Source organism: Ischnura elegans, chromosome 10 (genome assembly GCF_921293095.1).
Source record: "Ischnura elegans chromosome 10, ioIscEleg1.1, whole genome shotgun sequence".
Taxonomy (NCBI): domain Eukaryota; kingdom Metazoa; phylum Arthropoda; class Insecta; order Odonata; family Coenagrionidae; genus Ischnura; species Ischnura elegans.
Window position 1 is genome coordinate 25,891,333 of NC_060255.1, and position 144,179 is coordinate 26,035,511.

Consider the following 144,179-nt stretch of genomic DNA (forward strand, 5'->3'; position numbering starts at 1 on the left):
AGCAAGCCTGGAAATCTTGGAAATAAGAATTTTAAACTATTACCCTGTTTACAAATGATTTCCCTTCAAGAAGTTTAGACTATTAGATCAATAACATCCACTTAAAAGAGTATTCAAACCAGTCCGGATTGATCTTTTCGTGCCATGGAATTTATTGAAGCTGATCGAGCACTAGGCTAAATTAATCTTGGAGAATTAGATTATGCATTTGTATCGTCATGAAATTAATAACGCAATGAATGTACTTAAAAATTTTATTCTTATATCAATCATCTGTATTGAATACAATATGCAACATTTACCAACTTAAAATATGTCACAAAATAAGCATAGAAAAAATATCTGATAAAAATACATATAATTTTATTTCTTTGAGGCTTTCTCAGTTGTTTTATGTTTAAACAATTCAACCATACGTCTTGAGGCAAAAATGTTGCCCTCCATATTTACCTAGTAAAAGCAACCAAGCAGAGCAACATTACTGCCTTGTGGAATGAACAGATAAGTCAAATGGTCCACATATAAGGTCATGAATAATCACAATCATTTGTGTATGTCACTATTTTCATTATAGGCCATCAAGATTAAAATTTTAAAAACATAACTTATAAAATTTTGAAAAGAACAACAACAGTTCTATTTGTAATAAAATTTTTTCAACATGCATAACGAGTCCGCCAATAAAATATTTTGTCAGATTATGTAGCAAGCATGCCAGTCATTTACTCTACCACTGCAAGATATATCCATCAATAACTTATAACAATTATATTCTAAGTAATGGAAGACAAAATTCACATGTTAGACATTAAAACACATCCATAATTAGATATTTTTGTTTCACATCAAATCAACAGCAACACACACAAACACTAAAGACAAGAGAAACTTCGTTGAGCACACTTTCAAATCAATACATTGCAAGTTGATTTCAGCACATGCGACCATGTTTATGTAGAAGTACATGCCATTATGGACACTGCATTTAGATTTAAGCAGAGGTAAGTACAGATTTTTAGCATTTCTTAGTCAATCTTGCTTTCCAAAAAAATATCTATGCTGTAAATTGTAAAATATAGAACACATGACAATTCCATCCTACTGCCACAAAATACTGAGCAGGTGGAAGCAATATCTTTAAACTGGGCGGACATAACATGGTTCCCATGGGTGCACACATTGCAAAGTTTGAGTCCTTCTCCCTTCAATGCAGTGCACTACTAGAGAGCACGTTAATGGAGACAAATTGAAGAGATCCATCTAACAAAGCAAGCAAGACGGAACATCCTTTAAAATTTCCAGATGGACCCTGTTTTACCATAAAACTCGAGTTAACTCAACAATCTCAACAAAAGTTTTCTACATTTTGATCCCTCCAACCACTTAACAGTATACTTTAATATATTGGTATGTATATCTTTATCAACATTCTTCCTCTCCATATTGGTCCCCATTCTGATGAGATTTGGACAATTTTCAGAGTTTGAAGAGCAGGCTGAAGTTGAGGCAAGTCTTCTCCAACCTTCTCCCAGGTCCACCCAACTTATTTACTTTGTGTTGACGAGGTTGAGGAACTCTTCGCGAGTCTTGGGGTCATCTCTAAACACACCAAGCATGGTGCTTGTCACAGTCTTGCTGTTGATTTTTTGAACCCCTCTCATAACCATGCACATGTGCCTGTTGAAAAACAGAAGGAAAATTTTGATCAAAGATTAATGCGTTCCCAGAAGATGAATAGGTCACAAGAAAAGATTGTGAAAGGGGCTATAGAGCAGTGGCGCAGCGAGGGGGGGTTTTGGGGGATAAACGTTCCCCCCCAGAGCTCAGAGAAATTTTTAAGTTGAATCTATTATGCTTAATTGCATTATTATTACTTGTAGAATAGTGTAAGGATTAATAAAATATCCCTCAGAAGGCTGCAAAACTCACCATTTTGAACCATTTATCTTAATTTTTTTGAAGGAGGGCCCCTGTACCTCCCTCTTACCCTAGTGGGTATGCAATACCCCCAGTCCCCCCAGAATTAGTTTCACCTGAAACCCCCCCTAGCCTTAATTCCTAGCTGGACCCCTTCTGTAGAGGATCACAATTTATTATACATGAACCCAGGGGCACAGGCAGGAATTAAGGTTAGGGGAGGTTTAGGTGCAACTAATACCGGGGTGTGTGGGGGTATGGAATACCCACCAGGATAAGTGGTATGTACGAGATTTATAAATTGAAGAATTTTAAGATAAATGGGTCAAAATGGCGAGTTTTACGTCTTTCTGAGGGATATTTTATTAATCCTTAAACTATCCTATTAGTATTATAAATCCAATTAAGTAAAATATAGTAAACTTAAAAATTTCTCTGAGTTCTGGGGGGATTTATCCCCCAAAACCTCCCCCTCAATGCACCACTGCATGAACCACACCAACCAGACAAATGGAATAAAGTTAACTCCATGCTAATCATGCTTTTATTTCAACCTCTGGTACTATGTTAACTTATTAATGATGATTAGCTAAAATTGCAATGAAATTTTAAGAGCCTGGATAGTGTAGTGTCTGCAAAGTGGCTTGGAATGCCAAAGGTCTGTGGTTTGATTTCAGGTCCAGGGGAATTTTTTCTCATGGCAATTAATGCAAATTTCACTAACTTTTACTCAGTAGGTTTTAAATAAATCACACCTATTTATCTAGCTCAATTGCTGCAGTACTTGACTATGAATCACTGGGCATAAAATTATAGGGCCACTAAGGACATTTTGGATTGAACTTCAAAATTAAAATCCCACACAAATATACGTAGAACAATATCCACTTCTACCTCTTAGGAAAATTTGATCACATTGTCAAAGCCAGTACTGGGCAAGATGATCAGCCTACTCACCCACCCTATATCTCTCCCCAAAACTGGTGAGACAAATCATTCGGAAAATACTGCAATGGATCAGTCAGGGTACCGTGCATGCTGCTTAAGGAATATTATAGGACTACTATAAATCCTCGCTATAGATACCTATGGGGGACTTTAGGCAGTGGCAGATTCTGGAGAGTGGGTGGAGGTGTTTTACCTTCATCCCAAAATTGAGGTGAAAATGTTATTTAGTATCTATTTAATGATAGAAATCTTATGATCGTACGAAAAATTTACATTTATGTGATGAACCACTTTTATTACTGGTGGGAGCTTCATAAAACTGCAGAGAAGAAACTAGTAATACATAGTTCGGCTGAAAATAGGATTTAATATAATTATAAAATAATCAGAGATTATCAATGCTTTACGAAGCAGGTATTATTTATTCCTTAGATGGGCCACCAATGCTTCAAAGCAGAGATCTCTCCAAAGAAGTACCAGAAACAGAAAATATCTGAAGCGATGTGTATCGCGGTTGATATACTTTTCAGGCTGCCTTTCGAAACTACCTTGACGTGAAGGGATGGACAGGCCAAAGCGAGCGGGAGAGAGAGTTCAGCGATTTAAAAAAATCGCTAAATTTTTATGAAATACGATCAGAAGAGCGGTCCTTCTCTAAAAGAACCCTTCCTGAATTTATTTTTACGGGCCTAGGTATCCAGGTCGGTCGAAAAATACTTCTGCAATATATGTTAAGCTCCGAGTCATTAATAAATATTTTCCGCGCGATAAGTTAAAATTCTCTTGTCAATCTAAAAACTGGCGCCTAAGTATATTTTCGCATCAAAGTTATAGGTGATATTTTCAAAAGTGGAAATTACGGTGAGACATCGATAACGGGCGACTAACGGCCCATTTCGGAACAAGAGCTAAAGCCGAAATAGCGCCATGAAAATTTGATGTAATTTCGTAAAATTCTCGAGTCATCTCTCCCCCATATATTCATGTGCACGAAAACCCACCCGAGTAGATGTCTCGGCAATCCTTATCTCCTCACTTATCACGTAAATTATTTTCCGAGCTCTAGCCGACTAGCTTTCTGACCCTAACGTGAACTCCGCTGAGCGTCTGAGATTACGAAGGAAAATCTTAGCGGAGATGCAAGGAAAGAGGAATAGGCCAATGATCCTGTACTTCAAGGAACCAACTCCATCTTGCCCGCGACTAATTATTATAAAAATAATTATTACAGACCACATGAGTTCGATAAAATAGACGAGATGCCGCTCATGCTAACGAATTCATGTCGCAGTTGAGAAGACCTCTTCGTATTGTTCTCTCGATCGATGCCCAGTCCATTATGTACACGAATTAACACTCAAGGAGTTACGTAGAGGAATCTTGTCGCGATTGCAGTCTGAATATCCATCTCTAAGCTACATTGCCAGAATATATGTAACATGGAGCCATGGGCGGTCTAAGGTGATTAGGGGCCCACGGCTGGGGCTCATGATGGCACCCTTCTTACAGATTCGGAGATACTCCACCGGAAAATTTTTAGGAAATTCCATGGCCGAAAATGGATGTTAACGCTCTTACAAATCAGATAAATTTATAAAATATGAAAGCTTCTCAAGAAAAATGCTGCGATGAGGAAGATTTCAAAGCTTATAAAATTTAATGATTTATTATGGTTCTATTATCTACTTAGTGAATTTGTTCCTTGATAATGCCCTAAAATGAAAATACCTTAAAAAGAATCTTATCGAACAACCCTTTTAAAAAAGCATCAGCTTCTCTATCATACTCTAACGCCTTCATTTCATTTATTTATATAATATTTTTTCATCGAGTATGATGTATAGTGGCGTTACTATAGTACGCCACTGATGCTGTTAATAAAGCACTAATGAAAGCTTAAAATTTCATAACGGCAAAAAAAAATGTTCAAGTAATCCGAGTCTTTTTTATCACACCTTTCATTTACGCTTCACGACAGACGCACGCGTTGAGGTGGGCGATTAAGCTTGTGGCCCTCCGAGATTGCCGACCAGCAGCTCCGACCAGACCGCTCCTGTACGGAGCCATGAATGAATATATCCTTCTTTATAGCAAACACACAGTATATCTGAATATGATGAGATTTCTGATTGTTACTTTCAAAAATGCAGTATGCATTCAAAAATTATCATAGAATGTGAACCGAAGCAGCTTAAATAACTACGCTACACGTTCAGCTACAATTTTAACAATAAAATTCGATGGAATGGTAGAATTTAACTCCAAGGAAATACAGCGCCAATAAAAAGGAATAACCATTATTTATTTGACAAATTCTTATCAACAATTAGCTAAATTCAGCGAGGTTGAAATTGTGGGCCTCTAATATCTCAATTGTCCTCTAACGTGGAATATGTAGAATTTAATCGCGCCCATTATATCATTAAAAGGCAATGAGAGAGAGGTTGAAAAGACTCGACTTGCGTGATTTAATAAACATTTCCGTCACGATTAAGCCGGGGCAGTATGAATGTAAACAATTCCTCCGCTACATGATTTAAGATACAGCCGACACGTTTTCTGATAATAAGAACAGGCGGGGAAATAAGATTGCATAACATAAAATGATTTCTCTCTTCCAATATTGGTACATCAATTTTGCGGGAGACTGAAGTAATCAATAAATAAATGAAAATATACAGCTTCCTTTGACAATAGACAGAAGTTTTTTAGTCTTTAAAAGTCCCAAGAAAATGTATAGCATTAAAATATTTAATTCATTTGACATTTGATACAGTTCCGATTTCTATCGTTATCATTGAGTAAGAGAGACCGTGATTTTGTGAAAACAAGAAGCTAAAGGTTATTTATACGTTATACACAAACACTGATGTTTAACAAGTGAGAGAGACTTCGCAGATTTAAGGTCTGGAAATGAATAAGGTTTTAATTTGTTCCTACTTAGGTTAATCGAATGATTTAAAATTACGTAGAGACCATCTGAACTTCGCAGCAATAATTATTTCTACTTAAAGACTAAACACGGCTTTTCTAAAATAATATTTACATGGATTTTTTGGCTATGGCATCCTTATCGAACAACAATTAATTTTTGGATCATTAACGTTCACCATTTGACATCGACAGGCTTTATTCACCGCTACCTCACAAGCTGAAGGTGATGAGAATTTTTTAAAGCTGATGGAATCAACTGACATAAGCTTTAACGATATACCTTTGACGCCAACTTTTCGCTATACGGTTCTTCAATACTGTACTTCACAGATTACACCCCCCTTATTTAAGAATACGTCGAGTTCTGCGATTTTTATGGCAAATAATTAACAATGAGGGTGCTAGTAAAGAGTATTTATGTCTTACAATTAGTAGAAAATTATTAAGCCATAAAAAATCGGGCATACATATTTTCACGATTTGAGCCCTTTAATACTCCTTGTAACAAAGTTAAAATAAGATCGACAATTTTCCCTCTCAAAATATAATGTTGTGCACGATTACCATCGCATAAATGGAAATAAACTAATCTTACATTTTATCACCGATTAGCGAATGCCCCTTACGCTGTTATTCAAGAACCCTTTAAAATTGATCGTTTTATTCAGAAATATTACATACCAAATGAAATAAATTAAAATGTGCTTGAAATTCCCCTCACGCTTTGGTGTCCATCCATATTCATCTTCATTAACATGATAAGTGGGAGAAAAAGTACTGAAATTCGGGGCAGATCTATATATTTACTACACTCCCTACAAGACTCTTTCATCACGGATGATTTTCTACACAATGCTTTTAGCAGTCTCTACTCATTGAAAAATAACCTTATACTTACACTCCTTCCACAATGACAGCCACACCAGCCGGATCCACCGCCTTAGTTACCGCGATCGCAATTTGCTTCGTAAGTCTCTCTTGCACCTGCAACCTTCTGCTGAAAATTTCCACAATTCTGAAAAATTAAAAAGTAATAAGTTAATTTAGCTTCTCCAGGCGATGAATATATGACATAACATGCAGGTAATACTTTAGCTAACATTGAATGATTTAATTAATAAATAAAACCCACTTCACGTCAAAAATAAACTCAATTCCCTGATAAAAACTTAAGTCTTCCCCCGATTTCAGAGAGGATATCCAAAACCAAGGCGGAAGCGAGCAGGGGTTTATTGTAACTTTTAAATCCTCTAACTGTTAGTTGGAGTTCCTCTCCAAATGAATCCCTAGAAATCCAGAATTTATTTTCTGGACTCGGTATTCCCAATAACAGGGCCGGCACTAGCAGGTGCGGTGCTAGGGGCGAGCCTTCAGTGCGGGGCCCTTCACTTCAATAAAAATTACTGCATTATTATTCCTTTTTCAAAATATTACTTTTTGTCTAGCACGGACTTAACAATACAGTAATAGTTGAAATTGCGTTTTCAAAACTATCGTATATTTTAATTTTTTTCCACGAACGCGGGGCCCGGGGCGGTCGCCCCGCCCTAAGGCCGGCCCTGCCCAATAACAAAAAAAAAATGGGTTCAAGCCTGAAATAAATTATTAGTACACACACTGACGGCACAAAATTTTTCATGTAGTTATGTCAATGAATATTCTTTACCTGGCAAGCTTGCTGAGACCAAGGATCTTCTTATTCGGAAGATAACCGATAGACACTTTTCCATAGAAGGGTACCAGGTGATGTTCACACATTGAGAACATTTCGATGTCCTTTACCACCACCATTTCGTCGTGGTCTTCGTCAAAAACAGCGTCATTGAGAACCTCTGAAAAAAGGAGAGAGACTGGATAAGAATGGGATTCATTACGAATAAATTTTTAAAGATCTTAGTAAAATTTTAAAAACAAGGAAGAACAAATGGGCTAAGTCTCTCAGCAGAGCGGAAGGCCTTTATGTTTATACGCTAGAATTATCACAGCGCTTACATCTGGTAGCTATATCCTTTGAGTTTCCTGCACATTTCACCGTAATTTACATTTTGGGAGAAGCATTCTCTTACCAAATTACTTTAGCCTCCTAACCCACATCAACATGTTAACCTCCCAAACCCAAAAGGAATTTATCATAATTTATTCAACCATTTGAAAACAAACGCGTTCACTCAGCTGGAATTCAAAAGCCATGAGTTTCTGAAGAAGGCTGTCGCAAATAATAGTTGATCCTCGCAAAAAGCTGTGGCCTGACCCGGAATATTAACCCGAACTACTCCTCCGAGTTCGAAAGCAACAGGAAACACACACACAATTGAAAACCTTCATCGATAATCTAATGTAAGACACGGTCTCCGGCGTTACTTAATGGAACTGTTTCATGTTAAAAATATAAAATACCTTGCTATATTCCACAATTTCTTTCAAATGGTACGACCCGGGTTTCTGTATATCATGCTATCGTCAGCTGAATCATGCTATCAGCATCAGCTGATGATAGCATGATATGCAGAAACCCGGGTCGTACCATTTGTAATAAAGTGTGGAATATGACAAAGTATTTTCATCGTACTTCAACTAAAGAAGATTAAGAAGTAAACCCATAACATACACTAGTCCCACGCATACTCCTTACCTTCCACTAGTGTAGGTAGACTTGATGAGTGCCATATAAATGAGACAACTTCAACGTCAAAGTTTCTAACTTAATTGACTGAAATCTCGCTACGTTGAACGGGATAAGGCAAATAAAACAATCTCCACAGCTATAGAGAGACAAAACGGAAGTCTCGAGTAATTACTTAATTGGTCCATTCGGTCCCTTCACTGTGAGGAAGGCAACGAATGTTGAATGTGCCTCAACAGGTTGGCGAGCCGTCTACTCAGTCCCAGCAGAACTCTGGAAAGCTGCCAAACGATGCTCCGAAATTGATTCAGAGGCTCTATTGAAGTGCCTCCATTTATAACATGAAAATTTATTCACTTCTGAATATCCTTAATTATACTACTCATTCTAGATCTCTCCTAATTCGGATTCCTTTCCCATTGTGACTAATTCTTTGATTCCAAATAATAGAGCATTTCATCTGTTTGGCGAAGGAATTTCCAGTTATTCTTGAGTAAATTATTTTATCCACCGCATTGAAGCACTATTAAAGGTTTTATTCATTGTGGCATTACTCATTGAATTCACGCACCGACGAAAGCAATCCGAAAATCTATGTACTGAAATTACGCTGATGCCTGTGCATTTAAGAATGAAAAAGTCTTATCTCAAAAAATATTCAGGTCATGGGTAAAACGTTTTTACAAATACCTTTCTCACTATTATGGTACAAGGCACTAAAAATAACTTTCGCGATAATATTTTATCGAAAAATTATAAAAATGACAAGGATTTTGAGGGTGAAAAAAGAATTCTCTAATCGTGAATACGAGAATCTTAAGAGGATGCAAATAAAATAATCCAATAAGAACCTCGTGCTCAACTAACGAACTTGAGTATCACAAGCTACCCCACAATGCAGTTAACTATTTTTGTACGACCAAGAAAGTGGATATCCAATTTTATCCCACCGAATAAAAAAAGGATGCATTTTTCAATTATTCCTACAACAATGCAAGACCAGCAATTCACCATGGTCACAAGTATCTATCGAATGACTTCGGCCGTACTTTGGAAAAAAAATACCTGCCATCATTTTGCTTTCCACCCTAGAACCCCAAGACTGCGGAGATCTCAAAGGTGACGTAGCACAGAGGAGAGGAAATTGCTCCCCCAAAGCCTCTCTCCCGTGAGTGACGTAGGCCGCGAACAAGGGTGCCGGAAAAGACTACGGCGGAGGGGAGCGTGCGGGCGAGGGGGTTGAGGACGGAGTTAAAAGGGAGTTCCTGCCAGGGTCGCGGAAAGCAACCCCCTCAAAGGAGTGCTCGAAGGGTAGGGGCGGGTGGAAAGGGCGAGGGAGATAGGCGGGATAATATTCCCGCGGTGGATGGCAAAGAGAATATACGGTCCAGCTGGGTCGCGGCGGTGACACACTTGCCAGAAGCGAAACAAGGGGTGGTGTTAATGAAACATGCCTCTAATAATTACGCCCACCTCCCGGGATCCTCAGTGCCAATTAGGCAACTTCACGGTACGGTATCGCTTAATCTGCCCGAAATCGCAATTATAATGCACGGATCGTTATCGTGGGAAAAGATATTTTTGACCTAAAATTCTCTGCAGTTCAGCTACACGAGGCTAATTGAAGAGAAAAAACGTTGAAGCTTATGCACCATTAACTAGTTCGTGATGTCATCAAAGGCTCGGATTCAGTGCTTATTTGCTCGCTACAAATCAAGAGAAGGAGAGACTACCTCATATTTCAACAACCTCTAAATTCGTACTTAAATGGGAGAGTGCAAGTCAACAGAAAACGTTCGTACTTTCCCCTAGTGCTTAAGAAAAAAGGAATACCATTGCGAAAATGTTGATCGAAAATAAATGCTAGCCGGCCTAAAATTTAAAAGAGGACGAAGTAGTTATGAATTAAGTCCATATGGACTGGTGGCTTTCTCCCCTCAATGCTCTGAGTAGAGATTCAAGTTGCATAACACCTGCCCATAAAACTAGGAGCACCTTGAAGAAAATACGGGAGCCATATTTAGTGTCGACCTAATTAAACCTGTTTTAGGCTTTCCTACGCATTCCAAACCGTAATGGCAGGAGGGGATTGACCTTTGCTCCAAGCATTATCCATTAGATATTTTTGTTACAGTAATCACATTTCAAAATTATTCCAAACAATTAGTATTCTTTCCGTGGCATAAAGTACGTGTATTGAAAACTGTTAAATGAAACATCACTCAAGTATTGAATTATGCTACGTCACATTAGGAATACAGCATCATTAAATTTTGGAATATGGGATAAACAATGAATGGTTAAAAGAAGAAAATGAATTAACAGATTGTTTATGTGATAATCCCCCGCATGTTCTTAATCGATAATATTTAGCGCAAAGGGGATAAATAATATAAATAAATATTAAATATGGTCCATTGGGCAACAATGATCATTTAAAAAAAGACCTTTACGAATCAGAAAGGTTGTAATGTTAATTAGATAGAACTATGCCTCAGAATGTCCTTATCATAAGAAGCTACATTTCAGACGAGCTTTTAAATGAAAGGAGGCCTGTCTATTTTATTACAGCTATACTTGACTCCACTGAAGATAAAAAACCACGGCAAAAGGAAAACAGTCGTAGGCAACATTTTGGCAATTTGCTCCTGAATGCGAGTGCCAGGGAGTAACGGAGACAGATGAAACATTTTCAAGCATTGAACAGCTGAACTCCGGCGACCCCTTGTCCTCTCAATACTCGAACCATGGCAAGCATCAGTGCAACACGTGGCAATCCGAGAAAGGTTACGATTCATTACTTGCTCTTTTCCTCCAGTCCCGGCCGCATTTTCGAAACTGATCTACTAAAGTGAGCCTGCTATAGTGAAGTCTGGCGGTTCCTATACACCTCCCAAATAGGATACAGGCCTTAAAGAGCATCGATTAGTCGACTCAGATGGAGATTGGGGTACACTTCGATCGTACTGCTAACGTTTCATTTGTCTCTTCGTATGAAGTCAACCGATCTTCCTTTGGACTGACACGAGTTGCAGTCGAACGCAGTATATTTTTCCACCAGTTCTGTTCAGTTCCCATTTACACTTTTCAAGGTAAAATATGCGTAAACATGTTTCGTATTAAAATCGGTCGTAAAATTCCGCGCTTTAATTGAGACAAATTAGTGAGATATTTTATTTGAGTGGCAATAAGCTAGCTAAATACTTTCGACGTCTCATTTGCACACTTTTTCACAAAACATCCACAGAATCTTCAAGTAGTCGTTTTAATATTGATTTGCTGCTCAGCGGAAAATTGCCGGTAACTGACTCTCTCCCACCAAAGGTAATGAGAAAAAGATAATACTGCCCTCGGAAATCATGCCCCTAGCCGTAAGAATTCCAAGCACCTTAACGGATTGCATAATTATTGTTTTACCATTTCTCATCTGTCTCATTTAACTTATTTTTACTTGACGTTACCTGTCACTACCCCGAAAATTTAACATACAGGACTGACACCATGGGTGCAGTTCCGCCCAAATGAACTTTCCCTTGCTATAATATGACGTCATTTTCACTGGTATGATTGTTTAGCATTCGTTTCAACCCCAGGATTTCCCAGGATATTGAGGGCAGAGAATACAAGTACTTACTCTGACATTGGTTGACGACTTGCAATCATTCAGATTAGGGATACATTTCTTTTCAGCGCTGGAGCGATTGTGGAGGTGGATATAATTGAGATAAATAGGGGCCGTTTGGCAGGAGAATGCGTGATGAATGTTAAGAGTGAAGTACGCAACAGAAAAGGCCGGCGTTACAGAAGGCAGAGTTTAAAAAATAAAATGACATTTTACGGAAGTTAATGAAGAGAAGTCACATGCTAATGTGATACGAAAGGCAAATTATTTGATCCTTTCTCTAAGGTTTTAAGCTTTTGAGATCAAAGCATGACAAGAATTTCCTGAAGGGGATAAGCGACGATTTAGAGCAAGAGGAAAATAAAGGCAGCCTTCATAAAAGTAAATAAGCCCCATTGACTTTGTGTCTTGGGCAACTCCGAAAATAACAATTTAAGCAATAAAACACACAGAAACGGCAAGCCTCCCATTCTAGAGTATTACGAGCGTCTAAAATGTTTCATCTCTCACATTTTAGGTTACAGCAGTTCAAAGATTTGACTATCCAATTTATCTTTATTATAAAATACCGAGCTACTTCTAAGTATCCTAAAAAATGCCGCTGTGTAGCTTAATAATGTCAAAAACTTAATTAAAAATTTCACGCAAGTTTTGAAGTCCAAACAAAAGATCTTTAAAAACCAAACAAAAGAGCAACTCAATAGCAATATAGGAACATCAATCGCTTGAATGTTAATTGCAAAGTCTCTACTCCCAAAGAATTTTGATGAAGACGATTTGCAATTATACTGTTAGGAAAATATACAAACGAGAAAAGTAAGATTCGGGCTACAATCACCATGGGAAGTCTACAATTCACATTAGCTAGAATTATGATGTTTTTACCCAACATAATCAAGGTCAGATGACTGGTTTATTGAAACCAGAAGAGTGATAAATGCAAGCATCTAAGAGCCAAAGACTCAAAACGCAGTTTCATTAAATTTCGATTGCTGAAAAAAAGCGAAAGCTGAAAAGACGACGAGATTAATCCTTATCTATCAAACAGCTCGATACACAGCTGCCTAACTGCGAGAAGGCATGGGTATGAATGACATGATCGTAAATAGCGTGATTTTGCAGTTCAACTATGTGATGTCGACACAATCAGTTCTGAAATAAGTATTGGACTAAATTATGTTTCAAGGGAGAGTGTAACTTCACATGATGGGCTAAACAGTTATAACATTCTATTTAACGCCATAATGCCCAAGTCACTAACAATAACGATGATCTTATATTCCACGCACTTATAACAGGAAAATACGCTAAAAATTAACTACACAAGTATGGACCAAGAGCGTACCCTCACCATTGCCGAAGCAGAAAGAGTTCTTCATCATATATTTATCTAGATTGCTTCAGATTTATTCACAGCTGAGGGAAATGAATTTTATACTATCATTATGCCATGTGTCTCGCAACTAGCACTCATCAAGATTTCTGAGAATGACGCGCCACTAAAAAGTGACTTGCCAACAGGAAAATAATATTACCAGTTTAGATAGCATAGTGTGAAAAAAAGTGTCACATTAGAAATCCCCAAAAATTAAACACATACCACTATAGATCAACACTTCTTAGCCCTGTAACCTTTTAACCCCATATCTTACGAAATAACTCCGTGACGCAAGTAAGATATTGTGGAACCTCAGACTAAGAATGAAATCAGACTATTTGTGACATCATTTTCAAATTTTCTGGAATAAAAAATGATATGTTCCCTGAATGGATGTAGAAGCTTGTCGTTAATTAGCTTTAAATAAGCTGAAAACAGAAAAAATTAGTTGGATTAAGGTCAAATAGATGAATGTTATACCCAGCAATAATAACCTCAACGACTACTAATAAAAAGCACGTAGACCACTCATATCAAAGGAATAAATTCAATTGATGGGCGATTGGAAAATATTGTAGTTTAAGATCGCTAATCAGGTCACTCAACACGATCCGCAAGACACATAGCCGAGGAAAATAAACAGTTTACGCCTCATTAGCTCAAATATTCACACTTAGATACGATCTGTAGGTTGACCTCAGGCGGCTACTCAACGAAAATAAAATTTCACTCGAATTTCGATTTTTTTGCCATTAAAAATAATCTGATGATAGGTTTCACATTTCCTCTATATACGACTCTTAAATTACACTCGAGGCAGACGAGGTCGCGGGAGTCCATCCCCTCCCCCGACGATATCCACTTGAGGAGCGAAAGGACATGTATGGAGTAGAGAAAAGCTTGCGACAAGCAATAATCGAGCACGAAGAAAATGATAACCGAGCGATGACCACTTACGCCATTAAACTTTACAGTGAGAGGAAAATATTTGAGTGGAGTGAACTGTTCAAAACTGCAATAACGGAGAGCATAACCAGTAATGAATTGGTAATTGGAAAGTACACAAAATGAACAAAATGTAACAGATGATAGAGCTCCTCGATGATTCCCTCCGCGTCAGTTCATATTGCTTCCGGCGGAAAGTTTCGGCAGATGAAATCCTTACTAAGGCCACGGATAACGTTTATAACATAGGTAACAAAGGACTATTAGTATAATTTAACCGGGGATAATTGTTATGTACGAAGTAAATGATAATTTAAGTAACAATTGAGCATGTAATCATATGCTTTCAGGCAAATATTTAAATCGACAAGTCATCATTTTCGCGAGTTAATTGAAATAAGCCTTAGTGCGTAAACCTTTGGACAAATACTGGCCGTTTTACGGGGCAGAACAATTTAGTCTGGCTTGAATAACCGACCAGCTTTTCGTTGAGGGAGCATAGCACTTTTTTTTAATAGAAAACCTTGCAATTTGGGACACCGGAATCGATCAAGCAACCTAATTTTTCATGATACTGCAGTGACATCTTCTTGGTGGTTATAAGGTTAGCTTAAATGCTGTTATGAAATACCCGCTGAAAGAGAAGGGAGGTAGAGAGAAAGTACACTACAAACATTCGCACACAATCATTTCCATCAGCAAAATTGTCAGGCCCAATTTACTTTGAGTCCTCTAAAACTTGTCCATATGAAAATTAGCTAAGAGATAAAAGTTACTGGGTCACAGAATTCTCAGCTACGGGTCGCGTATGGTGCATCAATCTCCGGCCTCTTATGATTTAAATGAACTGTCAAGAAAAAAATCTCCACTCATCCTCTCAGGCAGCTGGCCAAAATTTTTCATGTCATCGGAAATTGATATTTTATACATACTGGAAATGATGCGTGCCCATGTAAATATTGCACGTTTCTCTCGTCCCTTCCCTCATTACCTACCCTAACGGCGCAATTGACCTCAACTGTTGATCGCTTCTTCCATACACCATGCCATATTTCATGAAAAGCAATGGGAGATTTACCTTTGCCTTCGTAAAGAAAATTACGAGTCCAGTCAATTCTAAGCGGACGGTGAACGTGGAGCGGTACGCAAATAGAAGCCTAGTCGAAACAAGGCGTGGCAGACATACAGACTTAAAATAACTACATTTCAACCACGGAATGGGGAAGTTATAGTTTACGATAAACAATCTTTAATGCTAATTACCAAATATTTATCCAATTACAACGTGTAAGTGCTCATTCAATGACTTATCACATCCAACATGACCCAATAAAAATTTAGCGATTATGTTCTAATTTAAAATCTTTCCTTGGGGGGCCTTGCATCAATGTCCGATCATATCACTTATGATATCTCTAAATGAGTTGTACATTTCAATAATCAGATCATTAAGATAGCTTAATACGCATATAATTAACTTTTTAAGCGATATTTACCTTGTTATTGGCTAATCAATTGCATGCACTGACTATTTCAATAATCAATCGCCAGAGAGAGATCGATGAACTTGCAACAAAATTAAATGCTTTATCAAAAAGTTTCAGCCATCCATGGTCATTTACATGTGAAGCAAAAGGGATCCTATCAAAAATCATCAAGCTTGGCCATAAATTGTTACCACACCTGGATTAGTACTTGCTTCTCTACACTTTGCTGTATTGAAAAGCAACAGCCCTTAGAAATGAGCCAGAAAAACAAGTGAGAAGATCATCTTCTGACACAAGGAAGGTCGTTAACTTAAAAAAAATATAATCCCAATCATCGGAGAAATCTCAAAGCGAATGATCCAATATGAACCAGAATAAACTCGCATAAAACTTGGGTCGAAGTTTTAATGAATTTCCAAAGTTATCGTTGCCGAAAAGTCACATTTTTCACCAGTGAGTTTTCAACTTCATATCACCATCGAAATTCAGAGGATCGTTTAAAAATCTCTAGCCTAATCAACCGACGACCAAGACTGTAGTCCACACTGAAATAAGAGGAATGTAGAATATAATGCATTTCTTTTACTGATTTAAGTAACGACTTCATAGATGAAAAGCCACCATATTCCATCCGTGCACGTCTCCCATACTTAAATTCTGCAAAACGATTTCTGACAATTTTAGCTTTCCAAACCGGGTGGCTATGATAGCGAAGAACGATATAACCCGGAGGTAGATGAATTAGAGAAATATTTACTGAGATATGAACTATTTTACTGAGAAGATAATGTTTAGGGTAAAGCTCAAAAAAACTAATTCAAAGTAAGATTATTCACATTTTTGATTTGGGGTTGAGCATGAGTATTCGCATGAACTTCATTCATAATCTTACATCGTGTTCATCATTCGTTTTCAATACTGTGCAGGAACTAATTTTATTTTTCGTTATACAGATGAAATTAAAAACATGAAAATGAGGTATTGTTTTATTAGAACACAGGTTTTATTAAAAAAATATGAAAAACAATACATAATTTAAAAGTAGATTTCTCATTGGGCTACATTTCTCATTCTGCCTCAACCGAAAAAGGGGCCAATGAACCAGCGGTTCCCAATGGTCGTAGATTTATATTATGTCCAGATGATCTAACTCGCCGGTTGGACCATAAACACCACAATCCGTTCGTTGAAAGGGAATGTTATGAATCCAAATCAATTTAAAAATGAAGCGTGCTTGGAACAATTAGGTAGGATTTTGAAGTCAATGCGAATTCTATAAAACTATTCCATATTTTCAGGATGAAACAGATGCTAAAGAGTCTGCCTTTACTCTCGCATATAAATACTTCTTACGAAAATAATGTTAGCTGAAATAATGCCATGCATCTTCTAGATTTAAATTGTATAAAGGAACGGTTAAATTGAGATCAGAAAAACTTTGTCATGTCAAAACAAATCATTGTCATCAAGAAAAATACGAAACGATTGCAAGCCAATATAAGCGCGCCCACTTCACGCCGAAAGGCTCAGTCACTTTCAATATCAGAGATTTGAAAACATCACTACGGCATTGATATCTCAAACTGGCTTCTTTCTCATTAAGGCAATTTAATATGCCGTACACTCAGAATTGAATAAAAATGCGAGTGGCAAGCTGGCGCAGATGAAAAATCGACGAACTGGTTACACAACCATTCGACACGCTGATACCTTTTCATTATCTGCCATTGAGGAGAGGAGGAAAATTTCGGACGGAAATCCGAAAACTTTAATGGAGAAGCTAATTCAATCACTGGGAGCGGAGGAAATCTTGTTCCCCGTTCGGCGAGGACGATTATATTTCCGTCGAGGATGATTGAATACAGGTGATTGGACCACGAGACGGGAGAAGCTGGGCGAGGCGGCTTCGCCCGATGCAGGAGAGCCGAGTAATAATCCCCCGATGTCACAATCTTCATTCTCGTAACGCAAGCATAACGCAAGTCAAAAGGCAACGTCTACGCAGTTTTAAAGCGAAATTAGTTTCTCCCAGTGTATAATTTGAAGGAATAATTATTGGTTTTCCCACCGGGTGTGATTTTGGGTAATTGTTACTAACGTTTCGAAGGCTGATTCTGTCATCGTCTTCTGATTCTACCCCTGAAGACGACGGCAGACTCGGCCTTCGAAACTTTGTGACCAATTAACCCGATGGAAAACCCAAGAATAATTCTTTCAAAATAAATAAGGTATATTTTCGATATTGGACAAAACTAACGTTTTAGGGCTGGTAATTTTACGTTTTCCTGTTATGTAAGTAAGAACTCGAACGTACTGTTGACGATTCGACCCGCGATACATCATTTAATGGTATTAAAATTCTAATGCTGTGCATAATATTGATATTCACGAGAAACGGCAACAATGCGGAATAATGAACACGGTATGGAACAAGAAGAAACGCAAAAGCGGTCAAGTATATGTTGTCGTAACTTTCGATATAAGAAAACTTATTTAAGCTTTATCACTGACACCCTGTTTAACCCATTATAACCCAATGTTGCTTCCAAGTAACATAATTAATGTATACATTTTCAGCTCTATTCAAGAAAGATTTAAACTAAAAGTTCTTTTGTACTGTTAAGTTTGATGGTGAAATATGTAGCTGCCACAATAATTACGATTGATTGGAAATTTTTCACATTTTTAAAATGAGAAGTCATGAAATTTAATTTCTCCCAAAAGCAGCTCTTAGTTTAAAGGGTTAATTCTTGGTCTACTGAATAAATGACAAAACGACACGCGAGACCAATCTTAGAAAGAGTAGAGATATACAGTATCCGCAATCCCAAAGCTCCAGCTGGTTTAAAGAGCTGAGACTCCACAGTGCGGCATTTACGGGGAACTAGCGGAAACGGTCGAGCGGCCTATTGTCGCGCCACACGAAGGGGTTCATGAAAATTGCATCTTCCCTTGGAAATCAACGGGATTACTTTCCGCGCAGGGTTCGCCGAATGGTCCGTAAGAAGGTGTGCTAACTCACCGCATGGTGATGTGGACTTCAATGAATAATAGATGAACTACATAGTAGTTTCATCTAGACTTACTGAAGGAACGCGGCAGAATAAATGAATTGAGAATGACGGGAAACCGATAAGAGCACACATTTCGCCGAGGGAAGAGAAAATTCAATCTAGAAAATCAAATAGGAGGGGAAAAAAAAACAGGAATGATACCCGAAATCTAAGTAAATAAGAAAGAGTGAATTCATTCACGCCTTCTCTACAGGAAAAGTGAAGTCACATAACGCCCTCGTTACTTTGAGTTTTCCTCCGAGGAATTGATAAAAACCGCACCAGTGATTGAAAATTTATAAACAAAAATAATAAAACTTATCTATTTCACCAGCGTTAATTGAAGATAAGATGGATATCTAACCTGTCAATTTTTAGCTACCTTCAGACTCCATACTGGCTCGAGAGCTGTCCAAAAATGGTTAAATCGCTAGTTGAAGTTCCAGAGCATACGCCACTATAGATAAAATGTTTCGGTAATCAACAGGATGAGAACAAATAACTTGAAATTTACGAAACAGTCCTAAAGCTCTGGAAAATAAAATTATGGAAACAAAAATCTAAATAGGCCCGAAGTCAACAGTATTAAAAAATTGAAGAAATTGCGCAGAGATCGATATTAAGTTTTTCTTTAGCATGCCTTCTCATACTTTCCTCGTGCTATATATATTTTGAAATTTATGAAAGACAGCTCATTTATTAAAAGAGAAAATAAGAAGCTCTTATCCAAGCATTACATGTGAGTGCATGGTGAACTCTTGAATATTTACATTGTCAACAGAATATTATATTGCTATCAATAATTATCAATTGTAGGGACTATAGGCCAGACGGGATATAGCATCTAAAGAGCTGTAATAAGTCAAAATTTCCGATTCGGAACACAGCTTTCGATTGGTCTATATGTTATTAGGTTGACGGTTCATACAAGACGTGGTTTGGGGACTTGGAATGGTTTGAGTGTATCAACACTTCGCACAATTTCTGATTTTCCTACCCCTCAAATTGGACTAATTAACGAAATAAATTATGACACAGGCCAATGGAGCTATTAAACGCTGTACACAATGAAAAGGTAACAAAACTAAACTATGGAATTAGTGAACAGAGATATGAAATTATTAATTCCAAACCACGTGAGGACTCTCAGAATTCAAGATAATTTACATGCTCACAAGGACCCGTACAACGTAAAATGGTGTACATTATTCCTCTATCCACAAAATTTACATAATTTTCCCACTTTGACTTCGTGAATACTAAGATTTTGATAAGTTTACAGAATAAAGAACCGTCGCTTGGTGAACATACAAACTACTATGAGAAAGACAATAACCGAGTCGTGAAGAAAATTCAAGCGGCAGATAAGTTAATGAGCTACTAACTCCCCCACGTGAGGTCCTCGTTCTAATCAGTTTCGTTGTGATGCACAGAAAGTCTGATGAACAACCTACCATCCGGCAGACTGTATCTCTGCAAATGCTTCAGCAACATGCTGCACATGTAAGGTTTGTTGAGCGTCATGTTAACATGCCCTGGCCAGATTAGCATGTACGATATTACAGGTAACTTGTAATTAACTTCGCATTCCCCTCCGTTCACCACAATCGAGCTCCGAAAAGCAGAGTCTGGCCTAATTGGTCTGGCCAACCTAGCCACCCCAACTCTCAACATCCCACCATTCTTGCACCGCGTTTCCAGTGCAGCCAGAAACATTTCTCCGTCCAGTTGCAGCACGTAGCGCTGTATTTTGATGGAGGTCTTGAAGTCTTGATTCTGCGTTAGATAAACCGAGACAGCGTTGCAGTCCAAGATGGTGATCTGCGAAGAGTGAGACCGTCTCAGATGTATCTCCAGGGCCGTGAGAGGATTTTTGTCCGCCAAATTTCTTAAGCCTGGGATTGTCTCCTCCCAGAGGCAAGTGGAGATGGCACATCCGAGCGGGCGATGTAAGCAGTAGGTCTCGTGCCATTTTCGGATCTTGGCCCTCATGGGACATTCTGGACACCCGTAAATGGCGAAAGAGCAAGGCAGCCTAGCGAGTGCAGTGATCATGGTGATGGCGTGGTTTCTCCGTTTGCTCAGGCTTCCCCTACAGACGGGGCACCGGGCTAGGCGGCGGAAACATGGGCGGCATATGATGTGGCCCCTGCGACACATCCTGGGCGGTGGCATCACGCTAGTCCTGCACACGGGACATAGGAGAATCTCCTCTATCTCTCTGCTAATAAAGTAGCCAGCCTGTCAGAGTGCAAAACACCATCATCTCACGTTCGCACAACAAGGTGAAAAGTAACATCACCTCGTGAAAGCTATTCTAATGGGCAAAAAAAACTCTCAGGCACACACTTAAAATTAAGTCTCGCCCAAAATGAATGCGCAAGAACCCCAAATTACAACTTTCCCGAAGAAAATAGTAGATTTCCACGGTATTTGATATTTGCAAGAACACAAAAGAAATGGATATTGAAGTGATCAAAAAGACGTCTACAGCTAATGAACACGATAAATATCTTAATTTACCTGAAAACTCATCCTGTCGGTTATTGTTCTTTCATGTCGCCGAGTCGCTTGTTGATTCGATCTTCATTTGTCGTCTGTTATGAAAGCCGACGTACACTATGCGCAATTCCCTCATTAAGATAGCATAAGATAATATAATTGAGTACTATGTATACAATTAATTTTACTTGTTTTTGCAGCACTTTCGTCCATCATTAGGATTGTTCACGATGTAAAATAAGTTAAAAATCCAAAATATGGTGAAGATCCGACAAAAATTGGCCATTCGATAAAAGTACAGTCACTAGAAACAAAGCCCATTAAAAAAAATGAAAGGCATTCAGATATCCACCTAAGATGTTATTTACTGGGCAGAATCCCTCAGGAAAACTTAATCCAAATAACACTTCTAAGTAACAATGGCTACGTTGTCAAGGACAGAAATCGACTTCGCAATCAACTAATGGATTGAAAATTTTTGAAAAATTGTTCCGATTAAATTTTTAACGAAATAATTCATTTGATTCAATTCCACTGTGTTAATAGTTAATGAATAAGTTTTTTTCCTCTTTCAATACGCTTACAACAGAAAAAAAACACCAGTCGCGATACTTAAGCATTTCCTAAAGCGCTGTTATAATATGGATATATAATATGTATAATATACTCTACGCATAAATAAATGTTTCATTACATCAGAAGGAGCGTTTATAATATCAGAGAACAAATTACTGATAAGGGTGAAAAATAAGGGAAATATTGAAAAGCGAGGGTCACGAATTTTGTCACCCTTAGCATCAAATGCAACACTTTCAAAAGTAACCAAATAATTGACTAGCTCAGGGCCTTACTACCACAATGAAGTGGTAGTTACTTTCGAAGCTGACAGAAGGTTAGATAGGCTCATCAAAAATCAAATGCTGACGAAATAAAAAATAAATGAATTGAAAAATGTAGTGAGAGAAGGCTAAGAATTCCTTTATCATTCCATGAAATTAACATGTTAAAAAATGCGATACAGAAAAGAAGTTCAGGCGATTAAGGAAAACGAGCGTGATGCGCCCGCTCCCAGCGGGCTTCCCCCGCTCTTTTCAATGCAGGTCCACAGAGGGATGGGCGCGTTTCTAATTTTAAAATGTAGAAAAAAAGGCAGGATCTTATGTACAAATTTTATTGGAATGTTCATGTACAACTTGAGGTCAGAGGACCTCTTTAAACACAACATTGGAAGTAATTACACTAACCTCTGTTTAACGCACATGACGACTCATACTTACGTATCAAAAGGAGACTTGAATGTGGAATCAGCCTCATTTTGATAAAAGTTATTTAAAGAATGCGAAATATTATTGCAAATGAACAAATGTATTAGTTTGTGCGCCGTTAACGTCAGGAATATTTACCGGTTTTTTAATTATTTAATAACCAATTTTAGGAAACAATAGCAATAAGTTAGGAAGTAAGATATGCCGTCGCATGTTCTCTGATAAACTCGGTGCATTTTGGTTCCTCATTTGTAGAGTTTGGTTGCGTATAAGTTGAGAAAAAGGTATCTATACAGTAGAAATAATACAGAAGATACTAACCGCCTTGAAGCACGATTGAGAGCCACGCGGGAATATCAATGCCTTTTCAGATTACCGTGAGAGTGAAATACATCAGCAACGGTCCACACCGACCAGGATGTTATGGCGATTACATGACGACCGAGTCCGATATTTCAGGGTTGGAGAGAGTGACATCCTTCCATGACATCCACGTGTGCGCGGCTACGCAGGATTTGGGTCCTTGCCTGAAGGTTACGGTCAACGTCGGAGCGTGGTGGTGAAACCTCGAAAACCACGTGCCGCATACCGTGACCTCGGCCTTGGTGGGACCTTCGACAAATAGGGAATGCTCCCCCGACACGTGTCTTCCATCCACACTCATAACACGAGGCAAATTTTTTTTTAACACTTTGATTGAATGGAATGTAGCAAAGTATTTGTATGCACACGTGCATGGACAAAATTTTATCTTCTCGCCCTTGCATGGAAAAATTATTTATTTCAAGGGTACACCTACCCGAATTCGAGATCAAATCTGACGTAAAGGCCGTTTTACACGGTACACGGAATTGCGCAATCTGACGTACGTGCGAAGGCGCAATCAAAATTGCGTCGTGTAAAGCGGTGAATTGCTAGGGCACATGCGAGAATGCGTGGATGCGAGACGGCAAAATAGCCCCTGTTCTAATATCGTTCATGCATTCACGCAATTCCACGCCATTTTAGAAATTAATGCAGCTCTAACTTGCGCAATTCCCTGCCCCGTGTAAAACGGCCTTAAGAGAGCCAATAAAGTAGTTTGAGGAGAGTTCAAGGACCTTGAGGTTCAAATCCGGATACATGCAATGTTAATTACACTGCTTCGAGTCCATTAGAACATTCTCCAGCACGACAGACTAAATAATCAGTGAAGGAATAATGACATCAAGGGGGGCAAACTTAAACTATCCAATGAATTTAATCTCACCAGACTAGATTCAACTATTCTTCCCCAAGCTCTGTGATATCATTAAATCCCACTCTTTGTATCCAACAAAATGCTTGTCTCCTGAAAAATAGATCTTCCACCGTTACGTGTCAGAGTGAATTTCGGATTTAGGGTTCTATGGCTGAATCTCATATATTATGCCATAGTTTTAAATTTAGATTATAATTTTTGTTATATGTTGGATCTGTGAACTTCTACGCGATGGAAATTAATCGGAACTAGATGAACTTCAAAGATATATTTCAGCATCGATTATAGATTCATAATTCTTAAAAATATCCCATTAAGTAGCGCTATGGCTTGCTGAAGACCGGTTAGTTTAAGTTGTTTCAGGAATACCTATCCATCATACAAACTCTACTTCGAGTTATTGTCAAGTGAACCGACACTTAATTTTGAGAATTAAAGCTTCAGTAATGAAGAGTATACTCTCGCAGAACATGTACTGCATTACCATAACCTGCGCCAATGAATAAGCAATTTTTAACCCACTGGATATTACTCTAAAAATGACAAACCATCGATGCTTATTGTTCATTCTAAGAAGAACCTTACCCAAAGAAAATATTTCATCACCGTCTCATCGAAAAAGACAATTAGGTTTCAATTTGAAGAATATTTTTTGCATGGACCAGTGGAAAGTGACCACGATACAGACCTGTAGGTACTTTTGAGCAGTCTAAAAAATCTGGAAGTGTAAAATAAATTGAAATAAAATTTTTCATTATTAATTCTACTATTTTCGTTTAAAAATTAAAATCATTACGACCGCTAAAAGTACAGGAAGCGTTGACACAAAGGAAAAGCGAACTCTTCGCTTTCATAACCAATCACAAATCTTTAAATCTTGCCAGAATATTCACCTCCTAATTGTCCTTACGCAATCTACCCTTAAAAAATAAGGCGACTCCTATAAGGCGGCGGGTGGAAAGAAAATAGCTCCGCAGAGAAGTGATCGCTCTGTAATGTAGTCTTGCAATAAGATTTCCCCCGCGAGAGTGGTAAAATAAAATACACCCACGGGGTTGAAAAGAAATACGGAGAGGGTTTAGCGCAAGTTGACTGCGTGGGTTCGTCTCGGAAGCGAGGGAAATGGGCGATGGGGAAGCTGAGTGGGGGATCATGGGACTGAGGTTTTTAAAGGTGGCCTCCTTCGGGGTTAAGTGGCGGAAAGGAAGAAAAGGGAGCAAGATTCGCATCGAGTCGAGTCCCCGCGGAATCTGCCACCATGTCACGCACTCACGTCGTCGAAATTCCTCGAAATGGATTGTGGTTGGCTCAAAGGGGGAGGAGGGAGAAAATGGTACGAAATGTGAAACATACTTTGTCGGCTGAAAGTATACGGGATGGAGAAAGGCCCGCTTTACGAGACGCTGTCACGGGAGAATGTACACGTGAGAGTATTACACTCCAAGGTAGCAACTCGAGCAATATGATTAAGTTCGTTCGTAAGATGGGGTTGAAAACGATATTGAATACATGTCGCATTTACTTAGAAAGTAAACTGGCGAAGGAATTTGAAAAATTCATACGCAATGTAGCAGCTCAATTAAAGGATTACTTAATGTGAAAGTGAACTTACGTTGTAAAGCATACCTTCACTAATCCTTTCACTTTGAATACGTAAAAATAGATGGGAAGCAGAGGAGATATACTTCATAACAGTATAATAAAATATTTTCGCCCTTCTCCGCAAGTGCAGGAAATGTTTACCAAATGGATTAAATCAATTACACGCATGTAGGCGATATTTCCCCCTGCCACACACCCTGGTGGTGGCTTGCACGGTACCTAACTCGAAAATGTAAGTAGATGTTTATATGAATGCTTAAAGCTGAAACATTCACTTCGGCCATGTGTTATGCTTTGTGCAATAGAAGAGACATCGGAAAAGTGCAACGGGTTGTATTTAATATTACTTGCAAACCTAAGAATGTACACAAAAACCTTTCTACCCTAAAAAATTCCTGATGATGGTAAAACGCATGGAGGCATCATCAAAGTTATTTTTTTTCTATTTTGAGCACTGAGTATTACACACTATATTACGTGCTTTGGTACAATCATTGACTAAATACCGTACCCAGTGAACTGGAGATTTGAAAATGATCGAAATGAGAAGTACAATCATCTAAAGCTTTATAAGAGAGCCAACACAAGACTTGGTGTCCCAACAATCAGTAATGAAGCCGCATCAAATAAGACGACCTTTCGTTAATGAACGAGTCATAAGAACTTTCGGATGACTTGAGAGAGAGAGTCTGATTGGAAGGGAAGCTCAGCCCCAGTATCGATAGGGGTACACTGTTTGATTTACCCATAAAACCACCAGTAAACCGGGCCCGATACTAATCTCACTCTATTTCCCTCGAGTACAGCAGATTTAGCTCCAAAGGAAGCGCCATTTGCAGATTGGCAAGGATGAGATACGGAGCATTGGCAAAAGCACCTTACATAGCTTAAGAGAGCTGCAGGATTTATCGCCAAAAGAAGAAAACTTTTTGTAATTAATAGCGCCAAATTGCCTGTAACCCAATCGCGATTGAAGTTTCGATAAACTCCACATTATAATTCATTACTATTTCATTAGATGTCATTAAAAATTTGGAAGGAAAACTCAAAGGGAGGGCCAGACAAGGTTGATGGTTTCCCGACGAGAACTTAACTTTCGAATTCACCAGGTTACTCAAGTTATTAGCTTGGGATGTAGAATACTACCGCAACAACTTACAATGAACATTGTATCATGTAATATCTCCCATTTAAATTACCTGCAGAAATACATGCCTGGAAAATACTATGTGGGTTTTAATTATAAATATACAAAGTTTAATCCACAGAAATTTTGACGTTTTACCACCAGAAATTGACAACCTAAAGTAACAAAATAAGTTAACAGTAACGTAAATACTTAATTTCTCAGCCTTTATGCTTAATTGTTCTGAGACATTTCCTATCATTATAAAACCAATAAGTATACAAAGCAATATAATCCTAAAATATACCAAAGGTTATGGAAAAGCTTAGCTATCCCGTAGGATTTTATCCATAATATAACGAATACTAGCCTTCGTAACACTATCCCACATACTCAAATAGCTTCCAGATTTCAAAATCTTTATGAAAATACATCAGGACACCCTCAGCAAACAGTCTTCCATCAACGGTAGTAAAATTAATAGTGGGCAATTATTACATCCTAATAAAAAAAAACCAGCAAAAACGATGGAGCTGGATAACCAGTGAATATCAAAATAACCTAGATTCATGACGAAGCTAGTTTGCTTTAATAAGTAAACAATTAACGTTTTCCCACAAACTACAGGCATCTGGCAATTCGTCCACTATAATTTCCGGCGAGAGTTTAGCGAGGAGAACATAGTTGCCCATTTCGTCCACGTTTCAGCTCCGAGAACCACTTCAAGTAAGTGCCTAATACGCGCGATTAAACGCTTTTTATTGAGCTGCTCCGTAGGTCTTTCCACGTCCTTAGTAAAGCGTACGGGAACAGATTTTACGGGAGATGCTAGCCGAGCAGGATGTTCGCAGCAGAGGGCGTGAATGAGATAGAACCCCTCGGGGGAGATGGCGGGGGCGAATGGCCGTAAGATCCCTTCAATAGCGCGAGGCTCTGATAATGACTGGCTTTAACGAACCGACAACGCACACGAGAATTACGCCTTGCATGCTCTTGATGAACTGCGCAAAAAAATTATCGTAGGCCCATGATGTAACCACACAACCTCTTTTCCAAACAATTAAGTTCAAAGATCTTGATTTCACTATTTTTTTTATAGCTAAACCTTTTATTTTCATAACGCACTGCGTACCCTTTATGGACTACCCTAACAAATCGCTATAGGCTTTGGGTATCACGTCTTAGACCCACGTTCCCAATCAAACTGCCAAGAAATTATTTCGCTATTATCATATGTCATTTTCATCATATTGTGAGAACTTAATAATTTCATGTGGTAAAAGAATGTTGTACCTTACATAAATATACCTCAAGGATGCTTTGGGAATAGGAAAGCTTCAAGTGCGCATTAATTTTGAACTGCTGTTTTAAAAAAATGAGATCTTGAAAGGAAAACTTAATGAGATTTAGTATCTACATCTTTCAAATTTTATGTTGAAGAGTGTAATAGCCAGTCGGAGAAAAAAAAACAAGAAAAAGCTAGAGTATTCATGAGATATTAAAAAAACTTCACCCCACATTCTTGCCGAGTAGACATCACTTTAAAAACCACGGAACCAATTGTTTGCCTAGAACTTAAATGGATCGGAGGATGCTTCCGTTAAATGAACTGAAGCCTAACGTGCCCATAAAACGACCGATCGATGAGGAGCACACCTCTCAATTCAATCTGGCGCGTAGAATTTCATTAACATCGATAATGGCCACTATCGGAAAACGTGAAACGCATGGCCGTCTGACCATTAGACAGACGTGCGGAAGCTCTACTCCCACTCGATACGGGGTCCTGACGTGGCTAGAAAATAGCACGGCCCGTATATACACCACCCACCACCGATCGGGGGCAACACAAGATGGGGCGAGGCGCAGTGGCGGGGGCTGAGGAAAGGGTTCCGGAGGAGGCGAGACGTGATTTATTGGCGAGGAAACTTGTGGAAAAGGAGGCAGGGGAGAGAAGTTATCTTCCCGAGAAGGGTCCACGGGTTGAGTGATGGGGTGACAAATGGAGCGGCAAGGATACGGCCGTAGAATGGGATGGGGCCCCCTTCAATGATATCGCTGAATGCGACGCTTTCAATGCATACGAATAACGAGAACTGAAGGAACACAATACGCCCAAACCATCTATCATTGTGCGAAATGCCACAGAAAAAAATCTTTCTCCTTCACCGGGATTCGAACCAGGATCCCCAGATTTCGGGTCGAGTACTTTATCCACTAAAGCTACCGAGGCGTCATTGCCATCTGTGGAAATATTTGAACTGAACCGGATGAGATGGTATGGACTGATGAGCATATTATGCGACAAGCAGTCCAAGTCGTGCTCATTGCGCCATAGCCGGAGAGCAAAGCCCGACTTTAAACACTGAAGGTGTTCCCTCGCTTCGATTCTATTTAGATCCGGGTTCGAATCCCGGTTAAGGTGAATGATTTTTTTCCATGGAATTCTCGCGCAATTTGTGCATTGCTGGTGACACCGTAAAATTATCACCCCGATTCACTTAAATCTATTATCATCTTCACAGTGGCGCAGCGAGGGGGGGTTTGGGGGATAAAAACCCCCCCACAGAGCTCAAAGAAATTTTATGTTTAATCCATTTTACTTAATTGGATTGATATTACTAATAGAATAGTGTATAGATTAATAAAATATCCCTCAGAAAGCCGTAAAACTCACCATTTTGAACCATTTATCTTAAAATTCCGCAATTTATTAATCTCGCACCTTCCGCTTATCTTGGTGGGTATTCCATACCCTCACACACCCCGGTATTAGTTGCACCTAAACCCCCCTAGCCTTAATTCCTAGCTGCGCTCCTGCATCTTCACACTGTCACCCATGAATTATGTAATGCAGCATAATATCGTACCCTTAATGTAGTAACAGTAGCAATTGGATCGATTAAACTAGCTGCCACTTAAAATCAATCTCCCCACCCACTTTCCTCCCCTCCATCACCTCATGCAGACATTAAATATGAATAAGACATTTTTTCTAATCATATTCCCTTGATAAGGCGACCAGCATTGGGCAGGAAACGTTGGAACTAAGCCAGTATCAACACAGCAGCGACACATCGCAAACATTACCATTATAATTTAATTATGTAATTTATTTACTAAATAATGTCATAAATTACAAAGAACCAAATTTAATCACCAAATCAGATTTATTTTACTACGAACATGGCTAAAAAGTCTACTCCGCAAAAATAAACCCCGAGTAGCAGCAAAAAAATGTATTACGTGTAATTACTAAATTTGGGAGTACCGTGATCACCTTTCAATGAGGACAGAATTTTTACCTAATGCCATGCTATTATGTTGTAATGAAGCTGTGATAAAGAAATTTCCTCGTGGATAATGCTATATGAATCTTTTAAGTTTAACAGAAAGTCATTGGGCACATCAGCAGTAACCTAATATCTGAGCGAAATGGGAGATGCCTTAAAACATTAAATAACGGATAGTCGTAAATATTTTGTTTTCACATAGTCCATTAAAATATCACTCTCACGGAGAGATTCCAAGATCGATTAAAAACTCGTACGTCATGGATGCACCTCTACTGTAAGGACAAAGATCAACAGGTCAAAAATGTCGTAACAATGAGAGTGACTATTTATTTTGAACCAGCTACGCGAATAGCGATTTCATCTCAATGAACACTGAATTCTCGAGATGTTTCAAATCTTGTTCCAAGGCAACTTCAGTAATGACTATAATTTCTCTTTCAGTCGGAATTCAGATGTCGAAACCATAGAAAATTACGTAAGTGAGCACTCGCTACGTGCGCATACGAGGAATGTTTCGCTTTCATCGAACCAATTTACTTGTCTTTGCACCATCTCAACGTCGCATGATGAAATGTCTAAATCGGCATTACAGTACCACCTCGAATGAATTGATCTTCATCTCCCTATAAAGGAAGGATTAAAAAAGAAGTAAATTTTCCATAGCAGGAAGAAAATTTCCAAGATGCTATAACGAGGTCTATAGATTAACTGGGTATACGGTCAGCCATTATACATTCTATATGAAGAATTGCGCATATTGCGATGATATTGAATCGTATAGAACCATGGTTGATCGAAATAAGTTCATTGATCGGAAATAGACAAGTTTAAAAATATTCACGCTCTCCTACTACGAAAACATTGACCAGACACTAATTTTTATGCGGATATTGTGTGACTGCTTATTTTCGCTGTTTATTGGCAAAGCCCATTACGGGAACGTGGCTCAATGTAGAGAGCTACGCTGATTCGACAATGGAGTAAACCGAAAAGGGAGATTGTGTTTTTCCGTTCCTGAGAAGACCAAAAAAGTCGTGTGAACGCATACCCCAACAAAAACGTTTCCATCGGGAAGATTAATTGTTATGCGTAGAACACTTTTAGTTGTGTTTTCCCTTTGAGCGTATCAAAAGGTGTGATAACTCAGCAGGATAACCAATCGCAGAAGTTGTATGACGTGATAAACGTAATGAGAAAACGACGCCAAGGACTCGTCGAACAACCTACGCAGCACTATGGGCTTTGAGAGCATGGGATGCACGTAAGTATGAACTTAGCATTTCTATACGGCTGGACGGAATGCAAACAGATATCCTCTTTTAAATTGATTGAAGATATATCGCATTTCAACCTCGTCAAGCCCGAAATGATTTCATACACTTCACCGACGTATCGCAATTTCGATATTCTGCAGTAAGATCTTTGACGAGAGAATCACACGAAGAGTCCCACCGACGATCGGGCCGAAGACTTGTGGTTGAGAGGGGGAGAAAGGCTATGATCGAAGGCTCCAAGGGATCTTGGGGACTGGACGGGGTGAGCGAGGGTGGAGTTTGGGGGATTTGCGAGGGAGGAAGAAGCGATGGGGGAGAGAGGAAAAAGGACGGACCAAGTTGGAGAAGAAGCCGCGATGGAGAGAGATCGATCGCCTGGATACTGTCTTCCACCCTATCACACAACCCTCCGCCCGACAAAGAAAAAACGGCACGAAATTTCAACCTGTTGCACCCTTCTGCCCAGACCCCTATCGAGAGGGCGTGCCCCACTCAAACGTTGACGACGAGATTAAATTTTTTGCCTCACTGGTGTACGAGGTAAAAGGGTTGGCCCCAGCTCTTTCTGCTGTTCCCATCTAAGGATGCCTTCAACAGTTCCCGAGGAGGAAATATTTGGGAGAGAGAGAATAGGATGAATGAATCAATGTCTGAACCACTCCCTCAGCTATACGGTAGACCGAAAGGGTTGCGAGGCAACGTTCAAACTATTTTGGCCAATATTATATATCTGGAATTTCTTTCATATTAGGGAATAAATCTGTGTGTCATATTTCGTGATTTATTTCATTGGAAATCAATCAATTGTACCAATGTAATAATTTCCAATTTTTCCAATGTGGTATTCAATGCGCACATTGTGAAACAGATTGATATAACAACGGAGAATATTCTAAGTTTTGCCACAAAATCTCCGCTAAATTTTGAGTGTGAGAAAAGATATCTATGGAGAAATAAAATCCCGATTGACATCTAACGCTGACGATCTGACGCTGATATAAGATGGTGGTGCGTTTGTGCTCTCTATTGAGCCTTAACCAAGATTTCCGAAAGCATGGAGCTACGAACTGGAGTACATGTGAACTTTTAATTAAACAGGATAAAAGCAGCACATTTAAAAAGCCTTTTGAGCAACACCCAAAATAATGAGTTCCTGAAAAGTAAAGGATGAATGATCTTGAATTCACGACTACTTTATCTCAATTCTATTAACTGCAGAGAAGGTACTATGGATCAAATGCGTAAACGCTACTTGAGTTAATAAATCGAAAATAACACATACGTTCAAATATGATCCCGTTTCGGCAAAAGAGAGTTGGATCACGTACCATCAGAGTGCCAAAATAAAAATGAATATTATTCTAATTGAAAAATACAATGTCACCCAAGGATTCCCAGCTGACCCCAATTTCCCCGTCAGATGCAATATCTTAATCCAACTGAGACGCTCTTAACTGTCGCAGAGAAACGAAATGGTGACGGAATACGTTCGAGGCGAGAGACAGCGCTGCGAATGAAAATCAATCCTCCCTTTCGGCAATGTAGAACTGCGAGAGACACCCACGCACTCGTCTAGTGGATGGCGTAATATCTTGACACGAAAAAACTGCACTAGTCCCCTTCCATTAACACATTTCAGTTTCAATTTACTGCGTGCGTTAAGCCCACGCACAGTAAAGATTTGAGCGAGGTTGAAATGCAGCGAATATAATGAAAAGGAAACTATTAGCAATACATGGGTTAAGAATGCATTGACTTCGTTCTCAATACGGACTTAAGAAGGTTGCGTTGCACAGTAGCAATAACATAACGTTGTTTTCGACATCAAATTATTTCGGGGGATTTTACTCTCTCTCATTAACGTGTGCGTAGAGATAGATGTTCATTGTGCAAACAAAGCTACACGCAAAGATACTTTTCTCACAACTCAATTTGGAACTACCTAGGCGGTAACCACGAGTAGTCCCTCCCCTTATTCTTCGATTACTTCTAGAATACAGATTATAATTCCAGAATAGAACCATTTTTAATTTCACCGCACAAATACTTGCGAATTCACTTCCCTTTGCTCGACCAGCGACATATTCCTCACTCGGATCACAAAAAATCTATCACTACGGAGAACAGTTAAGCACAAACCAGTAGGGCTACAGCAAACAACGCAACGCAGGAAACTAACCGTGGAGAGGTTAGGAGGTGAGAATAATCTTCTAAGAAATTTGGGAATAATGGGAAAAGGTACTGAAATTTATGGGTGGTGTGGAGTAAGGGATAAGGATAAGGACAAGGGGAAGTGAAAGGGTGAAGATTCAGCAGTAGGGCGGACAGAATAGGGACAAATGAAGCACCACGCCGATGAGGAAAAACCCTGGCAGCTAAGTGGCGTAATCCTGCCATAATGATTGCTCAAGCAAGGGAGGATGGAATGAAGGATTTTAGTATAGGGTTGTCGACACCTAACGGAGAAGAGATTACACGACAGCTTTAGCTGTCGCAGACAGAAAATGTCTCTCGGACACTTATGAATAATTGGGCAACAAGGCGTAAGCCGTGAAGCGATTAGACGGGAACCTTAACGCATGTTTAGAAGCCACAGGAAACTTATTAGGACGTACACCCATCAAAAATAATAAATAATAGCCACATAATTGCATCTCCGTTTGCAGTAGCATCTGCATACCATGCTTCTGATTGTATTTTGGGATAGATACTCATTATCATACACCCGAGAGGTGGCTCGCGGCGTGTCATGTTGATACCGCTGTTAAAATTTTAAATTTTTCCGAGAAATATGGCTAGTGAGCTACTGTTAGCAGGAAACTGTTCGTAAGCTATTCTCAATGAAACTTAATTCAGGTAGGTTTATTTGTAATTGACCGTAATGATACAGGAATAATTGAATGAAAATTATAAATCACCCATCCACCGCAGATATGTCACATTTTGCCGTGGTCAATGTTAATTATGAGACTTATTCGAAAGAGTTTGAAGAATTTCACCGGCGAGGAAGGAAGAGAATTCTTTGACAGCTTTTTTATGCTAAATAAATCAGAACCTTGATACGCAAGAACGTTTGTAAGTGCCGTTAATGGTAATGAAAATGATTTCATTAAGTGAATTACACATAGGGTTAGTATGAGTGAAAAAAGAAAAGTTATTTCTGAATATGCCTTGTCACAGGATGAATAAGCCGTAATTAATCGTAAAACTAGACAGTGCATCTATAGACATGTATTCTAACAATAGCTATAAGACATTTAGAAATTCTACAGATTCACGTTACGGATACTATTTCTCCGACGACTGCGGAAGTTACGGAATAGAAAGGAGCACCCAAGATGACGTGAAAAGGTATCAAATTCTTAGGAAGAGACTAAAGAAAGCTTTCGTATAGGAATTTGGTATCTAATATCACGGTGACCAAGAGAAAGTGTTACGACAGATCAACCTCCTGGAGAGAGAGGCGGCTATGGGATAGAACCAGAAAAAACTAGTATATGGAGATCGAATGAAAACCGACACGAAGAATAAATGAATATCATCCAAACACGCAAGTGAAGATTTATCTTACTCTAGACAAGCGCTTTGATTTCCTACTATGTAAACTTGTAAAATATTTTTTTTTACCAATGTGGAAGATACGATAGCAATATTTCTGTATTATGTGGAAAACATATTATAAACTGGAGTTACTACGGAAGATAGCATAATTCATAGAGAGCCAGAATAAGAGGGGTAGGCATTTTTATAGATTTATTATTTATAGATATCAGTGATAGGTAACAACTTACGAATATTAAAAAATATCACTACTTTATTTCATCCATACAGTTGCTAAAAACAAAGAATAGGTGCGTAATTAGTAAAAGTTCGGGTATTTCTCAGTCACTTGTTTGAAACCATTCCTTACATAAATCTCTAAAAATAATGAAATAGCATAAAAAAGCACATTAAAAATAGTTGCTATCAGTAATGTGATAAGCAGAAATGAATAACTTCATTTTCATAAAAATTTCAGAAACATACTCATCCAAAAGTAATTTATCGACTGAATTCCGAGATGAAAAGGCTTTTCGTGCTGTTTCATAGGAAATTTCATTGGAAAATCCGCATTTTCATGCACGTTCCGAGGGCGATACAGCCTAAGCGGAGGTAAAATGTTGAGTTACGAAGGAATAATTTTCATTGAGAAAAAAAACAATTTTCGTCATGCCATTATAATCGTGAATAAAACTTGGGCTCGTTAATGTACCACTTAAGGAATTATTAGGGAGTGGATAATAGTGAAATCACCAATGTTACTAAAATTGGCATTTATCGACCGAAAAAGAACTAAAAATTTACCCATTGAATTATCCACATGTTGTGGACCGTATGTCTGCAATTTGACGCCTAAGGATTTCAACAAGGATGGCCAAATTTTTCATAAAACACTCACGCGATAGCTATTTGGGTAGGATTACGAATACCATAGTCGTCGATATAATAACTTTATCGGGATCTCGGATGAGCCAGTTACCTTGGGCCGGTGGTGTGCCTAAAATATCGCTGGCGACGGAGGAACCCAGACACAAAAGACCAGCATTTTGAACGAGGGATGAAAGGGGTGTGGACATATTAGGGCTGTGGGAAAGTCGATGGAAATTGCCCCACCCAAGAGACTGAGTGGATGCAGAAGAGGTTTTTGAGTCCCCTCCACTCTCGGAAGTGTGGGCGAATACTGGTGTTCGAGACGGAACGCTGGGAGGGTGATCGGGGGATGGAGTCTGGAAAATCCCAAGAGGGACCGCAAGGAAAAAAATTGCCTTCAAACCCACGGGGACGAGAAATATTTTGCTGCCGACTCTCACCATGTTGACAAGAAGGATCCATCAAATAGATGCCAGGGATACTTTCGCACGGACGCCAAGGGAAAAGAACCTCAAATGCCTTACTTTACGTAAATAAGATGTACGCATGACGAGAAAATATGCATTAATCGCTGCTGAAGTAACTACTTTAATTAGAATACACCTACGTAGTAAAATATAAAATATTATTCAGAGTGTCAGCAAGTTATAAAACTGGTATTATTATGTATGGTTAACTCATTATAAAACCGGAGTAAGAATCTGTTTTATAACGTGTTAACAAGACATTATTAGACTTTCAATTACCTTGAACAAATTTTTGTCTCTTGCAATTCATTTGAATTTCATTTTTAATTACATTTTAATTTTGAACAGGAATGAAAATAAATAGTTTAGTAAAGGAGCTTGTTCAGATATGCAATTAAATTTACACCTCAATGTCATGGTAAAAGTCAATATCATGATCGCAGTATGTGTAGCAACCCCAAATATTTCCTAGTAGGCAAAAATGAAACACCAGCTTAAGTAAAACCAATGGCCCGATATTCAAGTTGGAAAAGCATTCCATTGAGTATGAAATTTCCTCCAGGTATAGGCACTGCAATAATTTTCTGTGCATCTCTAATTTAAGACTTGTCTCCAATAGATCAGAATTTAGAATTAATGCATTAGAATAATGTGGCGACAAAATGATTCCGGTGCACATGCGAGGTTCAAAAAAATCTTAAAACTTTGTATTTACCACCGCACGGCAAGTAACACGGAGTACTACCAACAGCCTTACTTGACCCAAATGTATAGAACGAATCTGATAGGTCCATTTACAGCCAAGATGTCCGCTGTAACAGTGAGCTCTCTTCCAACCCATTCAGTCACGAGGGGCTAAAGAAAAAGATAAGAATGCTGAGAGCGTCTCGGGAAAGTAGGGTAATACCTTAAGATGCATGCGTCCGCTCTCGGAAACTAAATCTGAGAGGAATTGCGCAAGATAAGGATCTGAGAGAGTATTTCATACTAAATTGAGTAGGATGGCGTGGATTGCTTTCGCCCACATTGATCCGCAGCTATCAGTATTCCTGCTAAGACGCACTTTAAATATTTCAAATCTGATACACCAAGGAGAAGTGTTAAGATTTAAGTTCATACACTGCTCCATTAATTTACCATGAAGCGTTTCACAATCAAAGAGCTACGCCAGAAACATGAAATACGTGAAATGTCTCGTACACAACAATGGAACGATTTAATTAAATACCAAATATGGAAATTCAACAGATTTAGTTCGCGAATACACTTTTTAAGTGAATGAAAGTGGAAAGATAGGGGAAAAATATACAGTATAGACTTTCTGGTAACAATGTTGTAATACGAGAGATAGTGTCTTGGAATTTACGTTGAATGAACAAGTTACCCATATCCAACGTTTTTTGGATTGAGCTAATATCAAAAGGGAGCATTTCGAAAATTGGAGCGAAACTCTCGGCAGATGTTTGGATATTCCCTTCCAATGTATATATAATTAACACAATTGCAACTGCTGAAGGGACTTGTAATATTGAGGAATTTCTGTACACTACCAATCCTCTACTTCCACATTTCATGTTAAAATGTAGTAAAAAAAATGAAAGGAAAACTCATCACCTCAAACTAATTTTCAATTCATAAATTGTTATCCAGGAAACATCTCGTAGGATCTTGCGGTTCATCAAAGGCTGCAAAATATCATTTATATATAGTTACGAATACTATCAGCAACACCTACGCAGCAAAATCAATGACAGGCGAAATTTCGTATTAAAAAGTGACATTTTGTATCATTGGCAGTAAATCTGTGAAGATGGTGGTAAATGAACGGAAACATTTAACCAACATATTTAAGGTTGAGCCTACCTACAGCTCTAGGAAGTCACAATACTATCAAGGTTGTACTGCAGTTAGAATATCCATTAATTCGTTAAACAAAAATTGTCTTGCAAGACCTTTAAGGAAACATTCATTCGATTTAAGTATTTAAAGCTCTAAGTTGAGAAGAATAGGGTCTTAAGGCCAGAAAACGGAAGGGTGCTCGAATTAGTTGATGAACTCTAAAGAGTAATTTCCAAGAGTAATCCAGGAGGGTTGGAGCAGTGTAGTAGTCCCTTCCAGTCGGAGACCTTATTTGCTCATGATGTATAAAGAACCGTTTCAAACGCCGAGAGAAAGATGAAGACCACCTTGGAGTTATTTACCCGGCTGCCAGAAGATCTTTTGTTATTCAACAAGAACTAGCTCTATTCAATTTCTTAGATAAAAGCAAATACAAATAAAATTAAATTTCGAGAAGTAACACCTCAAAGTCATATTCAATTAGAAAAATAAACTATGAAGTGGCCATTTCATTTGGTATTTCTGAAAAGGCGGTGAAACGCACGTTTGGAAAGTAGGTCTATTTAGAAAAGTAGGTGGTGGTTATGACTACATCCGAATCTGACCCAGCAGTACAATAATTTTAGTTACGTGTGAGTCAAGAAAAGAATACATATAAAGTAAAAAGCATGACTAAAAATTGACAAGGAAACTATTTGGCGTTAGGTACGTAAAAATAGATGGAAATTTTGATAAGTATAAGAAAAAATTGCTGTCATCAGCCCTAAATCAAACATGTGGCAAGTTTTTACGTGCCATTAGTACCCTACAGGTTTCTTTTAATGCAATTTCATTAACCGAGAGCTACATTTTAATCATATGCACCCAATATCGTACAGCCAATAGTTATTGAGAAACGCCACTTGTGCTAAGGAGCTGGTAATTTGTGCGGCGAAAAAAATCCTCACACGAACATAATGTCGCCTTCGGTAATATGTGATATTTCTGCATTATTGAGAACTAAAAAATCATAATATTCCTGTAGTACTAGCAGCACATGCTCTGCACCACATCCGAGACCGTACCAATATTTTATCATCACTCTTATTTTTCCAACAAAATTTATGACCAAGTGTCCTCTTAAATATCAACTTAAATTCTGATGAAGAATTTACATCGTAAATAAGTATAATGCGGGGGCATAAATAAGTTAGAACTAAATTTTTAGTCTACTATAGGTTTTCAGGCTATATCCCCAGAATTATTTACCTCATTAAATGATCTTAACGCAGCAAACCGAAGACAATGCCAAAGATGGCATATAATAAATGGTCACAAATTCATCATAAGGGAAACACCTAGGAGTCAAATAGCTGTTGCTACAAGAATGATTTGGAGTCTGACCGTCCATGTGCACGAACTGGGGAAGAAACATATGTGAAGTGACAAGGCGACAATTTTAAATCCATGCATTTACGATTTTACGAGTGCCTACGACCGTTGAAAAGCCAATCAGATGGACCGAATCCAGTTATGGCAGCCAGCACTGCGATAACTTGACTGGAACTCTAATCTCAAATGGGATTCACTCACCGAGCTGCGCAATTTGATACCATTAAGCCTAGAGCTTTGATATGCGGTAGCATAACATAATCTGTTATGTATATACCTGCCCAATGAGCATAACTGATATCAATAATTAGGAAAATGAGTCAAAGGAAAGTTTCCATCATAAAAATTGTCGTCACAGAAGTTAGTGAAGTGAAAGTGAAACGAGATTATTCAAAAGTCGACTGAAGAGTTTATAATCCTAAGTGATAAGAATCTGATGAATTTATAGTACCTTGTACGTAGTTTATACACATTCCGTGTTCAACTGTATTCCTCTCTCGCTCACTCTCCACCGTTGAAGAATACGCAGATTTCGAAGTCTGCGAATAATGAGCGTTTTGTGTAGGATAAGGGACGTCTTAAAAACGACAATATCTAATATTCTCACAATAATGGTAATGCACCAGGTAGTTGAGGAGATAACTAATCAATATAATAAGATATTTAAATTTTCTAATCATTACAAGTATTACAGCTACTTTTCGATCAGTTCATCATTTCTTCGATCTTCCACATAGCGCAGAATAAGAGCGTTAGAGACCGAATGATGTTATACCCATGGTATTACGGCATGTCGCGCCGTAAACCACTCAGCGGCTGCGTCTCTATGATTGAAACTGTCATTAAATTCGGACGACTTTCTAGCAATAAATTGCCTTATTTCAGAGATAAAGAAATTGATATCATCCAGTCCTGACTTTATTATAAGTAGCCGACTTTCTAAAATTGAGAGAGAGTGAAATCTTTACAATTTAACGCATTCGTGCACGGTAAAGGTAATGGTATCCTTTCAGAGACTGCACTCTACCTATAACTGGAACCTTAATTTGTATAGCTGATATAGAGAATGAAAAGTCTAATGCTCATAAAAAAGAAGGGCAAAAGCTTAGAAACATACGAAGTACGCTACGCCATTGCAACGACAAGATACTTGCTGCCTTGGCCTTAATTGAGCTACATACTAATGAATTTGTGATTTATAATGAGAGATCTAATGGAAGTGTTTATGGGCTATGAAAACGAAAGGTGTTGCTTCTGGGCAACTACTCCCCTCCCTCCCGCTCCGACCCGCCTGTCACATGCGTTACCTTACGACACGAAACCGTTGCGGTAAGATGACCGGAGGCTGACCAACCGACCACCAGCATCGGGGTCACGGTTTTCCCCGTCTACGCCGTCATAACTTCCCTTAGGAGTAGTGACAAGGGAACATATCATGAGGATGCATTCCCAGCTCTGGTTTTACTCGTATGTCAAGTGTAAGCGAACAACATTCCGCCACCCCTCCTTCCTCAAAAATAACCTGGGAAGTATTAGGGATTCTCTCTGTTTATACATTTTAAAATAAATACAAATGAATATAATGTGAATAAATACAAATAATCACCACATGAAATAGGGACCCTAGCAGAGTGAAGCTGTACTGATACGAGCCATGGAGGATTAGTTAGCTATAAGGTGATAAGTATCCACAAAACTGTAGCACATTAATATTGGAGGGTCAGAAAATCTATTGTGGGTTGAAGGGTCAGTTCCTTCTTCTGTGCCGCCCTGAAATTTAGGACTGGTGTGTCCTATGGACCCGGAATCCAATGAATAGTGATCATGCGCTTCATTCAATAGGTCAACCCGGTCCCATTACAACAGACTTATCCGTATTCAGTTCTGCCTTAGAAAATTCAGATGTAAAGAAAATATTTCGAGTGATTGCGAACCCAGGACTGATAGCTTCCAAAAAAATACCCAACAAAACATGTAGCGACAGTTTTGAGAATGAATTGTCACACCCCCAGCGTAGAGTGTTTGTGATGAGCAATTCGGTGATTTAAAGTACCACGACTAGAACTCTGCATGTTCCCCATTTCCAAAAGAAAGCCGGACGGGAACTCTTGACCTACAACCTCGTGCGAAGACAAACGATTCACTTCCTCGCCCACTGCCACCGATAACGCCCGCCGATGACCGCTGCGACCCTCAATGGTGACAGCAGGCGGCAAATCGATTTCAATTTTTCAAAGACACGAACTCGAGGCTGGCCGGGACAGATATTGAGCCAATCCCCCTTCAAGCCCCCTCCCTCCAACGCTTAATTCCTATGATTTCCCCACCAACACCCGGTAAGTGATGATTCAGCTAAATCATCAGACACGGGAACGCCTTTGCATACGGAACTGCATTGAACGCTTTGGATACTTTAAACTGCTAGATTTAAAGTTTAAATAGGCATGAATGTTGCGTAAGCACGATATTATAGCCATGACTGTAGCCAGACAGAAATTCGTGGAGCTTGCCAGGAGTGGGATTGATTTAGGCGAGTTTAATGTGCATGTACTTGAACTAATCTTTTATGAACTGTCTAAAGGGGCTTTGAACACCAGAACCCCACCTCCACACGCTACGGTCTTTATTATGAATACAAGGTGGTGTGTATGGAATTTCTTTAAATTTGCATTCGCTAAATGTACAAATTCATGGTTTAACACTTTTTTAAGCAGCCTTGAGTACGGGCAAAGAGGCAGCACGAAACTTCGGCTGCCTCCTATGTTATTTACCGCAAGCAAACCCGAGAAAATTTCTCGTAAATTTACATAGTTTCCGAAACTTTGATAGTGTCACATTAATCCGAGCTTGATTTGTGAAATATAATCGTGGTCTCACTTAAAAGGACCTTAAACTCACAAATGCTTGCTTCAGCACAGGTTCTCTGAGGCAACCAAGCTTTCTTATTCTCTTATTGTAATTAATTTCAGTATATTTAATTGTTTTGTAGAAAGTAATACATTTACTTTACAAATAGATCTTAGTGTCAAAAATTCAGCGTTATAGGAGAGTGTAGCCCTAACGCCGAATGAAATCAACTATAGGTGGACTTCATATGATATAGAAGAGTTTGTTACTTTCCCCGTGCAACCGGCTATATTAATGTCCCGAGAAGAATGAAAGATGGTTAATGTTTTTCCCTTGTGATGATTTATAGTCGCGGAAAAAAACGGAAAAATCAAGGAAAATTGCATATACAGCCTTTCGTAGCTAAGTATAGGATTTTCCAATGGGCGAGGTGAGGCATCATTGTCAAGATCAATGGCTCATTGTGGTGAGGTGAATTTACCAGCTACGTGACAAAGCCAGCACACCGCGCGATGGCCCAACAGAGAGGAGAAAGGGGGCAGGGAGGGTTCTCCGGGGACAACGTGCCCTTCCTCCGACTAATGTCACCACGCGAACATGCGTGAGGGGAGCAGGCGAGCAAAGCATCGCTTGGGCCAATTTCCTCCGCAATCGAACCACTCAAATTTCCGGCCCGGAAGGAAGGAGCCGGACTCTTCGGCCGGCGACGTCAGTCGTTTCTACACCAACCGAGGGATGGGACTGACCAATGCGCATAGTGACTCAACTGTACGATTACGTCCAAGTACCGCTAATCCGCAATTTCTCGGGTTGGGTTCCGGGTCACAACGTCCACTTGCGCCACAGTTTTCACTACTGGAATCGTCCCCCGGCAGTGATAAGTCTCACCACACTCACCTGAGTCATTTGTCCTTATGTGGGCCGTACAGAGCATGGCGGGTTCAAATACCCCTCCGCAACGTTTGTGAGACAGTCCAAGTGTACACCCCATTCCAATAAACCGCTTCGTCACCATACCTCTTAAAAAGACTAAAATTTGTTTTGACTCCGGCCCGAAGAAAACTTAGGGAAAAAAACAATTAGAATAAGACGTTTCTCTGAGGAATCGGCCGTGTAAATCTTTCCCTAAAATTCAAGACACCCAAAAATGTCGCAAGAGAGCTACTGCAATCCGAATTCCTTTAGAAACCTTAAAAATAGGGCATTTTAAGCATGTACTCTCAGTTTCTACTATTATAAACTATTATTTTTTCTTTCGGTTTCCAATTTTTCATATTTACTGAACAATATGCGCAATATTTTCTGTAAAATTAATTGAAAATATAAGTTTCACAGGGAGAAAAGTTAATTTTTAATGCTTGCGAGAATGCAATACACAAGCTTTGAACAAACTAGTTTTATTATTTATGCATATCGAATTATTTTCGTATTTAATTATTTTTAATCAGAAGCGGAGGAAATACTACACACATGGTGGTTTAAGTTCTACCGGGAATACAAGCAAATTACAGCATAGAGAAAATTTAAATGCACTCTTCTATTGGTACACAATGGACTTTTATGTAACAGAATCTGATTTCGGCAAAATGCAAAGGGCTTTCAAGCCTGATCTTGACACCACAGTATGCTCCGTCATCCGTCAAGGGCTCTCTGCAGGAGGTATACACCTATCATCACTTTTTGACTACCGATGAAGCTACAGCGTTTTGACCACAATACCGTCACGCTTGAACCTTCACACGGAAATTGACGTACGGATAACGAGTACCCCTCACAGTGATCCAATTCTGTCAATTTACTTCCCGTTATCTGTCCCTCTGATAGTTAACGATTGTACTATAGCCATTGCGATTGACCACAAGGACGGAATCATCATGTTAGCACAATATTCATTCATTAGAACAGTAATCGCTTCGTCAAAATTCCGCACAATGAGTTTGGAAAAAAAATGCTATATTTTTGAACGCACGCGTTACACATACTCGAAAAATTAATTCTACATTACTGTTAATAAAAAAATTATTAGTTAAACGTTTTAAATAAATTACTTTGAGACATTTTCTCAAAGTAACTTATTATAAGCAATCTTAAAATAACTTCAAACCATGATGAAACGGTGGCATTACTTTTCCCTATATCACTGGTAGATCTAATTTAATTATAATTAGCTGAAAATGAAGCCTTTAAATTATTTAACGAAGTAAAGAAGAGGCGGTGACACAATAATAGCCGAAATACAAAGTGTTATTTTATTTTACTAATTCTTTTAGTCACACTAACTGTGAGAAAATCTCCACTAAAAGAATGAAGTAACTCTTTTGTGCTCCACCAGATCGTCAAGTCTGAAGGTTACAACGAGATGGAAACGGGAGGTGACCGTTTCAGAGAGATTGAAGGTCGATAACTTTTACATCATTTCTTTCCCGGTCAAAATAGAAGTAGCAAAATCGCTAATCAAGGATTCGTGCAGATAAGGGGGTCGGTGGGACTCTACGCTCAACCTGTCGCCATAACGACTAACATGCCGAGATCCATGTACAGTACATAGTGAAGGCATTCCACAACGGAAAGCATTTCTCGACCGCAAACATTAACGACCAGTACATTAAGTATGGGACTAGTAAGTAACATGAGGCACATATGACCATTCCGAAACGCAGCGATTATTTCCGTAAGGAAATCCCCAGACCTTCAACCAGCGCTTGAGACGTGAGTAATACGTTACAAAGAAAATAACTTTGTTTTCGTGGGATTTTCCAATTTTACTTTCATCTCGCAGGTATTGAAATCACAACACCAAATGTAGGGATTACCTACGAATGACAAGGCGGGCAATAACTAGGAAGAAAATGTTCTGAACAAGTTTCGCAAATGAAAAATCGAAAAAGAGAAGAAAGGAAATTACAGTTGATGCTTTTTTCAAGGTCCATACTTCCAATTAAAAATGCAAAAGCATTCAAAACTCATCCATACGCTTAGATAAATAGACTGCATATCATCAACTTCGGCATCAACTCCTTAAAATGAACTCCGTCAAACCGTAGAAATAAACGCCACGTGGCGACCACGTGGCCAAGAACGAATTTTTACGCCCAGCTCGAGGTAAACGCAGACACCGATTGAGATCACATGCAGGTAATGGACGAATATTAACCTAATATCCAATAAGTTGCATACACCATCAATCAAACAAAACGAAAGTCGTGCTGAGCCTAAATTTTACATTCCCAGTTTTGATTGCATGGAAAAAATATCCCTTAAGGACATCGCAGATAAAGAATCCCGATCAGAACACCCTTTTGTTATCGGTATCCAATGTTTATAACGATTCACTCATTGTTGACATTTTTAATAATGCACAGCCCATTCAACCCGCCAATCATTACCACGGCTTATTAAAAAAAAAAACTTCCATCGTTAAGTAATTATTTAATCCTCCCCTCCCCATAATTTAAAAAAGTGCAAGAAATATGGCACATACAAGCCTACAAAAGCTTGCAAACTTTTAAAAGTAAGCAATAATTTAAGTAAAAACCTAATTATCCACCAATATCAACAAAGGGTTTTGGTTAAGGGACAACGAACTAAGAGTGTGTACAGGCAATATTTTCAGCCTTTTTTCTCCCCACCCCCATGTAAAGAGGAAATTAATTTCAGAACCAAGAGAGTAATTGACGTGGAGTAACTATGTGAAAATAAATATGTTACGTCAGCTCGGAAAGTAATCTCCTGCATTCAAGTGAACTAAATTCGGTAAGATGTAATAAATTTTGATGAAGTTGAAGATGGAAAATTCCAGGAGTTTTAATTTTCTTCACTACTCAAATTCTAGGATGCCAAAGAAAAATGTTAGCTCGCAGTTTTTAAATTAAAGGAAACCAATGATAAATCCGCAAAACAAGTTTCTTATCCTACTAAAATCCTTGCAGCAGCATTCTAAGGGAAAAAATTTTCTACTAGTGTGAGTGGCACCTTTCCCTCCACAAACAGATCTTTGAGATTTCACCGTCAAAACTGGGAGCAATTGTATTATTTTACTGGACGCCCCGTCGAACAAGGTCTAAGTTACTATTACGCGAATACTTTGCCCACGTGAACAGAATACAGTCATGGTTCTCAATAAAATCTAATTTAAACAATATTTCCTATATAATAAGCTTACTTTAAAAGCCAGAATTAACGCGAGGAATAAAGCTTAGTACATACGACATTATGAATTTAAGGAAATAAATCCCAATTTTACTCAACATTTTCAATTTTTCAAGAAGGTTATGTTTAAGAAAGTTAAAGCAATGATAAATGCAATAAGAAAGAGTGACGAAGGATCCATTTAGTAGTGATATTTCAGAGTGTTTGTCAATGAATCAAAAAGAAAGTGATAAAATACTTTGCTTGCCCACATTGCCGTGTGGATTTCAATTGCTTAATTCCTTAATTTTTTAAGCGTATGAAAATGGTGTGGATTGATTGTGCTATCACGACATGAAACAACTAACCAAACACTGTTACATTCAATCATGCATGAAATGATATTCTGATGAAGAACCGCAGATCATAACGGAACGGCTTCGAAGAAAGTGATAGTATGAAGTGGAAGAGTGAAATTGAAATATTGAAAGGAAAAAATTACAAAAATCAACCGAATACTCACCTGGCGTCTGTGCAACAGAGGCTTGAAATCCAGAAACAAAGAAAAAGTTAATTTTTGGTCGTCATTCTACTAACCAATCCAATGGAAAAATATGCAAGGAAATTATTACACCAATGTAAAAATTGTGAATATCTTAGCTGGTTGTTAGCTCAACCCAAGCCAATGAATTCAATAAATTTCAGGGATTTTTATTTATTTTTATTCGAATTATTTGGAAGGAACCGTGTTCACCACTGGACGGAAGGTTGAAAAACCTTGACCCATCTCCCATGTCTCATGGTCAACACCTTAGCCCCGACTTTCCACGTGTTTCTCCAGACGTCTGGAAGGTGATACAAACTAAATCATTCACGGAGAGCAGGCGAACGGAAAATAAGAATATGACAAACACTAACATTTTAAAGGAGGATCGAAGGGCAATGAGAAGTAGAATACTGTCAGTTTGATAAATGGACAAGAGGTGAATAATTAAAAGTTTATGTAAGAGGAAAAATTAGAGATTTGTTTAATTCATTGCTAGGTACCTGAATTAACACAAACAAAGAATCTCTGCTTCTACACTAATTTCGACAGTGTTTTCATAATAATCACTAATTAATAGTGAATTTTGGAGACGCCAAACCATAATCTCTAAAGAAACATTTCTACGTGACTTTGCCGATCTATTATAATTATTGATATTAACTTGCTCTCAATTTTATGAAAATTTGAATGATTCGTCACTAAATAAAGGAGTGGTAACCTATCTGGTAATACAAAGCCGAATGCATATGTCATACGATCAAGCTATTGTTCATTTGAAGTATAATTTCATTCAATACAATTATCAAATGGTGAAATGCATTAAAATATAATTTTGACAAATTCAATTCTTAGAAAGAATAATCGAAACAGAACAATCATCGAATATAATGGCCAACCGTCCACACCTGGATTCAGTACGCGCAGGTTGGCTCTGTACGTGACTGGTTGCGAACACTTACGTAACGACGCCGGACAGGCGTAGGAATTTATGCGTCTTAGGGTTTGATGCAGTTACTGCGGTTGGGACTCGTGTCGATAACTACATTCCATCATTCTAATCTCGAATTATCTTCACAGAAATAGATTCGCTAAAATTCGTCGCGGATTTATCTGTAGAAAAGTAAAGTTGCTATTACAAGAGCAAATTTACTTTACAAAAGGAATAAATTGTTTCCATAACAGATGAGGCGTATTACCACCGATCTTTAATCAAAACTTGTTAAACAGTAATGATAAATAAAGTGAGCAAGATGCATAGTCAATATGTTCACCGAGGGTTTTTTTGCATCAATATTCCGCTCAGAGAAGAATCAAACCACGAGTCGAGTGAGAACATGAAAAGTTTTGGGATAGGTTACTAATGCGAAACGAATAAAGTCGCACACGAAACTGAAAGTTGAGCCTTACCTCTCCATTATGAAATTGGGAATGGCCATAAAATGCTCTCGAAAACCAGTTTTATCATGAGCAAACCGGTGCGCTCAGAAAAGGAATTTCATTGGTAGTCAATTTGAATACACTCGACACAAGCTTACGCTTGCCAAACCGAAAAAATGACGCTAGTGCTAAATGTCGACTGAGAAATTTATTCGCACAGAAGAAATTCCTCCAAAATGGATGCAGTCATGAGAGAACTGGCAATGCTTATCTATTTAGAAAAATATTCGTACATGCGCATCGGATGAGTTGCCAAAATCAGAGGATCATTCTGGTACCCCGTGAACTTTTATATAACATTTTAAAGGGCTACCGAGAAGCCATTTTTGTTTTGTATTTGATCCCTGTTTTGTTATAAAGTTTAATTGCGAACGTTTAAAAGATGGAAAGACTTTTGCGTTCGGCAAATGTTATACGTTTCATCAAAGAGTAAAAAAGAGGTACTGCACCTATTTTTCCACGCGAGGCGCTAATGTGATATAACGTAAGGAGTATAAGAGCATCCGTGTCTAAGTAAATAATCTAAGATCTAATGGCACGCGGCGAAGAAAATCAACTATTTATTCATCGGAAGGTAAGAGCCGTTTAACCACAACGCTCAAACCACAGCAGTTATTTAACTCTGCACGTAGACGCGCAGTGAATGCTTGCGGTAAGGCTCATGCCTTTAAAAACCAGCATTAAAAGGGGCTTTAAGAACGAGCGGTAAGAGGGCGCAAGAAGAAAGCCTATTTGATATATTTAGGTTTCCCTTATACAGGTGGGGTGGTTAAGTGCCGTGATCTAACTCAATATGCAAGTTTGACACACCTGCCTTACTGAGTTACATTTACAAGCCACTGAGTCTCTCAAATCGTATAGAATTCTCAATTTAACAATTTCCTGTATTTCACATGGTAATCTTAAACATACTATCCATTCCCAGCTCAAAAATTGAACCAATATCAATGGATACCCGTGCTTGGACCCAAAATATAATGGTTTTCATGAGAATATAATTTTAGTTTATGTAGTTTGAGCAGAGACTGTCCAATATCTAACTAATCTCATAAATTACCAAATATGTAGGCCATTAAAAATCACAAAAAGCTCTCCGTTTGAAACCCAATTATCCAAGGACAACTTTTCCCCTTCTCGGGCAACTTCCTTCGCTAAAACACGTTTCGGGGCTTCAAATCAAAGAGCACATTCACTGCGCTCTAAACAAGTGAGAAGGAAAAAAAATACTTTCCCAACACCCCTCCCGACCTTCATTGGTAGGAAAACACTTGACATTGGGGAAATAAAAGCTGTGGATGCTCTACTTGCGAAATCAAAGAGAAAGGGAAGTGCGAAAGAGAGAGCCCGTCAAAGTCTCGCTGCAGTGGGTACACTAACCTTCGAGAGACTGGTCGTAACCCTTGGTGAAGAACAGCATGGCCTTCGCGGCCCTCTCCGGTGTTTTGACGAGACCCTGCCTGTCTGGGTCTTCTCCAAAGGATGAGAGCAGCATGCGGTAAGCCCTCGACATCTCCGGCAAGAGGGCTTCCCTCGTCGGTGGCCTGTGATCCAGTTCAAGATCATGGTGGAAGACGCATTTTTCGTGACCTGCCAAGGAGAGTGAAATATGTTTAAATTCTATTCACATCCCATTTATAAACGAGAAAACTTTTGCAGAGTGTGAGCCCTTGGAGGGAATATTTCTCTCGCTCAATCGGTCGTATTCGTTCATCCTTCCGAAACTTTTACTTTATTACGCACTATAACATGAAAAATTCTTATACAAAATAAACTTAAGTCAAAAAGTACCGTTATCAAAATTAGGGAACCTTACCAGTTTTAAAACAACGTGGTCAAGTATTTATATTCTATATACAGTTAAATTTATGGTTAAATCAAGGGCCAACTAAATGCAATTGAACATAAACAATTTGTGGAAGAAATTTCCTAAAAGTAATGCCTAAGAAAATCAGGCTGGTCGAACGGGGGAGATTGGTCTAATTATCGCAGACTAATACAAATACAATTGTATAGAGCCTAACGTAACGGTAATCTCTTTAAGTTAAAAAAGAATAGAATTAGTTTATGAGCAAAATCACAGTTCACCGGGATACGCAGGGTGATTTGGTGCCGATCTGACGACTCGTTGACCGCCCTCTATCCACCCAGCGTGTGCGTCATATAGCTGCTCAATACAGGACAGAGACACTAGCTGGATGAATTTGGATAATTACGCGCCAACAGGGTTGACAATATTTCACTTTTTAATGCGAGATTTTATCCTTTGAAAATAAAAACGTCATCCCCATTTAAAATTGAACTTCCGAACACATGACTGAGCAGTGTAGCATTAGAAAGAGGTCTTTCACTGCGAAAAAACTAGATGAACCCGCACAGACAAATTACCTGAAAAAAAAATATCATGAAATAGGCACCGAGTAGGACGGTTGAGGTCGATTTACCAGCAGAGACTAGAAACTACGGTTCCTTGAAAGAAAGTAGCCATTAATTCAATTTCATAACTTCCTACGGGGTTTTATGAGGAAAATTCCAAAGTTTTAACTTTTTTGACGAAATCAGTACTTTACTCAGGCAAGATAAACCTAACCGCTCGTTTTTTTCACGAATATCGAAATTTTAACTTAAATTTATGTGCAATAGCGCGAGAGCAAATACTATATACCACTAAAAAGAGTAATTAGTCTCGGAAAGAGACCGTTCTAGGGTCTCTCTCTACACCCACGCCTTAGGCTAAACAGGGTTAAAATTCTGACCAATGTTAGCGCAGGTTTTCCAAAACCACTTCAACCGTCCAAGTCACCGGCCTCACCAGGAGTGGTCGAGGTCCTTGGCGTGTGAGGAGTCCCCGGCACCTCCAACTCGGACTCGTCGATGCTCTCCGACCAGGAGACAGTCCTGCCCTGAGCCCGATTGATATCAATCTTGGGGCGGTGCTGGCGGTTGTGCTCTCCGTTCATCGCAGCCATGTCACTCTTCGGCGGTCGCGAAATATCGAGTGGACCCTCACTGGATGCAAAGGGGAAACGAGAGAGGTTTTGAGGGAATCCGGAATTCACGGAGAGGTGTAGAAAATGATTAGTGAAGGATGTGGGTAGGATGGATAAGAAATTGGAGGTAGGAATCAGTAGTGAGATGGTTTGAAAGAAGAAAGGTGGTATTCCGGATTCTCTCTACCCAAGCTTCGCAATACAGCCCTAGCCGCGACGATACTGAGTCTCTCGCACGTTCGGATGCCTTTTACCCTCCCTCGTCACACTCCCCCTACCACCAGTACCCCCTCCGCCCACTTCCCCTACCCACCCCTCCAATCTCGTATAGAGCCTCCCCCGGTCGAGGGAGCTCCCACCCCACCCCCCACCACCACACAACCTCCCCTCCACGGAAACGGAGGAATGGTTCGCTCTTCGCAATCGATGGGGGCGGAGGAAGGGTGGCGCGCGGTTTAAGAGTCGCTCCCGACAGAAAAGGCTTACGTGCGGGGCGGGGAAATTCCATCCCCACACACCCAAACAAATTGCTCCAACCCCCATCCACAGATTGACTTGTTTCCACTGCACCACCTCAATAGTGGTGATAGGATGATTAATAACACGAATTTCATTCAGTATATACAATATTAACCCCCGAAACCATTGCATTTTGGAGTATAATCGTTGGAATTAATTAGTATATCGAAATAAATCTCCTTCGAACTGAAGACGGAAGGAGGATTACAGATGAAACTTATCAACGGCAAATCTGGACGCAGTGTAACCCGAGAAACTGAAAATCGCCAAGTTGCTCGGCCAATTAGATGGAGCGGAAAAGGTCATGCGATTAATAGCAGGTTTAACTAGCGTTCCAACCATCACGAATGGCCGTACGAATGGTCGCATTCGACTCTCTTCGTGATAACTGCTAGTTTGGATCTTACGCAATAACTACTGATGGGAATAGTATTTTAAAAATGCAATCGTCCTCAGATACAGTCAAATGTTGAACTGATTATCTTTTCAAAGAGTTCTTTGTAATTGTAATCAGTAAGATGACAATTACTTTTACATGTTGCAATCGCTGTCAATATTCAGTCAAACAGTAGTAATATGAAAGCAAGCATTTTCATTTTCATTTAATTCAATTGCATAATACAATAAGTCAAATTTTTATGGATGTACTTTAGGCATAAATATGTTCCACCAAAAATTTACACCTTTAGAAGAGGTTAATAGAGCTGAAACTGCCTGTCTATGAGCGCACGTGGAATTAAAAAAATATCCCTTTTGATTACAAAAATATAACTATTGCTCCCGCGAGCTTTGGAGCAGATTACGAGTAAAAATTATTATTTTAAAATTTTTTCAAATCACAAGTAGAAATGACCAAAAATGCAATCGTAAACAGTAATTCTATTCCTTTTAGATCGTTACATCACATTGTTGGCCACCTTTAAGTTTCCAGGGCTTTTTAATTGAACTCTTTGTCAATTGCCAATTTGGGAAACAAATTCAGAGAAAATACTTGTGAACAGTGGCATCTAATTAAAATACCTATAAGTGACTTATCAGTACACCCTTGAAGTAATAAGACAAGAGCTTAAATTATAAAAAAAAAGTACCAAGTGTCGAAAGAAGACTGGTAGAGCGTGATTGATACTTCCCCTAAACCCACGTTATCGGCTAAACTGGTTTAGAATTCTAATCAATGTTAGCGCAGGTTTTCCAATGCCACAAACAAACGCAACCCGTGGCTGCGTAGTGGGAAGGGGGCATAAGGGCTAAGGGGTGGGGGATGGGAGAGTTATGGTGGGGTGGAGGAAATCACTGCATCGCTCATTTCAATGAGTTGGGTGAAAGGAGATACGCCTCCAGCCGCCCTCGTGTGCGACGGATAAACCAAAACGCACGTATGCGTGAGTGACATTTCAATGCCACAAAACTTTTGGAAAAAAAGCAAATTAAACACCAGAATTAACCGGGGTGATTTTCCATCACTTTTTTCGGGACATCCCACGAAAATCCAAACGGCAGTCGTCAGCTTTAACATGGAGAGAGGATGGCATGATGGACAAAAGCGAAATAAAGCAACTTGGAGTAATAAAGATTGAATGACTGCAGAACTTTGCAGCAAAACCATGCAAGAGTAAATCGATTTATCTGATAATGGCAAACAATGAACTGAGTGTCTTCCATTAAATGGGAATCAGGTAGTGGTTTTTATTTGGGCACTAAAACTGAAAATTGCATTTGAATATTATGTTCATTTTCCCATTCGTTTTAGGGTTCATCAGGCGACTTGCATGCTACTGAGTACTGGGTAGTCAATTCGAAAAGAAAATCAAATGAACAAGTTCATTACCACTTTTTCCTATTTCTTCTATTCCTATGAAAAGTACCACAAGGTACTTTTCATAGGAATAGAAGAAATAAAAATTTAGCTTTTTCCACATTTAATGTGCTTTTTTGTGACCGACCATGGTTTCGTTACAGCGTAACATTATATTTATTACACTATTTAAGATAACACAGCCCAGCTACTTTTACAGCCGAAGGGATATTTTTTAAAATTAGTGCATGCTTGATACTTGCATATCATGTGGCACAGTACGAAGGATAAAATTTTTCCATCAAATGTGCGTTAAAAAGATTATACTACATGGCTATTGGCTGTTGAAATCCATCGGGACATTCAATGATTAATTTTCACACCGCATGGTTCGGGATGGCGCATTCAATATCATTCAATTAATTGTAATCTTCTTCAATAAACAGGTCATTAACTCACGATAGAGCATGGTGGTAATACTAAAAGGTAACTAGCGGATAAATATTGCTCTCTCCTCCGTTCACTGACTCCCCACAAAATTAATAAGGACAAGTAATTAATTCTTCAAGGTCCTCCGACGAAAGGTGCGGAAATTCAAATTTTCTATTCCTTGATCGGTGGGGTAGCGGCACATATGGCAAAAAAAGCCGTAGGTAAGTAATGATTAAGAACTGAATGCAGCTTCACCCGAACAGAATTGCGTAACACGTTTAATTACGATTTCAGATAAAAGGCATGGATTACGAAAACTTTCATAAAACATTTACGAGTCCAACTTTATGGACACAGCTAAGAAAAAGAAACTTTTTAATCCAATTAGATTCAACATTTTCTTCTCCAGAGGGATTATAAAGATCAATTTTGAGATTTAGATACAATTATCTAAATAAATAATCCCCTAGTTCTATGAGAATATTCAAACACAACTTCAAGATAATACTAAGAGTGTTTCCCTTCCGTTATAAATTACAAGGTTACATGGTAGATATAATTTTCAATTCTCGGCGGATTATAGCGCTATCGGTTAATTAATTTAGCTAACAGTTATGTGCATAAAATATCTAATACAAGGAATAATTTACCTCTTTCGTTCGATTTTGTATACAGAAATTGGTAGTGAACAAAGTATGACGTCTAATTCATCGCTAACAACATAGTATCAAGTAAAATGAAACTATTTTGTTGTACTATCACTATAGCTTGTGTAGGCTAGTTTCATAATTTGATCCATAAATTCCATTTTATTTCCCTTCTAGAAATGCCACAATAGCTACCACGGGGAAGATGTGCACTGTGCAGCCATAGCAAGGGTACAAAGAAAGCTAAAGTTTACGCTGTCCTAAAGTTTAGTCAAGTCCCACCATACCTCTCTGGGAATAAGCAATAAATAGATTCTGAGATTTAATCAATAACCCCGTCGTCACGGATATACCTCTGTATGAATAATGCTCCCCAATAAGAGCGCCTGCATATTTTTCTAGCCTCGTAGGTCATAATTAATTACCAATTTCTGACTAAAAGCAGTGTGTCTTTCTATCTTCGCGACCTGCATCGGCTCGAGGGTAGTAAAGACTCATACGAAGATAAAATTCTTGAGCGCAAACACGTCGGCAAAAGCAAAGAGGAAGAAGATCACTACACAAAACTTCACATCCACGGATTTTCCATAACACAGCATCACAGCACAGCCTTAAGAAATCGAGCGAGGCGACGTTTGGAATTTCCGTAATTTGATGTCGTTTTTCCGGCATATTTCCCCGAACCGAAAATCTCGTTGGGCCAATCTGACCTCTTAGTAGCTGGGTGACTAGTATTGACCATTTCTATTAGTCACAGAACTGTGTTAGGGCTACTTGAAAATTCTTGAATGAAATACGAGACTAATACTATTATTCTACGAATCTAAATATCTCGATAGCGAAAGATTCCATACACTCATTCTCATTCAAATCTCTTTACTCACTTGTCCGTTATTACATTTGGGTTGTAGTTAACCGAAACGTTAAAAATTCGAAAATTTTCCTTCGCCTGTTCTTTTTCTTTATCTATTCGATTCGGAAATAAATTAAATATTTTTTCTCTTGACACGGCATGCATGAAGGTAGGATCTTAAAATGTACGAAGCTTAAGAGTTAGGAGCCAATTCAACTGCAGCTGGCAATTGAATCGGTTCATTCAAAAAAACCTATCGCTAACAACAGGTGATGCAAGCAACAAGTGTTATTTCGCCCAGGGAATGGTAGGGGGGGCACTCGAGGTGATGCCGAGGAATGAGGGGAAAGGCTTCTTACCGGACGAAAAACTTTCAATCCGTCCATCAAAGCTTAATTTGGTGCCTGGCTATTTTCCGGAAGATAATCAAAGTCTCCATTCAATCATGGAAATGAAAGAAATAGAAGCATCTCAAATTTGAAGAAAGTTTACTATCAACTAGATATTCCATTGAAGTAAACTTGATTGAAAAAACAATGTCAAGTAGAATCCGTCGATTGGGAATTCTTCCTATCACAAGGGGATCTATTTCGCTTATGAAAAATTAGTCACTTACTCTGCTTAAACACCATATGTACTTCAAAGAAAATAATAACTAAATTAAGTAGCTTATCGCCTTATTTATAGTTAATATTTCAATCACCTGCCCCTTCCTGCTCGAACTCCCCACAGAGTCCTATCTCTATCACCGTGTACTTGATTCTTCGGTTCTTACTTTTTTAAGTAAGTTGTTAACTCTACGTGAAATTAAGATGGTTCTGCTGCAACTAAAATTTCGTGAAAGGGACTAATTTCTAAAGGGGAAGAAATAAAGCACATGGAATTCAATCAACTTGTAGGGGAAAAATAACAGGCGAGAACTACTATTTAAATGTGGACTTGCCTTGTGGGTCGTGGAATAAAAAATACGACGAACGCTAGCACTTTTTTAATAGGTGCAAACTCAATACTATTTCGAGTGACCCATTGCCCCGATTTTTTTTACTTTCACGTCACACTTGCAGGCGTATTAATTTCCCTTCCGACGAAGGAATGGAAATCCAGAAGCAAGTATTTGCATGCCAACAAGAAGGAAAACTTCACCGACTCTCAAGGTCCCTTCCTAAGAGGGTGGAGCAGCATACCTCGATTCCCTATGCAACAATTGAACGGGCGAAAAGAAGAAAATCTCAACAGTCACGTGCGCATAGGAGCGGACGCAAACTATCAGCTGAGCACCCAACTCCGTACCTTTCACCGGCATTCCTTCGCAAAGCGAGCGACAAAATGGCTAAATTCTTTTTTCTTCACGCTTAGGCTGGGGGACAACCTCGTTCCCCACGCCCAAGACGGCGCACCACCTAAAGCCATTACACTGGTCTGAGCGAAGCTCTTCATGGTCATTTCAGATCAAGCGAGGCTCCTCGAAGCTCACCCAGGTAGAAATGACCATGAATAGGGGATCATTACGTAAGGTCCTGCGAATATACGATATGAACGGCTACACGGAAAACCAGAAAGGGTAGACGCAGCAATAAGACCTGGAAGGGGAAAATAATGTACAAAAATTCCCGTGGAATTCATTGAACCGGGGAGGGGAGTAAAAGTTCAAACGGCTACTTGAAAATCTCCTCTCGTGTACACATAGTGGTTTGTATTGAGCCTTTACCGACTAAGGGATACGCCCGACTTTCTGGAGACAATCTTGTAGGAGCGCAAGGAACGGAGGAGGAGTAGCATTCCCGGATTCATGTAAAAGCTCTTATACTCATACTTGAAAAATTGATTAAAAAAATTTATGATCCAGAACTCTGATTAATTTGTAAATTTAGGAATCGTGAGCTTTTCGCAAAATGCACGTGAAATCGCGTCGAGTAAATCTGAAGGGGATTCAGTCCACAGTAGACATTCTTACTTCTATTAAATAAAAAGAATTAAACGACGATGCTTTTAAGAAGTATTTTGATAGTAACATAGGCTTTCGCGGCGAGATTCATTGATGTTGACGGCTTTCGAGAGCAGCTGTGTATTGCGCCTTGTCACGCGTGACAAGGCGGTATAGGAAGTCGCACCCGCAAGCCGTTGACATCAATTTTAAGAAATATAATTCCCTCACAGGATTTATTGATCTCTAACTTCAGCGGCAGTAATGCTTTAGGAGCAGATCGATTGTTGACGAGTTCACTATGTGGAAATTCATTGTAAGATGATGCAAACATCTGCAGTAATTTTCAACACTGTGTTATTCGTCCAACCCGTTTCAACGTTAACACTTCATTAACAAGAACTGTCTCTTGAGGCAACTCTTGATAATGACGTAAATGTTGAAACCGGTTGAGCGAATAAAATAGTGTGGGAAATTACTACAGCTGCTTTTATCTTATTTTAGGTTTAGGATAATTAGCAACTTGATAGCACTAATTGAAATAAACAAGCCTGATAAACATGGTTCTAAGATGCTACCTCCTTACAGAAATCAAGGTGTTTTTTTCTCATCTCTCATTTAAGACTTATTCATAATTTTCGAAGGTAAATATGGTGTATCTTCATGAATATTTTCCTGATACTCAAATACGTTAATTTCATATCTAAGAAGATACTAGCTTAAATATTGTAATTTAAAAATGCTGGCAAATGTTGACTAAGGTCAATTCTGCATAACCCTGAAATTTTCAAGATAATGGCGTAAATTGTCATAAACCATGTGTATCTAAAAAGAAAATTTGGGCGGGTATAATGCGGGCTCTTAGAGGATTACGAATGAAGTGAACGTTTCAACTATATAAATAGAGGAATCGGAAACTTGAAGTCTCCGGCTCGCTTATCACAGATGCAGTGCCCGTGAAATAATGAAGTTAAGATTTCTTAAAGCGGAGCAATACATAACATTGCCTTCAAAAATTTCACTGGATTAATTACTGAAAAAAACTGAAGACCAAGAAAACCAAGCATTTTCTAACGCAAATAAGTGATAAAAGGACTATGGTCGCCGTTTTGTACTTGCCTAAAAAATTTGACAAGCCAGAAGTTTTCATGAGGGCTCTAAGTGTTTGTGGGAAATTTTGACGGAAATCAAGCAGTGGTTTTCCGAGTCAATTGGATTTTGGAAATCTTTTCGATCAACCACTGCGCCAGAACTCTGGTTGGAAAAAATAAAATTGTAGCTTGAAAGTGGATCCCCCCCTCTCTCCATGGCAAACATCTCCACGCACCGAGAACGTTCGGAGAAAATGGATTCCCGATGTTTCCCACGTCTCCTCCTTTCCCACATGGGTGTGAAGAATTCTTGAGAGGTGAAAACGGTTCGTTCCCCCAGAATATTGATAAGTTAAGTTTTGTGATGGTGTATAAAGGCACGTGTATAAAGGCACGTGGTACCCTTTCTCCAGCCCTAACGGAGTGAGGGTCTTTACATAAGGGTATCTGCAAGAGCATTTGGTGGCTCCAGCAGTTAAATTACATGGTTTATATATAAAACCTTCCCAGTTCATACTGCCACAGACCTTGGCATGAGTCGCTTTATCATTTTCCTTACTCTCTGATACCAATCTACGATTTCTTAAACATGTTTCGTAAATTATAGTTCTTCCCATCCTATCAGACTTTCATTTTTCCGTCCTTATCGCCAACACTTTCGTAATCCCTTTCCGCATCGTTTCTTGGTCCAAAAAATTAAAATTCTCGTAGATTCGTACGTAGAAATGTAGCTGTAATAACTTTTCGAGGTTTGACCATCCATTAAAGCAATGAGTTCCCTTTGAGCTATCAATCGGAGAAGAGGGTGCAATGTTAACCAATACAGTGAACGCTTCTAATCATTAATAAGCGTTTTAAATTGGAAATGAAGAGATTTTTTACTGAGACACGTTATAGACATAGTAAGTACGTACATACATATGCATACATGCATACATCATATGGACTTATTACGGCCTGATAACAACATTAAAATTCAAATCATTAAAATAACCTGAAATTACATGATGGAAGTTATATAACCCAAGGCTATGCACGATCCCACGCTCTCTTCATTGTGAGAGAGAGATGCAGGGGAAGAAGAAACAGAAACCAATGGTTACGTAACAAGCGAAAAAGGCTGGATACAATAAATGCCATGTAGTCCCTCCAGAATGCACCCAAGGTGATATGTTCGTGGGAAGGGAAGGTGTGGTGGCTAGCGGTAAACAAGGCTGGATGCAGGTTGGAGTAAGGAGGTTATTCACACATGGAACTAGTTTAACGGGTTTTGAAACCTAAACAAGAAGCTTATGGCTCAGGATCGTCCGACAGTTATGATAGGTTTGAATTTTAGTCACTGCATTCATTGGACCATCAATAGACTCTCTCATTAAAATGAACGAGTAGGTCCACTACGAAGGTTATTCATTTTCTTTTGTACGAGGAGGAGGAGAAATTTTCAATGTCAGCACCCTTGCGGGAGGCCAGTTTGACGCCAGCTAGAAAATTCAATAAAACCCGGACTCACAAAAAAAATGTATTGTGAAAATTAACGATATGAAAATTAGTTATTCTCGTCGACAAAGAAATTTGGGAGGTCCTCCAAACTGAAGTGAAACCATATACAAAATAAACGAATGAGGAAGGTTTAGAAAGGAACGAGAAAGTAAAATTCAAAATTCTCATTGTTGTTTCACTTACTCACTAACACGAAATCAGCGGGGTGACATTAAGACCCACCTACTCAGATGTCACTACGAGGGTAAATTCAAGCCACTATTGAGGGGATTAGCAGTTCTCGTAAATGGTAAACTATCACCATCAAATAACAAAGAAAACAACTCCCGTCATATACAATGAATATGATCCTTGAAAACTCAATGCTGGAACAAGACAGATTTACATAAAAATTAAAACACCTAGCTGTAGGCTCAACAGCCTCTTTAACAAAATAGTATTTACCACCCCATTCTGCAGCAGACTTTACACATGAGATCATAATTGTGTATCAAATGGAAGTCAAATAAAGAAAAAGCCATTGTTTTTTATTAATAGCTGAGTTTTAAAAACTAATGCTTTGTTACTAGAAATGATGACCACTCTATAATTTTCGGAGAAAGAGAATGAAATAGGGAAGAAGCGATGTTTCGTGAAAGAATCTACTTAAGGATTCCAATTGAAAAGAGAGATTACATACCTTAAAACATATTGGTCTTAGGAGCATTTTTACCTACTATTTGGTTCGGCAGGAGGAGTGATCAAGGATGAAATGTTTTTCTTCATGGTGGCAGATGAAGGAATCATTCAATCTATTACGTGCTGCGGCTGTGGCTGCGTACGCAAGGTAAATGAAATGAGCAACACTCGCTGGAGTTATTATTAATATTACTTATAGATTCCGCAGAGATGGGTCACAGATTACCCACTAATCTGCTTAGCTGTTTGAATGAAGAGGAAGCCAGGTCTGAGCAATGAATGCAAGTACCTTCATTAAGTTCAAGTGACACCTAACTAAACAAAGAAAATAAACTTCAAATGCTTGTCAAAATTTAAAGCTATAGCACTTCATGCATAGGCTAATCAATAGGAGTTTCAGCCAATTTAAAAGTTAGAATAAATAATCTGAAAGATTATCTTATTACTGGAGGCAATATAGCGACAAGGAAGGCTTTAATTAGAAAAAGGAGTAGATAATTGCTATTGGCAGACAATTCTTAATTATGCACTCATAATCGGATAAATAGGGGAAATAAATAGCAGAAAATCATAAAATAGCAGTCCCACGCTTTTATATAATTAGAGCGAAATCAATTTTACAATCTGACGGGCAAATATTTGATTACCATGCTCACAGAGACCAGCTCAAGAGCGCAGCAACTTTTTAAATTGGCACATAATACAATTAACTTACGCATTCTATTGAACATATATCCAGAAACTAATGCAAAAGATATATAAAACTAGCGACACCCGTTTGGTTAATCGAAAAAAGCAATCTTACCTCATTTCTGTCACTATTCATCACATTAACATTCACAATTAATGCCATAGAAGTGCATCGGAGAAATTATTCTATCTTTGTCATTTTGGTTAAAAATAAAAACTTTTCACATGAGAAATTTGGGCGCTTAATAAATTTAGGTATGTTTGTTAGCAAGTCTCATCTTAGCAACGGCACAAGCCACTGATATATAAACAAAGGCATTACGAGAACCATGGTACTTCTCACTGTGTTCAAGCAAGGCTAGGCGTGGCGACTCACTCCAAATCTCGCCACGCGTAATGGAATATCATTTCAAATAGACCATCATAGACGTGTGTCGACCACCGAACTAGACGCGCCGCTGGAAAGAGACGCGTAATTTGACACGACCGCACCGCACAATCTCATCGCGTGCAGCGGCTTTGCCAGCCACTTGGAAGGGCGTGAAGGGGTTTAAAATACTTACTCTTTAGGCAACGCAAACTAAAAATGTGAAAGAGTATGTCTGTTTGTCTGTCCGATATGCATTTCCACACGGCTGCACAGATAGCAACCAAAATTAGTACGTAGGTGCACCCCATGCTCCCAAAGTCTGTAGCGCTAATCTGGTGGTGTCCGACGAGCCCATTGCGTCGTCTTCTCATTACCGTTTGTTACGTCATGTCATACAACTTTTGTTGTTTGAAATCCTGCCGGGTAGGCACACCTATTGACACGATCAAAAGGAAAACATAACTTAAAGGATTCTACACTTAAAACCCTTTTGTTGAGCCTGAATCACACCATCATTTTCTTCCGTCGCGAAAAGTGATCACTAGAGCGATCGCTTTTAACGACGGGAAAAGCGATCGCTTAAGTGATCATTTTTCTGAATCACACGGTCCCTCCCACCGTCGCTTTTCGCATCACTTCCAGTATCACAACCCGTTGACACAGGACCCACATAATGAATACATATAGCAAGTTTCTTTATCTATGTCGTTCCCACGATTGTGAAACGTTGCGCTGCAATCGCTTCATACGGGAATGCGTTCTGATTGGCTGACATGGGATTTTAGTGAGGGTTCTATCGACGGAAAACGCGACCGGACGAGTGATGAAAAATATTGACGGGAATTCTCATTGCGAAAAACAATTGCCGGCGACGATCCTTTGCGAGTGATCACTCAAGTGATCGCGATAGACTAAACCATTTTCGGTTCACTGTGAAAAATAAATTCTAGCAGGTAATGGATTCCATGAAATATTGGCGGATATATCCATTAGCGGTCAGTATATGTACAGTAAGGACTAGAAAGTTAAAATAAAAAAAAACTCGACGAACTGATGAATTAACTAATTATTACGTTGGGAGAAACTACATACCTAAACATGTACGTATACGTTACAAATGAAATTCATGATTTTTTCCTGAAGGGATACTCCAAATCAGAGGCGTAACTATGGGGGGATGAGGGGCATAGGTCCCCCCCAAGGCCTCGGAGAAATAAAAATAATATTCAAAACTATTGTTTAGTTTTGACTTGTAGTAAATTTTAACGTAACCTTTTAATTAAACCCAAATTTTACTGCTAAAATTATGGAAAATGTATTTGCAGGCATGTCATTTTTCCAAAATTCTCCTGTAAGGGGGGGGAGGTCGTCTCATCCCCCCCAAAAACATATTCCTAGTTAAGCCACTGCTCCAAATTATGGATTAATAGCCAAGTTCGATAAAAGTAGGTAAAATCTAGAAATAAACACAACAATTGATTAATTACCATTTCTATACAAGACTACCTAAAGATTTTCATTATATTTGTTTAATAATGGTTACATTTTTTAATCGGATGAAGAAAATCTAAAACAAGAAATAAATTCCCATTCAAGGGAAACCTATGCATTGCGATAATTGCAAAGGAAGCCGGTATCCACGAGGCAAAACCAGCTTAACTCAATTCTTGAGGGGTATTTAGCCTGCAAAGAGCAGCCGTTTACATCCATTCAATCAACAACGATCGCCGCAGCAAAAAATACTGTACTTCACCTATAAATGTCCTAATTATGCGCAAGTTTTAAGTGGCAGCTGGGAAATGAGGCTGTCAGCCCCACTTATCTACGCATGTTCGTTCAAGTGAAACTCGATTAAACGATTACGGTGCCATTAAAGGCGAGAGAAACTCCATTAATGACGTCAAAGATTGACAACCAATTTTACCAATTTTCGTAAAAAAATGGTAAGGCCTCCGCCAGGCTGGTTGTCCGAGAAATTTCGTTTTCACGGAGATTACTGCCCGAGGTGTTATCGGCTTAAACTTTGTTTACCCGCGAATAACTAGCGACGATGCGGCAATAGACAATCCGTGATCCCTATCCACGATTATCAACACAGGCATAGATTACTAAGTCGACCACGCAGTCCTTAAAGCCAGTTTTTCACGGGGAAAGTACTTGCACAATGTGAGGTACTTACGAGAGTTCGTTTCAAATATCATCGTTTAAAGCGGCGAATAGCTGAAACACCTGCGAGAAAACATTGAAGCGAAATGGAAAAATAACTTGTCATAATTTCGTTCTTGCATTCGCGCAATTGCATGCCAGATTGAAAAAAGACTCCGTTCTGAATTTTGCAATTTCACGTTCCATTTAAAGTAGCCTTAAGAAGCAGCATTGCACCTCTGATTACATTCCACTATACATTTTATTACATAAATGGAAAAACTAATCAATGATTACAACATTAAATCGACAGAAATGACTTACGGTAAAGAATCTACAATATGTGGTAGTTTTCAGTAAGCGCCAACGATGTTGACATTACTTCGTAACGAGACAAAAATACTTCAGATACATCGCGCACATCAACTACAGTTATATCCGAGTTATTATCTTCGAAATCACACTTTGCAGTATTTTCATAATTATATAAATAGCATGTTCTGAATATTTCTTTATTATGGTTTGCAGGTGCCACTCAGTCTCAATGGTAGATGGCTCAATGCGGACTACAGTACCCAATAAGTTTCCCGTTGCCTTTAAGGGAGTGAATAGTTGTCAGTGTTGTTCATATTAAAGACCAATACAGATAATGTCAAGGAAACACCAAAAGGATATTCTTAAGACTGTACTTGCTGAATTATATAGATGCTTAGACCATATAAGCTAAGCTTAAATGGTCTAATGATTTAGTTAAGCTTATATGGTCTAAGTATATTTATATGATCTATATACATTTCATGAAGTGACATTTTCTATAAGGGAAGAATCTCTATATTGGCGTGATAGATAAATGCATAGGCCAATTACGAATGGACAGAGAGATGTATCAAGGTACACAACAACATTGCGGTCCCATTCGAAAAACTTGGAGGTTTGCGTTAAAGAATTTTCCATCAGAATACCTTGAGTCTTTAGAACGTTATCATCACCTCATTCAGTTTATATCTGTGGTCATTAGCTGTTAAAAAACCAGGCGTTCATGCAGCAAATCATTCTTTAGACTAGTAATGTTTCAAAAAAATGATTGATTTGACATTTCAGACAGGTCTATAACCGAAGGTGAAAGGAGTATCACAATAAGCGGAACCACATATTAACCTTTTGAATAGCCCCGAGTCATATGATTAGCCCTGCCCATCGCGTCCACCCAGGCAGAGATCTGCGTTGATTATCACTTTTTTCTCTTCCATTTTCCTCTTGATACGGAAAAAATATTCAATTTTCGTTCTTTGATCTCAATAGAACTATGTTAAGTCGAACAGCCATAAAATTAGGATAAGCCTAAGTTTTCTTTAGAGTTATGACAAAATTAATAACAGGGCAACGAACAACGGATGTCATAAAAAATTAAATTTTATGCAGATACTTAAAAATCGAACAAGACCCAGCGAAAGTACAATTTCTATGCTCACAAGACAAGGGAGAATTGAAAAGGTACCCGCCCTACGCGTATGTTTTATTCCGACTAGGCTTGAGATTACATTGAACTGGCCATTGCAACAACACAAGATAAGAAAAGTTCCACCGACTAAATGTATTCATTCTCTGGTTGACATCAAAGTGGAACAGGTTAACATATGGTCTTGCGATTAGTGTCCCGTTTAAAGAACAAAGCAAGACAAGCGGTTGCTTCTATATTGCCCATAGCATTTGGCGAAAGAGAAATTGGAGGACATCTTGGAATCTAGTTATCAGCCTGGAACCTACAACAGCCAAATTCGATCCCGAACGCGCGAAAAAGTGATAAATAACTCAATTGATACGCAGCAGGTTTATAATTGTTCAATCAATAATTAATCATTCACACGGCGCCTTTAAAGCAAACATACAAATAAATTCCTATAAAAGGATAGAAAGGGATAGGAACATACTATAAAAAAGGACGAGGACAACGGTGCTATGATAGATGGAAAATTTATACACATTTTTTCCTTTTTTAATATATTTATATATGTATGAATTAAAAATAGAAAAATATTTCTATTTATAAATAATGTTTCTGAAATATTTCTATTTATATATTTTTTCTATATTTAATAACTTGAGGAATGAAAGGGAATAGGCCTAATTGTGAATTGAAGAGGTAAGTGATTGACGGGGATGGAGGATCACAATTCTCCTCGAATACTCCATGGAAACCTAAGAATACTTAAATAAAATAATACACTGAGGATGGAGTACGACTCATACCTCGAAACGTCGGCAACCATGGGGGAGAATACCCGGTGGAGCACCCGAAAAGCCTTAACTACTGTCAAATTTTGCCTGAATGGGGATTATTATTTTATATCGGCAAAATTCAATACGTTCCAACATTCTCTTTTATGAAAAAATGAGAGTTTTATATTTCTACCGAATAATTATTTAATGATAAATACCACTAAAATTTTGAGCCATCCACCACCAATTGAGTATTTTAAATGCAAAAATAAATTACGTTTCCCTGGATAAAATTTTTACGGGATGACAGCCGCGTTACAATATTCAACAGGGGAGTAGGCATCAAGGACTTCGCTTTATGATTTTATACGGTGAATGTACTTTTCTCGGTTTCTTTGTGTTTATTATCGCTGCAAGGGAGTTTTGCATTCATCGGGAAATTGAGATTTGATACCTCAGTCCTGGTAATTAACGAGAAATGAGAGCAAGCTATTAATTCTCGTTAACTTCTTCGGCAGGTGTTTTAGGTGGTCAGACTTCAGCTGCCTCCTCCCCTTCAACTACATCAAAGCAAGATAGTTGCTTTCTGGCGAACTTAATGGATTAGTTCTAACAGGACAATGGCCTGTTGAGAATTTCGGTAGTCTACAATTCAAGGGCTAGCCATCGATTAAGGATCCAATCACGACATTAAATCTTGTATACAACGGGAAACAGGGTGATTTCCTATTATTTTTTATTGCCTAAATCGAAAGATTATTACTCCTGGAGTACGCATTTCACGCTTTTAGATTTTTAAATGACTAAATCTATTTTTAGCGATTAAATGAAAATTGAAAATTTTCAAGCGCGCGAAAAAGAGACGGCTAAGTATGAATGCTCGGAAAAGCCCGTGTGACGTCATTCTGGTTCCCGCTGTCGCCGTGTGATGTGACCTTGGGGCGAGGATGTGTGCGCCGCTGCGATGCAGGCTGCTGGCAGGTAGCGGAGTACCCAGCTAGCAGGTAGCGCTTGGCTTAATTATTGATTATTAATACCTTATCAAACGAAGGAAACTTTCCGACCATAGGCAATTTTAATAGGTGATTATTAAGAGATGTTTCCCTGAGTTCTGTGCCTCATGCATACATTGGTGATCTCAGACGATGTAAAACTCCTATCTACTCGTATAGAAACTAGGTCCCTGTGACGTCACGTGGAGTGGCATCGCATGGGCGCCAATCTGGCCTTTTTCAAATGCGGTTAAAATTGACCATTGCCATTCGCCTAAACTGGGATTTCTAAAACCAAATAATTTATATATTATAAATACACCAATGGTGGGTAACGAATCGCAATCAACGCCTTTCGTTTTCTTTGATGAAGGAAACCACCCTATTATCATATTTTTAAATACCTTTGCCAATTGGTACACCAGAATACCATACCACCTAAGGAAACTTGCTAAGTGCCATAAACCAATCCTACAAGTTGACGGACTGCAAATGCTCAAAAATACCGACTGAGAATGTGGCGGTATGAACTTTATGGCATTTATTTAAATCACGTGCTGCCTTTTCTTTGTTATCAATTATTTCCGGGATTGAGAATTTTCTTACTCGGCGAGATTCAACAATTTTACCAGCTCTGTCTTAGGAGAAAAAAATTTAACGGTTAATACAAATTTCGAATAATTTTAATATTACCCCAGGGGCTGTATTCATTGAGATTCTGGGAATAGCTCAAGGCTCCATAAACCAAAGAGACTTGAAAAGTACAATGCTTCAAGTCACTATCAATCGTGGCCTGCAACACTGATGACATTTTGATTCGTGATAGGAAAGGGATAACTTTAATTTTAAGCATGGAAATGTGACTAAATGTCCGCTTTAAACTAGAATTTACCAAGGTCTGATATCGAGGGAATACCCATAAAATATGACACGAATTACATAGAATTATATTGCCATGCATTCAAGAATTATATAATGACATTATATAATGTGAAAGAACCTTACCGAGCGAGTTCTGAAACGGCACCTTTTAATGTAAACCTCCACCAGTTCAGTTGAAGCTATACACACACACAAAAAGCGCCAACCGGAATGTATTTCAAGTTTTGAGATTTCGTTCCAAAATATTCCAGTAATTCAAGAATTAACAGCAGGAATGTCGCTCCTTGACACGAGGAATATGAACATTAATAAAAATCTGTGGGCATTTTAGATTTGATGTGTGATGTCTACAGTTACGCAATTAGAAATGAAATCTGGAACTGGAGAGTAAATTTTTTAATGCAACGGAAATACGTGACATGAGATTTATTCATTGAGCATCACGACCAACGGTGTAAAACGTCACAGAAAGTACTCGAGGCAGAAGTCCATAATTTATGACTGTCGTTTCCTGCTAAGAAATAGCATGGGCTTAGCCTATTTTCAAACTTACGCAACTATTTCAAATTTGCGATGGTGGTTGGCGTAACATGGTGAAACTCCTTCATGATGCACACAGGTTAAGAAAAATATATTTTATTTTGTGAAACAGCGAAGTCTTTTCTTAACCTTTGTGCATTATTTCAAATTTATCGATATATGTATCGCGTAAGCCGTTGTTTCACTTTTACCTGTCTCTCGAACGTGAAAATTTATCTCAGAAAAAAATCAGGAAGTATATTCATATTTGATAAACGGGTAAATACTAAATAATAATAATAATTTATTACTCCTTCATTATGTTTTTATATCTTAATACAATGAAAAAAAGAAGGAGCTTTAGGTGGTCTCCAAGGTCATAGGACCAGAATTGAGTCACCATCAAGTAACAAAATGTATGCCAAAAACATAATAATGCAGTAAATTATGTATTGGTGTTTTATGTAAATAACATCAAAATAAATTTTCAACTGTTTCTTGCGAGACGAGCCAGTCTTTAGCAAGTCTCAACATGAGATTTGTGGTTTTATTTTTTTTAATTCTAGCGGGCAGTAAATGAAATAATTTTGGCCCCATGTAAATAAAACAGCGCTTATATAAAGTTAACTTGGGTCTATCTAATAAATGGTCGAAATACACATACCCTGAAAATTTGAAGGTGATGCCCTCAAGTTTTAAATATATAAACGTTTATTTTCGTGGACCTTGACGGTCCTAAAGACTTTCCAGAAATAAAAATTTAGCTTGCTTTAGCAATTATAAAACCATAAGAGATAATTATACATTCCGAAGAACTTCAACAGACACGTTAAATTATCAAAACATAAATAGTGTATTCTATGTTTCATTAACAATTTCCCCTTCATATATATGTAGACACGAAACAAGAAATAGGTTTTATCTGGATCAGAATGGAATTTGAGAAAAATACATTGGGAAAAGTTCACAAAATATAAAAGAGAAAGTGACAGAGCCGTTGTACAGCATTTAGTACAGACACCAGCTAGGATATTGGACCTCTCGAGCGAGATTGACGCGTTCAAGTGTTCACGAGTAAGTAAACAGTGGAGATCTTCATTAAACTATTTCCAGTAGATGCAGTGATAAATTATTCCTGAGCCACTCGTTTTGTTGATTTTTTTGCGGATGCGCAGATAATACATCGGACAGAGATTTGCATAAACAGGCATTGTGCGTATATGTAACTGCTTAGTGCCACTCAGTCCCAGGAAAGTATCCTCGCACATGGTGGCAAGTAGTCGCCAAATGATAAATTTTATTGACTGTCACACGTTTAAATTGCTTCACGGACTGATCGCGCTCTCACCCTTAATAGCGAATATTTTAATTCTTTGATGACTACCCATTAGCAATTGTTTTCAAAATGGATTTTTCCAGGAGCTTAAGGAAATCTTCTGTTATGAAATAAATTCAATTACCTAACGGCAATAGAATTTCTTTCGTAACAAAATATTTGAAACTCCACCTAGAAAATCTTCGGTAAGAAATAAATAATGAATGCTTACATAAACACGTTACAGCATTAACATGAAAATTTCAATGCTAGTTTTATTGAAACATTTTCAAGGAAATTGAAGATCTATACCATGAGTGGACCTCGTCCCCATAACGACGGATAGGCTGAAAAATCATACTAGTCTAATAGTTGAACCGATGCGCGAAGATAAAGCGGTTATTAGCGATAGCAACTGAGAAAATACGGTCACCTGGTTCAGTTGAACCCACAGGCTATTAGTGTCCTTCACAAATTCATGTTTAACTTAAAAATTCATTTTCACCACTGTTGGTAGAGTACAGAGTCTATCGCATAAAAATAGAACCAACCAGCAGTACACTGCCACAGTGTGGCTCTGCCACACTGTATTTCTCGTTAGTCTAGTTTGTTTCATAACAGGCGTTGAAATCTCTTATTTTACCATCAATACAATTCTAACAAGATCGAGGCATATAAGGCAAATTAGCACATTCTTTCAACTGCTAACAGGTTTCGCCTTCCGAATTATAATTAATCTTCGAAATCAATTAACAGAGTAGTGCTCATTCAGCAATCTTACCTCTCTCTTTGACGTGAATCTCGTACGCTCACGCTACAACTGCATAGTAAATTAACACCCGTGATACAAGTAAACTTCGAGTACTATTGAGAACTTATCGTTCAGTAGTAGGGATTATGGCATAATTACGGCACAAGCAAGTTCTCTGGTAGCCTTGACTCGCTCTAGGTTTTCTTATGAAGGCAAGTAAACACTTATCTGCACTGTATTTACTGCCACTTGTTTAAAATGCCCGATCTCAAAATGAAGAAATCCGGAATTTTTCAATATAAAGTACTCAATATGGGATTTTGTTAAACATCCAGCTCGTTTAGAACATACCACGCAATGTAATAAATACAGTTCGTGAATAATTATGCTATTTAAATCAGAATGAGTTTTGATTGACAATTTTGGAGCTTAAAAAGGGATAGTACACTTAAATAAAAAATTGAGCACGCCCGGGAGTCTAGGTGAAGGAGGCCCCTAACTGATGGAGTCAGTCACATAAACTGCAACAAAATTGCAGATAAATACACTAAAGTATACAAAGGATTCTTATCCATTCAAATTTGACTAACTCTAGTGTAATAAACTGCTGATGAATAAATATGATAATATGGTTCGTAATATAAAAGTGCTTTCTAACGACATAGTCTGCTCCTTTGGTTGTTAGGAGTCTTCGTGCGACGATGTAATTTGAACATCTCGCCAGTCAGCCACCAGATTAAATTTAAAGAGGAAGCTGCGGCACAAAATTTATTTGAATGAAAACTCACGTCCGAACAACCTACACCGACGTATGCGGTCATAAACCTCAAAGAGGTGCGAATCACACTATTCGACCTACTATCGAGAGGACAGCTCTAAGTTTCAGAGTCGGATACTGTGGCTTGACTGCGGATGTTTTATATTGCTTGCTACCCAAAAGATACCGCAAAATATATGAGGCGAAACTTGAGATTAATTGGGCAACATTAAGTTTCCAAACTTTTGGGCAGGCAAGCAAGTGATGCAGCTTGTCTCCACTAACTTCACCACAAAACTCAATACTTAGAAAGGAGTTCCCTAGAGTGGGGTTCTGTTTCATACCCAGCAGGTTTAAAAACTTTTTTTACCAGATAAAAACTTTGGAATTGGGAAAAGAGATCTGAACCACTAAAAATTTTTATGCAGGTATCAGAGGTCATGTAAGCAATGCATCTTAAGGCAGTGAGGATCCAGGAGTCAAAAGTAGCAATTTACTCCTACCACTGAAGGGATACGTATAGTGACACGAAGTTATTTCTTACACACTACCTCCGCTAGAATGGTTTAGAATCCTGGATTTTTGCAGTGATTATTTGTCAAAAATATTCATCATACGTTATTTAACTCAAATAAAATTATTCCACAATGTAAATCATTTAAATCTATGAACTTGAGCAAAATCTTGATGCCAAAAATATTGAAAAACTTGGAAAATTCACGAAACAGGGGACAAAGCGATTAGAAATCTGATTTCAATTTGATCAAAGGCCGATGAATCAAACATGGGACCGAATAATACCCAATCATCTAAAAATATCTACACAACCCAGTTTTAGGTGTCTCAGAAACAACAGTGATTAATGAGATTAAAAATTCATTAAAGACGAGCCACAAGTACAGTATGTAAATTAAGATATTCCTGGAAAAAAGTAAGTTTCACCAACCTAGAAACTTCTAGAATTTTAGGGATAGGTTTTTATCCCGTTTACACAGTCTTAACTAATGAATAGAAAACATCGTTTGTTAGAGCTATTTAATTTATATTGATATCTCGCGTCGCAAAATTACTTGGCGCAGTGTGAATCAGTCTGTGACTGTCATTCGAGGAAGTTATTCTTGTGAGAGAGGTTTCATTAATAAGAATGAATGAACTCCAATAAAAATACCGAATTATATCAAATCCACGGTTAATTACTTTGATTACTATGAATTCCCAAGGATGATATGTTATGCAACTAAACTTCCTCTTCAGTTGACGCATCCCGTCCTTTCAATCACATCTTAAATATGTGAGAATGATATGACGATAACAATAAGAATACCTCTTACTGATGAGATAAAATTACGAAATCCTTAAAATTAATCTTTAAAAACAAATGTGCGCTTAAGTAGTTTCACGATGGTGGTTGCAGAAAATACGTAACAACTAACTTTGAGAACGAATGGTTGCGCCATTTTTCTTTCAGGTTTTACGTAAAAATCTAGCAAAACTAGATCGTTCTCGTTTATAATGGGCATGAAATTCCATACAATCCAGAGAACTAATTATAGCGTGCAAGTTCCCACATGCGAAAGTCAAACGATCCATTCCGTTTTAAAATTAATATTTTAACGGCTGAAATTTCGTCATCGTGGACTCAATTCGATCTAAGTGTATAAATATTGATAAAATAAGAGCAGAAAAAGAATTCCATATCAGTTTCCGTCTCCATTAGAGCACAGTAGACGAATGCTCTGAAAATATGCAACGCTATCTATATCCGCACCACTGGAACGTTTCTCGAATGTTCTAACCTCTCGACAGGGAAAAGGAAAAATATAATGCGTCTTACGGACATCAAACGGGATAGCATACAATGGTTTACCAATACACCAGCTAAATGAGACTATTCTGTTTTCCGAAATCGGATTTTATTCCAGAATTTCGTTTCCCTCTGTAATCTCTAGGCTCTTTCTTCATAAATAGTTTATTCATTCGTGGGTGGATCATAATTTCACCTTGCCTTTCAGCGGTGCTTTAATCAGGCCTCAAGCATTTGAATGACAATATTTTGCTCCAAGTTTATTGAACGGTTTCCGCAAACAGCTATGTTGTGTACTAACTGCAGTACAAGAAGATTGTAAAATGTAAGTAATACACACGATGCAGAAATGTTTTCGTCCGTGCGCGCTTATCCGGAAAATCGAGAGTCCGTGATACTATCCAACCGCAAGCCAAGAAAAATAAGCAGGAATCGTTCGGCAGAGTTAAATTTTATCCTCGCATTCTTACCTGTCCACCTTTTATTACGAGCGGTAGGGTTTGAAAGAAAACTGCGGTCACGATGGATTGTCATCTGCAGTTGCGACCTACCGAGGTGGCATTTGACCACAAGCGTCCGAACGTCATATTCTGTTTCAGAGAAGTTAGAAGATCGTCACTACTTTGGGCTTTTTTTTTAGTACTCGACATGTGTGGTGTGGTAATAGAATGTGCCAAGTTTCAACGCCGTACGGTATCAGAAAGCTTTTCGACCTCGGAAATCTACTGTGGGCATTGACTGCGTGAGTTTTATATAAATAAACAAGGTACGGAAAACAAAAGTTATACCTTGTTACCTAGGGCTTGATTGTTTGTTGCCCATCATAGTAGTTGGTAGCGAGGTCTTGATGGGTCTCAATTTTTAGTTATAAAGAAAGTCATCAAATAAGCAAATAATCTGCAAGGATTGCCCTTATGCAGGTCCCAGCCACGGTCAAGCCCTGGAGGTGATTAGGTACGTGACGATCAATATTTTTTCAAGCTTTCTCCAGTAAGTACATTGATTGTCATTATGGAGTTGCATAGGAGTAATTTCACAAATAATTAACCTTAATATTTTTCAAGCGCGAGGCAGAAAAATGCTTAATCACGAGCGGGAAATAAAGCCGGGTATGTTCGAAATCGGGCAAAGAGGTCCCAGCCACGGCCTCGATGATGGTAATCGGTGGTCATATTCACGACCAGTAATGCAGTGCCCCAAATATTTGAAGTCTAGATATGGGCTTGCTTTCTAATTGGAGCAAGACCCGAACAAAATTTACAGACGATTAAAAAAAATGGGAAAGGTTAACAAACAAACGTAGTTTCAGAAATTCCTGACCGACCGTTCCGTGAATTTTTTCCGCTGATTTTTCTACTGTGAAACATTTTAAATGCTACTTTATAGAAAATGCATATTATTCACTCAATATTTCATATTACTACATCTGTAGATTATATAAATTCCAATAAGAAAGAATTTTAATTGATTAAAAATGAATGAATAGATCAATATAAATTTTATTAGTACAATAAATCCGTATATTAGGACGAAAATAGCTGTTCTTACCTATTCAAATACTCCTGTGCGTCAATTCCGTAGGATAAAATTTCATCTCGTTAGTTAGGACAATAACACGGTCTGGGCTAGGATAGGGCAATTACATGATATGAAATCTACCGAGCATGCAATACGGTTCACCTTAGTCCACAAAATAGTTTTTAAATCAAATGCCAAGCCAAGGGATACCAGACATACACCGACTCTTCCAGAAAATGTCATAGAAAGTAGATCAAAACAAACGGACAAGTTTATTTTAATTTATTCGGTGGCCGATTAAATGATAAATACTTCTGCTCGTGTAATTACACGATTCTCAATGAGTTCCCAACTTATAATTAATATTTGTGTAATCTTTAGATTCTGAAATAACGAATCATTTGCATTTTCTATAAAATATATTTAAGCTGCTTGACAGCAGAAAAATCGGTAGAAAAAATTCGCGTAACTGTCAGTCAGGCAATTTGTAAAGCACCAATTAAGTTATTTAACCTTTTGCAAGTTTTTAATCGATTGTTAAAATTGTTTAGGACTTCATACGAATAGAAAGCATGCGTATATCTCGTAGAAAATTGAAATCATATAACAATGAAGAATTAAAAAACTGTAGAAATCATCCTAGGCTCTCGTACAGTATCAAGTGGAATACTATCTTTAGATGGAATCAGCCATTACATAAGCGGCGAAATTTCCAGTATTTAACGAAACTATTCAAGTCCACACAGGAAGTGCCTAGTAAAAAAAAATAAAAAACGTGTGCACTCCGATCTTCGCCAGCGCCACTGCGCTAATGAACATGGTTGCGTAACATAACGAGTTTTTAAAAAAAGAGATCGGAATTTCACCTAGCGTTCCTTCCTTTCTTATGTAATTCTTTGTTCCGTTTCGTTCCATTCCCATCGACGCAACCTTGACGGTGTCAGCACAAGAATGAAAGCACTCACTTAAGCTTCCCGATTTTTTTCAACAGTGAGGCAATATTACCTTGATCACGAAGTATAAAAGAACAACCTCCCCTCATCAAATTTTACGGATGGATACGTACCACAGTATGCACAAGCAGTTCTCCCTAGAGCTTCTCCCGTAACGGTTGCATTTTCTTTCCAACCTTCGTTAATATGCTGGGTTAGCGACTTCATTGACGTTTATTTTAATGCTTCCGAGATTTTAGTGACCGCAATAGCTTTCACGGCACGGATGAATCCCAGAAAATAGTGAGTTCTTTTGTTACTCAAATTACGAACGTACAGCTGAAGAATGACGGAAAAGATTAGGTTAACTCTTTCAATACCGAACTTTGCATTTCTTCGAAGGAGAGAAATGTGAATAGAATTAATTACGCATTCGCGTAATCTTTCGTGGGGAAGTTGATGAATAGGTTAACAAAGATATTTAGTAAGAGGAAGATATAGGAGTAAATTGAAGCGCAAATTGCAGCAACTATTAAAAAAGTAAGAAATATACTAATACGCATTTGCTTACTCCATCACCTGGCACGTGTACCCCAAGGACTGATTCCCACGTAGGTCCCAAGCAAGCACACGCGCAAGTTTAAGAATTATATTCACCAGGATCTGCCAATGTTCATCATCTACATGTAATATTACCTCAACATGAAAAAATGAATAAGACTATTGTTCGTTGTCGAAGTGTCTGAAAATTGAAATGTATTCCAAGTATTACGGAGTAGTTTTCATCCCGAATGAGTGTAGCATAAAAATAATCGATTTAAAATTTCCGAAAATTGCAAATTAGAAACGGACCATGAAACACAAGACCTAAAATTGAATACTGCTTGAACTCTCAATGCTTGCATTGAAACCTACGAATTTGGCGAGGAGGCGAGGATTGCTGAAGCGAGGCGGGAAAAAATGGCCAGCACTATGATTTTACAACGGCACAATGGACTGAAGGAATTAATTGACTGCGACACATCACATAGTATTCAAGCTCCTCGTGTAAAAATGCCCCAAGTTGCTGAAATTGTTAAGTATTTGCCGTCTATGAGATATCCTCGTCAATAAGGACTATTTTTCAAACTGGATACTGCTTTAGAACCGCTCTAGAGACTTTGGAGCATGGCGACTACCACACGACTTCATGCACCAACAAAAATTACCTATACTCTTCCGTGATAAAGTTCTTTCGCACGCAATAATCAAGAGCTGTTTAAATATCATCTTTTTGAATGCCCACGAATCAGATTTTAAACGAATAGGTGGATGCAATTTCTGCATTATAATAGCAATTCATCGTTCATACTGAATGGAATATGAAAAAATGTTATATCAAATTAGATCAATGTAATAACTTATCCATATCCTTGTACCCAGGTAACATACTGCAATTACACTAATGCAATATGAGACCCCTTCACTTCTAAATCTGACTTCGAACTAGCACCTGAAAGACTTTCGTTTTTGCCACTCTCTCAATTTAAGGCGGGTCACTTCGTTCCTTCCACAAAACTGGATCATACCGGATGAGGAAAACGATCTTTTCATTCGAGATCCGACTTCAGGAGACCGCACGCGAGTGCGCACTGTACTGAATTACGAATGGGTCGTCGAAATCGAGAAGAGAGAAATAACAGTAAGTCCAGAGAGAAGACGGGGAAACATCTCTCTCGTCTCCTCATCTCGATGGCATGCCAACTATCATCAAATCAAGTAAGACGCCTACCAGACAAACAAGCTATAAAAGGCAGTCTAAAAAAAATGAAATTCACCTTTCCTCGAAGAGCGTGCCCTTTCGAAATGCAGACGTGACGGAACGCACGTAGCGATATAAATATTGGAGACTACTTTAAACAGTGAAAATCAAATCCTATGGCTGTGGGTTTATTAATGACAATAGGCGGTGGTTTAATCCTTTGGTGTTATTGCATGGAGTGTAGATGCAAAAACATCGCTGTGCATCAGGCTTTTTAGGAAAAACAGAACTTCAAATGTATAATAGTAATAATAATAATAATTCGAATTTATTGGGCGAGATAGGGACTAGAAAGTCCCATCTTCCATGTTACCTTCGTCATACATTGAATATTTGCAATGGAATACATTTCCAGGTTGCTCTTTAAATAAAATCAGTCAAATTGTAACAATAGAGACATTTGAGCATGATTTAAAAATAACAACAAGCACAAATGCAAAGTGAACAAAGTTAGATTTACCAATTGCAAAAAGATGTGAAAAAAACGTGGGAATAGCCTTAGCATATATACTTTTGTCATTATGGGAAGAAAACAATATTATAGGATAAATGTTAGGAGCCTTGCAACAGAACACTTTGCAGCGCTAATCACAGCTTCCAATTAAAATTCGAAGGGGGACACACATATTCACTACCGCATACCGCTATTCTATGACGCATTTACTTCACCTGAGTGAGCGATCTGCTTCACATTGATACAGCCAACTTAATCCCTATCGGGTTACATAATAGCATTCTGCCAAAAGGGGATATATATCCTGGAAGAAACGCTGAGAATCTCAAGTCAGTTTGATTTTAGAAAGCTGAGATATATCCACAAGAAAATAAGCGAGTGAAGCACGTTGTAGAAAGGGTTTCCCTGACAACACGACTTTGACGAGCAAGTTGAATAGTTATTTTTATAGTCAAGTTTAAAAGTGTTTCGGACTATTGTTTCAATCGCCTAATTTCTGTTAGCTTAATTATCCTACGTATATATTAATCTGAATTCCGCTTTACATCTATACATCATTTAGCTAAGCTTAGGCTGTCCTTCAAATTCCCTACTTTATGTTGTAACCTTCAACAAACAAACATCCTGTTACCACAGCAGTAATGCAGGCACATTTTACGTAGGAAAAGTTTTCCGAGTTCGTAGCCTTTCAATGTTCAATCTCTTTATAGACATTCAGTCTTCCGAATAATGCAAGCTATTGGTTGTCACCACGCTTCAAACCCAACAACGATAGTTATGCCGTCCACACAACACAAGTCTCTCACCCTCAAGTCACTGCTGCAAGTCATCACGTACAAAAACCATTGTTCCTCTACGATTGGCTCCAAAATATAATTCCCTACACGTAGAGCACGCGCCGCACATGCCTCACTGAGAAACAAATGGGATCATCAATCATAATTTCTTATTCACGCTGGGTAAGCTTAAGTGCACCCCTGTCATGTACATGACAAATGTGAACGTGAAACATTGTGAATGATAGATATAAATATGAAATTTGTTATATTCAACACTGTAATAATTAAAAGATCCTTATCTTTTACTTCTTTGCCGATTTTTATTGACAGTATTTATTGAAAAACTCTACCGGTTTCGACATGAAAAGTTTAATTTTTAATGTATCATTTCACCATTTCACAAAGTGAACTCTCAAAACATGGATTTCATTATGAATGACACTACCGCTCTCTATATACTAACTATGGCCATTAATTGGGGGAGACATTTGATTCAAAAATGCTCAATTCCAACTTCGCACCGAAAAATTCAAAGATAGTGTTTCCTCAATCATTATAGCAGAGGCAGTTTGACGGCGGTTCACGAGGCAGTATTGTAAATATCTTACAATTAGACCTGCAGCCAGGGTTGGTCTGGGGTGATTCGGGAACCTCGGCTGAGACTCATGATGGGATCACCCTCGCCCGGAGAAAGATAGGAAACTGTATATCCAGAAGTGGATTTTGACGATATTCTGGCCCTTAATAACTAGATAAAAATTAATAATAAAAAATAGCAAATACGTAAGAAAAAAAACTATAATAAGTGAAAATTTAAAATTTATTACGTGTCATGGTTCTATTATCTATTAATTAGTGAGTTCTCTCTGAAAATTCAATAAAATCAAAAAAAACTAACGTAACTTTTTAGAAGAACCCTTTCATAGATGCATCAGGTTCCATTTCATCTCCAAAAACTTTCATCGTTTTCCATAATCTATGCACACTGGGTATGCATGCATTGAAAAGCAACTAATGAAAAAGTATAATTTCATAATTTAAAAAAATACTTTGGTTCATCTGAGACTTTTTTATTACACTTTCCATATTCGCTTCACGATAGACGCGAGCGTTGTGGGAGGCCCCGAAGCGCCTGCAGCGAAAGTTCTCAGAAAGGCCTGAGCGCTGAGTAAGGGAGAGGGAAGAGGGGGTTACTAAGTAGAAATAACGAAAATGAAGTCCGCCCAAGGACGGAGGAGAGACAGTAGAACCATTCCAGACAGAAAAAAAATCCGCGCTAAAGGAGGTCTAAAACCTAAAAAATATCCGAGTTTGAAAACTCAATACTTCACCTCCAAATTTCCAAACTCCAATCAACGCGCAATCAGAATTTAGGGACTTATGTTATAGTAGGGAGCACATCGGTGGGAGTACAATATTGTAATATTAGACCTAGGTTGGCTTTACTATGATCTCAGAAAAATACGCAATAATAACTATGTAAAACCCAAATCCCCTGATTATACGCGCGCTAGTTGATAAAAAGTGAAAAATATTTTATGTCCGGTGTGAAAAAATGCATAAAAGTCTACGTCTGTAGAAATCTTACTGGATAAATTTAAATCGTTTGTATCTCTTGGTAATCCATTGATAAAAACCGAATTATATTCTCCACTAGAATTATGCTTTTTTTGTTATGTCTTAATCACAACAGAAGTTAATTCTGGCTAAGTAACATTACAGGTCAAGAAAATTTATCACAAGAAATCATGATGGCGATTTATTCACCCATATCCTGAGTAAATTTCATTGAGCATTTGTTAAACATTGCGCACACAATATCAATAGGTAAAGAGCCAATGCGCCAATTACTTGCTATTAACCTAAGTCATTGCTTCTTCAATATAGTATTCAGATCGTTCATCCAATGATTACCAACTTGTGTGTGGAGATAAACAATTCTCCTAATTTCCCAATTTCCAACTTGATGGGTTCAGCTGTGTATCAATATAATTATTTCCAATGACGACCCTTGTTATGGCTCTTGAGTTCACTGTTCTACTCTGAAATGACACGGAAAATTTTCATGAAATTTTCCATGACCCATAACTAAGAAAAGGCTTAAATTTAATTAGTTACATGACTTTAACCGTCCAAAAACCAGCTACTTACTATTTTCAGGCAATATATTATCAGCACCCAGGGGAAAAACTTCGAAAGCCGACATGCACACAGTATCTTATTATGGCCAACTAAAACTTGAATTCAGCTTCTTTAAATCTTAACAGAATCACATTGAATACATGAATACGAATCGTTCCTTACGACTTATCCTCCATGATATCGTCAAAGACTGCGAAGACCATCCATTAAATACGTCAGGCAAACCGGCTGGAGATCGCTCAAGGACGCTGCACTTAAGTGGCATCGATTGAATATATTTCTACACACACACTAGTTTTCTCTGCTGTCATCACATTCATTCACACTACTTATAAGTCCTCTGGAAGTGTTCATTCCTCTTATCCGTTGAGATCGGTCGACATCTACCGGATAATTCAATGAATGCTACTTTCACCTAGCAAAAAAAACTACTCCTGGAAATTTATGTATTAAAGAACACATGACCTAGAAAAGTTCACATCTTAATTTTACGAAAAAATCAAACATGACTCAGAGTGAGATATCTAGCAAGAATAACAAATCTATGAATCCAAATCCAATTGATGAAAACCAATAACAGTACTCTCAAACCATCACATTGAGGCATGCAGGGGCGCAGCTGAGAATTCAGGCTAGGGGGTGGGGGGTTTAGGCGCAACTAATACTTACGGGTGTGGGGGTATTGCATACCCACCAGGGTAAGCAGGAGTTGCGGGGGCCCTTCTTCAGAAAAATTTTAAGAATAATGGTTCAAAATAGCGAGTTTTACGGCTTTCTGAGGGATATTTAATTAATCCTAACTCTATTCTGCAAGTAATACTGATCCAAATAAGTAAAATGGTTTAAACTTAACAATTTCTCTTAGCTCTGGGGGGGTGGGGGGGGGGTTTATCCCCCAAAACCCCCCACCCTTGCTGCGCTACTGGAGGCATGGACACCGTAAGAGATAACCTAATATCTTTCTCTTTAGCGTCTGTCACATTAGCAATAATTGGTACACATCAGTAGTGAAGTGTTGAAAACTATTAAAAGAAGTCAACTTTTCCTCAGTTCAACGTCTCTACATATCTCATCAGTGCAGTACTGCCACCATAAGAATACGGCGAAGGAACCTTGACCGCAAATTTCAGAAAATTCTTCATTCTAACATGAATAAAGATTTCTAAAATTATATTGCCGACGAAATAGCCACCGCGCTTCCGAATTATAAAGACAGCGACGAAAACTGATTGGGTCTAGAATCGCTAAGGTTTTCATCATGGAATATAGGTTCCCAATTAGAGAAGAAATAAAAAAAATATTTAAATATTGCTTAGCATTTGCAGCGGAACGGAGTACCTTGGATATCACAACCGGAGTCATAACTTCAAGAAGTAGTAAGTAATAAAAGGCGATGTAATCTTAATTGAGACGTCGATTCATTCAATCTCTAAGAAAACCTAATATGAATATTTATTAGGACCAACGCATTTCCTCAACGCTATCAAATACGATTACCAAAAGTGTAAAGAGGATAATTTTAATGAGCTCATCGTGCAGGTTATCGTTCCACTTATAGCTGGTGAGCGAAATCCACGTGTATATCGCACATGGCTTCGCAAGAGCTGGTTTTGCTACTCGAGAGCCACATACGGCGAGTGAGGCGGGACCTCAAACATCTCCTGACCTCGATGTCTTAATATTGCAATTCGAGAATCCCGACAAGCAATACGCCAACTATTGGCCGAATTCGGAAGTAAAGCTCCGAGGATAACAAGCAATTCCCTCAGGAAACCACGTTGACGAATCATTGGTATTTCTGGGAATTTGGTGATTTTTCTAATTATATTTTTGGTACTAAGCTATCACAGCGTCGTAAATAATATATTTTATGCATATACACACGATAAGCGAAGTATTGCAATTTTTCTTTTCTAGTCTACTAAGAATAATGCTTATAATCGGAGTCAAGCGTTTATGGTCATTAGGATCCCTTTGAGATATCGCCGTGAGATAGTAGAGGATATTTCAGCTAAAATTTATTAATTCCTTAATCTTAACTGCTATTTGTTGTTGTCCCGAGGAATCGAAATACCTCCTCAAAGCAAAAAAAAAATCTTCCTTAATATGTTCCATTTTAATTTTCGCAGTGGCTGGACGATTCATCCTATTTCATCTATTCTATCATCACAACCATGGTCCGTACATGAGGACCATGATCACAACAATATCCTCGATGCGTCGGGCATGTTGGAAAATTACGTCACTGCCTTCAGCGCCGCCATCGGTGATTTGAGTCTTGAATTCAACTTTTTTTTAGGGATTATTTGGAATTTTAAAGCGGCCGTTGACAAAATTGCGTCATTTCCGTGGATCAAACAATTTGATTCCGTTGAGAATCCAAGAGTGATATGTCAAATGTTGCAGGATGTTTCTGGAGCTATTCCAAACTGTTCGAGTTACTTGAGTATCCTCACTGTAATTTGGAATACAAACCTTCGAAAGTTTTCTTAGTACACTTTCAACCTTCTCCCATTCAAAACTTCTTATCTTACTACTTCCGCGCTGGTCCAATTAAAAGAAGTCAGCCTCAGCTCAAGCTGCCGTGAGGGTATATTTTAAGATTTGAATTACCGTTTCAATATCCCCGGAGGTCCTGTCAATTTCCCTCAAATTTACGAGATGGGCACCCCAGAAAAATACTAATTATCCGACATTATCTCCCTAACCCACGAAATAAATATTCACAACTTGAACTCCATTGAAGGAGTTTTTTTCTGCGTCTGGTCTTAATGAGAGGATTTATGTAGTTTAAAAACGGTTCGTGCTCCCCAACTAGCCATTATCTGTGAACATTGAAAGGAACCACAAGCATAGAATATCATAGAAACACCAAGATGGATTAAGATTTTAATTTTCCTAAGGAATTAAGAGTAAGAGGAATTAAAGCAGTGCATAGATAAATATGACAACCCAATGACACTCTAATAGCGAAAATTGATTGATGTGAAGTTGAGAACGTAACTCGTTGTTACATCTAAGGCAAGTGTCTCGATCATGGGTGGCTATTTATTTCAACTTTCGGATTAGTCAGTTCCACACCATTTCTCAGGAAAATTAATAACAGAGTCAATTTAATTGATTGTTTTCATTGCATATAACAGAATATTAATAGCGAAATTTTAAAATTTTAGTCGTATATTACAATGACATCCTAACAGTAAGGGTATACTGGGACTGATGCCTCGTCTAACAGTTCAATATTAATTTGTCGCCTTAAATCTGGTGTAAAGACATTTCAATTTACAATCAAAATTAAGATATTTCGATGTATAAAATGATTTTAAGCAAGGACACCGTGAGCATTGCATCGTATGAATTGAAATAAGACAAACAAATATACAAGTGTAAAAACAACACACTACATGCAGGGAAGTTGAACTGCACAAATGGCTAAATGAATCGGTGTGCATTCCACGTTTAGCCTCCTTTGATGCGATAACACTTGGAGCCCGACGGCTTTTATGAGGTAACCTTTATATTTGTGTCATTATCACGTTTCAATTGAGGATTTGCAGTAAATACGAACCGCTGAAATACGATCTCGAATTTCCAACAGAATACATTATCTGGATTTTCCCTTTCAAATAAATTATTTGCATCTTTTGAATATAAAATTATACATTTTCTAAGCTATTTATGAGTCTTATAAAGAATCTCATTTTAACTCACGCATTAGAGAAATCATTGACATTGTGGAAAATTAAACGTAGACAAATTGGCTGAAATGTATTCTACTGCAGGAATTATCTCAATATTAAATCGCCAACTTCCCGATTAGCCTGGTCCACACCCACTCTCAGGAGCATTAACTTCATTCTCTTTTAATTTATTTTTTCGTAGCATTTAACAGAATTACGTAAGATAACGCAAAATGTCTTCCGCACCAATGTCACCAACGATCGATACACTTGCCTTAGATGCCAAATAACGAGTTACGTTCTCTCCGTCACATTAATCAATTTTGGCTATCTTATATTTGAATAAAGAAATATTATCCACAACTCATTATAACACAAGGTTAAATAAATCATTTGTGAATATTGACTCTTTTTCTAAAGAGGGTTTTGACCACTTCATTTCTACCGATTTAACTTTGTGACAAAATAGTTGTCAGCCTGTGAAAATTCGGGAAAGTTATATAACGAACATCATCCTTCAGCAGGCTCGTCAGTGAAAATTTGGAGGAGTAGCGTTTATAATCAGTGCCAAAGTAACGCTATAGGCACCTCTCCATTGAACGCCTCTCCTCACTTGACCCCCCCTCCCCGATTTTTATGATAAGGCATAGCCTCTCGCATGAGGTAAGGTTCGAAAAAAATGAATAAACAGATATATGGCTGACAGCATAAGTTTATGCTTGAATTTTTTACGCAGGGAAAACCTAGATAGACCTATTCAATTAAAAAAAAACAGCTTGGAGTAAAACTACATGAAACTGTTTAACTTTTATGCAACTAAAACACTTCATGAATACCATTTCCAAAAAAATAATGTATAGCCTTAATTCATACAACAAAATAAGAAGAGAAACTTCAAAAAATAAAAACATTACGTACTACTGTAACTGAATAAACTGCCGCCCTTGAAGGCACCCCTTAGACTGCGAAGCCCCTAGGCACGTACCTATTTTGCCTTACGGTAAATGCGGCTCTGTTTATAATGGGACCGGTTACAAAATGTCCCGAAAGTGGTTATGTAACCAAGAAATTGTTTTACGCAGTTCACTGGTTTCAGAAAATTTTAGGGGTTAAATAAAGAAATAGCTAATATCAACTAGTGCCATTTTAAGTGTAAGAAAAATAAATATCGTCATCCTGAAAAATGTTTATCGGCCACGTATAAAAAGATCAAAAACGAGTCCTCCAATCTACTGCAAGAGGACGTCTGCTTTACGTCCAAGGCCATGCATTATATACGCACCCAAAAATATTCATCACTTGAATTAAGAAGGTTTAATCTATTGGTAGGGGCGATTTACCCCCATTCAAGGCACTTAAGAACTTTTTACATTCGACCCATTTCCAGGCTTTCGGATTACATAGCCCTGTTTTTCATGTGAAAAACAATTCGAAAGGCTTCATGAAGAGACGCTTACGCGCATGACACGAGAGATTGTTGCTAAGGACACGACAGAAACTAACAAAAGCGAATGGAGGGGATTCAATCATTTTTCCATCACTCCACAATAACATCGAAAATATTTTCCACCTCACCATTCCTTTAGAACTCACGGGACTACGAATTTCGCCAATGCAAGGCGTTACTTGAGAAATGCAAAGAAACATGGAAGGAATCACTCGAATGATGGTTTTCAATTTCAAATTACCACATAACATACATTAGTAGTGGCGTAACAATTAGAGGGGGATAAGGGGATGGATCCCCCCCATTGCCTCATAGAAATAAATAAATTATTTAAAATTATCGTCTAGATTGATATTCAAAATAGCTGCATCTGCTTAAAGCCAAATTTTTATTTGCCAAAATGAAATAAAATATATTTCCAGGCTTGTCATTTTTCAAAACTTTTCCCGGACCCCGTTGCCTGGGAGGGGGTGTCGCCACCCCAGGCCATCTAATCCCCCCCCCCACCAAAGTATATCCCAAGTTACGCTACTGATCATTGAGAGGAATTGGACGACGTTCAAATTCCCGGGCCGGCCAATCGCTATTCGTAGTAAGAGGGAAAACTTATTACACTAGTAAAATGACGATTACATCAGTTAAAACATACCGCATGAATTCAATTAAAAAATTTTAAACTATGAAGGACCAAAACTAATTCTGCGAGAGAAATTACTTGTTTCCGAGGAAGAAACAAAATATATGGTAAACCAAGAGTGCCGCCTTCAATGATTTTCGATATTTTCAAAGAAAAATGTTATATAGAGAAATACATAATTTACCAGCGGACCAAAAGGCCTTAGCAGCCCATTAGTGAAAAAAACACGTTGGTGAAAATGAAATTCACCCATTCTCCGATAAAACTTTACCGCCTATGCCCGAGATATTTTTCAATAGAGGCACTCTGAGCACTACATAAAACCTCGATCTATTCAATTGATGTGTGGAATACAAAAATGCCCCAAACACGGTTACGTCGTGGAGGCAACACCCGTCTCTCCTCTGGGAAAATAAATAGACCAGGACCAAAGAGAAGGACGAAAAAATTGCCACTGGATAAGGACACGTGGCGAGTGGGATATTGAAAGCTCTTTACGCTACACAGACTCCCAAGGACGGCATGTCCCCAGCAGTCGAGTTGTCTCCCGCCCCAAATCAGACTCTCTCAAGGGGTCAAGGTCCCCCCGGCACTACTATCGAGACCCACCTCCCCCTCTTAATTTACGCCCTCTTTAGCCCACACACTATCCACCTTCATTAGCACCCCTACCACCTCCAAAAACTACTTACATCATACTTTCAACCAACAAAACTCACCGGCCTTTTCCAACGCCTGCTGCTGGGGCTCGTACGCTGTGTCGGCTCCGTTCCTCTGGTTCACGGGTGCCATGGTGTGCTCCTCTCTTTTCTTCACGGGAAAGACGACTGTCAAAATAAATAAGTTTTCTTGGAAAGCTGTCTTGGGTTCCTCCGTGGGCACCGCGCGTTGAAGTCTCCTGCACTCCTGTCCCCTATTGGTTAGTACGTTAAGTCCTTCCCCCGCACCGCCGACTGGTAATGAGTGTGAATTGATTCTTTTTGCTTGGTCAGCGCGTGTCGTCCGGTGCGGCGATTGAAGGGGAATGTACGGTTTGATCGAGAGCGCGCACGGAGTTGGTTGTGTGGACGGCGTGCTCTTGAGGCTGCACTATATACCACCTCCGCCCCCTTCGGACATGCGCACCCGCGACCACCCAGCTGCGATCACCCCCTCCCACAACCTTCCGCCCCCCTCTCTTCCTCTACCGTTCCCTAAGGACAATCCTTTTAAACACCCCTCCGCGGGCGACCGCAAAGCCCCATTCTTCCTTCTCCCCCGCTCACGGTCTCAACCTCCCCTTCGCGTTTTTCCCCATTCGATTTCCACCTTAATCGCGGCCTCCCCCTTTCGCCTCCAAACCATCCGGCCCGCCTCCCTTCCTTCCTTCCACCTGATGCGCATCCGCAAATTTACCCGGCGGCCACCTCGAGGATGTTTGGCAGGGGTGAGTTGTCTTAGAAATCATCACCAGTGGTCAACAATCCTAAGATGCGTAGGAATTGAAGAAATAAAAACTTGGCTATTTACACTGTGATTTATTGTGATCGACCATGGTTTCGTTACAGCGTTACATAATCAAGGTAACATTAACACACCTTGATAGTATTACGCTGAAACGAAACCATGGTCGGTCACATAATCATCATGTGGAAATAGCGAAGTTTTTATTTCCTCAATTCCTACGATAAAGGAGTTCCACCAAGTTACGTCCGCAACTATTAATCCTAAGATTGATAATTGTTTTTCGGGTTGATGCCGCGTTGACTCTTTTTGATGGACGATAATTTTGAGGCCCAAAAACCCGAAGACGGGAACAGGAATACGTCTGAAACTATCTAATTGGCTTTGAGTTAATGAGGCATTAGCCCGGAAAACGATTATCAATTCAATCACCGCGGAAGCCTCCGTGCCAATACGGAGATTTGTTTGACGCAGATTTCCATTCAATTCTTTCATCAGCTAATCTTTTCTCACTCACGTGTTTCTTCTCTTTCACATCATTTTTTGCCGGTTCCATATATATTTTGTTCGAGGCCTTCCTTCTCCGTTCTTGCCTTTCCCTCGACGTTTGTCTTCATCAGGCCATCATGTCTCAAGATTGGCCAATCAGGTTGTTCAGTATACCCCCGATGATATATATAAATAGAAATACCCCGACGAAAATCAAAAGCCGATGAAAGACTCTGAGAATGGTTTTTCAAGAGGATTGCTGGGAATTTCGTAAAAAAAAGTCTTGAAAACTTTATTGAGATGGCTATTAAGGTTTCGTACAGCATTTGAAAACCCCTTTCAATGCTTGCATTGAAAACTTCGAGATAGCCAAAAGAAATTTCTTAAGGGGTTTTAGAAAAATATTGAAACCTCTTCATAATATTTAAAACTCCTAACTAACACCTTTCGAGTAAGTGTAACAGAAAACTTACATCAATTCTCTTAGAAACCTCTAAAAACTCCATCATGTTGCAATGTGTACTCCTTTGAAGAGGCTTTCATTTAGATCCACCAAACCTCTTCGATATCGAAACAAACTTACATAATCCTCTTGAAACCAAATAATTTTTGTCAGGGATACTAAGAAGAAGATCAACCTAGCAATTTCCTTGAAGGGGGTTCGAGTTGGCGTGGAAAGTGGGGAGTTGGCTTCCCAACCCGAGGCCCCACGTTCAATGACCGTGAGTTGAGACTTCAACGACGCCAACTTGAGTGCTTGTATAAGGCACTTCCATCACAGCACTCCTTCCATCGGATGAGACTAAAAGACGTGGTACCCTTTACACTTCGTGTCGGCTTTCGTTAAGAGCAGGCTAATGCCGACACTGGGTTTTTCTCTACCCTTACCTATGACGTAAATGACCTAAACTATAAGTCGCTTCCTTCAAATACCCACAAATTTCCTTGGAGTAAATAAAAAAAGAGTGATATTATTTGGCACGGGATTTTGATTGCCGAGAATAAATATTACAATACTGATCTCCGCTCCACCCCATCCGACTTTTTCATGTCTAGGAAGATCGCTGGTTGGCTGACTACAACGATAGCGTTCGTGTAGATGTTGCCTTTCTGTACCTAAGATTATAGCTACGATAAATGTTAATGCAAAGAGGCTAGTGAGGCATCAGGATTTTGTGAATTTTAAAAACTTTTATCTTTGAATCTATCATTATTCGTAAGCATTTAATTCACTTGTTTTTTTTTCCTTTTTCATAGCAATATCAAACTAGTCCTCAATTTAATGCTGTCCTCATCATTTGGTGACTGTGCATCCTCCTTGAGTACGCTGGTAATACTTGCTTTAAGGAAATGCTCGATGAATTTAGATGAATTCCTAAATGACTACAAAGGGATACTTCAGAAAAATTCAATATCTGAAAGCCGATTAGAATACATCGGTTTTGGTTGCGTCAGTCAGCGGAAAATTGGCAAAGAAGATACCAATTTTATAATTTTTTATGGTGGATTTTCTTGGTGAATTATGGAGGGGGGTCGGCTAAAATTTATAAAAAACCTAACGTACCCCAGGAAATTTTTCTAGAAAAATTGAAAAGATGGTAATCTTTGAGGTGGCTCTCCAGTGAAATAATTTATTTCACTAGATAAGCAATTTTATAAATTGTTAATGAATATCTAAAAGCCACTTATTTACGCGTATCATACCATAGAGGAAATATTACGGAGGGGTATGACATACTAGTAAGTCACCACAGAAAGTAATTAATCCTCCCCCCTGCCCCAAAGAACGACCTTAATCCACCCCTAAGTATCCCAAGTATCGTATCCACTAACAGCAATTCTCCACAACCAAACTTTTGTCAATTTAATATTTATTTATTTCAATTTTGGCCTCAAACGATGTTGTTTCGGGTGGAAAGCCTGTTTGACCTGATAAATTTAATTTCTAATCCTCTTCTACTCAATACGTTATATGCTAAAACTGCCCTTTGGTATATGAATTCTTAATTTATCCTTCCTTTGTCTTCTTAATTCATCCCATTGTATTGAGATACGTAAACATTGGTCTGGGAGACATTAATTTAACAGGGATTTTCTCTCCCCAAGCGATTGCTCTCCCCTGCACATTACTTCAACAGCAAAAGATTTCACACGACATATGCCCATTTCGCAAATATGGGCATGCTGGAATTCCATCATCATCATTCTTCAGCCGCGCAAGTTAATGGGGAATCAGGAGGTAATGGATAGGTTGAATAGTCGAACGTCTGACGAAAGACCAAGGTTCACAATCACAGTGGTATTTCTTTCCTGTGCTATTTTTTCCGTTGAGTACCTCCATCCTCCACAACACCTTCCGTCGTCTTTTTCACCCCTCTCGGCGTTTCCCGACCCACCCCGCAACACTCTTGAGGAGACGGTGGGCGTCACAGGTCAAGCGGGAGGTAGGATCCGGCCGCGAAGAGGATTCCTGAGCAAAAGGGATGGGGCGCGTCATCCCTTTTCCTCGTTACGTAAAGCTCATATCCGAGCTTATATAACCATATCAGCATCCGCACCTGGACCACTCCGACGTCGACTGTTGGAGTTTTACCTCCACGATAGCATCGTAGTGGACTCTCACCACTTATGTCAAAATCATGTTTTTCATTTTTTTTAAGTCACGCTTTAGTTATAAATTAATTCAGTCATCCACTAATTCATTCATTCATCATTCACCCTTTAGTTATCCATTACTTACATGAGGCGCTTAGGGGAGGAGGGGTAAGTATCACGTATCCTAGCAAGTATCACGTAATATTTTTTCCGGAAGAAACAGTGTAAAAATGCGATCTTAGTAATCTTAAATACTACTCTCGACTAATTTTATATAAAAATAATTAAATAAATTGTCATTTTTAAAATCCACAGCAATGAAGCATATATACTAACGTATTTACACTGAAAATAAGCATTTTGTAAAACCTCATGTAACATTAGAGGGAGGGGTGAGAGGATCGAGCTAAATCTCACTATATTTCACTAGGGAGGGAGGGTGGGGTCCTAAAATCGACAAAAATCACCTCAATTAATGGACACCCCCTTAGGCTTTCAGCTCCACTTTCGAGTTTTCGTCGAATCATTGCTGATGTTAATATTCCATCATCACATCGATCACAAAAACGATTTTCTAAACCCTAGGTTGGTTAAATAAAGAGCAGAAAAATTAATACTAAGAATTCCATCTGGACTGTATAGATAAACTAAAAAACACTATTTTAAGGCGTGCTATTTCTTAAATTAACTGATAAAGTATCTTGGACAAAATGCTCAGTTGAAACTTAATAATTCCAAGCATCTGATGCTGAGATGGTGCATTACGCTTACGAGCAAAAATCAAACTATAGGGCGATAGCCTGCCGAAATGCGTGACTCCTGTAATGACAAAAAATTTTGATTTTTCACGATAAATTCAGGCAGAATATCATTGTAATTATCAAGGTACTGGTGCAATATTAGCAATTATATCATTGAACGTTGGTCGGTTGAATAAATTTTGTCTTAGGAATTTACACGCATGCGGGGATTAAAATATTTTCACCGGGAAAGAGCACGCATGTTTTCCTGAGAAAAACTCGCCATTTACACTTCATTGCTAATAAATATGTTCAAAGAGCTAATTTACAATGTATTCAACACTCAGTGATATAGGAGTCTCAGAGTTTCTTTCTACGAGACGGCAACCACGAAGTTTCTCTCTTCTAGGAATTCAAATGTATTTATATTAGCAGAAGGCTTCGAAATATTTATTCTGATTGAATAACTTATATAAGCTCAATCAAAATTGAAAACCTTATTTTTTTACTGGCAGAGTATCTGTAGATCTATTGTTCAGTTGCTATTAGATAACACCAGGTCTCGTGTATTGAAAAGGTATATTATATTACCTAGATAATACGAACTGGTATCGGCGATAAAAAGTCAGAGAGACACTGATTTACAATATGTCAATATTTATGAACCTTACTGACACAAGATCAGCTCTCATGTTGTCATTTTAACGTTTGCAGACGTAGTTTTATTATAAATAATACCATCGCTTGTTGCCCATATTAAAGCTTAATTATCAACATTCAATAAGACACAATATAACATTTAAATTGATTAAGAATAAATAAATTCCTTTCTGTGTTTAATTAAGGTCTTATCAAAGCAGAACTGTACTTTTTCAAAAAATAAAATTGATGTTTTTAATACGAAATTCTGTCCAAAACTATAATATTCTATCGAAAAACGGCACGTTAATTTTTTGAGCACCTTCATCCAGAAAATCTATAACTACGTTAAAATTTGAAATCTTTCATTCGAGGGCGGTTTTCTTTTCATCCTCCGATCGCTCGGCAAAAACACTATACAGGCGACAGGTGGGTACTTCGCGGATAGGGCAACTGCGCATCCTCTGCACCAAAAGTTCAAGTCATTTCTGGCCGCAAGTTGTTAGTTTAAGGTGAGTGGCAATCTCATTGACTACGCTGTCTCAATTGATTCTTCCGCCAAGTGAGCACCGCGGAGCGACAGACAGAAAACTCGCCGAATGGGCTCAGCATTGACATGTCTTCACCGTTATCCCGATAAACGAGAATTTTCTTTAATGAAATGTGACTAGAGTGTGAAATATTACGTCCATTTCCATTCAAAACAAAAGAAGAGACATGTTGACTTCTGGAAGTGCTCTGATCCATGACAACGCCCGTCATCTCTGCTCGGATTCAGCCCAACTGCTCCTTGAGCAACTTCAATGGGACATTTCGATTACCCGCCGTGAAATGTCGACCTATTGCCGTATGACTTCTATCTTTACGCTGAAATGAAGATTTGGCTAGGAGGGAAGTATTTTCAAACGTGCAATGAGCTTCAGGTCAAAGGCAAAATCCATTGCGAATCATTGGCGGCAACGACCTATGAAGGTATAATAAAGCTTTTCCACAGCCACAAACAATTCCTCAATCGCCGAGGCGATTACATCGAAAGTACACCATAATTGTACTCAATATTTAGATATGAAATAATTTTCAATCAATCACTTCGTCTTCTGTGCAAGAGCCATCTGATCTTGATAAAAATAATATATTGAAAAAATAAAAATATTTTTAATTTTAATATTCAACATTTGGATTTCCTTTTGGAATTTTTAGGCTACAGTTAGAAATGGCAAATGATTTTCCTTCGTAAAATACAGCCTGTATCCTAAACAATAAGTCCTTTTCTCAAATGAAACTAAAATCAGTCTTATTTCCTCTTTCTAACTTATTTTCATTTTCTCGTGAAAACCTAAGTCAAAATAGCTCCCTTGAGAAACTACTCTCATGAATAGCCGCTGTCTGATGTATATCGATGGCTAAGTTCTAAAAACACGTAGCTCAAAAATAGCAACTTTTCGGGAGAGCAACAAAACGAATACTTTTTTCTAATTTTACGATAAAATCAAAAGCAAAAACTTCATAAAACATTAAAAAGAAGAATACTTTTGCCAAGAAGGTGTTGTTTTTTGCATGAATTTTATTTTTCAATGTTAATACATTTTGTTTAAGATACCTGAGTCAAATCGGCCAAATTTTGAGATACGTGTTGTTAGATCTTAGCCATCTATATGAAAAACTGGTAGACCTGTCACTGGCTTCATGCTGACGTAAGTGTTGCATCACCTTGAGGTTAGCGAGAGCTAGAAACAGCACCACTGCCCTTAAATGCACCGAATAATAAAGGTGAAATTTTATGTAAATGCGTTTTTTGATTAAGCCCCATGGCGAATGATTTTGCAACTAGAGTCCCGACTAACTATTATGAATTCGTTAATAACTTCTATGATGTAATTGGTTGAAAAATGAAGGGGTGAAAAAATAAAAGAATAAAATAACTCTCATTACACACATCGAACGGAACGGCCTACACAGTGAAATATTTCCATTCTGTAAGTAATTGACTTTACCAATATCATTTAACAAATTATCTAAAAGCAATCACGGTTTCAATAATTTACCTGAAGAAAGTAGGAACCTGAATCGCGAATAGATAATTTCTTTAGTGAAATACGCATTTCTTGACCTCTCCACAAAATCTAATACTGAATAGCATGGCATAGGGGACTAAAATCAGGCCGATCGTCATCTGACGCAAATATAGGTTCTAACAAAACATTTATCTTGACAATAAGGAATAATGCCGAGCAGAAGGTAAATTGATTCGATACTTAAAAATTTCATCGATCGAAATAAATAGGGGCTATGCAAGTGCTGTAGGTGCTGTAATTACTGATGCAATTCACGTTGTAACGTAATTCGAGTGGAAGTAGTATCACCCCCGGGATATTATACCAAAAATTAATTATTTAAGGTACTCTTCCGAAGTTATCATGAAGCTTTTCGGAGGTCGGTTGTCATGGAGTGTTTCACCAACACTCCCGTCTTCACCAACACTACCTTCTTCTCTACGGGGCTTATTCGCTTTTAATTTAAAGCCTAAATCACACGAAAAATTTTCCGTTCCTCAGAATGATAGCTCCAGCGATTGGTTTTCAGGGACCAAAAGAGTGATCGGTCTACCCATAATTTTCTGGATCAAACGGTCATTCCCACCGTCCTTTTTTCCATCGCTTATTCCGTCACTTCCCTTATTTACAACTGTCATTAAATTAAAATCCACGCGTGGTTTTATAATTGCTGCTACCGTCCCCGCGTTCTGATTGGCTGAAGGACGGTGCCAGCGATACTTTCACGTACGGAAAAAGGGACGTGAGGAGTGATGGAAAAAAGGGATGGGATTACCATCCCTCGAGCCATCGGGGAAAACGATAGCGAAAATGTTCATTTTCGCCATCATTGAAGCGATCGCTTTCATCATCCTTTTCATTTCCCTTTACATAACATTATCCCTTCTAAAACGGTTTCCAACAACCCCTACTCGCTCCATCCACTCGGCACGTCCCTTTTCCCGTCTCTGAAACCATCGCAGGCACCGTCCTTCAGCCAATTAGGACGCATGGCACCGAACCGAGATTTTAACACCACGCTTGCCTTTAATTGAATGACAGTTTGTAAATATAGACAGTAACGGAATAAGCGACGGAAAAAGGAGCGGTGGGAATGACCATGTGGTTCAGAAATGATGGGTCGAATGATCACTCTCTTGGTCTCTGAAAACCAATCGCGGGAGCTATCATTCTGACGGACGGAAAAATGGTCGTGTGAATTAGGCTTCACTTTTATAAAAACTTCCATACCCTCTCCCACCATGTATTGCACTCTGCCTTCTCCATTCTCCATCTCACCAATATCTCGAAAGCTTCCAGGATTTCTCGGCCTCTTTCCTAAACGCCCACGTGTAGGCACCGTAAAGCGCTCCAGATTAGACTCTTCACGTGCCTTTTTTAAAAATGTGCTCTTACATAACGATCCTCTTACCAGTTCCCTCTCGCCTCTTTGACTGGCGCCATTCTCATCCTGATATCCCAACTACAAGTTCGTTATCATCTACTTAAATGCTAAGCCTCGCATTCCTTGCCCGCGATGCTATAAAAAAAACCGGATCGCTTTAGTCTTGTTTTGATTTATTTTCACGAAAATGAATAAAACGGGCAAATATTAGTTCTAGAACCGGCCTGTTTTTTCTAAAATTTATTGCTTGTGAACTTTTTTCAACTTAGAGTTTGACCATCAATCATTTTATTAGTATCTTGTAATATGTCAGGCACGATGTGGTGGAAGTTTGTAATATTGTTGAAATGACACATTGCAATATTTCCACTTATAGATTTATTTTACACTACGCGTTTCGTCGTTACAACGACATTTTCAAGTGTGAAAAAAGTCTTAAACATTTTCCTTATATATCTTGGTGCTTGAAGGGGGGGATGGAGTAAGATGGAGAATGGGGTTTGGTTGACGAGAAGTGAGTATATTGAAGGCGGTGGGGGGGTCGTTTTTAGGGTCTCGAACTGAAGCAGGGTGAGGGGGAAGGAAAGAAAGGTTCTAGGATGGGTGAGGGTTCTCATTCACTGTCTTCTTTCGGGTTGTGGTAGTCCGGATACGTCGGTAACGACGAAACGCGTAGTGTAAAATAAATCTATAAGTGGAAATATTGCAATGTGTCATTTCAACAATTTTATTAGTACGTCATCGAATCGTGCAGGTGGAAAAATATTCTCGGTGATATATAATATCCTCTTTGGAGACAAGGCCAAACCCTGCGGCTCAAAAAAAAAGTCAGGTTATATAATGGCAGTGAGGAGTTGCATCGCAGGAGTAGGCAGGGGAACATCATCTGTTCACGTTGGTGATTGGTGAGGCGCGGCGGGCGATTTCAACGGAGAATGACCCTGAACTTGAGTCAGAAATCACGGGCGGCGACCAGCTGGAGGTACGAAGAATCCGAGCGGAGTGTTTCCCGAGGCGATAGAATGGGGTGGGCCTAAATGGCAGATGAGAAACGGTTCGTTTTCTGGTTTTGATGTAATCACGTTCACGACGCACAGTGGTTCCAATTGCGAATCTTGCGGGACAAAATTATTTTCCGCAAAAAACTTAGAGTTCCTGTCGTTTAAACATTTGGAATTGCCAAATTATAGACATAAACACAAAATTACGCTGTCATAGGTCTTTTCAAGGTGGTTTTTATGAAAAAAAATCGAAATATAATTTTAAAAATAATTTCCATGTTACACAACACTTAGAAAAATGTGCAGAAAATCATCCTAAATTATATAGTAAAGCGCTTTTCTTAATTTAATGAACAATACTCCTAAACACAGGATTTAAACATAAAATAGTTTTTCACAAACAGTGAACTGCGGAATATTAGTCTCCTTCATCATTATTACTCTCCTAACTCCCTTCATCTCCGACATTTACCGACTCCACGTCCTCCATCTCTTTAACATTACACATTTCATAAGGCACAGGTTATATTGGTTCCCTGAGAAGCTGTCTGACATCCATCGAGAGGGAATAGCAATGCCTTGGGTGCAACGAATTAAGGCTGGAAACATAAGGATCATATGTGAGTAATAGTTGGTTAAAAACATCTCTCATTGTGTCCTTTCTTGAGTATTTTCGCGCGTGATTTTCTTTAAATTTCTGAATATTCTTATTCCTTGCTTCTTGGGCCTCTTCGGAAAGCATTCTAATCGGAACTAATGCAATGCAATGCTATGGGGACAATAAATCACTTTCGCCCCATGAATTAGATTTTATGTACCGTGAGAGGCATGTAATACCATGAGTATGACGAATATATATTTCTTTTTTTTTGGGCGCACTTCTCAAATTAACTTGTATTTATGGAGAAACCACAGGAAAGTGCGTTGATAATTGTTCCCAACCATTGAAATACTTCCACCTCTATTCCAGTAATGTCAGATGAAATGTCAGGATTCTTTTAACGTCAAAATTCTGAACCTATGGACAATTTCTTCCCGTTTATCTCGATGACCAAGGACATCAGCGGAGATATCTGCCTCTCTATCTTTTTCACTTCTTCCACAGTTACCTCCTAACTTTCCTCTTCCAGTAATAATTTAATGGATCTGCAATATATGGTTGAAGACGGTCGGGGATTCTGCCATAAGATATTGTTTTTATCATTTGATTTTATCTGAAGAGGCACCATATCCGCTGAACATGATTTTTTCCGAATTACAAACCTTAGCTCATATTGCTTGTGCCCACTACTTCCATCTTAACCCCACTTAAATATCATCGTAAGTTTGAATTCAGTACCAGACCGAAGGAAAGTGGCGACAGCATCCTTCTGAGCTAAAATAGTGTGATTCATTAGAACCAGTAATTTGACCTCGGCCGAAGTATCAGCAATGGTCAGTAGCAAGGCAACTTTGAATTCAAAATTACTTGTATGAGGGATAAATATCGCACCGTCTCTGGTTGGCCTCTCTTCTGATGTTTACGTACTTCTAATGATTTATATGGTATTGGAGTCAAAGGTGAAGAGAAGTAAGCGTTCTTATAGTTGGTCGCTCCCTTTGGTGTGTTTTCAGTTATGTCTTTTTATAATTGCAGCCGCATCTTTTTTTTCAGAGCTCCGCACCGGGATTTCCGAGGTCTTCCTACTTTTAAATTTGACAAAATATATGCCGAAAATAGAATATCACGTGGTGCTACCTTCTGAGTGACGATATCGGGGAATTTACCCTTTCGGAATGCTTTGACAGAAATCTGTCGTATTTTCTGGAGCACTGTTTCCACTTTTTATGAAAATCACTTTTAAATAGCATCACTATTTTCCTGATGTCCTTTGAGGTATCTTTACTGCAATTTTCAAGTCCTAATTTATGTTCTCCGCATTTATGTAAATCATCTATGGTCTTCTCTTCCGCAGCAATTTCAACAATTCCATGCGATTTACCGCCGTTGCCTTGAATGAATCTCTCTGAATGCGACATGATTTTCCCTATCCATATAAATTTGTAAAAAAAGTTTAAGCCATATAATAACTATACCATAAATATTAATAAAAATATACCGTACAAAACTACAATAGTTAAAATTAAAAATATTTATCCTCTAGCATAATTTATCCCGATATTCCAGGCGTTGTCCGAGGGAATGCCCCCCGGCCTGCGTCTCAACGGCTCTCGTTTGTTAACTTCATGGATCAAAAAGGGTATTATTGTCAAAAGGCGCAAGTAGGCGCAAAAATCTGATAAAAATGTCTATAACTCAAAGGACGTTTCTATGTCTTTGAGGGTCTCATAATCTTACCTCGACATATTTTTTTTACAAGTCAATTTAAACATTTGAAGTCGATAAAAAACGAGGTTTTAAAGACTGAGAGATTAACATTTGAAATCTAGTATTTGAAAGCTATTATAGTTGAAGAAAAATCACTCTAAATAATGCTACATACCGATAGCTATGAGATCCCGTCAGAAATTGTGGTTCCTTGCATTTTTGCTGTCTAGCAGGTACGTGTTAGTGCTAGCGAGTCAGCCTCCGTCTGGGTGTTGGCAGCGGGTAGGCAATCTCAACGCGTGACTTTGCAGCTGCATAACATTTTTATAACTAATATAAACGTTGTCAAAGCTACCAATCATGATGAAGCATTTAATTGCGGATATCTCTGCACCTACGGCAACATTGCATATAAAAGTTGCAAAACTGACTTTTGTTACGCTAGATTAGCGGTTGGGACCACTGTAAGACGGTGTGTAATTCGTAAATCAAGCAGGTTAAAGTCAGTAGATATCAATCAAAACTAAATAGGCCGCTAAAGTGCAATGCAAGATAAATTGAGTTTTTTTCTTGGACGTTTAAAAATTCGCAGCTTCTTTATCATCAGCTGATGCATTCCAGAAATTCTGCATCCGATTCATTTTCAACTTAACGTTTTACTCCTCATACTGGGAGTGTTATCATGAGACGAATAAAATTGACTCTTTTAAATAACTTCACGGAGAGGATGGCCATAAACTGAGCCAGGTTAGAAAAGGTTTCCTGTCCCCTTCGAATACACAGCGGGTAAGATCTTTCGCTCGAATTTCAAATCGGCCCAACAATAGGGCAACAAAGGCATTTACAAGGCTGAGACGGAGTCAATTCACTCACAACCGGTCTCTTGATAACGCTCCCAGCAAGAAGATGACAAGTTGAGTTAAAAATTAATGGGACGCAGCATATACCGGAAGAAAAAGCTATATATTAAAAGCATCGTTTAAAATTTTTGTGTCGTTTTTTTCGAAATATAATTATCAACGTTAATGCACGAAATATGATGGGAGATCCAATAACGCAAATTGAGTGGAAAATTCATAATTTGGCATTTAATCCCTTAAGACTCATATCTGATTAATAACAAATAAATTGGCACATTAATATTGGCTTGAATGGATTGCGATTTCATTTTAGCGATAGTTGATCCACCTATAAAGCAGGTCTTTAGTTGGGAACGCAGTGAATGAGATAGCTTATATTCGTTTATTTCCTTAAATTGAGTCATTAAATTTATCATGATCAAGAAAGAATTTAGGTCAACGATGTGTGACGCTTTATAAGGCTCTCACCTGAGACTATTATGGTATTAGGTACTTGATTAAGCTACTTGTAACGAGATCATCAATTCACTCCAGTGATCATATTATTTTTTCATGACAAACAACTCTTTAAAGGTTACGCAATCATCTTGCAACTTTCAGCGTATATAAGAGTAGGTTTTTTAAAACATTATCCTGTATTTCAAATGTAAATATTTTATATTTGGTATAAAATTGAGGCGATATTTTAAGATTTGAAGATACGAGCAAATTTTTACAAGGATCCACTACATAAATATTAATTGTCAATACGATTTAATAAGTTTTAAATTACCAAATCAAGATAAAGTGCCGATCACAAAGGACAAATGCAAAGATGTGCTCCTTCTTGAACAAGACCATACGGAACTGGAACGACCTACCTGGAAAAGTATTTGAGCCCTTCCCGAAAAAGTTATGTATCCTTTAAAATCGGTTGAAGAAGTAGGTTTCAAGGGCTTGTTATAATGTTTTCAATTCTTTTAATCCTAAGTTCGTGTTACCACTAGGGCAATGGCTTACTTTTAACAATTCATTTATCAAATATTCGCCGTAATCAAATATCGTAATATTATTTTATGGTTTCTGAACATGTTAATTGCTACAGATCTCAGCTGGTACCTTTATAAGAAGTCTTTATGTATGAGTCTCACGAAAATAACTCATTTTTTCGAGGTTTGACCACTTTTAACCCATGATAACCCAATGTTACCTCTAAGCAACATCAAAAATGTATGCATTATATGCTCTGTTTAGGGAATATGTAATCTTCGCATTATTTTGTGGTGTTAACTGTGATGACGAAATATTCAGCTGCCACGGTAATTATGATTAATTGCAAACTTTACAAGTTTTCATAATGAAAAATCTTGAAATTTAAATTCTCCCAAAAGTAGCTCTGGGCTAGAAAGGGTTAATAAAAGCATTGGTCCCCGATGTATCCAAAGAAAACGAAACTATCTCCAATGAAACGTGCACTTACCTCGGCTGAAAATTAAAAACTCTGAATGCTGAGCACTAAAATCCACTCAGTTCCAATAATCTTACCGCGTTGCGGCTAATCTTGCTCCAGACGAGCGGAGACGAATCCTGCGGCGTGATCGAAAAATCAATTTAATATCCGGCGTCGCAAACTTATTTCAAAGCATATATACCCCGATTTATCTCCAAATAATGCTCTGAGCTAAGTTACTTAGCGTGACTTTGCCGAAACCCCATTTGAAACTCTTACAAAGTGTAAAATTTTGTCGAAAAACAGTGTCCACCATTTTGTAACTCTATGGTAAGAATTTATTGAAGATATTCGTTAAGATTACGAAAATTAAAATAAAAAATACTAAAATAACAGATCATACAGCTTTTTTATTCCATAAGAATTTTCTCGCGTTTGAGCCTCTGTATCTTGGTAACGGGTGTCAAATCAGGTACATTTTCATAAATTTTGACAATTTTTGAGTTAACATGCGAAATTTCTAACTAAAAAAAAAAGCCATTTTGTAATTTTTTCCGGATTTTTCCGATTTCCGCGCATTGTGCGGCGCTCCGTTTGTTAGTATAGTGCTCTTTTTAACCATAGATATTCAGAAAACGCAAGTAATCAGGAGGGTAAATCTCGGAGTTTGACTGCAGCCGCGAACGTAAATCCAACAGAGCCAGCTGCATGGGAAGAAAGGGACCTCGCGGATCATATGGTGAGTACAACCGTTGTATCGCACTACTATTTTCAAAAAACATTATACCCCCCGATGCGTCATTTACCAATGAATGCCTTGAAATCCTAACAGTACAGTTTTTATTCCAGAAATAGAGGTACCCTTATTGATGACAGTCATAGATCCGTGCTCACATCATATAGTTGAATCTTAATTCCATGATAATGAAAACGTTAGGGTAACACAATGGCCAGCTTGGTCAACATCGCTTAGATCCCTCCTATAATTTTTGTGTCATGGTATTGTTGTTTTTTGTTTATGAAGTTGAATCAATGTAAATGTTATGCTTTCAATGTAACACTGTGTAGGACAAATGGAACCTTCTGACAAGCCTTATGACTTAGAAGGACCAAGTTTTATATGCATATAAAATCAATTATTATTTTTATAATAAAAATGCTAGTATAACAAGTGAAGTGTCACAAAAGTGTGTCTCATATTTCAATAAAACTTGACAGGATGTAGTCCATGGGGAGCTGTTCACGAATCACCCCCCATATGGAGTTATATAACCAAGAGTTTAAACAAAAAACGTAGTTGAATATTTATAGGTTGATTACATTCCCTTAGGAATAATCAGGAATCAACTGGAAGCGGTAGCCCGGTGGATACGGCATTTGATTCCTACCCGGAAGGCCTAGCTTCGATTTTCGACGCGGCACTTTTTTTCATTACTTGTTTCTACCTTTAATTTTACATAAGCCTGCCGTTCGTCATTAATGTCATGATTTTCAATGAAAATTTCATTTCTCTGCGTGGCAATCTTTTTCTGCAATGAGGAAGCTTCAGATGTTTTCCCATTTTTTTTAGCATAGTGGCTCTTTAATTGTTTAGCTACCGGCCAGCCAAAAGGTGGGACCACATTTGTGGCATTCGTGACCAAGGAGCCCAAGGGGGCTGTAAATATCTGGAGTCGCTGTTTCCGAGCTTTTAAGCTTTTAGCGTGGTCAAAGTTCCGCCATCCTGGTTTGACAATTTTTGGACTTACTTACTTGTTAGTCTCCGACTGATATTTTAAGGTGGCTAAAATGAACTATCTGAAAAAGAACTACGTTAAGTGAAAAATGCTACCATAATCATTAGTATTCCGCCGACGATTGTCATCGGATTTTGCCCATCATTCGTGATACTTCTATTGATGTATAAACTCTGTGTCTGTTAGCCACTTTACTGGTGGGGATATCCTTGAAAATATACTTCATTACTGTAATTATTAGATTTCCATTGGCTATAATAAAATTAAATGCCAGTATAAGTATAAGTAAATGACTAGTTTACTCTCGTAAAATTTTATTTTCAGGTTGTATAACGCAACCGTGGTGATTGATAATAATTTTTCCCTGGGAAAAGATATTCGACTCATAACTTCGCGAAGCCTACCAATGAAGAGAGAAAAAAAGGTTTACACTGTGCGTTCCATAAGTTATTTTAATGTATTAACGAGTTATGAACAAAAATTTCACTAAATAGTAAGAATTGACCCTTATGGGATTGTCAATGTTTAGGTCACAGTGGGCGTGGCTTGTCCTACCCAAGCACCCCCATTCCGGCCACACTTCGCTCCATACCCGAAGCCAGTGGTGCCCCCTCCAGATATTTACAACCTCCTTGATTGTGAAAGGGCTTAAAATTATTTAATTTAAATTACGAATTCGTTTTTTTTATAAATCCAATGCTATGAAGCATAGATTACCGTATTTACTCTAAATATATGCATTTAGGACAATCTCACATGAGATTAGTCGAGCCAACTCTCACTAAGGGGATAGGGGAGTCAGTGGAGTAGGTAGGGGGGGAGGTCCGGTGGGTCATAATTATTTTCCTTCATAAAAGAAAACAAAATATTGAAAAATCGTGAATTTATAAAAGATTTCTTTGACAAATGAAGTTTTTTTCTATTGTGAAAAGTGTTTAAATTAGTTTAAAACACTCTGCTTAGAACCCTGTTTTTCAAAAAAATCCCCCCCCCCGGTTTTGGATCCCGAACGAAATTCCTGGCTACCCCGTTGGGATGGGGGTGGGGGGTCAAAATCACCTCACGTACTTGATGGACACCCCCTCACCCCATTTTCTCTATCATTTAGTATGTTTTCAAGCCTTTCGCACTGTTATCTCCACGACTTTCTTCACCCAATTTTGTTTTCTGGCTTATTCCTCATTTCTCTACACCACCTGCCAATTTCAGATTTTTACTTTTCTATTTCTTAATCATTTCTGTGATCCATGCTCTCTTATCTATACATCCCGCTGCTTCTGCGACTGCATGTACGTCAGCACCACTTTTCTAGTGAGATTTTTAATACTACCCGTAAACCTCTGCCTCACCATTTCATCATGTGATTACTCCCCTATCTCCAGGACTATGCATATATTTTACGCTTTTCTGTCCACATTGTTACATTTGCAAAGGATAACAAATTCGCTACAGAGCCCATTTGTCATCGACATGAGTCTGGGATTGGCACTGTGCCAATCAAATAGTCGCTTCGCTATGTAAGTTACTCCTGCCCGTTACTCTCCACTTCAAGCCCCAGTGGATGTGTTATGCAACGTTTCTCCAACAAAAAATTCGATTGACGTCTTCCAACAGTTGATTCTCATACATATAACCTACACACACATACTTTGTAACCATTCCTTCATTCTCCCACAAATCCATCACCAAGGAGGTTGTAATTATACTGGAGGGGGCATAACTGGTTTCGAGCGTTGAGCGCAGTGAGGCAGGAATGGGGGTGCTTGGGTAGGAAAGCCACGCGCCTACTTCGATCAAAACATTGATAATCCCATAAGATTCAATGCTAACTGTTTGGTGAAATGTTCGGTCATGATTAGAGCGCGGAAAAAAAGTCTCCAATTTTTCAAAAACAGACGCCTAAAAAGTCGTCAATATTTTTGAAAAAAGTCTCTTTAAAAGTCTTAGTTATTTCCATGAGAAAGTGGCTGGATTTAACGGAATTGATGGAGAAAAGAGGGTAGAGATGCGAATTCGTGGATTTACGTGTAATTTTATGGACTTTTAAGACAGGAGATCACCATAATTTACAAAAATTTTTTTCAATTCTGAATAACACTTTCTTTGATGATCAGCAATTGTTTAAGAATATATTTGACCCCTGTAATTTTTTTAGCTGATCAATATCTATCCTTATTTTGAAATAGGGAAATTAAAGTCAAATTACAGGTTACGGATAAAAGATTTTATTTATTAATTACATGATATAAAATAAAGGAAAAAACGTATTTTCATTTACTTTGAGTTGTATTGCCAAAAATTATTTAAAGAAGTAGTGACAGATAACGTATTTTTCTGTTTCTCTCTACAATGTAGGCTCATTTCGTAACCATCTACGCTCAACGTGAGACATTCACTTCGTCGGAAATTCTAGATAACCTTTCATATATTTGTATAATTTTTCCACTAATCTCCTGCAAAAAAAGCAGAGTTCATACAGTGTGGCCTTGTCCCCTTGTCAGCAGACCACCCGGGTTCAAATACGTTGGTTCATAATGTCCCTTTGTGAGGTCTTTGGACACCCTTAGCAAAAAAAAGGGTGAGGTGGCCCAGGGAAAGAAAAAATATGTGAATTTAACATTCAATTGGATAAGTACGTGGTGAGCTCTACCGTCACATATCCAAACCACCTTCGAGTTGAAGCACTGCATGGGTTTACTTCATGAACGGTGGAGTAATCGAAAGAATTCATTGCAGTTTCCGGAGCTATTAACAAAATTCCGCACTAGCAATTGTTAGTAGCTGACATTTTACTATAAATATCTGCTCCGCGTAGTACGCACCGCATAAAAAACAAGATTTGTCCGACACAAAGTTGAACAAGTGTGGTCACAACAGCCAAATATTAACTTAGGCAGGTATTTTCAATAAAAAGTCCCAGGAAAGTCTCTTTTAATAGAAAAAGTCCCGCCACAGCAAAAAAAAGTCCCAAAAAGTCTCTAAGAAAGTCATTAAAAACGGTATTATTTGATGAGATTGGTGAAGATTTGTATTTAAAACCACAAAAGTCCCACTTTTACAAAAAGTGGAAAGACTTTTTTTCCGCGCTCTAGTCATGATCTTTGTTGCGCTAAACAAACTATCGCTGACGAACACAGTAAACCTTTTTTTCAATCATTATGGGAAGGCTTCGTGAAAATATGCCTCGAATTAACTTTTCCCAAGGAAAAATTATTGTCGATCACCTCGGTTCCGCTGCATAAATAGCTTAGCCGAAAATAACACTTTACAAGAGTAAAATATCCATTCCCCCGCACTTCTACTTGTAATTAATAAGATTACAGCCAATGTAAATATTACGATAGCGGACTGGTCGCAATAATAGTAATACGAAAGTATGTTCACGATGATATATTACCACCACGATATGGCTATATGGATAGTTTAATATACACAGCAGTATGACACACGATCGGAAAACTTCGACGACAATCAAGAAGTAATTGTTACATTTTAATTTTATAAATCAGAAGCGATAAAAGGAATAGAATACTTGATTATATACGTACACTGTTTTAGACCAAGTCCGAAAATGGTCAAACCAAGATGGCGGAATTCTGACCACGCTCAAAACTGGAATACAGCGTCTTCAGTGTACATATTTACAACCTCCTTGTCCATAACTAACTAGGGCAGTGTCACAAAAGTGGGTACCAGATTTCAATCAAACTTTGTAATGAAGTAGTTCATCGGGAGCTCTCCTCGAATCAGCCCCCATATGGGGTTATACAACCAATAGTTAAAAAAAAACAGGTAAACATTTACAGGTTTATGACATTCCATTAGAAATTTGCTTTTATTTACCGGTGGTTACGGTACTTGACTCTTACCCGGAGGTTCTAAGTTCCATTCTTGTACGCGGCACTCTGTTTTCCTAACTTGCTTCCACATTTCTTTTACAAAAGCCTGCTGTTCATCATTATTTCCATGATTTCAATAAAAAAATGTATTTTTCAGCGTGGAAATCTTCTGTCGCAATGCGGTAGCGTCGTATGTTTTACCATTTTTCACACGGAAGCATAGTTTTAATTACGTTTTTTTCAGTCGCAACACGAAGTATTTTTACGTTGTACATGTACTTTGTTCCCTTTAATGTTGCAATATGGTCCCATTTCTTACAATTCCAGCTTAATTTTAATAATTGGATTAATTATATTTATTGTTAGTTGAAATTTCGGCACTACTCGGATTTGGAAAGGAAAATGATGACTGCCAAGCAATATGTTTTACGCATAAGAATTGCTGATTCCCTTACGGGGAGAGGTAAAAGCATACTTTGCCAACTAAATGCTTCTGTGGAGCCTCCAGTTACTGATGGTTTGCTAACAGTAGGTCGACCGCATGTTGGAGAAATGGATGATCGCCCGGAACTCCGGAAGAAGACACATTTCCCTCCCCGGCTGGTCTTCTTCGGTTTTCAACGGTTCTTTTCCAAAAATATTTATGTGCCATTTAACACTTGCATCCGTACCTTATCGCAGGGGATAGTGCACGAAAGTCTTAGTTGATGTCTATGAATTGTGCGCAAGTTTTGAGGCCTTTATCTTCCAGCGCGGGTAGTTCTTCGCTAATAGGAGTAGTGAAACCGCAAGAAGTGGAATTGCTTAACTTCGAGTAATAATATTTCGGTTACAGTCAAATAATTAAAATTTAAACTATCCAAAAGTGTTTATTGAGGAAACGCTTCGTGTTGCGACACGATAATAGCATAGTTGAAACTAGGCTTCCGTGTGAAGAAAATGGGGAAAATATCTGACGCTTCCGCTTTGCAGGAAAATATTTCCACGCAGAAAAATAAAAATTTCAATGAAAAATAAAATTTTCATTTAAAATTTTATTTTTCTACCATCTGGCTACCGCTTTTAATTGATTCCTAAGGGAATATAGTCAACCTGTAAATGTTTAACTGCGTTTTTTGCCTAAAATCTCGGTTATATAACCCCATATAGGGTGTGATTCGTGGACAGCTCCCGATGGATTGCAACACCACAAAGTTTGATTGAAATCTGAGACCCACTTTTGTGACTCTCCCCTAGTGAAAGGAATAAATCACGAATATAAATTGCATGTTTCCCACTAATAATTAAATGCTTTTATATAACCATGGTGCAGAAATAAGGCGTACAGATATTTATTAGAAAAATTCGTCCCATAAACTATGGTCATAGATCAGGTTTATAGCTTTATTTCTTCCTGGGCCGTATAAATTACTGCCTTCCGCATATTCTCATCTTATAAAGAACTGTCAAACGTTTCTCCTTGGAATTTTTAAGAATTAAAATACCCTTTGAGTTTCACGGTAAAGTTTTTAAGTTTTCTTGGATGTTACACTATTACTTATACCCATAGGCGGATCTAGGGGGGCACGGGGGCACGTGCCCCCCCCCCCTCCCCCCAGACCCTTAAAAAATATGCAAGATTTTTAATACGGCCCCGTTATCATTGTGTTCGTTTTGTATTACGGGGTATCCTTGTGCCCCCCCAGAACAAAATCTTGGATATGGCCTTGCTTGTGCCCCCCCCCCCCAGAAAGAAATCCTGGATCCGCCCCTGCTTATACCACTGCTTTTTTACTAAACGCGACCCGGGTTTCGATGAGCTATCATTATCTTCAGGCGTAAATTATGATCTATTTATCTTATTATTATCACCTAGTGACCTAACGTAGGAATAGATGAATTTTAAAACGGACACCAGAATTGGGAAAAGGATGGGTAAAGATATTCGTTTATCAGACTGCTGTCCTGACTTTCAATAATTTTTAAAATTTCCAAGTGCTCTCTATAGTCCATTTCACGGCGGTCGTTGCATAATTTTAAAATATTAATTTTAAAATCGCTCCTACGGCAGTTGCATATTAAGTGTTTAGCACAGTTACTTTTATCATCTTTATTATTTTTGTAAACACATAAATATTCTTTCTTCCTGACTTCGAAGCTTCTTCCTGTTTACCATTCCCACGTAGACGCCATTGCAATCGCTGCATTTCAATGAATACTCTCCTCATCTGTCCAATTGGTCTATTTGATCCTTACATTTTACAATCAGTCTGCTCAGAGTGGCATTAGGTTTAAAAGTCATGCAGAATTTGTCCCTGGGTAATTGATGAGCCATTTTTATAGGAAGTGCATCGAGGTACGTCACTGTGCACCACTGCTTCTTTTTATTCTGTCCGCCGAAAACATTTGGTCGATAACCAATCTTCTTTTTTTATTATCACTTTGTCTATTAAATTCAGGGAATGACCGTTGGGTGAAGCAATTTGTTTAATGGTGATGATTTCTTTCTTAAAGTCTTCTTTTGATAGTGGTATGCTTAACAGGCGATGAATCATGGAGTGAAAAGCCATAAGTTTGTGTGAGTAATGGTGTCTTGAACTTGCTGGGATGGCTTATTCTGCATAACAGGGTTTCCGAAAAATGGAGACGGAATGCCGGTATTTATCGAGTTTGATTGTATGATCCAGATAATTTAAGCAATGATTGGAGTCTCTTTCACAGGTAAATGAAATTGTAGGATGGGTATTAAAAAAATAACTCAAGAACATCCAGTTATGACCAGTTCCTTTCCGTGGAGTGTTCGTGTAGTCTAGAGTGGGGACAAGAATTTAATCTGAACAAATGCCCGGCGGTACATTTCTTGTGTAGGTCGTCCAACTATCCCCATTTACATGTTTTGGATGGTGTTAACAAAAAGGTGACTGATGATGTGAAATATCTGGGAGTTGCGAGAACTCGAACCTATCGTGGAGAACACACATAAGACATATTTGTGGCAGACACCTGAAGAAACTAGAATTCGTCAAGCGTGCTGTGAGAAGAGTTTCGGATGAAAAAGTAAAAGACAAAGGCTATTTCACACTCGTCCCGTCACACCTTGAATATACAGCGAGAAAATGAGATCCTGCACAGAAAGACGCATTCCCTGAATGCATGGGAAAGTACGCGATAAATTTTTACCTGTTAACGACAGGTGCCCTAGCAACACCCGCCTCACTTCTGTTGAGGTGGCTTGCGGGGAAATGCAAATTTTAAAAAATAATTAAAATTAAATTTTTAAAAAATTTCAGTTTTTTTTACATTTGTAAATCATTTTTAATTTTTATTTTTTTTAAATTTTTATATTTTTTGTGAAAGGAGAAAAAGAAATTTATTTTGTCCATAAGTTTTACTTAGTTCTCTGTAAGTTTTCAAACGAGCATGAATTAAAAAAATATCTTGTATGCTCATGTATTTCTCCCTTCAGATTTGTTTTCACTTTGCTTGTTTTGTCACGCTTCGGATTCACAATGACAATGTTTCAGAAAATTATGTATTTTTTCCTTGTTTTCTGGCTTTCCTCGTATTTAATTTTTAAGGATGGTAGCTTCCGTGCTGTTTTTTATCATTGAAACTACCCAAAGCTCCTTTTATTTGTATTGTTAAAAAAATGCGTACATTTAAGTTTGGAGTAATAAATTCATTTATTCATTCACTTATTAAATTAGAGGCAAGTTGGAGGACCACGCGTGCTTGTCTGCATTATTATGGGCAACGATATAGTAAATTCTGCGCCTCGTCAGGAAGCATTAGGGGAAAGATTAAAAATATCAGATATTATCATTATAAATTGCGTTTTATTAAATCTATTATTATTATAGAATTTATTTGAAGGGGTGACCCTACATTTTCGTCTGAGAAATTTTTTAAACTGATAGTTAAGATCAGTGGCGTAACTATGGGGGGATGAGGGGATAGATCCACCCCCAGAAAACAATCAGTCAGAGATATAAAAAAATATTAAAACTATAGACTAGTTTTGACATATAACAACTTCGTCTGCTTAAAGTCAATTTTTAGCTTTCGAAATGGTGTAAAATTTATTTCCTGGCACGTCAATTTTCAAAAGTTTTACCAGATTTTGCCTGGGGGAGGGGTCGCCACCCCACGCCATCCCATCCCCCACCCCCAAGGCATATTCCTAGCTGCGCCACTGGTTTTGATTACAGAGAGGAAAGCCGTCCTTACAAAATTTTAAGAGATTGAACTCTCATTGTTTCAATTCTTTCTGAGAGAATCATTACTTGCCATCCTTCCTTTTTCAGAGGGTTAGAACACTTTGAAATTGGCTGCAATCAAATGCGCGGAATCTCGCATTAGTCTTAATGGATATTCGTTACTTATCAGAGTTTGCGACTGAAGCAAGGCTGAAAAACAATGCATTTTCTCTTCCCGGTCATTTTTGCAGTGCGGCATTTCCTGGTATGGGCGCGTCTTTAAATGAGCCCATAACTCCTTGAAATTACAAGATGAAAGACTAAGGGACCGCCAAGTAACGGTACCACTAAGTTATAAAATTTGCATTTATGAGGAATGGATTTCATTCAATTACGGCTTCACTTTAGACTCGTATAAAAGAAATTTGGGATAGCAGAGACAGAAAAATTATTACTCGAAAAAAGATTGGCTATAACGTAAAACACTCGTTCCTGGAAACAAAATGTCCTTTTTTTACTTTTTTACGGTCCTAAAAATATTATTTTGCCACCTCAAAGTATTAAATTAGGGCTTTTTAAAAGTTTTGTAAAAGATATGTGCAAAAATGGTGCAGGTTTTACTTATTCGAAACAAATGTCCTTAAAATAAGTGAGGCATAGATGAAAGAAGGATTTTTTATTGGGCCACAGATTTTTTTTTTAAGAAGCGCTGAAGGATTCGGAATTTTTACAGCAAGAGTTCAACAAAAAAAGTACGTGGAAGGCATTAAAAATTGCTGGTGAAGATTTTTTATGAAATATAATGGCTAAATATTGTCGCGATCTGGTGGTTAATATAATTAAATTGCACAAAAAATGGGCTGCTCTACGTATTAAAAAATATCACTTCATCGGCTCCCACCTGGACTTTTTTCCTACAAATCTTGGCGCCGTTAGTGATCAACACGATAATTATTTCCACCAGAATATTTTACAAATGCACATACGGCACCAAGAAAAGTTCAGCAACATGTTATCAGATTACTAATGGACACTGAAAAAGAATTCATCAAAAGCTAAATATGCGAGAAAATTCCAAGTACCCATTTTTTCACATTATTTTAATTCACAATTTATTTACTGAAACTTCCTTGAATCCCCATTGAATCCGATTGTCACAAAACAAACTTAACGTGATAGAAAACATCTGGGCCCAGATACGGAATCAGCCCGAAAAATGCCAGAGGATCACCCGAAAACATGACTAGAACAGAAACCAATTATTTTTTGGTTGATCAGTGTGATCGGTTAAGTTGCAAACCTTTCTCATGATCTAGGGCTGTCATTCTGATTTCAACAACGAGTGTATCTGGCTATTTATTGAGTATTGTCCATATTATGAGTAGAGATTTTTATCAAAGGAGATATGACGGTCGCAAGGATAAAATACAACCTCTGCCACTACCCCTGCTTATTTCCACTCTTTGAATAAATATGCTCAGAAATAAATGAGTTCACGTAGATTGAGTCGTTAATTTTAAAAAATTAGTCGCTAAAAAATTCGGTGTTAATTTTTTTCTTGAGTTAACTGTATCTATTGTGTTGATGTTATCAAGTAATCTTTCACAAAATGAAAAAAAATACAATCACCTCAGATTAGCCCATAACTTCAGTGCAACAAATGCGCGTGAAGTAATCCTACTCAGCTACAGAGCCACACACACAGTCCGTGTTCACGGTGAGTCCGAATATGAATCTGAAGAGAGGAAACCCTCGCCACGGAGCTCGCAGGAAAACACTCTAACGGCCCAACCTGTGTGCGTGGACGTGAGTTTCCTCAGTGCATTCTATCCGCGAGGGTATTTGAGCCTGTAGTTTAATACCTGTCTCGCTAGCCCGGTCGCCCCCGCGTCCGTCCTCGTCGGCTGCTGCTGGCGTACTGGTTAGAGATGCAGTCTACCTCATGTGCCAACCTTCCAAGTTTTTACCGATCCTACCACATCAGTTAAGTGGGGCTCGTGGGTATCAGCATGCTTTTGGAAACGATAGTACAACTTTCAGTTTTTGCTCATTGTGGTGAAAAAAATATGGGGCATTATATATTGAACGACCCTATATCGTACTTTTTGCTTACCGTCACTCGGAATGTTGGGAATCCAGTTTATTACTGTTTCGTTTAACCTGCATGGCTATAATTTGTACAAACGTGTTTTTGGTTAGGTACTGCGTCGAAAGTTTCCTTAAAATCTAGAACTAATGCTTCAACTTGTCTTCTAGATTGACCAGACGAATAGTAACACGAGACTCTTGCATAGGCTTTTGAGGCATGGTGAAGATATCCCGTACACCTCTCAACTGAGTCACACGAGATAGGCCCATAGAATAGATGATGATAGTTTTTCGTATGATATAACTTTCCGGAAGGCGTTATGACCAATCAGCGTCGAGGACCTCGATTTTTGGCGTTCTCTTTTGCGTATAAGTCTTTTCCAAGTAGTATCTAAGGTGTGTACATCATCTCTGTTGAATTTTTTCGAGAATTGAGAAAAATTCAGAGATCAATATCTTTCTGTCAATAGTAGCTGTTCAGTTATCCCATCGTGTTGAATGGTGATTTCTGTCATCGATTCTTCCGGAATAAAGTGAATGGATTGTCTAAATTACACGCAGTGTCGTCTGTTGTGTAATCACTTTCCGAAGTGGGAGTTTAACGTCCAATGATGGAACAATAGAGAAGCATCATACTTTAATATTCGATTGAGGACATGAACTATTTTAATATTTGAGCGCTCACAATCAGTGGTTTTCATAAGTCCAAGTTCGGTTTCATTTAAAGCAAAGATGGCCATAAAGTATTATACTATTGAAATGTGTTACGCTTCGCCTAAACCTATTGAAAACATCTCAAGCAGTAGTGCTATTAAAGAGATCAAAAGTACACTATCAGCACGACTCGGGTGCGTGGTGGCCTGCAGGGTAAAGAGCTTGGATACTGGTAGGTACCAGCTTCAAAACTCGGATGAAGCCGTAGACACGAAAATGTCCCCAAATCGCGTCGTGGATCAGGAAAGGGGACTGTCGCCCATACCCTGAATATATGATATTCATAAGCCCATGCCCAACAGTAGGGATCGACCTCTACCCTAACCTATCCACGACAACCTTCACAATGAAACACTGAGTGAGTAATGGCAAATTTGGTCGAAACAATGATGAGATTATTGTCGGTTCAGTTATTTCTCAAAACGACTTGATTTTATCATAGATAAAAACTGTGAACTCTCACTAGCAATGAGCTGCAGACGTGTGATATTAAATTGGAGATGTTATAGACTCATGGAGAGGAGGAGGTCGGAGAATTTTCACTCAAGACAGGAAAAGCACGCAAAGAAGGAACTCGAAAATTTTCGACCCAACATTCCCATTTCCTAGTCAAGATTCCGCTTTCAAAACCGGTCCACACTTCGAGTTTGAGCATGAAATTTTATTAAAAAGGAGGAATTCTAATGGAAATTGAAAATGGGATACAGAAAATAGATCTACTTTGTATAATGTCGCTTAATGTAAACCATATTGAAAGATTATAATGAGCGCAATGGCCGCTTTATTAAAACTCACTTCATTGAAACGAACTTTCCACAATTTTTCGAGTGAAATTCATATTGCCGCTATATTAAACTCTCTTCATACAAACAGACTTACCGTTTGCAGTTGCATTGAAGTAAGACACCCTTACACGACTCCTCATCCGTTTCTGCGTTTGAATTTTTCCCCTACACCCATTAAAATGGTAGGAAAAAACATCAGCAACAACAAAATGACTGAGTAATAGCACTGTATTGAATTTTTATTGGCGCTAACTAACGAGCGGTATGCGTCAATAGCCCTGAAAGCTCTCGTAATCGATCAGCTCGAAGGAAATTCCATCCTCACGCTGCATTTATCACGAAAAAATGATCGACAATTCAGGTAGGAATTTGCAGAGGGACTAACTCGCCAACTAAGGTGAAGGTCAGGGATAAATTGCCCACTTTGTAATTTTTATTGGTCCCTTTCAGCCATCTATCCTCCATTTTACCATTGTTTGAAAGGAAACTCAAGGATAGGACAAGCGTTCTGAACTTGTGAATCGCTTTCGGAGTAGAAGGAGGATTTCCGGAGGGAAGGCATATAAGTAGAGCAATTGAGAATGGCGGTAGGCAATGTCATGGATTGAGTGTCAACACTCACCACTCTTATGAAATGGCACGTGTTCGTTGTCTCTAGATTACTCACTATGCTAATCGAAATCCGACGCGAGAAGGAAGAAACCGACTCTGGTTGTTATAGAAACAACCTCATAACAGGCGGAAACACATTATGAGGCCGCCTTGAATATCCCTGTAATATTCGTGCATAAAAGTAAGAGCAATTGTAAATGACAGTAGGAAATGTCATGGGTTGAATGTCTACATCTACATACTACCCCGCACGCCGCCTAAAAGACGTATGGTAGGGTGTGTTAGGACACCAGCCGTTTACACATAAAAATGAAGTGCTCTAACGAAGTTAGGACTGGCATTTATTAAATTCCTTTATGGTTCGGGGGGGAAACGAATTCCCATATCTATCCTTTCGACAAAACATCTCTCTTAATTTATTGCTTCTATCGGACCTGGAAATATAGTGTGGCTCTAATATTATGTTCTCCGTATCGCTCTTAAAACTATCCATTCTCCATTGTTCAAGCAATCTAAGCCTAGCACGCAGCCTCCAAGTCTCCAGCGGCTCACAACCTAATTCTCTTGGCATCTGGGTAACGGTGTCTGTACGTCCATACTTACCACTCATGCATTGGCACGTGTTCGTTGTCTCTAAAATACTATGCTACTCGAAATCCGTCGCGAGAAGGAAGAAACTGACTCTGGTTGTCAAAGAAAGCACATCACAATAAGAAACGATTGCATCTGGACTTCCCTTATTACATAAACAACGAATGTTACAAATGAGGATCCTCATAGTCGACCTCTACATGTGTTGTCAACCACTGCGCATTAAAATGGGTTTGCAAAAGTCGCCACTCGCGTCGCTCGCGGCCGATTTGATCCCGGTTTCACGGGGAAATAAGGTATAATTAGGGGTGTTAACCGATATTTATATGCATGATGATTGTGATCCATCAAATTCGTGAAAGCTAAATGCTATTCCACGCAATTGCAAAGACCTTACTGCAAAATATTGGAAAAATGTGAATCGTATTGCACTCATCTCCGCGCCGCGGACATTTTTGAAAGCCGATTAAAATGCGAATGAAGTAGAAACAGAAATCAGCCTTTCATGGGATGGAATTGGGCTTCCTCTATGCAGTCCCTTTGACCTAAACTATGCCCTCAAGAGGACGCAAGATTGCGCTCGAGCGGTAGTTATTTGTCAGGATTTCCGGATGTATTACTTGTTTATAACTTAAGCCTTGTTCACGACAAGCTGTGTTGACTAATTTCAGCGTAAATATGGAGGTGAAAATACGAATAGAGCGTCTGATTATTCACATCGTTCAACTCATATTAGTTTTTCGTGGAGAAAATTTCGAATTTCTCTCTTAATTAGAATCTATAAAAACGTCTAGAGACATTTAAACTATCATTAGCACTCTAAAATTGGTTTTTCAATTCATACTAGGCTTGTGCTTTGATTGACTGAATATTTCATTGATTGGCCTGGATTATAATAAGTGAAGTTTTTCTCATTCCGTAATTTTCACGGTATATTGAGTTAAACCGTGACAATGATTATTGTATTTCAAATATGAACTTTTGTAGTTTTCTCCTTTCTTCACTTTCCACTTCGAAAAAAACACTAAGGTAAAATTAATATTTTTAAGAAATTATTATCAGAAAATTGTTTTTAAGAAAATGTTCCAATCAGTAAACAATGAAATTTTAAGGACGATGGTAAAAGCTTTAAACAAGAAATACGCCGTGAAAATCAGAGCGGTTGAACGAAACAGATGCGTTCTCTTAAAGCTTATCCGTCCAAAACTGTTTTCCTACTATCCATTTCTATACGCAGACACGTATAATACTTATTATTCATGGCCCCTTAGCATTTTGTCGCACGCAGACATATTTTAACTTTGCGGAATAACATTGGTAGAAAACTTTCTTCCTTTCTGACTAGACTTTCCTGCCAACGTTTTTTATTTTGGTTGTCATTTTTTTACCAATTATTCTGTAACTTAAGACCGCGACGGTCGAAAAATATCACATTTATATTTATGTTTTTTGGTTTGAATTGGTTTCGCCTAAAATAGTCAAACAAATATAAAGTCAAAATTAATATTCATATGAAAATATCATATTACATATAATATTACAAAGGATGAAAAAGTAAGTTTAGAGCAGCATGCAATATGATAAAATAAACAGATGCCAAAGAGGCCAACGTATACATTACGTGTAACTAATAATTCTGGTCCGAACTGTTAGGGAATGACATCACTTCCCTGGAAGGCTCCATCTAAATCTTATTAACGAGTACTGGACAAACATCACGTTCGCCACGACAAGGTCATTGTGCAGCCTAATTTCCAGTTCCATTCCGCTTCAGCAACCCATAATTTCTATCAATTTTTCTCTATTGGCCTTCTCAGATGGCCTTAATCCAATTTCTCGGCATTACTAGGCTTTGTTCTCATTAGCCTTTCCGTATGTTTTCGTCTGCGATTAGCTTGTGTTGTCCGCTACTATTTTTCACATCAAACCGCAGAAGAAATGATATTAATGGCTCAAAACTCAATATTTTTATTATCTCACCACACATTCGAATTCTGATTGCTCCTTCCACGCGTCACATTAACCTTTCTCATTACTATATTGAATCACACACTTCCTCAGGCTTAGGTGTTCCAATGCTAAAAAATGTCTCAAGCGGTACAACTACTTATGCCAGTATTGCATGAAATTTCATTCCTTTAAACATGATTATTAGCAAAGAATAATGCATTTAATCTCCTCAAAATACTAAGCACTTTTTACTCGATCATTTTGAATATTATAAAAGTGAGGATGTGCTTATCTGAGCCGAAACGATTACGATCATATAACCCTGCGGCGGTCACTTTCAAGTTTCAACCAATTAGTTCCATTATTTGTTGTTGGCCACAAATTAATTCCGTCTCAATTTAAAAATAACAATTCGTATAGATTTTAACTGACAAGAGTCCATTTCCTCATAACGGCAATTACAACAACTGCACTTTAGATTGTTAAGATTGATACTATAATCTCGAGTTTCCCAAGAAGGAAAAGTAATGAGGAGTAGATGAAAACTCCAATGGCGCACTAATTTGCTTGGGAAATAAATGGCTATGAATCATCCGGTTACAGGGCTTAGATATTTTTGCAACGACGGCACTGGAAAGAGATGATAAATACTTCAATGAATTTAAAAAAAACCTCCCAGTGAACAGTTCAATATAATCGATTTTTCAGATGTGTCCAATTGAATTTTCATCCATGTGCCTAAATGTACATGTTTACTTGAAAAAACATTCCAACAGATTGAAACAACGCTTTTGGTGTCATTTCCATTCAACAATCAGGGGAATAAGTTACGGTAAACAGCCAAGTTTAATCTATTCCGTAAAAATGTCGTCTTGACAATTTTTCTTGATCTCCAAAATGAGGTTTAAATATTTACTCTAATTTATTCGCTGATTTTATTTAGTTTGGACAGAAGTAGAATTTTTCCACTAGATTCGGAGGGATGTCCATTGTCGTACAATTTCATTCCTCATTTTAAAATGCGCCCAATCTCCCATCAATTTGCCCGCAGACCCTATGTTTTTCCTTCCCATTAATCACTTGTCCAAGAAAACACCTTCTGAAATTGATTTTACCAGTACTTTTTCCGTAGACGTCTTATCCCATCGCACTGACAGCAATAATAAGGTAAATAAAGTTAAACTGGAAAGACACACCATAACTGTCAATATCAATTCTTGAAGAAAATTTGGCAAAATTTTGAAGAAACTCTACCAGATGGATAACTTGACCACAACGGTAAAATAGGAGATAGTATGCGAAGATAATAAAACCTAGGAAATGTGAAGTTTAAAAATATTTAGAAGTATAAAAGAAAAGAAGCAAAATATTTACAGGGAAATAGGATTTTTGCAGAGGGATGGGACTGATACTTGCTAAGAAATGTAAAGAAATGCTTGGTGAAGCCGTTAATGCGAAACACCGTGTAGCTGATGCAAAAAATTGGATTACGTTTAAAGAGGGTGAGTTTATTTGAGGAGAGGCTGTAGAGGAGAATGGAAGTGGGGAGGCCGATGAAAAATATATACGACGAAGAGTTAGACAGCATTTGTCAAAAGAAAAAATTCTGTACGGGATGAGAAAAAGTGACATTGAGGCTGGCTGGAAGGATAAAGGAAAAAAGTCAGTGTAGTTAAAGCTGAAATGAAGTGAGGTAGGACGTATCGTATGCTGTATAACCGAATAAAAAATAATGAATCTACTAAATGAGTAGAAAATTTTATGGCATTGAAGAAACTTATTTGCTTTCACGAAAGCATAATTTAAGGAGTAAGTTGATTTACACTGACACAACAAAGGCAGTAAACCTGAAGTTGCTAGACTTGGTAGTACATATATCATCATTTCCTCTATACTGCTCTGGCGCCTCTCGTATTTTTTAGAAAAATCATTTTGAAAATGCTATAATGCACATCCTTTCCCTTGGGCCATAACCTTGTCATGGTGTAAAGGCTTGCGCGTTCCTATGACCCCTAGAGCTGCGATGGAGGGATTAATTCGCAATTATTCCCAGTGGGATCAACCATGTCGGATAGGCCGAAGGGTAGGAGCCAGACGAAAGGTAGTCTACGTAATGGTGTCACGTGAAAAACACTGTCGGAATGGACGTGGGTAACCCTACCAACTATCTTTTCCCTGAAAGCATGGAGTTTGATCGAACTAGCCTCGGATGGAATCGCGGGATCCAACTCTTAAGGGTGGGTGCCGTAGGTGGCAGCGAGTACGGAGAGGTCCTCGGTGTCCTAATCATGGGAAATCCTTGCAGAGACATACCATCATCATCTTTATCAGTAGCAGCATCCAAGGATGAGGGTAAGGGAACCAGGAAAATGGAGAAAAAGAAGGCATCGATTAATGTAGGGACGAGGAATGTGAGGACAATTATGAGGGCGCGTACACTAGAAAAAATAAAAAAGGAAATGCAGAAAGGAAGGATAGATATCTTGGGTCTATCCGAAGTTAAGTGGAAGAAGAGTGGGAACTACTGGAGTGACGGCTACAGGATTATACATAGTGGTGGGGAAGAAAGGCAACGAGGAGTAGCTTTAGTATTAAACAGGAAGATGGGTAACCTTGTGGAAGGCATAGATCAGGTAAACGATAGAATTGTTGTGGTAGAAATTGAGGCACGACCCACCAACGTAGTGGTGGTTCAAGTTTAAATGCTCAACACGAACCATAGGGAAGAAATAGATGAGGTGTATGATAAGCACGAGGAAATAATTAGAGAAACACCGGGTTGGAAAAATCTGGTAGTGAAGGGGGTCTGGAACGCTTCAGTCGGGGAAGGATGGCACGGAAACGAAGTAGGAGAATTTGGATTAGGAATTGGGAACTACAGTAGTGAGAGAGTAGCAGAATTTTGCAGGAGAAATAAGTAACTCATAACTAACACTTGGTTTTAATCATCACAGAGGACAAAGGTACACATGGAATAGTCCAGGGAATATTGGGATGTAACAGATAGACTACATCATATTAAGGCAAATGTTAAGGGATAGTGTGAAAAACTCACGCAGCTTCCCTGCAGTGAATGTGGATTCAGATCACAACTTATTGTTAGTAATTAAGAAATGCAACGTAAAATTCAAAAGACTCATGAAAGTTAGGAAGGCAAGGAAATAGAATGCAGAAGCTCTGAAGGCGAGTATGAGGAGAGAATATCAGGAACTTGTTGAAAAAAGCACCCGGGAAATTGAAAACACAAAGACGGTTGAGGAAAGATGGGATAATATTAAAGCTGGAATAGTCAAAGCGGCTGAGAATTCAATGGGCTTCATTGAAAGTAGAAGGATAAAGAAGCCGTGGATAACGGATGAAATGATAAATGAGATGGAGGAGCGGAGAAAGTTGAAGAACGTGGACACAGAGCAGGGCAAAATAATGTGCAGGGAAATAAATAATAGATTACGGCGTGAAACTGTAAGACGGAAGGAACAGGCCAGAGAGATTGACTTAAGAGGAGAAAAGTGCAGTGGAGGAGGATAATCTTGGACCGGGGATCTTATATTCGGAGATAGAGAGAGCACTTCGTAATACGAAGGCTAGGAAAGCAGTGGGAGCGGAAAATATCCTATGTGAGCTTCTGAAGAATCTAGGGCGGTAAAGTAAGAAAAACTTTTTCGAAATAGTACCAAGGATCTATGAGGAGGGATGTTGGCTGGAGGTTTTCGTGAAGACGGCTCTAATTCCGCTCCCCAAAAAGAAGAAAGCTGTGGAATGCGGAGATTAATGGACGATAGCCTAATATCGCACGCGGCGAAAGTGGTACTGAGGGTATTGAACAGACGAATGGAGGCGAGGGCAAACGAGTTGGGGAGAGAGATGCGTTTTTTGGGGTGCGTCGACAGCAAGGTCATTTGCATGAGTTGGGCGATGATCAGTTTGGATTTAGAAGAGTGGTGGTAACTCATGACGTGTTATCTATAATGAGGTCCCTGTTGGAGAGGAACCTAGAATATGACCAGGACGTGTATGCTTGCTTTGTGGATTTTGAAAAAGCATTTGGTAGAGTAACTGGGTAAAGTTAATGGATATTCTCAAGAGAATAGGTGTAGATTGTAAGGATAGGCGACTGATTCGTAATCTGTATATGGCCGAGACTGCGCAATTGAGGGTAGGGTACAGAGAATCTGGAAGGGCAAGCATTGGCCGAGGAGTGAGGCAAGGCTGCCCTTTATTGCTGCTGCTTTTTAACGTGCATGTCGAGGAGATCGTAAGGGATGCATGGGATGAGTTAGAAGCCGGAGTAAAAGTGGGAGGAATAATGTTCAAATCTATGAGATTCGCGAATTATCAGGCGTTGATTAGCCAGTCAGCGAGGGGGCTTCAGGCTTTCGTGGATGGGTCATGCGAGCGTTGTGAGGAGTATAGCATGAGGATTAATCACAATAAGAACAAGGTTATACGGTTTTGTGAAGTATTGCGAGTGAGGAATGTGAGACTAATTATAAGGATAAGGGAGGATGGGGAAAAACTTGAGCAGGTATAGCAATTCAACTATTTAGGCAGCTCATTAGAGGAAAACGGATACAGGAGTAAGGACATCAGGGAGAGAATTGCATTAGCGAAGGATGCGTTCATAAAAAAGAAGGATTTTCTGAGAGGTTCCCTATGTAAGAATTTAATGAAAAGGTCAGTGAAGAGTCTGATCTAGAATGTGGCGCTATGTGGTGCAGAAACGTGGACAGTTAGGAAGGAGGACGAGAAGAGACTCGAGGCATTCGAGATGTGGGTGTGGTGAAGAATGGAGAAGGTGAAGTGGACGGAGAGAAGGAGGAACGACGAAGTGCTGGACATGGTGGGTTAGCAGAGGCAGCTTTTAGATGAGATACGGAGGATACAGAAGGTATTTATGGAGCGAGTACTTAGCGGGAAGGGGATGTTGAAAACGGCTTAGAGGGTAGTATGTTAGTTAAAAAAGGTGGAAAAGAATAGTATTTTTAAATAGAATGATATGGAGTAGGCCTTATTATGAGTTAAAGAGGGAAGTGGTTTATGTGGTGGGAGGATCTCGGAATTCTTCTCAAGTACTCCATGGAAACCTACCTTAATCGGTAAAATACTTAAATAATAATAATAATGTTCATCATAATAATCAGGAACTAAGTATATTTTCAGCCTCCGATGTTGGAAATTATGAAGCCAAGTTTGAATATTGAATTATTCTTAATTACTGTGAGTAATGTACAGCTTACGCCAAATTTTGACGAAGCCAATCTGGAAAATGGGACATCTTTATTACAGCGGTGGAGAATAATTCTTATGTTCTATCGTAAACGCCTTCACCTCATCATTCGTCCAAAAACGTATAGGTTCTTTAGATCGATAGAACGTTGAAAAGAATAATCCACACATGACTCTACAGTCGGCGAAAAAAATATGTGCTCTTCAATCTGGGGACAAATACCTATATTACGAAATGGTGCACAGAAAAACTAATTAAAACATACTTTTTCGAAATTTGCTATGAATTATTTTATGGACTACTTTCTATTTTAAAAATGCATTTTCATGTTTTTCATGCAATTGTAACAAAAAAATTAATTGTTTTTTAGTACGATCTAGCTAACCACCGGCCATGGTTACCAAAAGTTCGAAAACAAGACACCAAAGTTGAGTACTTAAAATGGAAACTATTAGAAATACCCGTGTATGAACGATAATTTTCTAGGGTTCATGGCCCAGTGGAAAAGCGAAGCTTGGTTATCAACAGTTAATTATAGGCTTAAAATTTCGGGGGAAATTTTTTTACGATAATTATATAATAATATCACACATATTTTTACGATAATTTTATCACACAAAAGTGATAGTCATGCATTGTGGATAGTTGTAAGAAATACCAAATGAATGGTTACTGGAAAATTCCAGCCTGCTTTACCACCCGACGGTTGTTAAGTCCCCTGAAAAAATTGAACGGATGTGATATTTTAACAGTAAGTAAATAAAGAAAAAGGCGCAAACGGTAGTCCGATATCGAAAAAAAAGGTTGACAAAAGTCCAAAATGGCTTTTTGGAGATATATAATTAAAAAATTAGCGTAAATACTCAGAAACTGCTACGAATTATAGATTTATTTGCTATTTTTCACGAAATCTACGAAAATGATCATTCCTACAATGTTATTTCCCACAGCTTCCATTTTGACTGTTACTCTGATACTGTACCCCAAAAATTACAAACTTTTTAACGCGCGATCTCGCTTTTCTTTGAAATTCCAAGATTTAATCAACTGGTGTTGTGGTGATATGATTTTTATGGAATTATTTTTTTTATTTAAGTTTCAAGTCTCTATCTCAAAACAATTGCAATTATGGACTTTTGTCCGGCTTTTTTTCTGATTTCGGATCACTGTGCGCAGGTGGGAATTATTCATCACCATCCTCCCAAAAAAAATAATTATAAGCACATATTCGTAAGCACATATAAATATTCATAACTTAGCATCGCAGAATGTGACAATAAAAATCTAACCCTTCAGACCGGTCGACAACCCATTCAAGGCCATATTAATGAAGAGTTGATACCTAGCGCGCGGCGCTGTTTCTTCCAAGTCCTTCACTCTCGGCTACCGATGGGGGGAAAAAGGCAGAAAAATGCAGCGGTGCGGCGGAAAGGTTTAATCAACCTCGGAAGAAACCAGTATAGATACAATAAAACTTGTTTTCTCGGGCAGAATCCATGAAACTGGCCTCGGTTCATTACTTACAACTCAAATCGTGCAAATTCATGAGAGTGGACATGTTCTCTATTTCATTTACCCAGCCTATCGGTGTGAATAGCATGAAAAAGTACTCCGCTGTAAATTGCCTTCAGTTGAAACCGTGCACTCGAATTTGAAATTCAGAAGATATGAAAATATTAACAATCAATGTTTGGAAGAGTCAGATGTTAAAAAAGGCATCATCTTTGTCAACTTCCACAATCATTTGTTTAAACTGTATCATAATGTTTCTATATAACAAGCTATTATCAAATTAATTATTTTGATACGTCATTCATATGCCATTACCTGTGAATTTTAAATAAATTATACAGGAATTAATATATCTTTTCCTAGAAAAAAATTGTAAACTACGTTACATTATTGAATATTGAGGCAATAATACCATTAACATCTGAGAACAGGGAACTGAAGAGTACATAGTTACTTTCACTGTTTCAATCCGAAGGTTGGTTTGAAAGGGTTAAGCTCTCACTAGACTAGGGTACAGGCTTAAAATGTCATATTTTCAGGGTAGAAGGTTCAGTTTGTCGGGCCACTTTCAAAGTTTTAGTATGAGTGCGTGCGAAGGCTTCGCCCGAGGTCCAAGCCTGGGAGCCTCCAATTAATACTTCAACTATCTACCACATCTCCCTTCCTTGACATCACAAACAAGATTTCCGCATAGCTGAAAATATGATAAATAAAAAAAACCTTCTGTCTTGAATATTTTGCCAAATTTTCAGGGCAAGAGGTTTAAGACCTCTCAGCTTAATATCCTCTCTCGCAAAATAAAAATGTCCTCTATCTCATTCATCCAGCCTATCGGTGTGAATATCGTGAAAAAAAAGTACTCCGCTGTGACTTGCCTTCAGTTGCAACCGTGCATTCGAATTTGAAACTCAGAAGATATGAAAATGTTTACCATTCGAATGCAAAAGAGGCTATCGCGGAGAGTAGTTAGAAAAACAATTTAAAAATTGCGTTATTGTACCTATTATAGTTTTGCAGCCATCAATTAATACTTCTACTATCTATCGCATCTCCCTTCCTTGACACCACAAACAAGGTTTCCGCATAGCTGAAAATATGATAAATAAAAAAAATCTTCTGTCTTGAATATTTTGCCAAATTTTCAGGGCAATAGGTTTAAGACCTCTCAGTTTGATAACCTCTCTCGCAAAATAAACCCTTTCATGTCCTTTTCTTTTCGATTAAAAAATACTCCCTCTACTGAAGATACGTCTGGATGTTTACTCCGAAGAGAAAGAGTCTCTGATGATTGGGAAAACCCAAACCTGTGCTCCTGAGAGGCCAATGCCAACTCAAGCTTTTATAGCATACCAGACGTCGGACCTTGGTCATTAAATTTTTACGAACATCCGCGCTCAGATCACGGTTGATACTTCCTGCTAAGATAAAAGGTTTGACCAACATGGATCTCCTTCCGACATGTCAGTGTCTGTAAAAAACAAAGCTAGACACCCGAGTTTGAGGAGCTCTAGCGTCTCAACGAAGCGATCGATTTCAATGCAACAAAAAGCATACGAAAGAAAATTTATTCCTACGTTGAATCATATACTTGTTAAAATTTTCGGATCAACAGTATTTCCTGTACTAAATTTTTTCTCAAAATAGTACCCGTTACCTCAGTATGTGTGTCGGGTCAAGCTTTTCGGAATTTATGAAATCGTGGCTATGATAAATATGTGCATTGAATGGTGGAACTATTTTCATGCTATGTGTAAGATTACGTTTTGAACTAATCTAATGACGTCATTTATTGAAATGTATTCACGAAAACTGAAATAGTTAGGCCTAAAAATAAATTTCTCAGTTATTGAATGAATATCTTGAATGGTATGTTGCACGATGTGGTGGGAAACATGGCAATGTCTAGTTTAAATAATATTAATACATGCTGTCATTTTGTGCTATGCTATGGAATATTATCTAGTGACAGCATTGATGACGTTTCAGAACTGGTGAATGAATTGCAAAAATAACTGCGAAGATTCTGAATGCATTGTTCAAATTTTAGTGAAAGTTAAAATAAGTGGTAGTGATAAAGTAATATTCTGTGTTCGATGCTGTTTAATTTGAGTCACAGGAGTTCGTATGAAATTTCGTGTGTTATTCCATTAGAGAGCACGTTGGGAACAAGAGAAGGAAATGACCCTCTCCAAAGGTAGGCTTTTGTATTTATATCGTATTTTGTTCCTTATTTTTGTAATTTTTTTCGACTTTTTATTGTTGTAATCTTTCTCGCGCCGGTAATTTGATAATTATATTGGTGTGGATTATCCTTGTATCGTGATTATTTCCCATTAACACCATAACATGATTACACCTGATTACGACCCGTGTATGCTTCATGTCTCCATATTCTCTACTAATTATACTGCAGGTAAGTAAAAATATACACTGTTATATTTGCCTGCACACGCAACGGCGTGATGGAGTTCTCTGTACAACGGAATGGTTAAGTACAAATTTATTCTATATTTTGCCTTTCATTGGCGTGTATACGAGTCACTTCCTTGAAATACTGTCGCAGAGCTTACTTTGCATATCTGTTCCGTGATTTATCGCATTAAATAAACCGTCGTGTCAAGGATAGCCTTCGGAATGTCTGTATTAATATCTTCAGTATTTGTTAAATATGGAATTAGTTATTTGCATCGTGATCAAATACGAGTATAATTTTCCAAATCAAAATTGATGTAAAAGTCAAGCAAAGTTGCTGTGGTGGTACATTTAGCCTTATGACCGCGCCACAAATTCATACGCAATAAAATTATTCTTAATATATTCTTAAAATAATTCTGAGTTCGGATGGTAATAAAGGCACCCCAAAACTTGAGGAAGAAGTGAAATAGACTATTACAGCAACTTTAACCGACCAGTCTTCAGAACATGAAGTCGACGCTCATTTTCTCTTTTCAAATTGTGACTTATAAGGGTTATTTCAATAGCTCAATTTTAATGCGAAAAACCGAAAAGGTAGGAGAGAAAGTGTCTCATAGCGTTGGACGAAAGTCTAGTATTTGCAACTTAATTTTTTTTATTGAAAACTGTGCCTGAGAACGTAATTAAAAAGCTTGCGAAGACTCATGTATCGATTGTAGCGATTTTCTATATGAAAACGTGAACTGAAAGGTGGATGGAGAGAAGGCTTTGGGCTTTCGTGTTAACTGTAGGAGGGCGAAGGAAGTAAGATTAATGGAGAAGAAAACGAAAGTTGAAATGCTGGATAAGATGGCATCACAAAGATTAAGCTGAGGTGTGGATGGGACAGGGGATGTGAAATGTTAATGTGCTTGACAATAAGAGTTATAACTGATAATTACAACTTTTGGCCGATATTGCTCAGTCTTATCAAACTTTGTGCATTACAACCACTGGCACTGCGATTATTAGCAGTAGCTTTACAGGAGTTGTCACGTTGAAAATAACACGGCGCGACCGGAGTCTAAGCCCCTTATTCGCCAATTGGCGGCGGTTTCTAGAACTATTTTTCCCGCGGGCTATGGTTACAAAATTTTTATCAACAAATTATAAATTTTATCAAATGTTATTTGTTATTAAAGCAAAAACCGACCCAACCCAACCCAAACCAACCCAAACCAACCCAACCCAAACCAAAAAATAGTTCTAGAAACCGCCGCCAGGACGCCAAGGGGCTTAAACTCCGGTTCACCCAATAACACTTTTTGGCTAAAAAGATGTTCCAAGAAATCTCCAATCAGCGAGCAAAAGTTGCATTGACTGGAATTCACCTCATAAAACAAGCACAGGCAGTCCTAAACGACGATTTTTCCGGCACCTACGAATAAATGGATGAATTTATTGTATATAAAAGCATAGCGGACATTATAAAACATTAAAATTGTTCTAATTACATACTTGAATGAATGAGATGTTGCCGATAACATTAACTTACAATTAACGTATTCCCCTTCCAACGGCCGTAGCTCATACTCCTACAAAGATGTCATTTGGGTATTATAAAATACTTGGTTATATTATGATTATAAATAGTATATAATAGTAATATAATAATTAGTATCAAAAATAATACAAAATATGAGGGCTTCCGGGCCTCTGTCGTCGGATATTTTACTTTCAATTGAAAATAATCAACACGTCTCACAAACGAAGCTCTCACAACTGCTGGCAACTATTACAAACAATCACAACAATCGCTTCGTATGATGTTTGGGCACCTATGACGTCATCGAGGCTTCGTCGGCAGTGGCTTGGTGGGGGGGAGTTTTTGGCGCGCTTTAAAATTCGTTATATTTATCACTGAAAATCTCGCGAAGGAAAATTGAGATTTACTTATTTATAGCTAAAGATCGAGACCTTCGCTAATTTCCATCGCATCCAAATCCGGAGCAAAAAGGTCAGTAATTAACCGTATCAATCCTGTAATTACTCGGATGAGAAAAGCAACACAAATGTTACAACCGTTATGGACGAGAAGAAAATTTTTCCTGTGAAACTAATTGTGTGAGGAAAAAAATGCGAGGAGATATTTACTGTCTCCGACTAATTCTAAGGGCCAGTCTTCAAAAACCGAGCAAGGAATTACTAGAAGTAGTCGCTAGGCGACCAAGAGATTATATATAAAATTTTATATATTGCTAACTTTGCTAACTTTTTCCCAAAAAGAGTAACATCTCAGGAATCCGATATTTCCACTGCAAATACCAATATGAGTTCCTAAAATCTGACTTCAATTAAAAGCTAATGGTCACACCTGAGAAATTACTTTCGGCGTAGAGACGTGGACTTCATTGTAATAGAAATGATGACGAGAACGGGGAAAAAAGAAATTTATTATTTTTTAAATTCTAGATTTACGATAAGATTTAAGTTCAATTTGGACTCTCTGTTGTCATTTGATGGAATAAAAATATGGTTAACATTAAATACCTATCGATCCTCATCGATTTTAAATCACGGTAAAACAAGATATAACTTATCTTCAAAATGAAAATAGTATGCACTAAGCTGCATTCAAACGATCATTATAAGAAAATGAATGAGCTACTAACCCTCGGACATGTACTAAAAAACTAAAAAATAGTTATGTTCCACATGATCTTCAGTCTCTTATTTTATATTGCTGTCCATTGCGTTTATCATTCGATTACAAAATATCTCTCGAAGCTTTTATCATTGTCTTTGAAGTGGTTATCAAGGCGACATAGAGCTTTGTTGAGGGCTTATGATCTTACACTCCGTTCATTCCTTCCACTAAATTTTGAGTGACCATTTCGCTATTTAAACCGCTTATGGACTGTAAATGAACACACGTGACACAAACATGTCTGTTTACTAATTATAATCCGCTTGAAGAATTAAAGTTCTAAAATACTCGTAATCGTATAAATTCGCCTGCTTCCAAAAAACTTTTCCTTTGCACGTGACGTGATTCCATTCATCGTTGCTATGGCGGACAGTCCTAGTCTGCCCGATCTATACAGCTAGGATAAGTCACGGTGTATTGGAGCTAGGGACTAATTGTATCTACAATCTAGCATATGGCCCCATCGTCTGCTACAGAGTATCGAAATCCTGAATTTCGATCAAGTTAACAGTAAATGCGTTGCTAGGACCAAAGTCAAAAATATTTTCATCGCCATCTTCCTAGAAATATATGCTTAATATTTTCTAAAGAACGTAAGGATAATACGGAAAGCGCCGTCGGTTCTGTAGAATACTTTCCTTATTTAAGGAACTTTAGCGAAAATTGGCGCATTTTCCGTTCAGATCTGGAGAAATAATTTCTCTATATTAAATATGGATCCTCTTCTAGACTGTTAATATACATTGTTACGTAGAAAAAACATTCGGTTCCTTTTCTAACGTTTTTTTAACAGAGCACGGGATCATGTTCCGTACAAAAAAAATCTGTACCATCTTGCCCACTGATTCTGTAAAATATGTTCTGTAGAATTCATGGTTAAATAGAAATATCTATAAAAATTTGACAATGTTTCATTCCACACATATTACATGAGTATTCATGAGCTTGCATGCAAAATTAGTTTCACAATAAAAAAAACTGAGGAAAACTTAAGAATTTCGAACAAACGGAATAAACTACTCATTATGTCGCAAGGATATCTAGGGAAACTACAGACATTATCCAATGAAAAGTAATTAGATCCAGGATTTTATCTTCACATCTTCTAGAGAGTATCTAACATGCCACGGTACATTTCATGCATAAATGGCTGCTTGATATAATAACCAATCGAATTGATTCATGACGGACCAGCTCCTCATTAGTCCTACTGCGCATGCGCAATGCGAAACAAAAATCTGAAGGCTATTTAATGAACGGGTTCGACCGGTGAAAATGAAAACAGTGTGACCTCAGTGAACCGGTTGATGACGGAACAAATTGCCTCAATTGTGAAGCGTATAACGGGGCATATCTGTTTATGTGAATGATCGAAGGTCCAGCGAAAGAGATGAATCAAATTACGTCACATAAACCGTGAATCAACGCAAGTTGATGTTTCCGGCTCTCCTAGCACCAAACCTTAGGGTAGAGCATCTCTAGCATTTTTGGCTTTGAAATGAGTGACTTTGATAAAAGCTTATTTAAACAGTCCTTTAAACCAATGCATAAAAGAAATATCCGCCATTAATAGGCTGCTCAACATGTTCATTTTTTCTCAACATGGGTTGCTCAACATGTTCATTTCATATAACTGTAGTGGTCATTGATTTGAGGAAGCTTTCTAATCGTGCGTCAGAGTTCTAGCCTGAGAAAAAGGGATGTATCAAATAAGTCATGCAATCGCTCTAATATATCTGGTGTCAATGCTTGATGTGTGTCGATATATATTTTATGATGTTTATATTTTATATTGTTATTTGTGGCTCGATAAAATATTTTCTTTAGCCTCTAGGGGCAGCAAGAAATTAGCCGGCGGGGCTCATACGGCCCTGGGGCCGCGGATTGAAGACCCTTGTACTAGGCAGTTAACAGGGTCTAATGCAGATATCCGCGCAAAAGTTTGAGTTGATGCAGGCCATGAAGAAGAATACGCACGGATTGAATTGTAAACTGCGATGCAGACGTCGCCCCTAGACACGCCTCCATCGGCGCATTTGGAATGAAGAGAAACTTGGCCGCGTCACTTCCGAAATGCGATCAACACGAGTGCAGACGTATGGGAGAACGAGCAAGACGGAAGGTGGGGGAAATATCGCTTCGGAAAGGAGCTGGCTAAAAGGGGCCATCCAGCGTCTAGTCGTCCATTTGAACAAAAACCGGTCTTCGAGATGGACTATTGCCCCCGAGGGATACAACCTACCTTGCACGTGTGCCATCCACGACCAACGTCTGAAGCGACCGAAAGGGAAAAGAAACAGAAACTTCCACATGATTCAGTGGCCGACAGACGGTTACATAACCGCAGACCCCACATTTCAATACAACCCTTTTATACACTCCTCCCGAGCTCCATTGGTTACGTAACTGGAATGTCGGAATCCAGAAAAGATAAGATCCGATATCGGTGTTAAGAATTTTGATTAGATAATAGGCTATTAACTTTATAATTATACTGATTATGTATTATTCTCCTCAGTGATGATGGAATACCTTCCGCCTGATTTATATGGATCAGATTCAGGCTGTTGGTTTTTTAAATGATATAATTATATTCTAATATAGTTATTCGAGCGCGTAGACGCCTATGGCAAAGTTAAGGAAATATTATATTGAATAACGTAGAATGTAAAAGTAAAGACTCCAGACAAGGATATAGGTGGAGTATCAGGGTACCCAGGCTGCCCTTAAATGAGGAAATATTTTAGCACATAAGCTGTTCACCATACGCAATTTAGAGCTATTGCAGTACCTCTTACCCTTATACCAGTATTATTAAGTATTTCATCGATTAAGGTAGCTTTCCATATAGTACCTAAGAACAATTCAGGGATCCTCCCACCCCATCAACCACTTCCATCTTCAAATCACAATAAAGCCTACTCCATTTCATTCTATTTAAAAGTACTATTCTTTTCTTCTTCTCGCTCGTTTAACTAACACACTACCCTCTAACACTGTTTTCAACATCCCCTTCCCGCTAAGCATTCGCTCCATCCATACCTTCTCTCTCCTCCGTATCTCATCTAAAAGTTGCCTCTCCTCACCCACCATGTCCAGCACTTCGTCGTTCCTCCTCCTCTCCGTCCGCTTCACCTCCTCCATTCTTCGCCACACCCACATCTCGAATGTCTCCAGTCTCTTCTCGTCCTCCTTCCTAAGTGTCCACGTTTCTGCACCATATAGCGCTACATTTCAGATCAGACTCTTCACTAACCTTTTCATTAAATTCTTACATAGCGAACGTCTAGGAAGATCCTTCCTGTTTATAAACGCCTCCTTTTCTAATGCAATTCTCTCCCAGATGTCCTTACTACTGTATCCGTTTTCCTCTAACGAGCTGCCTGAATAGTTGAATTGCTACACCTGCTCAAGTTTTCCCCCATCCTCCCTTATCCTTACAATTAGTCTTACATTCCTCACTCGCAATACTTCACAAAACCGTATAATCTTGTCCTTATCGTGATTAATCGTCATCCTATACTACTCACAACGCTCGCATGACGTATCCACTAAAGCCTGAAGCCCTCTCGCTGACTGGCTAATCAACGTCTGATCATCCGCGAATCTCACTCTTTCCACCTCGTTTCCTCTCCACCAGGGACCTCATTATAGATAACACGTCACGAGTTGACTTCCCTTTTCTAAAACCAAACTGCTCATCGCCCAAATACTCGTTTGCCCTCGCCTCCATTCGTCTGTTCCATATCCTCAGTACCACTTTCGCCGCGTGCGATATTAGGCTATCGTCCATTAATCTCCGCATTCCACAGCTTTCTTCTTTTTGGGGAGCGGAATTGGAACCGTCTTCACGAAAACCTCCAGCCAACATCCCTCCTCATAGATCCTGGGTACTATTTCGAAAAACCTTTTCTTACTTTACCGCCCTAGATTCTTCAAAAGCTCACATAGGATATTGTCCGTGCCCACTGCTTTCCTAGCCCTCATATCATGAAGAGCTCCCTCGATCTTCGCATCTTATACACCACACTTCGCATTTAACCATCACAAGATTGGTGGGTCGTGCTTCGATTTCTACCACAATAATTCTATCGCTTACCTGATCTATGCCTCCAACACGCTTCTTCCCGTTTAAAGCTAAAGCTGCTCTGCGTTGACTTCCTTCACCATCACTACGTACAACCCTGTACCCATCACTCAAATATTCCCCCATTATCCTTCCACCTCACTTCGCATAATCCTAATATACCTATTCCCCCTTTGGCCATTTACCTTTTGATATTTTCTAGTTTACCTGCCCTCATCATTATCCTCACATTCCACGCCCCTACATTGATCGATGCCTTCTTTTTCTACATTTTCCTGGTTTTCTTATCTCATCCTTGGATGCTGCTGATAAAGTTGATGATGATATGTCTCTGCAAGGATATCACATGATTAGGACCCCGAGGACCTCTCCGTACTCGCTGACACCTACGACACCCACCCTTAAGAGTTGGATCCCGCGATTCCATCCGAGGCTAGTTCGATCAAACTCCATGTTTTCAGAGAAGAGATAGTTGGTTGGGTTTCCCACGTCCATTCCAATAGTGTTTTTTACGTGACACCATCACGTGGACTAACCTTCGTTTGGCACCTACCCTTTGACCTATCTGGCATAGGTGGCCCTACCGGGAGTAATGTAGAATTAATCTTGCCAGTGCAGCTCTATGGATCATACGAGTGCGTAAGCCTTTCCACCGCGACCAGGTTGTACCCCAAGTGAGAGGACTAGTACTAGAGTATTTTATTATTATTTTTGAATTTCACATTTATTTAAAGGATGAAATATCGTCGATATCGAGTTTTAAATATATCGAGTTTTAAATGTAGTAATTTAAACTTACATTCATATTTACCCTCCTCCTGGAAAATAAATTATACATATAAGTATATGCTACTTGTCTTGTAAAAGGCTGTAGGGAATTTTCAAAGACGAATAGATATGCAACCGAGCCGAGTTATCTGAATTTGAATCTTTATTCTGATGGAGTGAGCTTGAACTAGTCGAGATAATTTCGACGGAATAGCTATTCGCGGCGAATTTCAAAAGCGATTCACGACTGGATACTTACTTTAACGTTTCCTAATTAAAAAACTTATGTAAGTTGAATGGTTATAATTAAACAGCCGTCGAGAAAAGGTTTTCTTCGTGCTGCATTTGGACCACTTGTCCATTTGATTTCAGGTACGGCGTCGACGAAAATTAATAAAATCCGTCAACTGTACAAGCAAATCAGTAAATTATTATAAAATAAAGAAACACCAAAAATATCCAATGTGATAAACTACGAGGGTGTATTGAAAAGTAAGGTCTCCAACGACGCCATTTCCAAACGCGAGCGGCAAGGCGAAATTTTCACAACAGCATTGCATTCCTTGATTCCTACTCTAAAATTTAGAACCACTCACGTTACCTTAGGTCACTCAGTGGCTGTGTAGCAGTCGTTAATGATTAAGCTCCCGCTTAGCGCGCCCGCCAGGTGCGAACTACGTTAAGTCATTCGATTTTTGAAAGCGAAAAAGTTTTCTTCGACAGAAATTCGTCACCAGTTAGTGTAAGTAAATGGCGAGAAGTGTATGGGCATAGAAAACGTGCGGAAATGGTGTCGGGAGTTTTCTGATGGACGGAATAACGTCCATGATGAGCAGCGGTCGGGGAGGTCGAGTTTGCCGGAATCAACCGCGGCTCGAATTGACGAGATGGTGCACAATAACCGAAAAATAACCCTTCATGAGATAAAGGAAGGTCTTAATGAAGGGTGAGGCAACTTCTCCATGCAGAATATTGCGTCGGAGGTCCTCCGTTACAACATGGTGTCTGCCAGGTGGGTCTCTAAGCAGCTCACCGATGAACACAAGAAAAAGTGCGTCCACATGTGTCACATGAAACGACATCGCCATACTCAATGAATTTGACTGGGATATCATCGACCACACTCCTTAAAGTTGCCCCAAGCGATTAACACCTTTTTTCCGCATTCAAAAAACTCCTTGGGGAACAGTAATTCAAGTCAGAAGAGGAAATGCAAGACGCAGTTGACAGTTGGCAGCGAGACGCGGCGGGAGAGTGGTACGACGCCGGCAATAAAAAGCTAGTTAAAAGGATGCATAAAGTAATTGATCATCAAGGCGTCTACGTATAAAAATAGCAAAATGCTCAGCCTCACCAATGGTATACGCAATACGCAAGTTGAGAATAAATTTATTTTCCATTTCTAAAAAAATAGGAGACTTTACTTTTCAATACCCCCTCGTAATGAGTGATAAATGCTATAAACTGTAAGTGACCGTAATTTTGACGGTGATTGATAGATTTTATTAGGCCCCCATGAATATTTTCGGAGATGTTTGTCTAAAAGTTTCTAAATTGTCTCAAACACTGTTCCAAACGTTTTTCCGTAAGTAAATGTGTTACCAAAATTAGAAAAACTGAAATCTAGCTATTCAAAAAATAATCTATCTTACCACTCAATCATGAAGGTTCAATGCAGCCCGTGATGCCGCAACCAGAACACCCATTGATGCAGGTGTTCAGATTGCGGCAGGTAAAGTTAAAATTCTAAGAAAAAAACTTGAGGTTTTCTGCGTACAATATCGTTTTTCTCGCATTGAAATATGATCTCTATTCATACTGTATGGTTCTTCTCCAGCGCAGAAATATTGTTGCATGCAATAAATTCTATCGATGAAAATAAATTTTTTTCAACAAAATTGTCGACTTTAATTTTTATGTATTTACCATTTGCATTCTCAGCGTTAAATATTCCATTTATAATTAGAGCGATTACATTTGTGATACGTCAATATATTAGCAGTTTTTTTAACACTGCATAAATTAAAAGGAAACAAGTCTATGACTTATATTAAAAGGGCACTCATTTGATATTTGTTGGTTGGGTCACACAATATAATTGAATACGGTGACACAAATAATTTTCATTTTTCTATTCATAACTCTCCTGCCCATACGTTGTGCTTGTTTTTATTTACATTCCTCAATTCATTATTTACGGCATTAATTACCATACTCCTTATACTTCACCATAAAGCTACGATAGTTCAAATTATAATCGATTTCTGCCTCTTGTTCACGCCATATTTACTCTGTATAAAATTGTATCAAATAAAATGTATATAATCAACCGCTCCTGCAACTACGATTCCGATATATCCATATATCTTTCAGCTTGCTTTCCTTGAATTTATTGGGTCACCATTTCATGTTTCGAATCTTGATTTGCAACTTCTGAAGTTAATACAGAGTGCAGATTTCCTTTCGCATGAATTTGCCTCCTCAACTTTATAACCAGGAAACTGACCAATAAATCGTGTAAAATTTCGATTGATCTGTGAAGTGACGATGATATAACCATAGAGTAAGTATATTCTTATAACTATATAAGTATATATACTTACTCTATGATATAACATACTTCAATTTTGGGAATAACTCATTTGAAAATGTTCCTCTAAAACTTCTCACTCTATGAAAGATTTAAAAAAAATCGTTTTTAACTCATTTTATCTATAAAATGCTTATCAATAAATGTGTTTGCTGAACTCAAGTGAAAGCATTCACATTGTAACTTATCACACACAAATGTACATTGTCTTGCAAATGCGAATAATGAAAGAACAAACAAATTGTGTAGGTTACTCAGGAATTCCACCGAGTCAGGTTCTCCAACTCTATCTTGGCCGACGTTTCGACGCACGAGTTGTCCATCGTCATCAGGGCATAATGGGGCTTTCATGCATAACCTTCCACGATTCTATACGCCGGGAAAACCTGCGATCATTCTTCAAAGAACAAACGATATTGCTTTAATAAATAGTTACAAAAGTAGCTAAAAAGTAGAGTTTGGGACACTTCCCAGCGGCTAACCCGACGCAGCTACCTCTGTGCGGCCTTGTGAAGCCTTCAACCTTGGCACAAGCTCACTTGGGTGAGAGAGAATGGGTACCTGCTAGGGTTGACGCACCTATCAAGGAGATTTCATGGGTATCTCAGTGATTACGTAAAGCCAACTTGAACTCCAACTCTTAAGGGCAAAAGATATAATATTTGTAGAGCTTTTTTTAAGGAACAATTTCATTATTATGCTAAAATAATATTTGGTGCAATATGAAGTCAGGTTCCTTAGCTGTCTCTGACAAAATTTACATTAGCAAACATAAGAATAGAAAATTTCTTTCAAGAAAAAATGTGATGCACCATCCTAAAATACCTTTCATAGATACTATACTTTTCAGTTATTTTTCTCAAATGATTGCAAACTATGCTCAACTTCATTGTAAACTATAAAATCAATGGTTTCAATTGATGTCATATTTAATTTTTATTTGCCAAATATTCAACATCTATATTAAATTTATTTATGCAAAAAGTTATTTCCCGAACAGCAGTATTCTTGAGGAGCTCATTCGGTTTTTAAGCAGTCCAGTAAACTTTATGCGCAATATTCCATGAGTAAAATCTAAAGCTGTAATAAAATATTTTTATGACTAGATCATACGATTACATGAATACCTCGATAAATGCTATTTTTCTGGATAACCTTGAGAATATTGATTTTTACTTGGCCGTCGATAAAGAGAACAAACGTTTCCCTTCTTCCAATTATATACACATGGAGTGTAACATAACCAGTGGCCCAAGAATTTCTTTCCAGCAGGATTTGAAGGGGCGAAAGACGTATAAAAATGCGCTAACTCAGCTAAACAACATCTTACGTAAGAAGACCGTGGACCTCACGGATGCAAAGGAGACTGAGGTGATCCTTATGAGGTGTCCTCCACCCCTGAATGGCCTTACGTAAAACACCACCGTCCCCAAGTACGGCCTCTTAGTATGGATTCGCGACATCACCAGGTCCAGATCAAGGCTATTATATGGTAATCATGTATTTGTACGAAGTCATAGAAGTGGTGAACTAAAGTCTTGCCTTTAAAACTATTTTTCGGATTGAGTGCATAAAAACCGAGAGGGATGAAATCCACAGGTGATACGTAAAAATGTAATAGGGTGGTTTCCAATGATTTTTTTACTGCCTAAAGATTATTACTCCTGGAATACGCATTTCACGCTCTTAGATTTTCGAATGGCGATATCTATTTTTCGCGATTAAACGAAAAGTGAAAATTTTCAAGAACACGAAAACGCAACGGCTAAGTAGGAATGATGGGAAAAGTCCGTGTGACGTATTTCCGGTTCCCGCTGCCGCCCTGTGAGGTGAACTTGAGGCGAGTCTTGAGCGCTGATACGACGCAGGCTGCTAGCAGGTAGCTGAGTACCCTGCTAGCAGGTAGCGCTTGGCAAAAATATGGATTATCACTACCTTATCAAACGAAGGAAACTTTCCGACCTTAGACAATTTTAATAAGTGATTCTTAAGAGATGTTTCCCTGAGCTCTGTGCCTCATGCATGCATTGGTAATCTCAGACGATGTACAATTCTATTCTTCTCGTGTAGAAACTAGGTCCCTGTGACTTCACGTGGAGTGGAATCGCATGGGCGCCAATCTGGCCTTTTTCAAATAAGGTTAAAATTGACCATTGCCATTCATTTAAACGGGGATTTCTACAACCAAAAAACATGTATATTATGAAAACCCTAATGGTGGGTAACGAATAGGAATCAATGCATTTCGTTTTCTTTGATGAAGGAAACTACCCTATTCCTGCGAGACGAGAGCTGCATAGCAAAATTGTTAATGATAGTAGTGTTATGGAACACTTATATAATTTTTTGGCACATAAAATTATAAATAATTCAAATTCAATAACAATGACTAAAATAAATAAATGAATATATTAAGCATATTGAACAAATGGAATGAAGAAAGCAATTTTTTCAGTTCGAACCTCCATGTACACTTGATATCCCTCAGTAATACCTTTCACTGCAATGATACCCTCTTAGCCACCTCAAAGATATTCGGCAGGGAGAGTACTTTTACCATACATGAAATAAGCTAGATGTTACATCGTCTCGGTTGCTACCATAATAAACCACCTAAATATTCATATTCTTCGTAATTAAAAAGCATGATGGATAGATACTCATGTTGTACATACATACGAATGCACGATTGAATATTAGCAGTGGCTATTCTAGATGTGGAAATCAATAATATTATTATACAGCCAGATGGCCTTGAGCATATTCTGATGTCTGAGATTTCTTTCCATGTCAATACTCTCTCATTCTTTGATTGATGCAAGAGAGGTTGTGGGCAACGGAGCATGAATGTGAGGAAATTGAAAGAGATTGACAAGCCCCAAAAGGAATAAACTATTAAGGAAGAAATAAACTCATAAAAATAGAGCTGATGTTCAATGAAAGTGAGGCATTATCCCGATGAGATTGGAACTTAAATATTTATTGTTAGATAAAATAACAGTTTTTCCATTGGATATCAATCAAGTCCACCACACAGAGCCAATAGCAATAGGTCTAAAGGCCGCTATACACGGTGAATGATCATGCGAATGATCATGAGAATGAAATCATTCGCCGTGTATAACGGAAAAATTTGCGAATGAACCGTCATGTGCATGAACATTTAGTAAAAATTAGAACATATTCTATTTTGCTCGTATGATCCTGTGAATGATCGCATAATCATTCAGCTTGATCATTTGCATAACCATTCACCGCGCATAGCGGACTTTAAAGTAGAAAAAATCTGTGTCTCTGTATCCACTGCCAATATATACAGTGATGGGAAATTTTCGATTCAAAAAATAAGAAAATGACAAACTTCGGTAATTACGCAGTTAAGGTTTGTAAAATCCTCGCCAACTCGATCACATGAATGTTACACAACACCACTGGTGGAAAAATTCCATAAAAGAGACATGATACAAATAATATTTTTTAAATCACAATAATACGACGAATAGTTTCGATAAAAAAATATATATATGCACGTGGATTCGTGACACGAGAAGGTGTAATTATCAATTATAGGTAGCGTAAAGACTTGTCAATATAACTGAAGCGTTTCCCAGGAATCCAGAAGGAAACAGCGGCACAGGAGCTGGATATCAGGACAATACACGGAGATCACGGAAAAAACACCTCCCCGACGAAAAATGAGTCACGCTGATTGGAAAAATCAGCTGGTGGCCCCGGAACGGTCACGCTCCATTGTCACGGATTTTGCCTTGGCCCCCTTCCGCTTGGTCGCGAAAGGATGGCGTAGTAGGTACTTTTCTTTCCAACTTTTCTCTCGCAATAGGCACCCAATGCGTCATCATTAACAGATTGTCCCCGTGCTTATAGCTATTTTTTTTGCTCGCGAGGAGAAATGAGTGCACCAGTCAGGGCATGGCCTGTGGTGACGACTCCCCCTCCCTCCCCCCCATCAGGCAACTTTTTTGGGAGAATGTTTGAAAAATGACATGCCTGGATATGTATTTTACATCATTTTGACACTTAAAATTTAACTCTAATCAGATGCAATCATTAAGGTTCTATACTAGAAAATAGTTTTAAATAACTTTTTTATTTCTCAGAGGCTTTGGGGGGAATCTATCCCCTCATCCCCCCCCCCCCCCCCCATAGTTACGCCACTGTTTCATACCGATCGAAGTTTTGATTCCTGAGGATTTTACTTAAATGTCAATACTGTTCGGAAACTATGAAGGAACATCAACAAGCGACCTGTTGAATTCAATATTGCCGGGCGTAACTTTGTAGAAAATCATAATAAAATAATGATGAAAGCTACAATCTTTAAAACCACAGAATTTTTTGTTCGGTACAACTAGTATCAACTTCACTGCGTCATTATCAATAAAAAATGCTGTGCAATTAAACATAGTTGCTTTCATCATTACATCAAACGACATATTTCTTTACTTTCTGAGAGGAATAACATTTTCCATATTTTATGGTTCCTATGGTTCATATTATTTTTTCATCAAATCTTTCCCATTCTTTAACAGTTGAAATAAATAAATTGTTCGATCGCTGTATTTAAGTTAACTTCTAAGCTAAGACTAAGACGCCCGGTCAATGGAGACGTACATGACGCAAGCCAAGCACCAAGATAAAATGTACTTGGAATGCGTCCATGTAATGAAACACGGATGGCGCATATTATCACATCAATTTAGGAGCATTTTTACTTCCAAGAAAAAATCACGAAAACTGGGTGCAAAATCTTGGTATCCCTTGCCCATTACCGTACGAAGCCTAAGCATAAGGAGCCTGCCGTGCAATTTAACTTAAGTCCGCAAATAGAATGGTTGAAGAAAAAACGGCTACCCACGGCTGAAAATACATGCTTTGAAGTAACGAAACAATTCCTCATATGCTACACGTAAAGCAACTGGAGTATCTTCTTTTATGGGAGCGAGGCGTGGAGGTTGACAGCAGCATACAAATAAAGAGTGGAAACATTCCAAATGTGATTCCGCAAAGGAATGATGAAGATAAAATGGATCGACCGAGTAATAAATGAGGAAGAGAAAAGAGGAGTCTTTTATAAACCCCGAGAAGAAGACGTGACAGCTATCAGCAACATATGGAGCACCATGGGGCCTTAATGAAGACAATCGTAGAAGTACAAGTAGACGGGAAGAAAGTCGATGGGTAGCATATAACATAGGATATGATCTTAAAGAGAAAAAACACGTAATAAATAAGAAACGGTTTCCAGGTAAGGGAGTGGAGCGGTGCGCTTTTTATAGCCGATATTCTAGTTGCTGACTTATGATGATAAGATAACTTAACCATGAATAACAAACGCATAGGTTCGTGGCTAAAAAAAGATTAAAACAAATAAGATTTCAGCAATAAAAAATAAATCTCCTTTCAAATATACTTAAATTAAAATCATTCTGAAACGTCCAAGAGGATCTCAGGAATTCGGGAAACCTGTTATCCTTCAAATTTACCACACGTGTAGACGCGACCAATTGTATAACCAAACATTTAAAACGCAATATATCGCAGGCATATCGAGAAAACAATTAGACAATCAGATGAAAAAAAGATCACTACTATGGATGAATGGCGTACCTAAACTTAATTTATATCTTTCTCAAGTCCTGAAATGAAAATATTTGCAACAATTACCCAACATGGTTGATTGTGATATGCTATCAGCAAACCGTCAAAAGGGTATCATGACTGAAAATTTACTCTATGGACGGGCGAATAATTCCTAGGTAACAAAATTCATTCACCTTGAGGATGTCAAAAAGTTTTGTTACCACGAAAGCCGAATTTCCAACGATGGACGAAGTAAAAATAAATGGAAAATAGAATAACGCAGGCGAAGAGGGAATTCTACAATATAAAGAATCTACTCACAGCTGAAAATACAAACATAGCAGTGCGGAAACATTTCATCAGAAGCTACATGTGAAGCATGTTTCTCTATGGAAGAGAGGCTTGGACGTTGACAGCAGCAGAGAAGTCAAGAGTGGAAGCATTCGAAATGTGGTGCGGCCGAGCTTCTTTCCATTTTTTTCATTATAATGGGTTGAGGCATTTGAATTTTTTATTACATTTTTCACTGGGTACATACATTATGGCAAGAATAGTTTTTGGTGATGGGAGAATCTCTTTTGTGGGTGGGCTTCATAAAATTACCCTAAAATAAAAAGTTTGCCCATTATATTTCACCTGAATGTCGTTATATCGTACTATTGTTTCCCAAGGTGTGAGCAATGATGAAGTCATACAAATTTACACCTTATTATTTTTACCAAATCTTAAACAATGAAATCAGGTACTAAATTTATCTGGTGAGCATTCTGTACATTTAACTTTTAGGTGTGCGCCTACCAGACGAGAGATATTAGGGGTAATTACAACAAAAATAATCAATTGAATTTTATCGACAACATTCAAATACGAAGTCTTGGCAGTGGGAAATATTAAGCGACAACACGTTTTAACCATTAAGTTCCATTGGATCGACACTGAACCGATCGCATTCGTCTGAGTGAGGCTCAAGATAATTAGATAAATGGGAAACTAGATATAAAATATCGTTGACTGGGCGATGCTCAAATGAAGTCAACTTATTATTAATTCAAATTTAGCAGAAATTAAATATGAAGAAATGAAACCCGCTTACCAACTGTAACGGTGACAACATGATTCACTCACGCGCAATAACAATCAAATTTTACCCATTAATTCTGTTTAATTGCACCATTAATGAGGGTTCGGAGGCCTGTATATCTCATATCCATAATTCAAATTGCTGATAGAGATCACTTTTCATTATCGAGATATTTCCCACGTTATATTATCAATATAAAATAAACCATTGTTTCCCATCCACCATCAGTTAATTTCTATTATTTTTTCACTAATATGTGGC

At 38.3% G+C, this 144,179-nt stretch overlaps 2 protein-coding genes across 5 annotated transcripts; both read right to left on the reverse strand.

Moving 5' to 3' along the window:
• Positions 1-240: 240 nt before the first annotated feature.
• Positions 241-87,587, reverse strand: LOC124166376 (GTP cyclohydrolase 1). Of its 4 annotated transcripts, XM_046543883.1 has the most exons (7): positions 60,915-60,923; positions 60,723-60,819; positions 51,068-51,264; positions 49,636-49,845; positions 7,466-7,631; positions 6,698-6,814; positions 241-1,677 (listed from the first exon to the last, which is right to left on the reverse strand). In XM_046543883.1, exons 3-7 carry the CDS (start codon positions 51,222-51,224, stop codon positions 1,548-1,550), a joined length of 780 nt encoding a protein of 259 aa, XP_046399839.1. In that variant the 5' UTR covers positions 51,225-51,264; positions 60,723-60,819; positions 60,915-60,923; the 3' UTR covers positions 241-1,547. The 4 variants fall into 4 exon arrangements, with proteins under 4 accessions (XP_046399839.1, XP_046399836.1, XP_046399835.1 ...); XM_046543880.1 differs by lacking the exons at positions 60,723-60,819; positions 60,915-60,923 and adding an exon at positions 61,490-61,509; XM_046543879.1 differs by lacking the exon at positions 60,915-60,923 and having other exon boundaries at positions 60,719-60,876.
• LOC124166377 (probable E3 ubiquitin-protein ligase sinah) lies at positions 18,559-21,777 on the reverse strand. The gene is made up of 2 exons (XM_046543884.1): positions 21,431-21,777; positions 18,559-21,148 (listed from the first exon to the last, which is right to left on the reverse strand). Exons 1-2 carry the CDS (start codon positions 21,440-21,442, stop codon positions 20,315-20,317), a joined length of 846 nt encoding a protein of 281 aa, XP_046399840.1. The 5' UTR covers positions 21,443-21,777; the 3' UTR covers positions 18,559-20,314.
• Positions 87,588-144,179: the final 56,592 nt, after the last annotated feature.

Coding starts and splice junctions, on each gene's coding strand:
- LOC124166376 (XM_046543879.1), bottom strand. CDS start 60,792: ATGATTCCTTCATCTGCCACCATGAAGAAAAACATTTCATCCTTGATC. Junction 51,265..60,718: donor CCTGCCGAACCAAATAGTAG/GTAAAAATGCTC, acceptor CTTTGCATCCAG/TGAGGGTCCACTCGATATTT. Junction 7,632..49,635: donor TTACGACCAGTCTCTCGAAG/GTTAGTGTACCC, acceptor TCCTTTTTTCAG/AGGTTCTCAATGACGCTGTT.